Raw genomic sequence first — 120684 nt, forward strand, 5'->3', positions numbered from 1 at the left:
GCTCACCATGCCCTGCTGGGGGGCAGGAACTGTGGAGGACAGAGACAAGCTGGAGCTCTAGACCAACTCAGAAACTGGATGCTGTAGAAGAGCTCTCTGAGACAGAAGAGACCTGAAGAGGAAGCAGGTCTGGAACGAAAGAGCAGATGGGAAGCGAGGCCATGAACTTCATATCAGAGTTGGCTGGCCCCTCTCTCAGAATTTAGACCCCAGGAACAAGTCCATTATCTGGTCTCCAGGCTGAGGCTGTCCTGAGCCAAGGGTTGAAGGTCACACCTGGGTGGGGCTAGGGAAGGAGGTATGGGCTCAACACAACAGCCCCAGAGAATGCGGCCGTGGATGCTTTGCAGCTGCTTGGAGCTCCTGCTGCCTTTTCGGCCTCCACCGCCCTGCCCAGCCTGGCCTGACAGGTCAGTCCCTGGGATTTAAAGAGCCATTGCTGTTGTCTCTCCAGCTCTTTCTGCCTTAACTGACCAACAAGTTTCCAAAAGCCCCAAACGTCACAACATCCCGCCCTGAATCCTCATGTCTTCTCCACATCCCTGCTGTCATTCTCAGGGCTGGGCAAGGACCCTGGCCTCAGGGACCTAACCCATATGTTACTCACTCCTTCCCATTCCCACCTTCTTCCACCTGGATCTGCTAAGTTCTATTTTGTGCTTCACTCTAGGTGGAGGTTTTTGAAATGATGGTGGGAATGTTTGAGGTGGGGCACTGTGAGACAGACGCAGAATTGCTACTTGGGGGCAGAACAAAATACTGGAAATAGCTCCGCTGCCCACTCCACTGGGAGATTTGGCTATCTTCTCACCCTCCTAGCTGCAACACTAACTATACGTGAAAAATATTTTCCTCAAGAAAAGGGCTTTTTTAGAGTCAAGAAATTAAGTAAACACCTCCTATACCAAATTTGATATAACCAAAATCAGCAGAAACACTTAAATTATAAATCCAGAAAGTAGTTTATGATCTAGAACTCTTATAGTGAGAATTTTCTTGAAACTGTAGCAAACAAAAGAATTGCATAAACTAGGAAGATGCTAATCCATTCAAGAACAAAGGTCTTCAGCAGTTGTTTGCCTTTTAAACAATAGCAAAGAATAGGCCATTTGCTGTAGCATTTACAAGACTTTCTAAAACGCAGGACTGTGTTCCTGCTCCTTCCCCCACTTAACAGGTTACTGTGTGTCCTTAAAAATAACAAAACTGCCCTTGTTTTTTAATGTTCTTCCCTCCTACTTTCCATTAAACTGGACCATCAATCATTACAGAAATGTTTCTGAATCCAAAACCCTAAAGCCGTTCACAGAGGGAGCAGAAAGTCAAAGGCTGCAGAAATGGCCATGAAGTAATTCAGAAAGAAAGATGAGAGACATCAGAAGGAGATAATCGAGGTCTCTGAATTGGAGGGATTGCAGAGAGCACTTGGCTTAACCACTTAGCCGGAGCAAGACTCCCCAGTATGGCACCTATCCTGTGCAAAACCACCCCTGCTTGAAGACTTCCGTTGATGGGCAGCCCACTCACTACCCTCCCAGGAAGCCCAGGTAGGACCAGTTCTCAGAGCCTTAGATAGGCTCCTACTGTACCCAAATCTGCCTGCCATTAACTCCCATCACTGGGCCCTGGCTTGGCCACTGGCAATGCAAAATAAATCAGACATTTCTTCTACAGGACACCTTTTAGATATTTGGGAACAGCTATCTCCTCCTAGGTCTGTGTTATTTTTTTCCCTCCAGACTAAACATCCTCTAAATCCTTAAATCATCTTTTATGTCATGACTCTCAAACCTTAACCTATTCTTGCAACTTTCTGTAGAGCAACAACAGTTGGCCAAGGTCTGTCTTAAAATGCGATTCCTAGAACCGAACTCAGCATAGTGCCGCAAAAACAGGTGGGCATGTGCAGAGTACATCTTCGCCCTGGACACCACATTAGCTTTCTTTGGCAACCACGTCACCCTGTTCATTCATCCTGCTTCCACAGCCGACAACATCTCCTAGCCTCTAATGAATGCTAATAACTACCATGGGTATGGTGCTTCTCAGATCACAAAGTCCTTTCAGAAACATGGTCTCATTTACTCCTCACAACAACCCAGTGAGGTTAATTAAAGATGAGGAAACAGGTTTTTCCAAGGCCACATGGCCAGGCCTCAAGCCTTGAGCCTGTGAGTCCAAATCCATGCTCCTCCAAACATACATGTTGTCTTCTCATTTGAACCTCTGCGAAGGCCAAGAAAGTCTCCTTCGCTTCATTTGTTAGTGTGTATTCAAAATCTTTTTCTGCTATATTAAAGGGAAGACAGAGAAAAAAAAGGCAACAGAAGAGCATGCAGTACCAAACTGGGGTGGTTGGGTGGCCCTCTGGAAGAAGTTGGAAAGGGAACATCTCAGAAAACAAGTGGGGAGCGTGGTGTGGCAGATGCCAGGTTCCAGACCCCATTGACCTTGGCTGGCTTTGTTCCCCTAAGCAAGACCCTTAATCTCTCAGTCTCACTTCCTGAGAAAGGGGCATCCACATGGGACTAGTCAATTTCTAAAACCTTTCCTGATTTTACGAGTCTAATAAGTAGAAAAGACCTTATCGTTAACTCAAGGGTTCCTCTTCTCTTTGAATCCAATTGTGGGACACAGCCAGGAGTGCAGTTTCCAGGCTCTCGGCCTCACATGGAAAGGTGCTGGCTCAGGTAGTAAATGGCCATCAACTGTGATTGGATGGCCATCAGCTGTGGCTAGTTGGCCGTCAGCTGTAACCAGTGAGCCATTGACCATTAATATAACTGCTGTGGCTATGCTAGCAGAAAATGGGGGCTAGCAAGAAGATGGTGGCTGAGCCTGCAAGCAGAGCAGTGAGGGTTGCGGACAGTGTGGCTCCTACTTCCTATGTCTCCAACCCAGCCGCCAGCGAGACTATAGTAGTATGACTTCCCTACCTATGGCTTCGTGGGTGTTCCTTTTTGGCCTCACCATATCCTGCGTTCTTATGTGGGGAGCGGGACCAGAGACCCCACATGCCTCCCCGCTTGACACATGGCGCAGCGAGCAGGATACGGTGCTGGCCAAAGCTCTCCGAAGGGCGGTGGAGCAGTTTGTGCGTATGAACACTCGGTCTCAGGAAGACCAGGAGGAGCAGTTGCCTGAGAGCTGGACCCCCCTGGAAGGGGGGGAAGACATGGACCGTTCCCCAACCAGCAGAGGCCGGAGAAAGCGAAGGTCATTGCGGCCCTGTGAGCTAGGAAGTGCTTGCTAACGCAGCCCGGGGATGCAGGACTTGTAGTCCCAGGAGGAAACGCTTCCTGAGTCCTTCGTGGGAGATGAGGGTGAGGTCAAGGTCGTCCCTCACCCCCAGGACAGCCCTGGCGAATGACTATGGACTATGGGGAATTGCCTTCCATCCCTAATTTTATGGACCACTTGACTGTTTTGGAACATACCACCATGTAGTGGAATTGGCGGATGTTTGCTTTTGTGTCTTAACCGGCCGCCATGGAGAATATGTAAGCACCTTGACTGTGAGCGCTGTTGTTCTAGCACGGTACCCTGAGAGGCCCAGAGAGAGTGGCGGTGCCCTGAAAGCCCTGGCTGAGCCCAGGAAGTCTGGCTTTGTCCAGAGAGAGTGGCAGTGCCCTGAGAGGCCCTGGCTGTGCCCGGGAAACTGGTGGTACCCTAAGAAGCCCAGGAAGTCTGGCTGTGCCCAGAGGGCTGGTGGTGCCCTGGGAAACCCTGGCTGTGCCCAGAGAGCCTGGCTGTGTCCAAGATATTGCGTTCACCTCCAGGCTCCTCGCACAGGGTCCCCTCGCAGAAGACACTTGTCATGTAGATTGTGAGGCCAGACCCTGTAGGGGTGGAGTGTGGGACAGAGCCAGGAGTGCAGTTTCCAGGCTCTCGGCCTCACATGGAAAGGTGCTGGCTCAGGTAGTAAATGGCCATCAACTGTGATTGGATGGCCATCAGCTGTGGCTAGTTGGCCGTCAGCTGTAACCAGTGAGCCATTGGCCACTAATATAACTGCTGGGGCTACGCTAGCAGAAAATCGGGGCTAGCAAGAAGATGATGGCTGGCAAGCGCGGATTGCAGTTAGCACAGCAGATTGCAGCTTGCCAGGGGAGTCAGTCGGTTGGCAGAAAAGCGGACAGCAGGTCGCACGTCGTGTGAGACTATAGTGGTGTCCAGCCTCCAGTGAGACTATAGTGGTGTGACTCCCCTACCTATGGCTCCGTGGCCTCACCATATCCTGCGTTCTTAATGTGGGGAATGGGAGAAGAGACCCCACCTGACACCCCGCAGGAGACCCTGCATGACCAATGAAGATATGTCAGACTTCACCCAAGGTAGTTCATATGACTTTCTTCTGCTAAAAGAAAGAAAAGCCAAGATGACTAGGGGCCATGGCAATTAGCAACATGTATTTCATCTGAGTGTTAGCCCTGGGGTGTTTTGGGGGTTTCTTTGAGGGGGGAAGGATTACAACAACTACCTCTCAAGTAGTAGGACCCAAAAGCTAAGGAATTCTCAAGGGGGCTGAACAAGAAGCTCCGCAGCTGTGACCTGACACTCTCTCCACATTAGAAGAGAACCGGGTGTCCCAGAACAACCCTCTCTATAGCGAGCACTTAGTGATGCAGGAATGAAAAGAAACTGCTTGTTAAGTATCTCTTCTGTGCCTTTCCGGGAGGTGGGGGGTGGGGTGTCACATGATAAATGTTCTTGCATTATTGCACTAAGATAGGAAATATCATCCTATGTGTTCATTCTTCTAGAGTGGAGCTGTTCGGTAGAAATAAAGTTGTGAGCCACATATGTAAGTTTAAATTTTCTAGAAGCCACGTAAAAAGTGTTTAAAAAAAGAACAGGTGAAATTAACTTTAATCAAATGCTTTAACTCATCATATCCCAAATATTATCACTTCAACATATAGTCAGAGTAAAATTACTAATGAAATACTTATTTTTTAAAAAATAAATTTTATTGGGGAATATTGGGGGACAGTGTGTTTCTCCAGGGAGTTGTCCTTCAATCGAGTTGTGGAGGGCGCAGCTCAGCTCTTAAGTCCAGTCGCCATTTTCCTTTAGTTGCAGGGGGCACAGTCCACCATCCCATGCAGGAATTAAACCAGCAACCTCATTGAGAGCTTGTGCTGTGACCAACTGAGCCATCCGGCCGCCGCTCTGGAAGCTCAGCGGCAGCTTGTTGTCTTCAATCAAGTTGTGGAGGGAACAGCTCACTGGCCTATGTGGGAATCGAACTGGCAACCCTGTTGTTCAGAGCTCGCGCTCTAACCAACTGAGCCAACTGAGCCATCCGGCCACCCCATACTTATCATGTTTTTGTACTAAGTCTTCAAAGTCCAGATGAATATTTGCCGAGGAAGCAAGGATGGCAGGAATACAAGCGCAAATGCCTACCCAATACAGGGAAGAGCTTGGATTTGAACATCTGCCTATCTGATGATAAAAAGCATCATCATTTCACTATATTACGCTGCTTCCTAACCTTCAGGAAGCATTATGAAAAGAACAGGGTCTGTAGTGCCAAACAGACTTGGGTTCAAATTTCAGCTGATGGGAAACTCACTACAGAGGTTATTAGATGATTTTTTGCTTACCTCTCTTAGGCGTCATTCCCTCATCTATAAAATTAGAATACTAATATTTAACTGTCAAGGAACTATAATGATGACATGTATCTTGCAAACATTAGATTTTCTGTAAATGTCAGTTTCTTTCTTTGTCTAATAAAATGGAAATAAATCATGCTTAGCTGGCCAAGATTTAATCATGCAGCAGCTTTGACCCTATCTAGAGAGGGGAAAGTAATGAAAAACAAACCAAAATTTGAGAAAGGGAACCAGAGCCTACCATCTGCCTCTTTCTTTGTTCTTTCAAAAGCTCCACAAAATGCATATCTAACCAGGGTAGCCCACGAAATGTTAGGGAGCTAGTGATCCCCTTGCCATCATGTAGGTACCCACACAGTGCACTTCTCACCTGAGCCTCAGGGATTTGAGTGTTTAAACCTCCTCTGCCCAAGCCCAGTAGAATCCACCTTTGTTACTGAGAGCTGGGGCGCTGGAAATTCTAAGAAGCATACGTGGTGTAATAAATGCTCAGAGGCTCAGTCATGAGGCTGAGACCTCGCTGGGGTTTGATCTTCAGGGAAGGAAACCACTCCTTTAAACCAAAATCCTCACCTGAGTTTAAGAAGAGGGACCGCTGCAGGGGAGGAAAGGGTGCAAACCTTCCATTGTCTTCATCAGGAAGTATTTATCAAAATTAAACCCTCCCTCCTAGCTTATTTCCTACCACTCACCCTCCCCTTGTGCATTCCCTCTAGAGGTTTCTTATCTCCATGCCTTTGCTGGCACAGGTCCTCTACCTACTGTGTTTTCCTCCTACCCTGTCACCATCCGTCCTACTCCTCCCCATACACGTATACCCTACCAATCTTTCTTTGCCTACAAGTCTTCCCGACCTCATTTCTACCGTCACCGTGATCGATACATATACAATCACAACATCCATACATACCACCATCACATACATGCCTGTACACGGCCACCAGTACCACATACTCACACCCATATTCACCACCATCATCACTTACTACATACACATACACTTACTCCCACACACATATTCACAGAACGCCCACACCACACAGACATACCCCCACACACAGAAGCACGTACACACCACAGCAGACTGCACCACACACCTTCTGCTAGTCCCCCCACCCTCACACACACACAACCCTGATTTCTTTTTTACCGCGATTAGAGTCATTACATACAAACATCTTTTATTTCCCTTTAACTATGAGCCCCTTGATGACAGAATGTATTTCTCTTTTTATTTCTGTAACCTGCACAGTATTTGGTTCATGGTAGGGGCGCGATAATTATTTCTGAATGAATAAATGACTCAACTAATCAGTCCATATGGGTCTATAGGGCCTAAATGAGGCAACTGGATATCTATCATGTAGGCCCTGAGCTGCCCTGGCCCTGGGGGCTGGGGGCTCCCCTCTTTGGTGGCTGGTCCTGCCTGATCCTGGTCCACAGCCTCGGTTTCATTCCAAGGGAAATATTTGTTCTGTGAGCAAATAAAAGGAGAATATGTTCTAATCTGCTGCAAAGATACACAGAGCTGCCTTCAGCTTGATGCTTAGCTCTCTGAGGGCACTTCAAAGAACTGCAAGAATAAAATGTCCACGGGGGCAGGAAAAGCGTAACTCTTTCCTTCCCAGAGAGGAGGGCAAAGGAAGACTGGATGACAACGTTCCCCTGTCACATTTATAACTAAAACTTCCTGTGGATATGTCAGGATCCCAGGAGTGACAGGCGACTACAAAATTCTCTCCCCTACCATTCTACAGATTCAGAAGTGCCACACCTGTGATTTGAAAATCCCCTGCCACACACTCACACCAGAAACCTTTACTTGATGGCCATGGTTAACTAATGGAGAAGTCTACCTCTCAGAAATGTATGTGAGTTAAAACAAACTTTCTCACCTCCGGGCCCAAAGGAAGCTAGCCTTTTGCCCACCCAAACTTCACAGGCCAGGAATCTGTGTGCCTACATTTTAACAAATATGCAGAATGCCTGGAGAAGTCAGGAAGACAAAACTTCCTAATGGCAGAAAATTAGGAAGAGATCTTTGTATTTTGTTTGTGTCCTACTAAGGAATTCTTAGAAGTTCAGAACCTTCTATAATAGGCCGTAATCGGATACAGTTGTTTCCAAATACAGCCTCAAGTTTGATTGCAGGGTTTCGAAGGTCTGACCGAGGAATGCAATGTTTCAGCTTTCCCTTAGTCCAGCCCTGTCCCTGCTTACAGGCTGGGACCAAAAAACAACAGTGTTGAACTATCAGATGTGGAAATACAGTGCGTGCAAATTAAACCACTTACTAAACGACTGAAGACAGATCGCTTAAAATCCCGGTGGTGGATTCTAAAAATATAACCCAGGGCTCCCCCTCCATTTCCACGTCCTGTAAGTGTGAGTCTTCTGGGTTGAGCTGGCCTGAGGAGAGGCACACCTGTTAAGAATTCTGAGTCAAAAAACAAGCCTCTGCTACTCCACAGGGCAGGCTTAGCCACCATTTACTCACTGTTACCTGGTGTTTGAATCCTCTCAACAAACTGCAGGTAAAAAGATATTGGTGTCTTCATCTATCTCATTTTGTAAGTGGGGAATCTGAGGCTCAGAGAGGCCAAGTGACTTGCCCAAGATAGCCCAGTTAGAGTCAGAATTCAGATTTGCTGACCCCAAAGCTCCTTTCCAGGGGACTGCTTCACCAGGGAAGCCAGCCTGTACAAAAGCCAGTCTGCTCATTCCTACTCATTTGTTATTCAAAGCAACTGCTATTCTCTATCTCATTAGATCTTCTATTTTTCAACACCATGCAATGTAATTTAAAAGCCACACAATATTAACCCAATCCATTCGAAAGAATTTTTGAAAACCTGTTTGCTTTGAAAATGAATTGTCTTTTAGATTCCCCCTTACAAAGTGCAATTATAAGACCTCTCTGATGCGTTTACAATACCCCTGGTACTCTGAGTGTTATTGCCTTGCCTCTCCCAGGACCTGATGGGTGCATCTGGTGCAACCCTCCCTTTGTCTGACAGCTGTCATTCACAATGGGAAGGGGGCAGTCGACCCTCCTCTGAAACGGACAACAAAATCTGGCCAGATCTCCAGTAGTCATACCTATTCTCTCTCTGTCTCTCTATCTCTGTCTCTGTCTCTGTCTCTCTCTCTCTCTCTCTCTCTTTCTGACTCACACACACACACACACACACACACACACACACACACACACACACCTGCCTATGGAAAGAAAAATTCCTACTTGGGATCCTACTCCCTTATAAGTAATAATGTACCAAGTCTTTTAAAATAACAAATGTAACAGCCTGCAGGATTCTGTTACTTGTCAACCCTGGATTTGTGCTCAAAATGGCTTGAACTGCCTGACCTCTACCATTCATGGTCAGGGTTGACAAAGGGCTCTTGGAAGAAATCCCAAGTGTGGAGGGGGGAGGGGAGACAGGGGAAGGAGCAAATCTGAGCCTCCTCCCCAGCCTGGTGTGAGCTTAGTCACTTACTCACTGAAGGCATTTAGAACTCTGTTCTCCCTCCTCTGTGCAAGCTCAGAGGCAGAAACCAGCAGCAGAAGGACTTGCTGGGTTGATTCCAATCATTCTGAGGCACTCAGAGTGCCAGTAGCCTATGGACAGCCTTCCCCGCTCTTCCTGTGGACCCAACGCTGTTCATTTGCACTTTGGAATGTTCTGGGCCAGGACAAAGAAGAAGGTTAATAAATGCTTTTTCTAATCCATCCCATCTCTTCATCCAGAATCTGCACTATTTTTCTCTCATCTCTCTGCTCTGCTGTACTTCAAGCCACTCTTCACACCCATTAGATTTGTCTTCCCCTATTTTCCCTTTTCCACTTGTCACTCCCCTACTTCAGAAATTACCTTGGCTCCCTCTTGCTGAAGGAATCAGATCCAAATTCTGCAGATTCCCAATACACAATCCATACTCAACTCCCTCCAAACTCACCTTTCTCTGTCCTGCACCTCCATGTACTCCCCCATCCTCCCTACCCTCACCCCAGCATCCAGCCCAGCGCTCCCCATCCTGTAAACTGCAGTTCAGTGACACTCAGAAGTCCCATCAATTGGAAAGAAATCTCCCTTCACTAAAACAGAATAATGGAGTCTTGTCCAAATTATGCTCAAAGATACAATTTTCTCAATGTTAAGTTTTCCCCCATCAACTTTTGTTAAACCTTTGGCACCGGCAGCTCTGCCTAGCTCTAGTGAGAGCCCACAGATGGCAAAGGGAAAAAACAAGTCCCTGGTGAAAAATCACGGAAAAGCTTCAGCAACAGCCCATCACGTGTCTTCAACAGATTGTTTATTTCATAGACACGTGCTCATGGTTGTGGTTTTATATGTACACATAAAACAAATTCCCATTTCCCACTAATAAAATTGTTCTTGGTTCATGTGATAGAATTATGTACCACATGCTTTTGTGAGAGTCTTTAAAAAAAAAATCTTGGTGGTCTACTAAGAAAATTATGATTTCTGTGAGCCAGGACACCTGGGTGACTTTGCAAACCATTGCTTCAGTCACGTTACACTCACGCACATTTGTGCCTTTATCTGTATAGGACCTCCACATCTCATTCTCTGACAAAGAATTCCTTGGCACTCTGCAAGGTCCCACACTCAAACAGCACTTCCCCTGTGAAGGCTTCCTGCTCTCTGTCCTGAGATCGGACAGAACTCCTTTAGTTCCTTCAGAAATCAGTGAAGAAGAGAGAAAAACTAGACATCAGACAAAATTAGTTAAAAACACTAAGTGGCATCTGTAAGGGAAGAAATATCATATTGAGAAGCAAACTGTTGGGAACTCTTTAATGTATCCCAGGGAATACTGAAAAGGTCAGTAGTGGTCATGAAAAGTTAGCTTCATGACCTAGTTAGTACCTGAATTCATACAGAGAAAAGGGGAGGGAGCAAGATATATTATGTTTCTACTTTATGCCAGACACTCTGCTAGAGGCTTTCTGAATATTCTATTTATTCCTCCTCAGAAACCCTGAAGTTTGCATTATTATCTCTGTTTTACAGATGATAAGACTGAGGCTCAGAGAGATCAAATTTGCTCGGATTCACTCACTTAGCAAGTGGCAGAGCCATGATGGAAACCCAGTTTCACCGCCCACACCTGCTAGGCACTGGACATCACACTTTCACTGAATAGTCAAATAGCTCTGTGAGGCGGGAATTATTATACCCATTTTTCAGATGGAAGACAATGGGCAGAGAGTGAAATGGCCAAGACCAACAGTCACATTGTTAGTAGTGATGGAGTTGAGATATGAAATGGGGCTTTGGCTCCAGATTCACACTCTGTTCAGAACGCAAGGGAGCACAGGTGTACTTTAGTAGCTGTGTGGAGAGAAGGCAGTGAATCTGGAAAACAGGGGGGTGTAGTCTAACCCACTGAAAAACTCTGAATAAATAAAGAGCTTCTTCCAGATATGAGCTTGTAGAATTATTACCATATTACCATATGGATTACCTCGTTACCATTTACATTTGCAAGGTGTACATAGTAAAAGAATGCTACCCGCATTCCCACTGGGAATGTGTGGGTTTGAAAAGGTAAAACACAGATCCTGTAATGAAAAATTACATCTTGTCATTGAAGTCAATTTTAACACATATGGAGGAAAAGGAAGACCATATTTGGCTTTTACATTCTACTGTGGCTGAGACAACCCTGTCAGAACAGGCCCTAAGGTCAGTTTCCAGGTTCAAGATGAACATTCCTAAGTGGGAAGGTCCAGATGAAACCCAGATAAATACAAAGCAATTAGGTTTTAGAGAAAGGAGCAACAAGAGTGACGAAATATTTCAAAGGTGGTTCAAGTCAAAGGGCATGTGAAATTCCAACCAGGATGCTACCTGAAGAAAATGCCTCAGTGATCAGGCCAAAATGGTGCTCTTTCTTGGCTGCCTAAAGGAGACCCTCTACAGGCACTGGGATCTAGCCACACTTAGAAGGACCATGCAGGCCAGAGGAGAAATAGAAAGTGGTTCTTTCAACTTGTTTGAGATTGCCAGCCCAGAGGATAAGGGGGCACCTGTGGGGCAGGGTCTAGGTTGAATAAGAGGCCGATCCCCTCTGGTACAGACCTGGGTTTTAGAAATGGAAATGGGAGCTTTGAGCATTTTGGTGCGGTCTGAATTCCTCTGAGTTGCTGAGCTGAGCTGAAACTGTAGGTTCTCACCTAACTTCCTGTCACCCCAAATGTGACTGAAACGAAACTTAATGTCCCAGGGCCCAGGTATAGCCGCTAAGAAAATGAAGCATTTCCTTTAGTGTGAACCCTGAGCTACTGCAGAGGCCAGGTAACCAGCTCCTCATTCCTCTCCCACCATGTGGGCAGGCGGAAGCTGGGCATGTATAAACACAAATACACAAAGGGAAGGTAACCCAGCCACCCCCTTTCTCAAGCATGGTGTTTTACCATGCAATAGAAATCACTCACTCACTCACATATTCATTCATCCTTTGGTGACCACCTGCTAAGTGCCAGATGTTGTGTTTGGAGCTAGGTAATTGGGACAAGCAGCCAAGAGGGTCTCTACTAGAGGAGTTTGTTCCGGGGACAGCACAGACATATGAACAATGGGATACATGCTGTAATTGATAGCTTCCGAGGGTATGTGATGTTGGAAGATGTCTTTCTGTGTCTTTTGGTTGATTGTTTTTAAGCACCTTTGAGATGTACCACATGATTCCAAAATGAGAATGGTCACCCCTCTAATGACTGTATATGACCCCAGACCTTGTCCTCCAAATAGATCTATTCTAGTCTCCCCTCAGTCATGTCTCCTTCCGGGTGTAATATCCTACATTTTTGCCATTCATGAGCAATTGCCAGCTCCTGGACATACCAGTTACTGCTAATCCTCCATATATTTGTGACTGCTATTCCCTCTGCCTAGAAGACCCTTCCCTCCTTGCTCTGCCCAGCAAAGTCCTAGTAATTAATCCTTCAAGGCCTGGCCTAAATGTCAACTCTCTCAGGTGCCTTCCTTGACCCTAACAGGAAGTACTCACTGCTCCTTCATTTGTACTCCCAGAACCCATTTCAGGCCTCTATTACGACACCTATAAACACTGTATAATAACTATTTATTCCTGTGCCTTTCACCCACCTCCCACCAGACTGGGAGCTCTTCTGGGACAAGCCTCGTGCTGAGGACACCAGCTATTCAACAAATGTTGATGCAAGTAGAAATGAAATTTACTGCTGGGCAAACTCCCAGGTGTCTTACCTTGATAAGGGCCTATTAAAAGTGATAGCCCAGACTCATCCACGAGAGGGAAGAGCTATTCACCTTTCATGGCCCAACACCCTCATCCTCTTACTGCTGGGACTCTAGAGTGCTGTTGGTAGGGAGGGGAAGAGGACAGAAATACAGTATAGTAAAAACCCATTTGTTTTTGTTTTGTTTTTAAGGTTATAAGGCTGGTTGATATTTAAATATGATTGTCTAAGCAATAGAAAATATCTAGAATTATACACAAGAAACTTAATAGTATATGATTCTTGAGAATGAGTGTAGGCTAGGAGGTAATGTAGGAGCTTTTATTTTCCATTCCACACATTTCTGTGATGTTGAGATTTTTGTCATGAGACTCTGTCCCTTTTCACAGGTACAAAACATTAAAATGAATGCTGTGACTATATCTTAAATGAACCAATAAAAATTAGGTTGATGTTTGCCAAAAGCCATATACTAGAGTCTCACTTAGAAAGTTCATGGCAACAGCATTAATAGCGAAAAACAGAAACTGCCCAAATGTCCATTAATAGTAAAATGGATAAGTCGGTTATAATATATTCATACAATGGGATACCATACAACAAAGCGAATGAATAAAATAAATCTACACACTACAAAATGAATGACTCTTCCAAACATAATGCTGAAGAAAAGATGTCAGACACAAAAGATGCTATCTATATAATGTACAAAAACAGGCAATATTAATCTGTGATGTTAGAAGCCAGGACGGTGGCTACCCTTGTGGGGAGTGAGGAGGGGAAGTTAGTGACTAGCAGGGGGCACCAGAGAGTCTTTGGGGAGAGGAGACCTGATGATGCTGTTTTATAATCTGGGTATTAGATATACAGAGGTGCTTGCTTTGCGAAAATTCATCAAGTTCCACACTTATGATTTGTGTACTTTCCAGTGTATCTGTTGTACTTCAATAAAAAGTAAACAAACACAAAATAGGCCACACTTGAGACGCCCGAGTATTCCCTTACATCAAGCTGATAATCCTTCTTAAGAGTTTGATACTGACCTTCTGGCCTCCTAGATATCCAGCCATGGGACAGTGTTGGGAGATGGGAGCTAAAATGTGCTCCCTAATCGTTTTAGGAGCACGTGTGTCCTGCTCCGAGGCAGAGCGTAAGCACAGAAACAGACAGAGGACCTGAGAGAACCGGAGAGAAGTCCAAGCTTTCCTGGGATAGGATGCTACTATCAAAGTTTGCATTTTCAACCATGTAGTTTGGCTTCTTAATGGGAAAGAAGGCAGAGTAGCAGGGATGAGGAGAGGTTTTCAGGTGGGCTCTGGTTTAAAAAGCTGCGTTATGCCCCAGTGTAAGAGGCCAGAGACAGATAATTAGTAAGAATCCTGGCTGGGGAGGAGCAGAAGAGGCCATCTACTTGCTTTTAAACACTGTTTGGCTTCAAGTAACAAAGGAAGGGAAGATTGCCTCAGGTTGGAAGGGCAGGCTAGACTTCCCATTTGAATCCTGAAGCCATGTGATGGAATTCACTGATAGGGCATTTCACCTGGGGGTTCTATTACCGTTTGGGCCTGGTTGAGCTTCCCTTTGTCCAACTCAAGATAAATACAGCCCCCTCCCTCCACAAGTCTGATAGAGCCGTAGCAAGCGGGGGTGGGTACTTACAAACCAAGCCAAGAGCTGAAAGAACCACCCTCCTTACCACCCGCTCTCCAGCTGCCACGTTGAAGCAGGCCCATGAGAGAACGCACATTCCAGAACCCCCACCCCCATCGCCTGCCAGCCCCTTAGCCTGCTCTTCCAGTGGGGCTGTGGGGCGATGCCAAAATGAGGCCTTTCTTAGCTCAAGGGGGTCAAATTCTGAGTTAGCCTGCTACTGAGACTTCGGGGGCTAAAGTCTGAGCATGTCGCAGCTGGGTTAAGCCCTGGCCATACGAAACTCTCCACTAAGGGCATAAAAGGAAGCAAAAGAGGACTCTGAACGGTCAAAATAGATTTTGCCAAGTCTACACATTCAAGTTCATCTACTTCCTCATTGGAGGAGGCATGTTAGAGCTCAGAACCCATGGACTCTTTCTCTATGCCCATTTTAAACTCACTTGGTTTGCCGATTTCAGAAGCAGAAAATTACAGTGGACATGAGGGGCCGCGGAGAGCCATGTTCTTAATGTACTGAGAAGTTCCAATTGGCAACATAACATGGAAAAGGAGCAGGAAAACTCGAAAGATCAGACACAGGGTCCCCCAAAAGCCTAGCAGCCTGAGGCTCCCTCATGTAGGGACAGGCAGAGTCCCTTATGGGTCTCAGAGATAGAGCAGGAAGCTGGCAGCACGTGACTGGCTTGAGGAAAGGTGGCTCTGTCCTGCATAGCCAGACAGAAGGGCCCTGAATGTTCAGGAGAGACTTCAGGGTCACCAGGGCTCAGTGAAGACCCTGCTGTGGAGCTGCACTCCTTTCTGAAGGCAATGGAAAGCCAAGGGAACGTTCCAAAGATTTCCACCCTATTGTTTTTCTGGGGTATGGAGCTTAAGGAAGAAATCCCTCAGCCATCAAGAATCTAAATGTAACATGTGCCACCAGGTTTTCTCGATAGTGGATGTTTTATAAAATCTAAGAATTGAGAGTTAGGAGAAGGAGGCAGGAGAGAGGATGTCCTCAGGTTCAGGAAAGGAGCCAGGAAGGCATAAGGCCCCACTAGGCCAGTGGGTCAGAGGGTCAAGAACTTGCATTTGGTCAGTGGGCTGGCTTGCTCCTTCCTAACTGTGAAACCTCAAACATCTTTTCTAACCTTACATCGACCCTCAGTTTAAACATCTGCTAACTGCGTATTATTACCACTGAGAAGGACTGGGGATATTAAATAAGACAATGTATGTAAAGGGTCTAGCACAGAGCCTGGCATATAGGGGATGCTCAGTAAAGGTAGTTTCCATTCTCTTTCTAAAGTGGCCTTACTGATTTTTCTAGCTGCCCTAGATAATAATTCAGGAGTCTGACTGGAGTTGCTGGAGCACATTCCCAAGGAAGCGCTGTGATTCTCATGGGAGTGGCAGATAAATAGCCAGAGCCCCAAAGGCAAGATGCGGGAAATTGATAGAGTGGGAGATTGCAGGCACTAAGATCACACAGTAAAGTTTTTTCAGAGCAAGGACTCTGTTCAATATCTGCATTGGGCTCCTGACTCCAACTCTTATTAGCTATGTGATGTTGGGCAAGTTACCTCACCTCTCTATGCCTCAGTTTCCTCATCTATAAAATAGGGATAATCACGGTATCTCCATCACAGGGTGATTACGAGGATCAGGTAGGTTAATATAAGCAAAGCCATAAAGGGTCTGGCACAGTAAAGTGCTCTTTCAGTATTGGCTTCTGTCATCAAGCACAAAAGGCTTTCCTGGGGCTAAGGCAGCCCAGCAGAATGGTGAATAGCCAGGCTCTGTAGAGGGCCCTTGCTTACCATGTGCAAGCTGTGCGACCTGGAGCAATTTGTGTAACCTTCCTGTACCTACATTTTCTCATCTGTGAAAAGTGGAGGTGATAATAACAATAGCTCCTTTGCAGGGCTGTTGTTGGGACTAAATGTGCTAATACATGTGAAGTGTTTAGAATAGTTTTAGAATAGTGTCTGCCTCATATTAAGCCCCAAGTCAATGTCAGTTATGATTATTCCCTGGCTATAAGGAACCCTGAAGACAATATGGCCCCTAAGTGTTTAAAGAGACATGGACTCTTAAAGAGCTTCTTTTCCCTCCTTAGTTTTTAGAATATTTATTGCTGAATTTTAGAAAGGAAGGTGTGCCAACCAGCTAGAATCCTTTATCCCTTGAAGAAGAAAAAAAAAATCTGTGGGTAGCTTTTTGACACTGTCCTCAAGTCCTTTCATCCTTAAGACACAAGAATGGGAAAGGACCCTAGGGGCCATGTACTGGCTCACACATAGCCCCCAGACAAGGCTATACTCATGACAGACAGCATTTCTAACAGACGACAGACGAACATGAGGCATTTCCCTAATGTGCAGGACCAAGATTGTGATGCTGCCACACTTCCCACCGCCATTTTGATGATCAGCTCAGGGCAAGGGTTATCTGCTTTACACTTTAACTTGCTTTTGGGATTTTAAGGGAAAACTTTAAAAGCAGTTCTCTAAAGACTAACAGAAACTTTTAGGCTTGGGGCAAGAGACTTGTTTTTCTGTCCTTCTGTGTTGTTTCTCTGAAGACATGGTGCAAATTGAAGAACAAGGAGCTGGTTATCCTGTTGTGATTAAGTGAGTTTTGCTACTGCCAGAGGACAAAGGCTAGATTGACACTAGATGAATGTTCCAGAGGGCAGGTCTCTTTTTTTGTTATCTTTTCCAGGCCTGTTTCTCTCCTGGAGGAGAGGGAATGGTACATTAGAACACATGCTGAACAAAACCTCCAAAGTAAGCAATGTTCTTAGGAGGAAAAAATAAACGTTACCAGACAAAGAACTTCTAAATACTGACACTTACCTCTTATAAAGGCAAAGATAACAAGAGAAGAGGGGGAGTGAGATGGCACTAGGAGTAGGGAAGGTAAGTCACTAAGGAGAAGCAGAAGCAAAGAAGGAAGAGGCACAGAGAGAAGATATCATAAACACTTAACAATAAGGAAACAGCTCTGGGACCAGGCGTCAGTCTGCAAGGTAGGTCAACATGCGAATACCCTTATATTTCACGCAGAGCCAAGGTACCTGGGCCCAGGGACTCCCTGTCCAACACCAGCTTCAAATTCTCAGAATCATAGACCCCAAAAGCTGGAGCAGTCCTCTGAGTTCATCTATCCCACTCAATGCAGTAGTCCCGTTGTGCTCTCCCTAAATCTTTCTGTGTAAATGCCTCCCGTGACAGGAAACTCATTCCCAGCAGCAGTATTCCTTCATTTGGGGCACTCGAAACATTCCCAAATCCTTCCTAACACTATACTGAGCTAAAATCTGCCTGACTTCAACCAATTCTGTCCTCTACTGGACAAGTGGGAATCAAATTATGTTTTCTGGTGGTTTTCTGAATAACAGAACTGCATGCTAAGTCTCCTGCCTTAGGGTTTATCCAGGTACAAAAACCTGCAAGCTGTGTGAACGTTGGCCAGTTACTTACCTCTCTGTGCCTCAGTTTCTTGTCTATAACATGTAGATATTAATTGTAGAGACCACTTTAGTGCTATTATTATGAGGATTAAATAAGATAATTTATAGCGAATTATACATGATATGAATAGGTCATATATTAAGTACTCAGTAAACTTCAGCTGCTGAAATTATGCATAGAATATAGGCTCCTCCAAGACACAGAATGGATTGTATTCATCTCTATAACTTTTTTGCCTGGCACAGGGTCCGGCTGAGTATTTGGTACCAAAAAAAAATTTTTTTTACTGAATGATTAAATAATTAATTGGCAAGTGCTCTATTCTGGTGTAAATCCCTACACATAATCTTTTGTCTGTGACAACCTTCTCATAAAAACCCATCCCCCAACTCCTCTTGTACCCCCAATTTAGCCAATATTTATTATTACTTAATCCAGAAATATCCAACTTCTCTTCCCAAGGTAGGATGGAGAGCGTTGGCTGGAGGCAAAGGTCACAAGAGTCACACTCCAGACAACAAGTCCAATTCCAGAGAGAAAGTTGCTGTGAAGTGTCCTGCACTATTTCCCTGTAGGCAGAGTTATAAAGTGTGATTGATGTGCTATGGTTTATAGGGTAAAGATATGTGGTTCTGTGGGCTGCAGACCTTCGGGAGGAGAGCTGGAGCCTGAGACAAATTTAAGCAAAGATGAGTAAGAAAGCTTTCCTGGAGAAACTAGATCAGAGAACACAATCAGATGAGATGAGATGGGACAGGATGGGGGCAGACAAGCTGGGGAGGAAGAGGTTCAGGGAGCTACCCTGGGCCCTGAGTCTATCCCTCTAGGAGGGATGGAGCCTTCACAAATGTCAGCAATGCAATGGGAGCACAACTGGACTAGGGTAATCCCTCCAGCCACCAAAGAAAAATGGCCCTACCTGGGGAATGAAGAGAAGCATTAAGGGAAAGCTTTACTGGAGCTGGGGCTCGTAGCAAAATGCTCTACTAGTAGGAAATTAAATATCACAGAACTGCTTGTTCAAAGTGCAGAGCACTTTCTCACTCATCAACTCATGCCCACCCCAGTCTCTCACAAAGTCAATAGCTCATGCATGGTCAGTCAGTGCTGGGCCCAAGGCCCAAGACTCAATGAAGGTACTCCAGGTTCCTTAGGGGAACTCCCACATTTCTTGGGTTATACACTACAGACGAAGTGCCTGCTAGCTCTGTTTAGGATACACAAGTGACAGCAGAAAAGAAGGTGGGCAAATTTTGACTTAAAAAATATTTTTTTCCCTAAAAATCGACACCGCATTCCTTACGGTGGGGTTGAGGAGCAGCCTCAGAGTTCCCTACCCTAGGGCCACCTTTACTAGGGTCTCTCTCATAACATTTGGCGTCTTTCCTCCCTACCGTTGGCACACTGGGTGAATGGCAGGGCTCGCCAACAGAACAGAGCTCCCGGAGAGAGCAGAGAGCCTCCCCTCGGCCTTCACAGGAGGCGGTACAGGGAGAGGAGATGGGTGAGGATTGCTTATTTGTTTCCTGGAACACCCTGTTAAGAATCTCAGCAACTGCAGTTAGTGCCCCATCGTTTGGCAAGCAGAATAGCTTCTCGTCGTTCCCAGCTGCACGGGATCTAATCCGCAAACGCACCATCTTGCATTCAACACTTAAATGGAAAACGAGCAGCCTGGGGGGTAGGCAGGCGGTCTAACTCTGCAAACCCGTTTCGGAGGCATTTGTTTCCAGGTGGGTTGACTGGTTGGTGCCGTCCCTACAGAGGATTTCTTTGGGCGCCGACCCTCTCTCATGTCGGGTCCAAAACCCACTCTGGCAGAGATTATAAACTGCAATTAAACATGGGTATAAAAACGGAATTTGGTTCGACCTAAATCTTGCCAGTATAAAATAGCAACTGAAATCTGTTTGAGAGCTCAGATTTTAAAGGGAGATACTGCTTAAATTCTTCCCCACTGGAAACCTGGTTGAAGGAAATTAAGGCCTCTCTTAAAGGTAACTAAGATTAGAGGGCTCGGTTTCCGTTTTCTGTGTTTCTGTGGGCCGCACGCCCAGGTCGGTCAGCGAGTTTCTCTGGGTGGAATGACGAATTCCTCTCTCCTAAATTCTAAAATGATAACTTTGCTCGGTGCTGCAGCTGTGACCCTCCGGCGCCCAGCAGCCCAATCCTGGCGGTGGCATTGCTAGTGGAAGAAGTGGGGTGAATGGGGAAGGGGAAAATGCCGTGCCTCGGTGAAAAGTTGGGATTGCTGCGAGGAGGGAAATAAATGCAGCTCCTCCGAGCCTCGGCCCCTTTAAGTGCTTCACTGACTCAGCTAAGCTTCCCCCTCAGGTCGCGTTTTTTATGAATGAAAAACGTCCTTACATTCATTACATAAACAAGCCTGTGCTGATTGGCCAATGGCCCCCGGTGCATAAATTATGTATAACAGACCCCTGAGGGGTGGGAAGGGAGGCGCTATGGACCAATGGGAACCGGAGTTGGTGGGGCGGCGTGGCTGGATTTGTCCGCAGACAGGTAAACAAGAAGTGATGGACAGCCGGGGTAGGGGCCCAGGGCCAATGGGATCGCGGCTGGGCTGGGGCCGCAGGCCAATGGTGGCGGGCAGAGCAGGGGGCCGCCGGGGGCCGGGCCAGCGCTCCAGCCTGGTTGGCAGCTGCGGCGCAGAGTCCAGCGGCTGGTGCGCGGAGCGGTTCAGTGTCCCCAGAGCGGTTCGGCCCAGCCGTTTGCTTAAGCGCCCAGGCCCGGTGCGCGCGTGCGTGAGCGCGCCTGCGCCCGGAGCCGCTGCCAGGGGAGGAGAGCCGCCGCCTCAGGTGAGGGGGCGTCGAGGGGAAAAGGGGAGCACAGAGGGGGCGTCCGGGATCGGGTCCGGAGGGCCCGAGAGTTCACGGGCTGATTCAGAATAATCAGATCGGGCTGCACTTTCTATTGGGGCTGAACCCCCCGGGCTGACCGCTCCCTCCTCCCGTGGTCCGGTCCGGTTCGGTTCCTCGGAGGCGTCGGGCGGGGGCGGCTAACGGTTCCGGAGCGCGCGGGGAGCGGGTTTCCGCACGTCGCGGGGGAGGCGCGCAGGAGCGCGAGGTGCGGGGGCTCCCTGGTGGAGATGGGGGGCGCGGAGATGCAAGACTGTAGGGTCTCTGGAGGTCTGAGAGCCCCGAGGGGACTTGGAGGCTCGCGAGAAGAGACGGTTGGCGGAGCTTTGCTTGGGGGAGAGGGCACCGAAAGCGGCTTAGGGGGAATGGCTGAGAGGTGATGCCCCAGGGCGGCAGGAGGGGTTAAGCGACGCGGGCGTGTGCGGTCTGCGGCGTTGGGGTCGGCCCGGAACTTCGGCAGGCCCTGCAAGTTTCAGGTTGTGGACAGGGGACGCCCGGTCCTTGCACTCCCACCCCAGCAGACCGACGGGATCGGGCTGCGCGGCGAGTCTCTAGACATCGGGGAGCAGGAGAGCAGCGGCCTGAGGGTGGGGGGGGGGAATGGGTGCGGGGGGGGTGGTGGAGAGGTGCCCGAGCCTCTGGCTGGGTTAGGCATCTGACGGCGTTTCCTGAGGGGAAGGAACCCCTGGGGAGAGCCGAACTCCTGGCGCGAGGAGGGGTGCCAGGGAGGGATGTTTGGGGGTTTTCTTAGGGGGGAGGGATGGGGGGCGGTGGGTAGCGCCTGGCGCCGCAGCTCCTTTTTTATGAATGTGGGTGATTTTATGAATGAAGCGGGTTTCTTTTGCTGGCTCGCTGCTCCCTGCGGCTTTTTTTTTTCTTTCTTTTTTTCTTTTTCCTTTCCCTTTTCCTGAATGAAGCATTGAGCTTTCTTCCCAAAACCCTGGGGTGAGGGGCCTGCGCCGGCGGCTGGGCCCGCGATGGGAGTGGGGGCGGGGGCGCCTCTGAAGGAGTTTTCATGAATGGGGAAGGCTGGGAATTGGGTGGAAGTGTGTCTTGTTTTCTGAATGGGGCCCAGCGCGCGGGATCCGGTTACAGCCTGTACCTGAGGCGGCGGCCGCCGCTCGCTCTCCCATTCATAAAACCGGGCCCGCGGCGCGCCGCGGGGGAGGGGCCTCCGTCGGCCGCTGCGCCCGCCGCCGCGTCCGAGTTTTCCGGGGGGCGCCGCGGGGTGGGGGGCGGGCACAAAGGAAGTGGCTTACACTCCGGGATGAGCTCGAGCCTTCCCCTTGGGGCTTAGGAAAACAGGCTTTGAGCACGATTTTTCTAGCCCTGGAACTCCGAGGGCTGCTCTCAAAGCTCCTCAGTGCCTCTTTTGGGTTCACGTACGGCAGAGGCTTTTTTTCATTTAATTAAAAAAATAGTTTGCTCTTCCTGGTGAAGTATTTTGCAACGTATTTCATCGTGAGACTCTGAAACTACCTACCCCTCCGATCTCCGAGCTGCTGCCTCCGTCCCCCAGTCGAGGTTTACAGAATTTCTCAGGCCACGATTTAATCAAATAGGTGTTTGAAGGCTACGGACGACTCGTCTTCATGCCCCTCAACTCAGTGCTGGCGCTTCTCAGATTTTTGTGTCTGGGTTGGTGACGTTTGAGAAAGATGCTTTCTTCTGAACGTTTTAGCGCCGTTTGGAAGGCAAGCAACACTCCGGACTAGCGGGAATGTTGTTCTAGGAAGTTACGAATTGTGTGCAGTTTTGCTTCTCTCCCTCTTTTTCTCTCTCTGACTTTGAAAAGATCTAATTACTTGAGCCAAAGTGCTGAGAGGAGGCTGGCCGTGAAGGGTTTCCTTGCGTCCTGCTCACTTAGGAAAATTTGATATGCTCCACAGTGTGAGAAACAAATTGGGTGGAATTGCCCACTGAGAAAAAGTTCCCTATTTAAAATTTATATACCCGTTAAAAATTATCCTTAAGCATTTTGCATTGCTTAGAGCTGGGGCAAGTGAAACTGTTTTCCCCAGTTTTGTTCACTTAATTGCGTTTTTATTTGGAGAATAAAACAAAGTGTTCAGGAAGATGTTACCTTCCTCAAATTATTACTTTATTTCTGCCAAATTAGAAAAAGTTCCCTCCTTTTCATTTTGACCCCCAACCTTTCTTCCCAGCCCCAGGACTCGACAGTACTGAAACAAGTTTAATTTTATTTTTTGACATGTTTGGGGAAAATTTGACTTCACAATAAGAAACAAACTGGATTTTCTTTTCATGGATCTTTTGCTTTTAGTGCTTTTTAAAACAAGGTTTATGGTAGAGATGCATTTAAAATGTGTGCAGTGGAATTTAGTTTCCTTTATCCATTACTTTTCATAGCTGTGCTATTCTTTAAAAAGTTGGAGGTGTCACAGATATCTCTGTAAGTTGCCATGGAGATTATTTGTGACATTACAGACACTACACCTGTTTAGACAGAAGGTTTAGGTTTCAATAAAGAGTTGTATGAAGATGAGTATACCTCTGATCAATATATTCCTGGAACTATATATATAGTATTTTAACCACTGACCTACAAAATACTTTTAGAAACACTATGTATGTCAGATTCTTAATAGCTGATAATTTGGAATACTTAAACCCAGTTTCTCTACTTCCTGTCACTGTACTGTCAAAATTAAATTATCTCTTAAAAAAAACACCTAACACTACAAATGCCCTGGAGAGTCTTCTATTGGAGAGAATCTTGAAGTCACCCTTTTATAATGAAAATAAGGTCCTTTTATTTTTAATAGATGGTAGCAAATCTATACTCTTGATGATGATGATGATGATGATGATGATGAGATGAGAGAGAAGGGAAAGGATGAGTAGGCAAATATATTTGGCACCAAGTACACTGCATCTTTGATGCCCTTAAGCCCCAGCGTTAATCTGTAAGGCTTATACATACCTTGAATGGGCTTTAAATAACTCAAGGAAAAGTAGTGATTTGCACAGGCCCTAAAGAAAGAGCAGTATAAAATTATTTCCTTCCTCTTTTATTCCCCTCTGTTAAAATCTCCCAAATTCATATTACAGGAGGACCCTTTTCCCCCCAGAAATTACTCAATGCTGAAACCTTTCAAAGTGATATTAGAGACGTTGGAAGCACCATGGATGGGTTTTATGATCAGCAAGTCCCTTTTATGGTCCCAGGGGTAAGTTTATATGGCTTTTGGTTTGTTTTGTCCTCCCTCTTAAAATCTGAATCTCTTCTCCTTATTGATTTAGTGGTACCACCCCCTTTGGGTTCCTTTATTACAGTGGAGTCTTCACTGTCTGTTGGCCTCTTTCAGAAATCTCGATCAGAGGAATGTAGAGGGCGGCCTGTGATTGACAGAAAAAGGAAGTTTTTGGACACAGATCTGGCTCATGATTCTGAAGGTAGTGAAGCTTTCTTTCCCCTCTGTGGTGTGGCTTCCTCAAATGGCTCCCAGTGAAAGCAGCTGGTAGACTCTTCCTCTTCCTAGCAGAGGAATTCTCATTCTGGTGTCCTGTTTTCAATTCTAGAGTTGTTTCAGGATCTCAGTCAACTTCAAGAGGCTTGGTTAGCTGAAGGCAAGTTACTTGGCTGTCCTATTTTCCATATAAAACATTTTACTGTGCTTTTTAATAAAACTTAAAGGTCTAAAATAAAAATCTCTTTTCCAGCACAAGTTCCTGATGATGAACAGTTTGTCCCAGATTTTCAGTCTGATAACTGTAAGTACCTTTCTGGTGGTGGCTCATTTGTTCTGAAATTGTTTGATTATGGATCATCCATGTCTAGATTGCTCTTTTCAGCTGTAGGCAGCGTATTTGGACAGTAGAATGCATTTCATTTCTTTTCATAATTCAAAGTTAACCCCCAACACATTTGTTTCATTCCTTATTGAAATGATTTTCTAAAGTGCTTTAATTCTATTGCAGGTAAGATTTGCTGAACATAATTTAATTCTAAATGTCTTTTTGCCTAAGGGTATTGCAAGGCTTCAAGCTAAAAATTATAAATTAATTGACATTATATATAAGATGTTGGGCCAAACATCCATTAACCAGACATCATCTTACAGTGTTTTTTGTTTTATAAATTAACTCCTTGATGCAAATCATGAGTTTGACATTTTTTTCTCTTAAAGGTGCAGAAAATAGTTAATGGAAGATTCCAGTTAATTGTGGCTTCACCCGACATGTTGTCAGTTTTGTTTCTACTTCTGAGTTGACAAAGGGTGATCACAGGGTGACCGATTTACTCCTATTTTTTATGTAGTTTTCAGGACTAGAGCATTCAGAGAAGAGTAAAAACTTTAAAAAGTGGTCATTAAGAGCTCATATCATTGAGATAACAAATGCAGAGGGAAGCTCAAAAGATAGCTCTCTGAGCTAGCCAGGGGCACGGTTAGCTTTGCACTGATCTTTCAGAGCTGTCCTCGACAGGTTTGGGGAGCTTTTGTGGTCCAGGCAGAGCTATCAAGGACAAAGCTGGCTGATGAAATTTGAGTAGCACAGGGCAGCTCTAGAGAGCATTAGTCACTGGCGAATGAGCAGGTTTAAGAGAGGCCTGGAGAAAATGCTGCCTCTCTTGAGAGTTGCATCATAGAGAATTCATGTCTCTTAGTCATAGTTTATAATAGCAAGCACCTGAGCCAGGCAAGGATTCGATTTCTCATTTTGTACCAACAAATTCTTCCCAGTTTTGTTTTATCGTGTGTGTGTGTGTGTGTGTGTGTGTGTGTGTGTGTGTGTGTGTGTGAAAATGCCACTAGAAGAGAGGATATGTTTGGGTCTCAGTAAAAGCTGGGTGTTCTAAATCATTAAATGAAAGATCAGAGGTACCAGCTAAACATTCTTTAATGATAGGTCTCATATTCAAGGTGCAATGCCGTGAAACTTGGAATAAAATGTAACCGCAGATATATGGTTACCTTAGCTTTGTCACAGCTTGCTGTGGGTGTTTTCTATAGGAAAATCAATGAATGTTAATTTTTGCGCTGTGATTGCTTTCAAGTGATTGGGAAGCTTGCCACTGAAAGACTAAATAAAGATAACCCAATGTGTGTGTGTGTGTGTGTGTGTGTGTGTGTGTGTGTGTGTGTGTAAAATAAAAGACAGGATTTGTAATCCCACTCTCTTCTGTGTTGACAGTTTGCCCCAGCCTTTCCAGTTCTTGCTCAAAGCAGCATAAACTGCAGTCTGTTTGGGAGGTGGCTTTCTTGGCAGAGGTTCTTTGAAATGCTTTTATGATACTTTCGTTTGTTTCTCTGTAACCCAAAAGAGTTAAAAGGGGGAGGTGAGATGACTGCATTTAAGTTGATTTCATGTGCTGAAGCAGAGGTATGTTCTTGAAAGAAAGATGTCAGCCAACAGGATTTATATTTGGAGAGAGATGTATCTGCAGGAATAGGCTAAAGTGAAGGAATCAATAAATGTGTTTTGGCTCCGTAGAAATAATTCCTGCTCAGCGAACAGAACGTGCTAAATTCTTTAATTAAATTGCCATACCTGAAACGGAGGTGCTTTGGGAGATGATTCTGCTCACCAAACGTGCTGTGCTTTTTACTTTGTTTACTTTTTGCTTTAACTTCTTAAGGTTGAGCTTTTCTTCCTTTCAAGCATAAAACAGATGGTTGAGTAGCCTCGAAAAGTATTTTAATAATTCTTTCCCTCTCTCTGACTCTTGCTTCTGGAGATGGAGCTTCAAGAAGGCTATATTAAAATAGATCAACTTGCCTTAGAGGTTAGGGAAGAACACAAATGTCGGATGTGTATCTATCCTTCATCCATCTGTCCAAATGTCGGATGTGTATCTATCCTTCATCCATCTGTCCTTGCTGTTTTCTGTGACTGGTTTGACTGCAGTTGAAACTGACAGTGTAGGAGCATGGGAGCTGGCAGAGCCCCGGGGCTGGGCCAACTCTTCTCTGAGCTCATCTCACAGCCTTGGGTTGAGGATTAGCTTCTAGTCCTGTCACTTGGAAGAGCCCATTGATTATTCCAGGGGAAGGAGAGAAACGCATTCAACTTTAATGATATCATATGAGTTGGTTTGAGTCGACCAATCAGTGAACTCCAAAACAAATTTGCACTTGCCTGGTAAAGCAAACCTTTTCCCTACAACAGCAGAAGCATTTAACAAATATTCTTCTGTGGCCTGCCACTGGTAATAGTCTACCTTCCCTGTTAATGCTGATTTGATTAATTTTCCATCATATATGTGTGAGTGTATGTGTGTGTGAGTGAGTGTGTATGAGAAAAAGGAATATTAAGTATTGTGGGTAATTGTTTTTATTTTAGAATGTCAGTTTTGAAGATTATGGCATACTTTTTTCAGTAAGCACTATAAGGTCAACTTCTAAAGAGATTATATTTTGTAAGTGTTCCAGATTTGGGTTCCTACCCATAGGCATCCATCCATAAGTATGATTTGAATAAATGAAGTCATTGTTCTTGTAACTCTTATATAAATACCCAGCTTACTTCTAGTTGTATATATTTCACTTTACCTCACAAATACAGACATTAATAAAGTATCCCCCATCTGGAAAGTCTTAAAGGTCAAATTCAAGGGAATTCAAGTGCATCTCTAGACCATGGGGGTTCTGCCAGTGTTGTCCCCTCCTCCCCACATTGTTTCTTGGTCCTGAGAAGTTACCCTGAAGGTGTTTGAGCTGGAGGTCCCTTATAGAGGTAGTCTTACCCACTGCTTCATTTTACAGAATGGGTAATACAAGTTCCGAATAGCTGGAGAGACTGAATAGTGGGTTGGGACAAATGGAAGGGGTTAGGTGAAATGAGAAGGGAAAAAATTATAAAATAAGTCCTGAAAGAAGCTCTCACAAAGCTCCAGAGAGCCAAGGGGTCCTGGCATGTTCAGGTGCCCAAGGCTCTGCCTCATTCATTCACATACATGGAGATGGCCTTCCGGAGAGCCTGAGGGAGACTGCTGGCTGCCCAGCCCAAAACCTCAGCTCTCTTCATTCCATGATCCTTAGTAAATATCTTGGTGCTTTCACTTTTTCCACCTAGAATTTGGAAGACAGAGAAATTATAAAACAGAAAAATTACAAAGTTGACATTTTCTAGAGGATATCTGCGTGTGTACAGATATATAAAACTGTGTTGTATATCTTGTATATTATGAATTAATGTGTGTATGTGTGCATATCTATCTAAACGTGTATGTAGGTAAATATGTGTATTAACACACAGCTACCAAACTAGGGAATCTGGGTCAGTAGGTAGATGTGTACACATTGTTATTACACATTTTCACAGAATTAACTACAAACTAAACCACGGATCAGACTAGGACTCAAAATGCTTAGATTTGGGGCTGGAAGGTGGGAGGTTACATTCACTTTTCTGAACTGAGTGCTTGGGTAGTTAATAGTATTACTAGATTTTAGTGTTTTTAAACAGTTTTTTAATGCAGATTTCAGTTCTTTTTTTTTGTTTTTTTAAATCATATTCATTTCAGTTGTGATATTGTGAATGTTTCCTGTCAGCATCTCAAATAACTAAAATATTTTATGCTGGGAAGAAGGTATGATAAAATCTTACTTTAAAACCATGGCCTCCATACCAAATACAATTTAGAGAATTGTCTTAAAATCCAAATGACCTTATTTTTCCCTTGAAGTGTTCTTTTTAAATATGCGTTTCAAAAAGAATGGCTGGACTGAAGGAATTACTAGTAATTTTCTAAAGACAGGCTAATTAACTGATGCAATTGACTTTTCATAAATACATTGCAATAGATGGCTGGGGAAATAGGATTAACTGTTATGACAGCTCTTGAGCCTAAAACACATTGAGCTTAATCCTGTTTCAATACGAGATTATTCAGTTGGAGTTTTTTCTTTACTGTGTATAAGGTTAGTATAGTAAGTAGAGGCAGTGTCTTCCTTTTGGGGAGGACACATCATTTTGGACCCAGAGGTGATATAGCAAAATTCTAGGTTTACTTGCTCTGTGATCTTAGACCATTTATATTTTGAGAGGATCATCCCTTAAGTCTTTTTGTTATGGAAGGTAAGACAGAAATACTGTAGACACTTTGAAAATGAGACGCTTGAAGGTGTCAAGGTTATTTATCCTTTTCTAGAGGTAGGGAGAAGAAAGTGCTGAAAAAAGCAGGAGGAAAACGTGGAAGAGAGAGATTATTTGACTTCAGATTTACACTGCTACCCTGTGTCCCCGAAAATAAGACCTAGCTGGGCAATCAGCTCTAATGCATCTCTTGGAGCAAAAATTAATATAAGACCCGCTTTTATTTTAATGTAAGACCGGGTCTTATATAACATATAATATAATATAGCATAATACCAGGTCTTATATTAATTTTTGCTCCAAAAGATGCATTAGAACTGATAGCCCAGCTAGGTCTGATTTTCAGGTAAACACAGTACTTTCCAAGTCTTTGTTAGCTAGCCCACTGCTTGACCACTGAGAGGGTGCTCAATGATTTGAAATCCTTCCTGTTTTGATAGACTCCAAGGTCTTTAGAGCCAGGTTCTTACAAAACCAAAACCTGGAGTTCCCATTTACCTAAAAGAGCCATATGTTTGCACAAAATCTGTTTTCATCTAACTTTAATTCAGTTAGGCTTATTGAAAACAATGGATTTTTCTCTGCCTCTTAGATGTCTCTCTGCTCTTACTCCTCTAGTAAAACCTAGTAACCTTTCCAGTCCTTAGCAAGAAAGACTTGGGATGGAGAATTAAATCTGGGTCTGCCTGACGGATCACTTAGGTAGATTCCAGAGGCAACAAAATCCTGGTATCAATCAAGAAATTACCATCTATTCCCTGTTTTTCCTCACTCTTCACTTTGACAAGATTAAGACATGAGTAGCATGATAAATCTGAAAATTTGTACTATCTGCCATTTCTAACATCTAGTAATATTGTTTTAATTTCAGTCCCAGAAAAATGTTACTGGTGGTGGTAGGGTTGGGTGGGGTGTGTGATTTTTCAACCAAGAGACTATTTCCTCCATACTTTTCTTGTGGTTTTTTTTTTTATGGTGGTAAAGTACATCCAGGCTCAGAGGCCAATAGCCCCTCTCAGGCGGGCACATGGCTGCCCTTGAGGCACTTGGGCCCCATCTGTGCCCTGGCACACAGTGCTTCTCCACTTGGAATCCAGGGAGCTGAGTCTTGTCATGTTGCAGCTCCCAGCTCTTGGCCAAATGCCAGGGATGCTGTTGCCAGTACCCGATTAGGTTGCTTTTTTAAAAATTCATTTTGTGAACTCATCAAGCTCATTTACCAGAGGCTTTGGTCGTCAGTTTCTATCATTGTCCCATCCCTATAAGAGACTCAGCTTAAAGGAGGGGCAAAATCATCGGCCCCTAGTATGTATGCAAGTGTGCGAGTGTGTAGCCATAATGTAAGTATGCCTTTGGGCTTGGCAGGTAGATGACAAGGGAGTAGCAACTCTTCTCAGGAGAGCCCCCATATTAGAGGACCCTGCATAGCAAATAAAGGAGGCTCCCATGCCTAGAGGGAGGAAGCATCAGTGGAAAAGTTAAGGCAGAGGGTGCAAGATTCCAGGGAGCAGGCAGGATAAGACCCAGCTTTGAAAGGGCCAGGAGTTTGAGACCTGTCTGCAGAACAGTCAAAGCATCAAACTGGATTCTGTGATCAGAAAGATTTCAGAGAAATGCTTCCCATGTCACCCTGTACTCAGTTAACTAGGGGCGGGGATGGAGGCAGCAGGGAGACGAGGTAAACATAAGACATTTGGAAATAGCCAAATATGTTATGAAAAAGAGGAAACCACCCATGAGCTAAAATTTATTTCCTGAATTTGATTTTCATAAAGTAGTGTGCTTTTCCTTGAAATAAATTCCGGTTGTCAGAGTGGCTGCCTCTGATCTCTCTGGGGTGATTATTGAAGGTTTGATAAAAAATTTCTAAGAAACCAAACCAGTCTTTAGCCTTGTAGTTTGTGTTGTCCTTGGAGTAGATTTCACCCTCCAACCCCAGATCTCCACTGTTGATGTCTCATGTCTTATTCAGGGGGGAATTATAAACCTCCAGATACAGAACCAGGAAAAGGAACTGTGAAACAATTCATAATAGGTAGCTTGCCCCTTGCCCCTCTGCAGCCAGAGAATCCAGTAGTGTCTCCAGAGACCCTCTCCCTTAGGAGGAAGCCAGGTGGCACCTGATGTAGCTATTGACAATAAATGGAAAAGCAAGGAGTCTGGAAAGGCCAGCTTCCAGAGAGCTATACTCTAATGCAAACCAGCTCACCCCCCCCCCGGGGGGGGGGAGGGCAGGAGAAATACCACTGAAGTCTGTTTCTCTCAGCTGGTGGCTACAGTCAGATTCTGAACAGGACAGCACCAGATAGTTTGGTTTGCCTTTCCCCTTTTGCCAGAGGGCACTTGCAGACTTCACTTCAAGCAGACTTGCACACCCTTGCAAATTTCATCCAGAATCTTAGGGAGGGTGCAGAGCAGGCAGGCGCCTGCAGTGTCTGAATTTCTTACATAAACACAGCTCGCTGAGTGAGCAAGCGTCCCTGCAGCGACAGCTGGGCTCTGCTCCGCCTGCCCCAGCGAGCTGAGCTGCAGAGTCCCCCACTTGCTGAATGGAGCATTCCAAATTGGTTGTGAATGGAGGGCGGGGCTCCCTTGCAGACTTTTTCAATGAATAACCAGACCCCATTGTGCAGCCTGTGGAAAAACAACCAACTCAAACAACACTGGGACTGTTAGAAATATGCTTGTGATTGGCAGCTTGGAGAACCTCCAAAATTAGTTTCCTTTGGCTTCCCCGTTGCTCCCTTTTCTCTGAGCCTGGGCTTAATGGGGTTTGAGTTTTCTTTTAAGTGCTGACTTTAACCCTCCAACTGCCAGACTGATGGCCTGACCAATGAATCTGCCTCCCTGTTTTTGGTCTCCCTTTTTAGACTGTAGCTGTCTAAAGGGAGTGATAATAGGAGAGGATGGCTTAGCTTCCCTGGAGAGAGAGGTGTTGAGACTTGATCTGAGGATATTACCCTTTTATCTCCTGCTTCCCATGGGGCTGTGGTTTTTGTTTCCCATTGAAGATTCCTGCCTGCTCTTCTATTGCAAGCTCTAGTCTTTACTGCAGGCCTGAAGAATGGGTGTTTGCCTGTCACAACACAGATATTTCTTGCTTAGGCTTACATTTTAACATGGGAGTGACAAAGCTGTAATTTCTCTACTCCTTGGCCCTCTCTTCTATTTAATTTCCCACTGTGGTTGGATACGTGTCATTTTAAAATGACGCTTCCCAGACTGGTACTCAGCTATGGGGGAGCCTCACTATGGCCGCAGCCCTTCCAATGAGAACTACTCCTCAAATGCCTTGCTTCTTCAGATAAACATCCTGAGAAGTACCAGAAAGAACCCAGCCTCTGAGCAACCCCAAAACCAGAGTGGCCTCCTCACCTGGGAATGAGGCCAGGTCCTAAAGGTTCACTTGCCTCAGTAGTGTCTACCCTAAATGTTCTTCTGATGAACAGCTAATATCTTACAGCTACATCTCCCCTCCTCCCCCCCCAGGGCTCGGTGGGCCAGACCAGTGCTACATGTGATAAGCATAAAAAGGACAGTCAGTTAAAAAGCAAAACAAAACTTAATCCGGTGTAAATTCCTTAGGGTTTTTCAAAGAGCTCTTCCTCATCCCTATTCCTCATCCTCAATCAAAATGAGGCTGTTTGCATTTGTGTTTTGCTATAGAGAGTTTTTCTGAAATATTTCTCTTGCTATAACTTGGTCCTTCCCTATTAAAAAAAGAACAGGCCTGGGCAGATTGTCCTTTTGTGAGAGAGTTTGAAACATCCCCGGAGGTCACCCAAGATATCAGCTGTGTGAGGGGAGGCTGATATTTGTGCTTCTCCAGAGGTGCTGATGAGGACTCCAGCTTACATAAACACTTTTCAGCAGAGGGCCTGGAAATGCTTTGTAATTGCCTGAAAGGGCACTTAATAAGGGTCTTTTATCCTTTTCCCATAGAAAAGGTAGAATAGAAGAGGGGGGATGTCTCTTCTACTAAGTGGCCTCCCACAGTAAAGACCAGATCCTGGAATGCCTCCCCCAAGTTTCCGAATCTGAATTTCGGCAGAGAGTAATTTAGTGGTGATCGCTGGGCTGAGGGATACCTCGAGTCAGGACATTTCTGCCCCTCAACTTCCTTTTCCTTTCCCCCAGCCATGGCATCTTATTTCTTGGGGAATAAGGAGAAAGCGGCATAGGGTTTTAATGTACAGTATTCTGTTATGTTGACAAAGAGTAAACTTAGTCCCTGCTTCCCAATTGCCATTCTGTGGAAACAGGAAACAGTTTCTCTTCCGCTCTAAGCGTCTCCAAAAGCGGAGAACCTCAGCCTTACGTTTCTTTCTTTCTGTCTGAACCGTAGCACCCTGCTCTGCACACAGCCAGTAGTTGGTGAATGTATTTGGCACACTAGCACAGCCTCTCGAATGTTGCCTTTCCACTCAGCCTTTCAACAGCCCCAACACCAGCCTCCAGCTGGAAGTGAAGTAACTGTAGAGGGTCTCAAAACCTGAGTTCTGAGAATCCTTGGGATGACCTTAGGGATAAATAGAAAAAAACTAGTTAGGGCTATTTCTCATTTTCTGATTCCTCTTTTAAACACACACGCTAGCCAAGTCTTTGTAGGCTGCATTTAGACTTTGTGCAGTTAATGCTATGTTTCCTAGTAAGACTGCATGTGCTCGCGAACAAGTCACAGTTTGGGCACCCTTGACATACTTGCTGAGTTTCTGCTTTTAGGAGGAGGGCTATAGATAGAAGGAATGGTTCTCAGGGGAGAAGCCGCTTTCTCTAGAGTTTGGATTTTCTCCTATCAGACTTTAAAATGAATTTTACATTTGAAGATAAAATTGTACTTAAATCCTATTTCAAGTAGTGCTAACGCTTCTCTTTAATGCCAGTTAAGATGATAATTATTTAAAGTGGGAATGAATTATAGAAAGGATGTTAAAGAAGGTTTAGTTTTGCATTTTTTTTCTCAGTCAGGAAAAATGCCGTTTCCTCTTTTCCTGATGGTGTATTGCACAGCCCTTTGTGGTAGAATCTAAGATGGCTGACAAAAGGCCCACCATGGAGAAAGCCATCCTGTCATCTCATAAAATTTAAGCTGGGAGGACAGGGTTCTCATTAGACCTCTTTCTCAACTGTGAAAACTAAACAAAAACTGATCTATCGTATTGGTTAAGATTGAATATTAATCGCTTCTCGGCCTTTTGGCTAAGATCAAGTGAAGATTGAATATTAAAATCTTTGAACAGCTGCCCCAGCCAGGAAAGTAGTTGGTATGAATAATACTCAGATCCTCCTCTTGGCATAATCAGGCCTTTTTGTCCTACCAGGCTCTTAAGCTTTCAAGTCACCAAACGTCCCAGATGGAAACAAGGGCTCCGTGCTGTAGGTCTAAAAAGATCCACCCTCAAGGGTAGTCGAAAGGGGGCGGTTCATTCAAAACCAGAGAAACCACTTATTTTTATCTTGACTCTCCTCCCAGTTAGCTCTGTACACTCGGACAAGTCTTTTACTTGTCAAATGCTTTGGTTTCTCCATAGCCCACAAGTTTTGGGATGTGGCACTCTTACGCAATTAGAAATATTCATTCTGTATAAAATATTTTTATGAAAGAGCCCCATATCTGTTAATACATAAGCCTGTATTAATTAATCTGTCATAGTTGGGCCAGTTCTTTTCTAAGTTCGTTTTCCTCCCTTGAATTTCTAACTCTCATATTCAAGGCCTCTGGGTTTCCATTTTCAGAATTCTAAAGTAACAATTCTAGCTTGTTAGGATAAATGAGTCCTTTAAAGAAAAGGAACTGCACAATCCAACCTGTTTTAAAAATAATACTGACGTGTAGAGAGTGTGAACTTAAAGGAAGTAAATCTGCAACTAGTATTATCACTGGTATTAAATTATCTTCCTTAATTGATAATAGATATTTTTCTGTTTAGAAATGACTACTTGAAAGATTTGCAGTTTTGTATCAAGAATGAGATGTAGCTATTCCATGATAGACACTCGTTCTTACCCAGTTCCCATCTGTGAGTCAGGATATTCCTGATTCAGTACATACGACCATTTCTTTTGGGAGGAGGAGAGAAGGGGAATTAATATGAAGAATCTCTTTTCTTCCATTTTAGCCAAACTTAGAATAGAAACCTTTAAAAATCATCTGTGTCATTATTGTTAGTACTGATAGAGGTGAAGAAAGGACAAGGCCAGTATCCCAAATTTGATTTAGCAACTGGCCCTCCTAGTTGATGACAAAGAAAATGGCCAGCCAACTTCTTTACTCTGATAGACTTGCCCCTAGACCGTAGGTCAGCCTTAAGGACTCTTCTGCCCTTAAGGCCAACACCAGGGCAGTCTGCCTCCCTGTGCATAGAACCATTACCCCGAGCTCTTCCTGGGGCCCTCTCAGCCTTTGGAGGGCTGGAGCAGCTTCCAGCCCCTTGCAATGGAAGAGATAAATAGCCTTGAGGACCACTTTTGTTATTCCCAGCCAAGGCTGTCCTCCTACTGTCCTTTAGAACCTTGGCGTTGATTTACATTACATATCTCCTTTCTGGAGGGGTAGTAAAGAGGTAGGGGAAGCCTTGAGCCCCCCTGGAGCGTAGGGTGTCCTCCCATTTCAACTGGTCAGCCCGAGTGGTACTATCCCACCTTTTCGGTTGCAGTTGCAGTGACCTCCCAAACTGACTTTCATTGGCAAAATTTAGCTTTCCATCTTCCGACCATGAGTATTTCAGTTGCTGATTCGATTTTGAAATACCATGTGTTGGTTCTGGCAACCAGCTGCTGCCATTGCTGAAAGAGGCAATGGAAGAGGGGGGAAGGGAGGGAGGAAATTTTGGGCTGTAATCAATGTTGTGATCATTGCGCTGGGCCTAGCAGAAGCAAACCCCCAAATCACTCCCCTCCTCCCAATTATATGAAGTCTCTAGATAATATAAGCATTATAGTTAAAATAATTTGATCCCAACAGTATAAGAATACTCCTAATGTAGCGCTTACCTACCTGTAAAGTATAATCCCCTTGTCAAGTCAGTCCCCCTTTCCTACCGGTAAATTAAAATCCCTTTATAAGTGTAAAAACCATCATTTTCTTCTTTTCCTCCTCTAACTCTAGCCAGAGGGCTTTGTTTGGGAGTCTTAACAGGAGCTCCAAGCTGGGGGGCAAGGGGGGTTGTCTTAAGCTGAAATGCTAATGTGCTTTAGCATCTTTGGGGCTAGATTTCTCCATTATTGAATCTTATCCTGCAGCATATATTCCACATTCCAGGGAGCAGTTAAGGGCATAAAATACCATAACACCGTCCTTATAGAAACAAAATTTACAAACACTTCGCTGTCCAGAGCCAATGTGAGCACTGCAGCATCTTGTCATAGAAGCACCAATCCTATGTGTAGCCGGCATTTCCCCAGAGGAAGCCGCATTCTGCAAGCCTGGTGTATTATCTGTGGCACCACGTAGACGCATGTTGCTCTTGTCAGCTTGAGTCCATAGCAGAGATTTAGGCTTATCCGAGACAAACAGAAAATGGAAGAGAGGCTTACAGAGATGGTCTCATGGTTTTAACTTCTTCACGGCATCAATTCTGTTGTCTAATTTAAAACCCAGGTGGGAGGAATTCTATCTGTTACTCTAATTCCTGTCTCCTGGGAGAAATTCCACCGCTTTTGCAGGTGGCCTCTCAGAGATGTTTCAGATACCACTCTCTACTAATGCTGTTTGCACATTTTCAAAGTTGGGCCAGTTTTTTTCTAAGCTCCTTTTCTTCCCTGTAATTTCTAATGCTTGTATTCAAGGCTTCTGGGCTTTCATTTTCGGAATTCTGAAGTGATCTGCTGAGTCTGCTAACCCTGTTTGTAGGCCGTCCAAGTTGTGTATTGACAGAGGGCTCTCCGGAGACACAGTCTCCACACTATCCTGCAAGTAAGTGCCTCTCATTTTTAACAGGAGCTCACCAAAGGAGTATTCCTGGGCTTGCATCCTGAAACGCGTCCCAGCTCTTGAATTTCCGAATACTTGATATAACCTCATCTACTCTTAAGGGCAAGAAAGGTGTCCTCTTCCCTCACTTCTTTTCTCACTGTAGCAAGATGTGGCTCTAGTTTGATGGGTTACTATTTCACTCTGGTATTCCCCAGCCATTTTCATGCAGAGTCGTCAAGACTTAAATCTTGCTCTTGAGTTGGTCCTGTTTCTCTAACGCTAACCCTAGTTGTTGAATCTGACTGTCTTTTTCCATAGTCTGTATCATGCTAAGCTCAAAGCGCTTTTTTTGTTTGTTTGTTTGATCACACCTCACAAACTATTACCCCAAGTTTCTAGCTCTAAATCATGAAAAATAGATTGGGTTTTCTTTTTGTTTTGTTTTTTTGTCCACATACCAATTCCTGAAGCCTTTCTTCTGTTGACTGTAGGTTTTTCCCACTGCGTAGGAGAAACCAGATTCCCAGTGCCAGATGTTCCAGGAACTAGCTTTATCAGTTGCTAATTTGGCTCTTGTGTTATTATACAAATGGTATTGACCATATAGGAAGGGCGTCTGTAATTGTTACTGAGTTCTGCTTCCTCATGGTTGATCCTGCACCATGGGGCCCTGACGTACCTCCAGGATAATATTCAGTCTTTTTGTCCTCACTAAGAAATAGGACAAGTAGGAAAAAATAGCCTGGAGTAATCAACACCATAACCCTCACCCCACCACCACCACCACCACCATGATTAATCTAAAATCATGAATACTGCTCTGTGACATTCCTGAAGAGATCAAACCCTATGTCTACTGATAACGAAATTCTATCCCAGAGCAGAAGCCTTGCTTTCCAATGTAGGACTTTGCCCTGGACGAATGCAGCTATTCTTACAGTTTGTGACTGCAGAATGGGCCTTCCTGAAATCTCAGCTCCTGTATGTGGTATGCTCACCTGGCTTTTGGCTGCCAGATATTTGTCATATCTCCCATGAGTTGCAAGGAGAGCCTTGATTCCACACCAGAGTCCTGTCACCATCCTTGATTCCCAGAACTTGTGAGGTGTGATCAATCAAAAGATACGGTGAATGTTTAAATTTTATGAGATGTGATCAAAAAATGTGGTGAATGTTTAAATTTAAAAAAAAATTATTACAGTAAAAGACACATTGCCATTAATTCCCCTCAAAATACTCCCCCTTGCTTCAAACACACTTATCCCATCATTCTTGCCACTTTCTGAAGCAGTTCTGGAAGTACTCTTTTGTGATATCTTTACTTCATCCTCCATCATGACAATCCTCTGTGTCACACATCGCTTCTGGTATGGCAGTTTCTGTCAGGTAAAAACATTATGGTGTGTCCTCCTCTGCCTTATTCACCAGATCTGGCACCGTGCGACTTGTGGCTCTTCCCAAAGTCAAAATAACCATGAAAGGTAAACGTTTTGAATCAATTCAGGACATCAAGGCAGCCATGACAGCGTGACTAAAAACACTCAGAAAGAGGACTTCGGAACTGCTTCAGAAAGTGGCAAGAATGATGTACTGTAATAAGTGTGTTCGAAGCAAGTGGGAGTTTTTTGAAGGGGATTAATGGCAATGTGTTTTTTACTGTAATAATTTTTTTTTAAATTTAAACATTCACCACACTTTTTGATCACATCTCATAAATGTGCAGGGCTTCTCCAAGCCAACATCCTTTCTTTAACATAATTTAGGTCTTCAGCTCCACATTCCTTTCTGCTCTCCTAGCCTGGTAAGCTAGGTTGGACCAGTTGGAGCCCAAAAAAATTCTTGTGCCATTTTCCCGTAAGGCCCAGAGCACCAAAAGCCCTGGCCACACATTTCAAGCTTCTGCCCTGGCCCTGCTCAGCCTTTATGGGGAGAGGGAGCCAAACTAGCTGCTTGGGAGGGAAGAGCATCAAGGAGAATCTCAAGGAAGAGCACTTTAATTCTTTTTAATTTTGCCAACCTTCACAGGTTGGTGACGGCTACATTGTATGTACCCTTTTGAGGACTCGGGATGAAATCTAATGAGTTGTTCCGCTGTTCTAAACCTGTTATGCATATATATTCACAAGAAGTAGATGTTCTCCTTTTTTTTTTCCCCAAGAATGCTTTGAGTCTTGAGTTGGGCATGTTACTGATAGGTTTTAGTTTTGTTAATATTTTGTACTTGTGTAATTGCTGTCTTTTTACCCAGGCAGTGGGAGAGGTGGCAGTGGGCAATAGTCCTGGCGATAGCAGTAGCAGTTTTCATTTTGCCCTGTCTTGGGTGTTCCCGTCTCCTTGCTGAATGAGCCAGAGCCAAAATGAAAACAAAATTGAGAACCACTGGCTTAGACATTAGAGTATGACCAACATTTGTCCTTGTGTAATTTTAGATTCCTGGGGCTATAGTATTCAAACGTGGTAAAGGTACAAGATAAATAGGACAGTATCCTTCCAATTTGGTAATAGGCCAGGAGTGGCTTTCCTCATGTGTGAAAGCATGGTTTTGAAGTTCTTGGCACGTCTCCTTTTGACCTCTTAGTCAACCATATGATAAAGGGATTTTTTTCCCTCCAAGTGTCTTGGAGATGGGATGTAGTATCTATTTTACTGATTTATTTTTAAAACATTGCTACATTTGTTTCATTTCTCTTTGTATAGATTTTTTTTTCTTTCTGGATCATTTGAAAACAAATTGCAGACATTTTAACATTTCACCCCCAAATACTTAAGTGTGCTTCTCCAAAGATGAAGGACATTCTTCTATATAGCCTAAGAAAACTAACTTTTATTCAATAATATTCAGAATTCCCCAGTTATCTCCCAAATGTCTTTTATAGCTGATACGGATACTGTGTTTGATCTAGGATTCAATTAAGAACTACACATTGCACTTATTGTTATGCCTCCTTAATCTTCAATCTGTAACAATCCGCCAACCTTCCCCCCGCCACCCCCAACACTGAGCTTTTTTAAAGAGGCCTGGCCAGTTCTTTTGTAGTTGCTGACTTCTTTAGGGGACATTTTTAAAGGATACGTAGAAATACCCATAGGAATGCTGACTTTAGGTCTGGAAATCTCCTCTGTTGTTGATTTTCTGACCTCTCATATCCATGTTGTATTGACCTTAAAAAATACTGGTAAAAGTGCATCAGGTGGAGATATTTGGGTAGAGGTAGTTTGTGCATGTTTGAGGAGTGAGCTTTTGAGAGATTCATTAAAACTTTTTTAGCACAGCTTACTAAATAGTTGATTTTACTATTCATGGATGATTTTTCACTGTATTCGAATTTTGAATTTATGCTTACAGAAGTTAGCTGTGTCAGATATTAAAGAAAATGGTGCCTTCCCCTATACTTCCTCCAATTCTTCTTTTAGAACTTGTGCCCCTTAAACTAAATTTGATAACACTTCAAATTTTTATTTTTAGAAATTGTTTCCAGGCAGAATCAATGTTAACCATTCAAATGGGTTTGAGCTTTCTCTTTTTTGGTTTGGAAATCCAAAAGGCACCTCCTTTTCCAGATGTTCTTTTTTAAGTGCCAGAACCACTTTATCTTCCTTTAACCTCCTTGGTTCTCAGAACAGGGTATTCGGTCCTTGTCATGCACTAGTGCTGCTATAGCAATTACAACGAATATTGAGATATTAGGAATATATTTTATGCTTGAAATGAATTTCTAATCTTCTCAGCCATAGAATAAAAACATATTTCTGACCTCTTCTAGTAATATGGGAGAACCTAAAAAATAAGCCTCATTCTATCTACGTCTTTTTTCTTACTAACTAGCTATTTAAGCTTTGTCTCAAAACGTGTCCCAAAAAGTCTAGAGCTAAAGAAAGGCAGCAGTATGTTGGAAAGTAGGCCTTTTGGCTTTGTTGTACTCTTCAAACCACAGAACACAAGGGACACTGCATCTGGTCTTTCCCAACAGGGTATTCTGACAAGTTAAGGGTAAATCAGGAGAGAAGAAGCCACACCTGCCTTCCAGGTGATTTCTTCAGTTGTGTTTTGACAGTGTCATTTTTATGTTCATATGTCCCTCTGCTTGATATTCTTTCCCTCTGCCTTCCTTTCTCATGTTCCACTCAGTGCGATAACAAAAGAACCATATGGGCAAATGTCTCAGGATCCCCTCCCTTGCATTCTTGAACTAAACAGTACCTATTTCTTACTATGGAGGGAAAGTGGTATGGGCTATGGGGTGGTAGTGAGCTAAGAGGAACAGGGAGCTATAAAGCTGGTGGCAAAGAAAGTAAGCTTACGAAGGGACCTTCCCTTTAGGATTATGGCTCTGGAATCCTGAGAAGTCTTAACCACAACTGCATACATTCCACATCATGTTTGTTCACAAGTGCTGTGAGAGACTCTGGAGACACAGGCCGGCCACTTGAGACAGCCTCATGAACATGCCATTCTGCTCAGCTTCAGACGTAACACAACTTTCCATGTAAAGTAAGAAGATCATGGTTGGCAAGTGGGACCAAATAAGGTCCGCCCTGAGGTTAGGCCCACGTAGCTGATTTCGGAAAGATGAGCCTGCCCCAGATGAAGGTAATGAAACTGAAGAAGGGAGAAGGAAAACCCAAAACAAAGCCTGAATGATAACAACCAGTGGAAGGCAGGCAAAGGCTGTGTATGAAGCGGGAGAAATAAGGATGGGCTTGGTCTTTCTCTCCCTCAGGCCGAAGCATAACTGATGGGCAATTTCTTTAACACGCAGCAACCACATAAATGTCGTGTGTATTCACAACAAAGTCTGTGGCAAATTGAAACTTTGATGATTATAAAACACCAAAGGAAAGGCTTATTAGACACGGTGTTTTTTTTGTCTTTCTAAAAAAATTTCTTTTGAATTAAACTGTCATTCATCATAACATTCAACAAAAGTGTTTCCCTTTGTTTTGATCTTTGGTGCTGTAATAGTGAAGTTCACCGCCAGCACTGGCATGGGGCAGCTTCCTTGGACAGGTTCCACAAGCCTGTAGTTATGGGCAGGAAACAGATTTTGTCAGCAGAGGGAATTGCTATTTCTCTTGAATGGACCGATTTGTCTATTTTTTCTATTTTTAAGACAATTGGGTTATTTCTTTGGAAGACTTCTTCTATACCATCACGGAAGAAAGACTTGCTACAATTTGAGAAATCTTAGTATTAACTCAATGATGCTATTTGACCAGGACAGAGCCCCCTTTTTTAAAAAAAAGGAGGGCGCAAGCTCACAAGGATCAGATCGGCAACCTTGGTGCTACCATACTCCAACCAACTGAGCTAACCTGTCACCCAGGATTTTGTTTTTAAAAAATAGAAACTTAATTGAAATAAGATAATAGTAATCAGAAGAGTATATCTTGATACATTTTTTTCAAAATGGACAAGCATTTAGGTCAAGACCCAGAACTTACCAGAAGATTCCTTCCTTGCCCTCTGAACAGACACTACTCCTAGACTCAAGAGTAACCTCCATCCTGACTTTAAACACCAAAGATTACTTTTGTCTCCTTTTAAAAGTTCTATAAAGGGACTTATACGATGTGTACCCTTTTGTGTCTGGCTTCTTCTGCTCAACATATTTGTGAAATTCCATGTTGTGAAGTATAATTATAATTTCCTCTTATTTTTGTGTAGTGCTGAGATTTTGTTTGAGGTTACCTTGAGCCTATAGATAAATTTGGGAAGAATTGATATCTTGATAACATCAAGTTTTCCAACCTATGCACATGCTATATTCTCCCACGTATTGAGAGGTCTTTAATTTTCTTCAGTGTTTTGTAGTTTTCAGTTTGGGCATCTTACATGTCATTTATTAGATGTGTTCCTAGGTATTTCATGTGATTTGATACTATTATAGATGTATTTCTTAAAATTTCACATTGTTTTAGTTACAGTATATAGAAATGGTTCTTTTTATATATTGGCCTAATAATGGTCTTGGTAAATTGGCTTACTGATTCTTACACTTTGTGGATACTTTTATATTTTGTGTATACCCAAACAGGCTATATGTGAATAATGGAAGTATATTTCTTCCTTTTTAATCCCTTTGCCTTTTATTTATTTTACTTGACTTATTAAATTGGCTAGGATCGGGCCTGATTTTTGATCACTTTGTTAGATGGAAAAATCCTCCGAGGAGTTCATTAGTAAGAAGAGCAACTGTGAAATTAAGTTGGTTGATTTGTGAACATTCTATCTAAATTTAAAATGTTATTATGTGTTAAAATTTTGTCAGCCAGCCACCCTCATCTTTCCTACCTCTGATAAGCAGAGACATATATTTGTGCATGGATCCTTAACAGAGAGAGTTCTTGTGGTAAATAGGGATCCAGACAGTTCTCTTGAAGGGCTCTTGCTCAGAGGTGGCATTAAGAGGATATATGAGGTTGGACAATTAAGTTCATGAACTCATCCTAGAAAAAGTACTACATACCCCATTGCTGAATATCACTAAGGTCACCTTTGAAGAACTCCCCTTGGGAAGCTGTGCACCAACACTAGTGCCTAGTCCACCCTTCAAAGCAATTTTGGAACTCTTTTTCTGGAATTACCATCAGAGCTGGTGTCGTATTATCCTTGATGTCCTGAGTGTCATCAAAATGTCTTCCTTTCAATATTTCCTTTCTCTTCGGATAAAGAAAGAAGTCATTGGGGGCCAGATCAGGGGAGTAGGGAGCGTGTTCCAATGCAGTTATTTGTTTACTGGCTAAAAACTCCCTCACAGACAGTGCTGTGTGAGCTGGTGCATTGTCGTGATGCAAGAGCCATGAATTGTTGGAGAAAAGTTCAGGTGGTCTAACTTTGTCATGCAGCCTTTTCAGCACTTCCAAATAGTAAACTTGGTTAACTGTTTGTCCAGTTGTAACAAATTCATAGTTAATCCATTTGATATCAAAAAAGATTAGCAACATCATTGGAACAAGTTTGCGAACTTAATTGTCATACCTAATAGTCAAGAAACAATTTCAGGAGGGGCGGGGAATGGGGGTGGGGAGAGATGGTAACCATGGCAACAGTGTTAGTGGCTAGGCAGTGATTGGCTGTAGAATATATCAGGTCTTCTAAAGTGCCTGCAGTTGTCTAAACGAGCAGATGATTTTGGTCAGGTGGAATATAAAAGAGAGAATGACCTTTTTGATGGAACACTGGAACTGGGGGCAAGGACTGTAAGAAGTAAAGGCTTCTAGAGCCAAGAGATGTTAGCTGCCAGTAGGAGTGAGGGAGGGATCCATTTTGGTGGCCCAGAGATGAGGGAAAGTGTAAGTCCTTGAGTGGATTCAGGTGTATCAGGTGTGCCTCCCGCTGGAGAATACAGAGTAAACATGAGGATACAGACACGGGAGTTGGCACAAGGTATTCGTCCACTCTCTTCTTTGGTGGTGTTTTCCTCCTCCATCTCATTCCCTAGTTCTTTTAATCCCTTTTTGATTTAGTCTTTTTCTCTTAGATTCCCTCTGGGAGGTAATATGATGGAATGACTAAGAACTGTGCAGGTAGGAGTCCTGACCACTTACCGCCATGTAACCAGTGCAGATTGCTTATCTTTTTTTTTTTTTTAATTAATTTTATTGGGGTGACAATTGTTAGTAAATTTACATCGATTTCAGGTGTACAATTCTGTATTACATCGTCTATAAATCCCATTGTGTGTTCACCACCCAGAGTCAGTTCTCCTTCCATCACCATATATTTGTTTTTTTTTCTTTTTTGCTTATCTTTTTTAAGCCTTGGTTTTCTCATCTATCAAATGGAGACAGTAGAAGTATCTTGGGTGGGGAAGATCAAATAAAATGATGCAAAAGCAACTTGGCACAAAGTAAAGGCTAAGGTCTGTCTGGCTGCATCTTTCTTGGTCTGTCTACCTTGTTCTTTTCCAGAGGTATTTCTTGTCCATTTTTCCCTTGTTCTAGAGCACTTTTTCTCAACCAGGTGGAAGGTGGTATTTTTGTTGTTTTGGTTGCAAAAAGCTTTATGTCCTCTATTTTTAATGTACAAAGCGGTTGAGTGAAATATCTCCCATTTCTGTCAGTGTAGTAAGTTACCGAAATGGCAGTGCGGAGGAGCTCTTGCCTCCTCTCCCCTCTAATAGCAGCAGCTCCAAGACTTTGAGCAATTCCTTTAACCCCTATGGGCCTCAGTGTCCTCAACTATAAAGTTAAAAGCCTGGATGAAGTGGACGGTGAGGCCCTCACCTAACTCTAATTGTGTCTATGAGAAGATGTTCAAAGTCAGATCCCTCACTAAATTATATGTGCCATGAAGAGAGGACCGTGTCTGTTTTGCTAAATATCATGTCACCAGCACCTTCAGGGTGAGGCCTGTAGAAGATGCTCAGTGAATGAATGACTGAAATCTTTACAAGGGAGGTGTCCATACTCACCAGGAATTGTTGTCAGAGCACCTTTGGCTTTATGGGCCCATTTTCTATAACTCTGAGCTTAGCCTCAAAATTTCTGATTGTAGAAAATGTTTATCAACTCAAATAGTCCACTTTTTCTTTTTAACATTTCTTTTCAATCCTAAGGAGTTCATGATCCTTTCTCAATTCCAATTTGTTGCCATACTTTAAAGTCCTAGGTCTCTGTCATCGTTTAGTAAGTCGCCTGTGTGAAGGTAAATACTCTATTTTTGAAAGCACAGTGCATAATTATACATCATAGCACCATCTGCAAGGTGCTGTGCCATTTTCTTTATTTCTCAAGGCAGCATCACATATCTCATTTTCCAAAGGAGCGAACAGACTGAAAGCAGAGAGCATTTCTTGGGCTTCTAAGTTCGTGCTTGAAATACACCGCTATCTCTGACTAATGCGTGCCATAATCAGGCTCCTTCACACATCCTCTGGCCCAGCAGTCCCTTTGGAGAGCTGAGCCTTCTTCCTTACCACTCGCAGGGCCCCTAATGGTTTTCCTGTCAGTGATCTGTGAAACTTCCAATTCTCATTCCTGCTGTGCTCCACTCTCTTCTTTCTCCTTTGAATGGTTGATTCCTAGGGAAAAAATATTTATGACTACATTGGACCTAGTCTTGTAAGGTATGTGTGGTTTAAAATTAATTGGGACTATTGTGTTTCCCTGAAAATAAGACCTAGCTGGACAATCAGCTCTAATGTGTCTTTTGGAGCAAAAATTAATATAAGACCCGTTCTTACATCATATTACATTATATTATATTAATTATACTTATTATGTTTATTATTTATCTTATATCATATTAGACCAGGTCTTATATTCATTTTTGCTCCAAAAAACACATTAGAGCTGATTGTCCAGCTAGGTCTTATTTTCGGGGAAACACGGTATAATCCATTCCGTCACTCATTTTCTTAGTCCATTTAGGCTGCTATAACAAAATACCACAGACTGAATGGCTTATGAAAAACAGAAATTTATTTCTTACAGTTCTAGAGGCGGGAAGTCCAAGATCAGGGTGCCAGCGTGGTCTAATTGTGTCCTCACATGGCTCTGCCCTCATCTAATCACCTCCCAAAGGCTCCCTCCCTTTTGATACCATCACATCGGGCATTAGGGTTTCCACATACGAATTCGAGAGGGACACAAACACTCAGACCATAGCACTCATCAGATCGTTTTTGAACTCCTCCTTCATGTAGAGAACATAATCTTAGACATAAGACAATTTGGGGATAGTAGAAGATACTATATAATTTCGAGCCAAACTGGTGTGGTACATACTAAAAAGAGTACTATACTATGTAGATTTAAAGAAATCAAGACATCAGACTTGGCTAGCAGTTTAGATTCTCTTGCAAAATGGGTGGGGGCAGCTTTGGTTTACCCTCTGGTGTTAATCTTGTCAGTACAACTGGTCACTTTTATAATATTATAAAAATATCAATACATTTTTAAAATGTGAAATGAGAAAATTGAATACCATAATTGTTTACTTTCTACACTTAGGTAAAACAGTGATTATAAATGATCTTTTTTAGATAAAGAAAGAAAAGTAGGCCTCTCAAGGACATGAAACTTTTACTTACATTGGGGCATCGTCACCTTTCCTCATTATTTTGCCAAAACTTTCTGGCAGCAGACTGGCAAGAGGAGAGTCAACGACAGAGGGTCAGTGCTGAGAGCCACCAAAATATTCACTGCATTGGAGAAATGGTTGTCTGTGTCATGTTGTCAGATTGTCCCTTGTCTTTCTCTAACAACATTCTAACAATAAACTTAGCCATTTTCTGTGTCAGAATGAAAACATTTGAGAACAATTGAGGATTGGCTGCCATGATGTCACCATCAAAAAAAATCACAAGAGAGACTCTAATGACTTCTAAATATAATCTGCCAGTTCTGAACTTATTTCATGTGTTCAGGAATAGCAGTTGGCATTATGTGCGAAAGGAATTATGAAAACCTGTCCTTTCCAGTCAGTCACTGGTAGGACTTTGCTTTATAAACTTGTCATCTCGGATAGAGTTGTCTGTCTCATTTGTTCTCCTCTGAGACCAGAAATCATGGTTGGAGGAGGCACCGAGAAGCCAGTTGGCCTGAAGATTGTTCAGTCTTATCAGGCAGAAAGGGATGATTGTTTTAACTAGTTCTACCTAAGTATAATTACTGAGAATTAACTAAGCTTTTTTAAAAGTATTTTGGGAGTAAACACTGAGTCAAACAAAATTTTAGTGGGTAACCAGGGCCCTGACGGTGGTTAGCTGTTTAATGAGACCTTTGATACAGTGGAAAGTGGCTGGCACAAAAGCTTCACTCGTTCCCCAGCCCCACCCTCCAAGATAGCTGGACAGAGTAGCAATTCTAATCTATAAGTAGAAGAAGACAGCCGTCATAATGTAGCATCTGTAGAGTTTGTCCTTCTATTTGGGTAAATGCCATTTCTAAAACAAGTTAGCTCCCGGAGAAGACAGAAAAGGTAAACCTGGTTTGGTTTGGTTGGGCCACTGTATGTAAGTCACCTTGGTTTGAAAAACTCTTGTTACTTTGCCCTCTCAGAATCACATGAAATATGCAGTTGACTTCTAAACATAAAGCAACAAACAGCTCTGTGTACTATTTCATCAATTTAGGAAAAGCAATTGGCGCCATTAGTGCAAGGATTGGTTATGAAACCCTGCCCTTGGCTGGTCACTACAAAAGGCATAGCGCAGTCATACGCAGCACAAGGGTTTCCAGGACTTCCCTGTATGCAGTTAGCTTTTCTAGGTTGTGGTTTGCTCCTTTTTTGTTTTCCTTTGCTTTTAAATTTTTTGACATACTCCTAAAGTTGAGTATTTCTTACTCAGACCGGATATTTAGAGTTGCTTGAGGAAGGACTTTTTAAAAAATCGTATATTTAGTTTGTAAATATTCCTCTGTATACGAAATGTATTTGCCAGAGCAATTTCAAGCCTTTGATAAGCTAATGTGTAATGTCTACCAATATATTTTTGGATGTTCTGTCCTTTTTGGGCACAAAATTATTCATGCCTGTAATCTTTGGTTTTCTAATATACCTGCTTTTTTTTTTAACTGTCACCTGCAAGATTTTTAAGGTTTTCAGAGCCTCTAGGAAGCAGATCCAACACCAAAGAAATTTGGAAAAAATGACTTGTCTAACAAAAGTGTCAGATGATGATTTCTGACTTTAAAAGAACTTCTCATTGGTTTTAGATGGAAGGTTCTATGTTTAAGTTTTTGGCTTTCTCTGGCGTGTGACTTGACATGAGTTCCAAGAACAATCAGCTGGTTAGAAGATTTGCAGAAGGAAGTATTGTGCTCCCTGTCCCTCCCTAATCAGCTGTCCTCTCTCTGTTCTTCCCTCATCCCTTTGCTCATTTCAGTGGTGCTTCATGCCCCACCTCCAACCAAGATCAAACGGGAGCTGCACAGCCCCTCCTCTGAGCTGTCGTCCTGTAGCCACGAGCAGGCTCTTGGTGCTAACTATGGAGAAAAGTGCCTCTACAACTATTGGTAAGTGGAGCCAGACAAAGGCTGGCCAGAAAGTAACCATCAAGCTGATTGTTTCAAATGTTCAGCAGAAGCCCAGGCTAGCATACCCCCTCATTCAGGCAATGTAATCCTCGGGGTGTAGGCTAGTTCAAATGGGCCCGCTGCGCTGAACATAAAATGCAAAACTGTTAAACCCACTCTGCGGGGGTGGGGGGCCAGGGATGATTTCTTGGGGGTACTGAGCCCTCCTAAGGGAAAGAACCTTGAATACTGGGGTATTTGATCTGTGGCTTTGAGGTAGAGAATATATACTTCTTCATGTCTATCATATGTTAATGTGAACTTTAAGCACCAAAGGAGTAATCTTCAAATCAGAATATATGAAAAAGCCTCAGTGCTGTGCCCTTTACCTAAGAATATTCAAGCCCCAGGAATGAAGCTTTAATTTTAAATCATTCTTTGCTCTAGAAGATAAACATAGATCTGCCTGAAAAGAGAAAGGAGATGAGTTGTTAATTCAAGTGATGTTAACAGCAGAAATTTACTTCAACAAAAATTCTGACTAATTCCTGGGTACCATGGAATACTTGGGAGAGGAGGCTAGAAAACTCCTATCCCCCCATCCATCCACCCCTGCACACGCTCACATGGAGAATTCTTTTGGAAGTGGGGGGTAAAAGGAAACCGGAAGCAGAGGCTAAAATTATCTGAGAAGAATCACTAGAAGTGTTAAACAAGTCTCTGTGACGCAGTGTGTTTGTCACTTTTCTGAGGTACAAATATTCCCTCAGGGCTGCCAGCAATTTAACTATGTTAATGCTGTCATTTCCTGGCAACCGTGGGCTGCTGGACCTGGTGACCAGCTAATGGCTTCATTGCAGCCTAATGGTTTCTTCTCTTTTTCTATTTACAGTGCCTATGATAGGAAGCCTCCCTCTGGGTTCAAGCCATTAACCCCTCCTACCACTCCTCTGTCACCCACCCATCAGAATACCCTATTTCCCCCACCTCAGGCAACTCTGCCCACCTCGGCACACCCTCCTGCAGCTGGTCCCGTACAAGGTGTGGGCCCTGCCCCCACCCCTCATTCACTTCCAGACGCTGGACCACAGCAGCAAACCTTTGCAGTCCCTCGGCCACCACATCAGCCCCTGCAGATGCCAAAGATGATGCCTGAAAACCAGTATCCATCAGAACAGAGGTGGGTGCTGATCTGGGCTTAGCTTCCCCTTTTCCTCATTGGGAGAGGGGAAGCAGTCAGCCATATTTACCCGGTACCTATACAGTTGGTTCCATTGAGGCATCTTGTGGGTTGTGAGGTAAGGCCAATAATAATATGTATATGGTCTGTATATAAATCATCCTGTTCCTGAGGTACTCCAAATGGTTTATAGACATGACATCCTTACGAAGTAGGAGCGGGGAGATAATACTTCCCCCCATTACAGAGCTAGAGGAAGAGTGCCTTGCCCAGTACGCACAGTCTGTTGACTGGCTCAGGGCAATTTCCTGGCTCCTCACTGGATATTGCCTGCTAGACGTGAACCTTGGTTTATGCTACCCATAAAGACCTTAGTAACACTTTACGTACATATTAGGGAAGATTGCTGAGTTACAGGAGGAATTATTACTCATTGGATTTTAACACGTTGTAACAGTAGGAGATTAGCTAAGGACCTTATTTATAATTACCTACTTTTGAGATAGAAATCTCCTGGTTTCACTCAAGGTAGTTCTACATTTCTAATAATGAAATTGAGGTATCAGGAATAACTTGTCAGAGTCATTCATTCATCAAACAAATGTGTAAAGAAAACCTACTTTTCAAACACCAAACTGAACTCCTTAGGTCCCAGCCTTCTGAGTCTGCTATCTGTGGTATTCTAGAATTTTGGATGCTTGTGGCCTTTCTTTATGTAGGGTGTTCTGAGGGCCTGGTCTGTTTTATTTCAAGTCTCTCTGGTGTAGGGAGGTAATGTAGGCTGGTACTTGTCAGTGATGTCACCAAGGGCTGCAAGATGGTGACCATTGTATTTCCTTTCTGTCTTTCTTGCTCCGCATTGGGTGGGTGTGGGCGCGAGAGGCAGGAGTGTACCTTCCTCAGGCCTGGTCCAACCGAAATGCCTCCCAGTATTTACTCTGAGGTCACTTTATATCTAGATGGAAAAAAAAAAGTTACACTCTTGTCTGGTTCTAATCCCCTTCTCCCCTCGCTGTGAAAGTCACTATAAAGAATGACATAATTTGGCTGGTGAGTATTTATTCCCCTGGTAAGGCCAAAATGCCACAAACACCAATGACACACAGATCCCAAGGGCTGAGCATTGATTGGGGGTTGCCTCCGTCGTGGGCCTCGGTTTTGGTTTTGACAGGGAGCGCATGTGAAGGAAGCAACCACCACTAAGCTTTTGCCAATTATTAGCTTGTTAACAGCCTTGCGCTTTTTCAGAGAATTTGGAAATTTGGATTTTTATGTAAAAATTCCAGCTTGTTTCTTTTTTTTCAAGTTGGCAACTAATTGAAATTAAAAACAACAGCAACACTTTGCAGACTAAACAAAACCTCTCTGTGGGCAGAATCACCCTGCAGGCCTGCCAGTTTGTGAACTCAGACCTGGATACCATTTTCATTCTAATAGTTTTTTGGTTTTGTGTTTTTAAACAGTATTCTCCTGATTTTCTGCAGGGATTAACTGAGGGGGAGGAGTGAGGTTGAGCATATATTTGGTATTTGAAATACTTAGAAAATCCTATTTTTGTTATACCATGTGTGTAAAGGAAAATTACTTCATGTTAAATCTCTTATTTATGCAGTCATGTGTTTAATAATGGAGATACTTTCTGAGAAATGTGTCATTTGGCGATTTCATCGTAGTGCGAATGTGATTGAGCACACTTACACAAACCTAGATGGTACAGCCCACTGCACACCTAGGCTGTATGGTATAGCCTGTTGCTCCCAGGCTACCCACCTCTACAGCATGTGACTGTACTGAAGAGGCAATTGTAACAATGGTCTTTGTGTATATAAACATATCTAAACAGAAAAGGCACAGTAAAGAGACAGTATAAAAGATAAAAATGGTCTACCTGTGTAGGCCACTTATAATGAATGGAGCTGGCAGGACTGGAAGTTGTTACTCTGGGTGAGTCAGTGAGTGAGTGGGGAATGAATGTGAAGGCCCAGGACATCACTGTACACTGCTGTGGGCTTTACAAACAGTGCACACTCGGGCTACCCTGAATTTATAAAGTGAGATGAAATCAAGCACAAGAGGAAATGATGCCATCAAGAGAAGTGGTAAACATGAGATGCATGAGGCTGCTGCCGGCATAACAGCACACTGTTTCACAGCTAATTTTTTTTATAAGTAGAAAGAGCATACTCTAAAATAACAAAAAGGTAGAGTAAATACATAAATCAGTAACATAGTCGTTTATTATCATTCTCAAGTATTATGTGCTATATGTAATTGTATGTGCTGCACTTTTATACAACTGAAAGCGCAGCAGGTTTGTGTAACAAGCATCACCACAAACGTGAGCAGTGTGTTGCCCTATGACGTTACAATGGCTATCACGTCACTAGGTGATAGGAATTTTTCAGCTCCATTATAATCTTCTGGGACCACCATTGTAAGTGTGGTCCATGGTTGACTGAACCATCATTATGCATCTCATGATTATTTCCCCCTTAATCCATGTTTCTTATCCAGGGGGGCTTGTGTAAACAGATTGTGTCAACAGTTGACTGAATTGGGAGGGACATTCCCTAATTCTGCTGGAGGTTATTTGTCCTGTAGACCTTGCAGACAGGGAGCTTTAGTCTCTGTGGTGAAGTACGTCTCCCTCTGGGGTACCCAGCCTCCTCCCAAAAGGAGGAGGTTTGATCCCTGACATTTATGATTCCTCCCTGAAAGTTGCCTGTCAGTCTTGTACTTACTTCCCTTTACATTCTGCCATTACGAATGATGGGTCTAAAATAAAAAGACCCCCCACACACTGGGGTGATACAGAGATCCTTGAGAGATCTGGGGTGAAGGGCAAAGTCCTGAATGGATAAAAAGAAAAACAATTGGGGTACTTAGGCTTATCTCAAAGTTGAGAGCGCACAGATGTTCCCACGGGGGCTTATTAAAAATGCAGATTCTTTGCTGCACCTCAGAGATTGAGTTGGTGGGTCTGGGGCAAGGCCAAGGTATAGTATTGCCACACTTTGAGAAATCATGTTCCAGCCCTCTCTTCTATATCCATCCCTCTCCCCCCACCTATTTGGTGTTTAACTAGCAAGTATCCAGCACTGAATTTTATTCTTATTGCCCTTGTCTAATACTAATGGGATAATGTGATATCTGTGTGACACAAAATACATAAAACACACGACAAATGATTTTGCTTATAGATACTGGATAACACAACAGAAAATGAGAGAAACTAAAATTTTTGGTCTGATTTTTATAAAAGTAATAATTGCAGTCATGTATGCTAGCAAGCTTAATAATCACACATTTAACAACTTTTATGCCTTCCCAAAAGTGGGGCAGATTATACTCTTGTTAGTCACTGTAGTTTGTTCTTTGCTAACTTTTTATTTAAATTAGAGGGAATATTACTTCAGAACTAACCCCCAAATAAAAATGGATGGTATTTTGCAGCATAGAAGGAAATACAGTCTCATTTGAGCATTTTAACAGCTCTAGCCAATACAGAGTAAGAAACCCTGTTTTACAGATAAGAAAATCAGGCCTCAGAGCAGCTAAAGGACTTCCTAAAGGTCATGTAGCCAAATACAGGGTCATACATTTAGAAACCAAAACATTAACTTACAGCTACACCATATCTTTTGGTTATGATTTTGAGAGTTGCTAATATTCACTAATGTCTACTAAACAGTAAGTGACTTTGAGAAATCTGTCCTGACCTTGAACTTGATCCATCTCTTTATCTCAAACTACCAGAATTGTAGCCATCTCTTAAACTACAAAATCCTATTAAATTCCTTCATTACTCATCTACACCCATGTTGTAACACATATATCTGTTCTGTTTGGCTCACAGTGTGCCTTATCTCTTCAGTTGAATAAACTGACGTTTAAAAACCATGATTTAGACCCCTTTCTTTAGACCACACTTTGCCCAGTATCTCACTTGTCTTCAGTATATGTTTATTGATGATAGGATCGTCATTTGCTAAGATTATACTTTAAACGACTAAAATGTAATGTAGTCAAAAGTACATTCTTAATGTTTTATATAATCTTAGTATATAATTCTTCACAACTCAAAACTTATTTTTAGAAGATAAATACTGTTTGGAAGCAAGATTTATATTCATGATTTCCTCCCCCGAAGGAGGGAAAAAAACATGTAATTTGGCATGTTCAGACATGTTCATTTATCCTTAAAGACCACAGCTGCTCTTTGAAGAGGAGGAATGCTTCTCATTCAGTCATTCCAATCTTGCAAGTTTTTTCATCGTGCTGTTTACTATGTTTACATGTGCTGGATGGTGGAACTTAGAAAATATCCCTCTGTTATGCCCATAGTACTGGCCAGATATGTTTTTGTCTTTTACTGTACCATTTCTTATTACATCTCACATTGAGTCCCCACAGTTCAACTAAAGACGCTTCACTAAGAAATGTATTGTCCAGGGGGTGGCCGGTTAGCTCATGTGGTTAGAGCGTGGTGCTTATGACACCAAGGTTGCCGGTCCGATCCCCACATGGGTCACTGCGAGCTGCACCCTCCTTAAAAGAGAGAAAGAGAGAGAGAGAGAGAAAGGTATCGTCTGAGAGTTTTGGAATATACTGCTCTCTCACTCAGCATCAAGAAGCAAAAATTCAAGAAAAGACAAAATTTAAGAAAATACTCCTGCTGGTGGAAAAATCTGCTGCTTAATGCTCCCCCGAGGGCATCAGTATTGTAATAGACTATACTGCTGAAACTGGTGGTCAGAATGGAGTGTCCCGGAGTCATCAAGAAAGGGTCAGTTACGAGTGGCATCTTCTAAAAGAGTGAATAGCCTACTGCTTGAGAAAATTCTCTCTCAGTAGTCATGATCACAGCTTCAAGGAATGATGAGCTGAAATTTCCTGGAATTGTGATTTAATAGAAAACTACTCATTCTCTAAAGATGCTGGATAGATTAAGAGAGTTAATATACTCAAGTTTTTTTCTTGTTTCTACTTCCTCTCTTAAAGTCCATCCCTAATAAATTGCTGTTCATTTTTGTCCTTCAGATGTTGTAATTTTTAGAGAGGGAAGAACTTGACTATGAGTCACATTTGTAGCCTGGCCTGGGAATGTGTCTGATGCGTCTCCTCTCCACACACTCCTGTTAATCGCATGTTATATATACGGCAGCACAAAATCACTTTGGGATCTGAAACTCAGTTTCATAGATGCTTAATGGAACATTCTTTAACAGAGTTAGTAATGTACTTTTTTTGCGTGTGTACTTCTAATGGTTAGAGTGTGGGATATTTATAGTTCTGAATCTTAAGAGCTTGTTTTCAGCATTTCACCATGTTTGCTGTAGGTTTATCAAACTAATTTTCTTCTTTCCTAGTTCACTGAGAGTTGTTTTGTTTTGTTTTGTTTTGTTTTTTTAAAGATTTTATTGGGGAAGGGGAACAGGACTTTATTGGGGAACAGTGTGTACTTCCAGGACTTTTTTCCAAGTCAAGTTGTTGTCCTTTCAATCTTAGTTGTGAAGGGCGCAGGTCAGCTCCAGGTCCAGTTGCCGTTGCTAGTTGCAGGGGGCGCAGCCCACCATCCCTTGCTGGAGTCCAACCAGCAAGCTTGTGGTTGAGAGCCCCCCCCCCCCCCCCCCCCCCCCCCCCCGCCCCCAACCAACTGAGCCATCCGAGAGCTCTCACTGAGAGTTTTTAATGTGAATGGATGTTGAATTTTATCAAACACTTTACAGATTTTCTCCTTTAATTTCTTACTGTGGAGAGTTACATTGATTGGTATGAAACCAATCTTGTATTCTTGTGATAAACCTAACTTACTCGTTATGTATTACCTTTTGTACATTGCTGCACTTGGTTTTCCAATATATATTTAAGACTTATCCATTGCTATTTATGATTGAAAATAATGTATACTTTTTCTTCTTTCATTGTCCTTGTTGGGTTTTAGCACTGAGATTATACTCATCAAATGAGTAAAGGGTGTCCTCCTTTTTATATAACCTGGACTAGTTTGTGTGACGTTGGAGTTCTTTATTTTTTGAAGTTTTGGAAGAATTTATCAGTAAAACAGTTTGGGCCTGATAATATCTTTGTGGAAAGATTTTTAATTACTGATTCAGTGTCTTCACCTTTTATCGTCTTGTTCTTGATTTCTATTTAGTTGAGTGAATTTAATAAATTATTTTTTCTAGGAATTTTCCATTTTGTGTGAGTTTTAAAATTAACTGGCATAGGGTTATTTATACTGTTGTTTTTTATAAAAAAAAGAAAAACACGAAAAACCTCTATAGCATCTGTAGTTATCTGTTTTTCATGTTTGGTATATATCTGGACCTTTTTTCTTTCTTAGTCTTAGCAGACAATATCATTCATCTCTACAATAAATCAACTTTGGCTTTACTCATCTTCTCTTGGATGTTTCCTATTTCATTGATTCCTGCTTTTACTAAAATATTTTTATTTTCTTTCAGTTTATTGTTTTTCTTTTTCTAATTTCTTTGGTTGGATGATCAGCTCATTAATTTTTTAGCTTTTTTCTCTTTATAATATAAACATATAACCAAATAAAACTTCTAAGGTTAGGTCACATACATTTAGTTTTTCCCAGATTGCTTGTGGTTTATGCCTTGTTTGGATGTAATTGTTAATAACATCCCTTTTTATTCCCCCAAAATATCCTGGCTTGAGCAATCAATTCTTTCATTTCCCTACCCAAGCCCTGCTTTAGCTGTATCCAACAAGTTCTGATTTTTATTTATTTATTTATTTTTAAGGAGGGCGCAGCTCACAGTGGCCCATGGGGGGATCAGACCAGCAACCTTGGTGCTACTAGCACCATGCTCTAACCAACTGAGCTAACTGGCCACCCCTGATTTTTGGTATTTTAAAAATTCAATTCTAACTGTTTTCCATTATTTCTTTCAGTTTTGAAGTTCTTTAAAAATATATGTATATATTTCTTTTTTTAATTTAATTTCCAAACATATGGGCATTTTTTTGTTGCTTGAACTATGTGATTTCTATTTAAATGTTATCGAGAGTATTTGAAAACAATTGTGGAAACAGTAGGCCAATGGCTCTGGAGCTGGACAGACTTAACAGACCTGGGATTGGATCCCAGCCCTGCTAGTACTTTCTATCTATATGACCTCAGGCAAGCAATTAACTTCTCTAAGTTTTGGTTTCTTCATCTGAAAATGGAGAATAGTAGATACCATGTAGTATCATTGGATGGATTAAATGAAATCATATTGGCACAGAGAAGGTACTCATTAAATGTCAACTTCTATGACAGTTTTTCTTTTTAAAAATCACTTTTGTATTTCATAAAGAAAACTATACCAAAGGAATCTTCCTAAAATGATGTAGATACTTCAATTTAGAAATTGCAAGTTTTGAAAATGTAAAAGCACTCTTTATCCCTAATCTTTTCATTGTCAGACTTAACTAATGTTGTACATATAAAAGTAATACCTACCATCTTATGTTGGTGACATCTCCTACTTACATCACTTTTCTCCTTCCATATTTGATCTTGAGAAATCAGACAAGCATCTAGGCCTTTAAAGGACATTTTGTTCCTCATCTCTCAATGTTTTAGCACAGTTTAGGTGGGCCGATTTGAGTCTAAGCAGAGCTGACAAGCCTCACAGCCCTGAGAGCTGTTGTGGGGTTATTTGGTGTGTGTGTAGGGACAGTGTTTGGGTTTTGTTTTGCAACAGTGTCTGGCTCTTGGTATATAACAGGAAAATAAACAGCAATGTGAAGTTAGCTGGCGTAGTGCCACCCAGAATATAAATCAGCAATCTCTTTCTGAGAAAGGAGACTGGATATTGAATAGCCAACTAGTGGACTCTTTTTTCTTCATTTAAAGTTTATTGGGGTGACAATTGTTAGTAAAGTTACATAGATTTCAGGTGTACAATTCTGTATTACATCATCTATAAATCACATTGTGTGTTCACCACCCAGAGTCAGTTCTTCCATCACCATATATTTGATCCCCTTTACCTTCACCTACCACCCTCCCCCTCCTTCCGCTCTGGTAACCACTAAACTATTGTCTGTGTCTATGAGGTTTCTTTTTCATTTGTTTGTCTTGTTATTTTGTTGTTTTGGTTCATATACCACATACCAGTGAAATCATATGGTTCTCTAACTAGTGGACTCTTGTGTTTTGTGTTTGGGATAGTTTTCCAACAATTTCTTAAGATCTTCCCTTAACATTTGTATAACTTCTGAATTTGGCATATTGTGGGGTGGGGGCAGTCGGTGATGTTTGAGATAATGTGTATCAAGAACCTAGCAGAGGGCTGGACCCTGTTTCATGCATTATCTTATGTAATCTTTACAATAAAGACCTTTGGTATGGGGTATATTGGTTGTCCTTATTTTACCGACTAGGAAACTGAGGCTCAGAGCACTTACATAACTCACCCAAGGTCATACAGCTAGTAAGTGGTAAAGATTGGATTTCAGCTGGGGATGTTGCAGCTTCACAGCCAGAGCCTCTTCTCTTACCCAGCTATGCTGCTTCTCTATTTTCTACCTTCCCTTAGCCTTAACGGAAATACTAAGTATGTGGTGTTGGCTTCTTGGCTGGCTGTGCGTATCACCACCTCTCAGCTGGCCTCTGAACCATCACTCCTTCACCTGGCACCCTAGCCACTGTGTAGCCTTTATTGAATCCACACTTCTTTCCTTTTCCCTTCAAGCATTGCGTTTACTCTGTGTGTTGGCAGCAAAAACCGAAAAGGAAATGCAGAAAAAGCATCTAACGGTTTTCATAACGTAAACCAAATGTTGTTAGCGTGGGTGAGCTCTTGGGAGGAGAGGCGCTATATAAATCTGACAAATAAATAAATAACTGGTTCTTTAAATAAACTGGCACTGAAAAAGTCTTAATCTGTAACCTATTGAATTTAGTCTCCCTCAGTAGTCAGTCTCTTTTTGCTCACCAACTGCGTTCACTACCGGCCTGAGCTCTGTTGGGATATGGGTGGGAGTGGAAGGGGGGAGGGGTTGGGAGGGTATGGGGGAGAAGAGGTTTGTTAGGAACCAGACCACTCATCCATTGAAAATGACTGCCTGCCTCAGTAAACAAGAGGCATCTTTATCATAGCTGTATTATGTATACAACACATTCTTATATACTTCAAAAGGATTTCAGACAGGGGAAGGGGGTTCAAATGAAGGTCAGTGAGTAAAGTTCACAGAATGTATTTTGAGGAGAAGGAAAGACTGAATTACTTTACTAATCTTTGCAAATAAAAGCCTTGACCAGGAGCAAGCTCTGTCTTTCTTCCAAATATGTGAGTTTTGTGACCTACGCTTACGATCCATCCCCTTTACCACTGCCACTCCCTCAAAACAAACCAAGAGAGAACAATCCCAATTACAGAATCTGTCTGCAGATCCCAGGCCCCTAAGCTTCATGAATTCTTAAAGTTATGATGGGGGTTGCTGGCTGATGCCCATATGGAAGTACCCTTTCCTGAAGGGGCTGTACCAGGACAGCTCTAGAGTTTCATTCTGGAAGGTGAGAAGATGAGCACCGAGAGGAAGTGGAATGATTGGGCCTGCCAGCTGCAGAGTCTCTGGTTACAGAACTGAGGGGTTTGTGCCATCTCGGAGCCATCAAAGGAAGTGATTTGTGGAGGTCACCTTTGAAGGTGCTAAGATGGTGACCGAGGGGAAAGGGAAAGAACAGTGTGCCCTTGTTATTGTTCCTTCCTGCTGGCATAAGGTTTGAGTACTTTATAAAAATAAAGCCTTAAGAATATCTTCATCTTTCTTTTCTGCCCACTTCTTCAAAATTTTCTTCAAAAATTCAGGTTTGCAGCCTGCTGCTGGTGCCTGTATTCTAAATGTCAAGCCTAACCCCAAGTTTCAAATTTACACTTCTTCAAAGACCATGGAAGGATTTCCTTAAATAACACCAACTTTGAAATCTCCTTCCTGATGAAGTTCCACTGTAATGCATTTAGCACCCCAGTGAAAGAACCGCCACCCACTGAACCTTACATAGTTTATAAAACTTGTTTAATGTATTGGCCAGGCAGACTCTGATGTTTTCGGTGTCTGGGATAAACGGGTAAGTATATATAAAATTGTTTGGTGATTTCATGTTACAAAATGACCTTAGGGTGCTGCTTTTGATAATAGGGTGGTGAAGACTCGGGAACGAAGCTATACACCCTGATCTAAACAGTGCTTTATCTGCACTCCACCTCTTCAGTTTAAGATTTTAAATCTTGATGTTGCAGAAATCTGTTGGCCACATGTTGCCACAGATTGATTCAAATCAAATTCAAGTTATTTGATTAAAGCTATTAATAGAATTCAAAGTAAAAGAGTAAGACCTTCATATTACAGGATTATATTGTTGATTTTTTTAAAAAGACACTGCAATTAGTTGTTCTAAAATCCTTCATTTTTTACCCAAACCTTGACTCATACTTTCGACCTGAGGGCATATATTGCCAAATGCTTTTCTTTAGCCACGTAGACGTGCCTTATACATAGTTCACGGATTGAGGCCTCACATTGAGGGCTACCGTCTCGAACATCTACACTCACCCTCCTGCCTTCTACCCCAGTCAGTGATTACAGCTGTGCCAGAAACCATGCTTTTGTAGACATGGTTTTATTTCATCATTCCAGTAGCATTTGGATGGATATTGCATCCCCATGTTACAGAGGAGGAAACGGAAGCCATCACTTCTGTAGTAAGTGGTGTCACTTCAGGACCTCAGGCTTTCCCTTTTACTAACAGGGCAAGGGCAGTTGGCACGCCTCTGGATTTTTCTATAGCTAAAGGATGTTAATGATACTCAAATTACAATAACAAAGGCTTTTTTAGTCTATCTTATTATAAAATAATGCATATTTGTTATTAAACTGTAGATGAGCAACAAAAGAAAATCACCTAAAATCACAACCATCCAAAGATAAGCAATGTGAATGAACATTTAGGTACAAATCTTTCCAGGATTTTGTATGACACCCTAAATACTTTATTTTTGCAAAAATTTGATGCTCTTTGTACTCTTTTGCATCCTGCCTTAATAAATCGAAAATACTTTTGTATGTCCATACATATTTGCATATTATATCGTATTTGATGGTTCCTTTCAACTGAATGGCTATATGACGACATTCTTAGCCACTTTCCCTGTTAGACATTTGCATTGGTGGCCATCTTTTGTAGTTATATCTAATCATATCTATAATTTCAGTGTTTTTTATGTGCCAGACAGATTTATTAACTGACTGGTCATCCTCTAAGTGATTAGGAAAAACGATTTCTTTATGTAGTACTTTTTTTATTACTAATGAACTCTGTAATAAATAAATAAACTCTGAGAGTTTTATTACTAATTAAACTGTTTATGTATGACCATTAACATTTCTTCTTTAGTGATTTTCCCAGTTTATGTCCTTTACCCATTTTTTCTGTTGGGATGTTCATCTTTTATTGATTTTTTAAAGCCCTTTATGTCAACATTATCAACAATTGCTATGTTTGTTAAGAGATTTTTTTCCCCCAGTTTCTTTAATTTGGGGGTTTATTTCTAGCATTTTCTAACTGTTACAGATTTTTTTCCTGCCAGTTTGTTGTTTTTCTTTTGGTTTTGTTTCTGGTGTTTTTTGACTTATTAGAAATTTATACAATGAGGCATATCCATATTTACCTTGATAATTTCTACTGTTGGTTTGACATATATAAAGGTTTTTTTCTCACTCCAAGATTATATGTTTTCATATATATATATTTACTGCACTATTATGACTTCACATTAAATCTTTAATCCATGTGAAATTTATTTAGGCATGTGGTATAAAACGGGTCTAACTCCCCTCCCACCCCGACACACACATATTGATTTGAAATGCCTACCTTAACAAGTAGTAAATTTTGAAATATACTTGACAGTTTTTGACTTTCCATTCAATTCCTTTGATAATGTTTATCTTTCATTTCTTATGTTCATGTTTTAATTACTGTGGCTTTATAATATTTGTCAATATCTAATGGATCATTTTCAAAAATTATTTAATATTTTAAATAAAGTTTAGAGTCATTTTGTCAAGTTGGTTGGGAAGGCATTGCTTTTATAAGAATAATTTTCAGTGAATCAACAGCTTCAAAGTCCTAAATATTTTCTCTTTATTTAGGTCTTCTCTCTTTTTCTCAGAAAACAGGTTTACTGTTTTATTCTTACATGGTGTAGACGTTTCCTGATTATTTGTAGGGGTTTTATATTTTTGATTGTTAGTATATGTGGAATTTTTTTAAACTACATTTCCTAACTGATTAATTTGTACTTTTTGGTCTTTAAAAATTATTTCTATCTACGGTGAGAGAATGAATGAACTAGTAAACAAATATATATGTACATGTTAGGGCTGTTTGCAAGTAATTAGTTTTTATATTCAGGTAATAATCTGACCCAACCATATAGATAGACTGTGTATGAAATAAACATGCATGGAAAATAAGAGGCTACCATGTCATTGCTTTGATTGTTTTTTTGCCAGTACTGACTGAAGAGGTTTGAAATGTATGACATAATTTTGGGAAGAAGATAAAATGTCCAAAAATAAATATTAATATGTGCTTTGCAAATAATTCCATTAATCTGAACATCTAATCCTCAATGCTAATTTATAGTAGGTATTCATCTTGTTTGTAGTTAAACAATATAACTACTTTCTTCTTGCAGATTTCAGAGACAACTGTCTGAACCCTGCCACCCCTTCCCTCCTCAGTCAGGAGTTCCTGGAGATAATCGCCCTAGTTACCACCGGCAAATGTCAGAACCTATTGTCCCTGCAGCTCCCCCACCCCCTCAGGGATTCAAGCAAGAATACCATGACCCCCTCTATGAACATGGGGTCCCAGGCATGCCAGGCCCCCCAGCACATGGGTTCCAGTCGCCAATGGGAATCAAGCAGGAGCCCCGGGATTACTGCGTTGATTCAGGTTAGTGTGAATATATGACATTCTTTTCTTCGTGCTCTTATTCATCTATCTAGTTGTTACTGAGTGTCTTCCATGTGCAGGCCTTTGGAGAATAATTTTATAGAATTTGCTCTCAAAAAATTTAGGAGCTAGTAAAGCAGACATGTTTATGCGTAACTGAGTACAAAACAGAAAAGCCAAGCAAATGGTAGGAAGTGCAGTAGGCATTCAGAAGTGGTGCAGAGTTCACTTCTGGGGCCACGTGTGAAGAATTGCTAGGGTCCAATCTGGGTGACACCCTGTTTAAGACCTACTATTACCTTAGGGCACTGGACACAGGAAATATTAGTTCTGCATTTTAGTTCTGCCCCTAGTTCTGTGGCTTTCTTTTTGAATCATCAGACCCCTAAACTTTCAATATGAGTATAAGGAAGGAGAGTCCCAATGTAGCATGGGATTTTTCTATTCTCGAAATGAATGGTGTTCTTAGAAACACCTGGATGCCCTAGCTGTGTATGGTTCTGGGTATACCATGGAAAAGGCTGTTCTGTTGGTTGCTTCGTTGGATTCGCTCATCTGTTGCAATGCTTTCATCTGGGAGCATTGCTGTGTCCTTCAGCGGCTGCTGGTGTACCCAGGAAGAGGGGGAGAGCACGTTAGGGCTCCTGTTACTTAGTTACGGGATGCTCTTGTCTGCTCCAGTTGTCTCTGAACTAAAGCATATCAAGAGTTTAAGCTATACTTGGGGACTCCTTTCCCTCCCTCCCCACACACACTCACTCACTGACTATATCTTATAGGCCAGGCCTATTAAATGAGATCCTTAGGGAAAAGGAGAGTTGGGATTTTGTAGTTTTCACTTAGGAACTGTTTCCTCCTTTTCAGTTTCCCTTCTTTCAGAAATGACTTAAACTTTTTCACTCTTTTCTTGCAGTTGGTGCTGGAGGGTGGTGGGTAGGTTTTCAGCCTTCCCCGGGAGTTCTTTTCTTGAAGACCCTGCGGAGGAGTGGGGCGATATGTACTTGAATGGCCTTTGCAAATGGAATATGGCATAGAATTTGCTCTTGACCCTCTGTGTGATAATACATAGATTGCTCAGTTCAGGCAGGAATTGGTTATGGGAAAGGCTGGGGAGATAGGCAGAAGGGAGACATCTGTTGCTTTATGATAGAAAAATTACCAAGTATAAGTATTAATAGCTTGTAAAATTTCCACTGGTATTCCTCCTGAAGGTTTTGATGTATTTTTCTCAGGAGCAGGCATAACCAGCATTTTTCCTTTGAGGATGACATTTAATCTGTCCTGACGTGTTTTTCACTCCACCTCACTCCCTTAACGCAAGACACCCAGCAGATGTTACTATATCTCTAATTCTTTGATCTTAGTGGTATTCCTGGGGTAAAGGCTTGTCTCACATGGGCACAACTCAACTCACTGTCGTTTATTTCAGTGGACACCTTGATAACATGATCCCTGAAGAAGAGATTGCTTGAGCCTGGGTTTCATTCTAACAGTTCCAGCATGGTGAAAATGTACTTGCTAAACTGCAGTCCCCCACTCCTGCCAGTTCTTGTCCTAACTTCGTAGCTTCAAATCCCCTAATCTCTATAACCTAAAAATACCCTCACCTCAGCAGAATTGGATGTGACCATCAACTGTAAAGGAGAGCAAATTGGGAAAGATCTAAAGCGATACTCCGCCCCTTCCTAACACCACAATCTTTATAGGCAGAAGGCCAAGTTTGGCCTTTTAAAAGCCAATTTCTTCTACCGCGTTTCCCCGAAAATAAGACCTAACTGGAAAATAAGCCCTAGCATGAGTTTTCAGGATGCTTGTAATGTAAAATAAGCCCTACCGTATTTCCCCGAAAATAAGACCAGGTCTTATTTTAATTTTTGCTCCAAAAGACTCAGTAGGGCTTATTTTGTATTATGAGCATCCTGAAAGATCATGCTAGTGCTTGTTTTCCGGTTAGGTCTTCTTTTCGGGGAAACATGGTATTAACTCTCTCACCAGGTTTAGTGTTAACTAATTTCTAAAATGAGTAAGTGATGAGAGTGAGGCATCATTTATTTCCTCCCAGTTCTCTTGATTAGGAGTCCTACTTTCAGATGGTGGGTTATAGTGTTTTCTATGCTTATTGGGGTGGTACCTTTTTCCCAGGACAAGACCAAAAAAACATGACCTTGGAGCAGGAGAAGGTTCAGGAGCTTTATCACAGAGCTGCCGTTCAACTGTTAGTACTGATTCAACTGCAGACAGCAGTGACGAGAGTGTGTATGTCTGTGTTTCTCTTTCAGAAGTGCCTAATTGCCAGTCATCCTACATGAGAGGGGGCTATTTCTCCAGCAGCCATGAAGGTAAGTGGCTTTAAAAAATAATAAAAATATTTAAGGAAGCTTAAAACTGCTGTTTCCAGGCTAAGATTTGATATCCTAGGTTGACTCTTCCTTAGCTCAGGAATATGAGAGCTAATTGATCATAACCTTCAGTTACGTTACACACAGGGTTTGAGGTACGCTCCTGAACACTGTGACAGCTGCCATCATCTTCAGTAGTAGTGACCCTCACTTTTAAGAGTTCACATGGTAACGTGAAGGAGAAATGAACCAACCTCAGTTCCACATTCCCACACAAGGAGGTTATAGAGCTATATATAACACTGTTGACCTACACTGGGTCTTAGGAATTGTATCATGACTTGAGATGGTAGGTTCAGGACTTCTCTTCTGAACATTGACACAGGGAAGGGTTTTATTCTTAGAACAGCTTCCCCAGAAATGTCTTATTTTCTGTCACATTCATCTCCATAAATGATCTAGAGCAATGTGATTTCCCCAAACCTATGGCCTGAGCTTCACCTGGGACTTGTTAGAAATGCTCATTCTCAGGACACACCCCAGACCTACTGAATCAGAAACACAGTGTTTTAACCAGCCAGTGAGCTGATGCACATTCGCGTTTGATAACTGCTATAGAGTAGAAAGTCTCAGTTTTGGCTACACATTAGAATCACCTGGGGAACTTTTAAATCTTTGGTGTCCAGGCTTTACCCAGAAAAGTGCAATGAGAAGTTCTGGGGTGGGACCCAAGAGTTAGTAGTTGTTAAAGCTCCCCAGGATTCCACGGCGAAGGCACAGCAATTCCAATGCATCCAAAATTGGTAACCACGGTTCTCTAGAGTTTTTAGAGGAAAGTGGAAAGAACTGATAAAATAGCATTATGAAGCATTGACTGGTTTTTGTAAGTAATTGGTTCTCGCGTGGTTTCAATGAGTAGCTGCTTCCCATTGACTTGGTTAGAGGGGAGACCAAGTGTTGTTTCACTGGGCATCTAGGGATAGTCTGAGTGTCCAGCCCTGGGAAGGAAGGGCTATCTACTGGACCTCTGACTGTAATTGGCACAACTGTTCTAGGTTTCCAAATGTCTCTACAGGAGCAATTGATGTCTACAGCAGGGAAACTAGGAGGGAGTAGGGGAAGAGAGGGAGGAAAATATTTTGCATAATTACAACATTTAGAAAGGAGCATACTCTTAAAGGAAATATTTTTAGTCTGGCATTTGACCCCTGGGCTGCTTACTACACACAGAATATCTGGCAAGTTTGTCTTCTTTTTCCCCACTCTTTCCCATTCTTTTCCCTGCCTCCACACACGTTAAAGAAGTTCATTTCAAAGAGACCTGCATTCTTAATTGCCCTAAATTACCCTGCCATGGTTTTTCTCTACTTCGTATACCGGCTTGACCACAGATGCCTGTGAAACAGTGAAACAAGTATTTCTGATTGACATCTGTGATTGCTAAGATAGCCATCCTGCCTTAGCGTTCACCTGGAGTCTTTGCATGCTGTTTCGAATCTTTGATTTCTGCTACGCTCCTCATACAGGCCCTTCCTTCCTGCCACCTTTATTTGAGTGATTAGATAGTTGTGGCCACAACTGATAATAACTGCTGGTACAGATTCAACTGACTTAAATTTCACTTAAACCAACAGCATCTTCCAGATGTTTTAGAGAACCACATGTGGCAATGACTAGAAACCACAAAATAACACCAAAATGATACTCAGGGGCAGGATTTCATCTGATTAATTTGAAAACCAAACCTAAAATGTAATCTAGATTTACATATTTCCCCTATATACTCAGAATGTATTATCCTTACCTTAGAGCAAGGGTGTCCAAACTGCGGCCCGCGGCCAACTGCGGCCCATGATCCATTGTTAATTGGCCCGCAGCAAATTCCAAAAATATATTTAGTTTACTTAAATAAACCAGGTGAGGCAATACGTACTTCACCTCGAGTGAGTGGCCCGGCTGTTTGTGTATTTTATCGCATATGACCCTCGGTGAAAAATGTTGAAAAAAGTTTGGACACCCCTGCCTTAGAGGACGAAAAGCTCTAAAAATAACTTGGCAAGGTTAATAAGTGTGTGAACTTTGAAGTAGTATACTTATAATGACCTTATAATAAGGCCATCAAAACATCACTGGAGTTATCAAAATCTATATGGAAAGTTGGGAAATAAGTAGCTTCCTGATAGCCAACGCAAAAGGCATGAAGCATGATGGATTATGTAATTCTGATTGATAATACAAAGTATAATAGTTTGTCATTAAAGTCAGTTTTCTAGTACCAAAATTGGAAATAAATTTATCATAGGAGTCACTGAATCCCTGACTTAAAAGTTAGCACTGTATTCTTAAATCTTTTTTTAATGGCAACTAGTAATGAGCTTCTCTCATATTTATTCAAGTATTTATTAAGCACTTATCATATACCAGGTGCTATGAGGATACTAAAATATTCAGGAAATTGTCCTTATCCTTAAGGAATTTGGAATCCATGACAGTGATGTAAGATAAAGCTCTTACATCATCCAGTTTATTTCTTAATAGTACTTAGACCAATGTACAATTAACTACCTTAATTTTTCTAAACTATCACTTATTGCACACTTATTTACCAGGAGCTATTCTTGGCAGTCTGGTGTAAAGATAAATAGATCCATGGAACAGAATATATATTAACTCATTAAATTCTTACCACAACTCTATAACGTAGGAATTAGTCTTGAAATGAGGAAACTTGAGCACAGAGAAATTAATTAACTTGTTCAAGGTCACACAGCTAATCTAGGTCCATTAGTCTGCTCCCGGGTGCACTCTTTAATGTTCTATATTACACCATGTCTCATTTCTTTTTTTCCCTCTTTATTACCTGTCTCCTCCAGTTGGGATTCAAGCAAGTCCCAAGGCTGTTTCTTCTCATTATCTACCTCCTTCTAGCACAGTTTCTGGCATAAATGTTTATTGGACCTAAATAATAAGTAAATACCAATAAAATATACATCCTTTGTTGTAGTTAAGCAGAGAAATAGTGCTTGGGGCTGAGAAAACAAAAATGAGTAATACAAACCTCAAAACAATCTCAGTTTCCTTTAAGTTGGGCAGTGTTTTCCCAGTCCCAGGCCTCTTAAAAGTGGTGCTGGTCCTGCCAAGGACTTGATCTGGGCTGATTGTGCAGAAAGAACAGCAGGTTGTTTCTTGGCACCTTTACCTGTAGATTTCTCAAGTCATATAGCAAATCCCTCTCAAAATCTAATGAAAGCCCTTCACTGCAGAGTGGCTTCCCCTCCCTATCCCCTCTGCATACACCTGTACTGCACAGCCCGATGAGTGGTTTACCACCCAGGAGAAGTGTGCTGGTGAAGGAGAGCGCGCCGGAGTGCTCACCCCGGAAGCAGGCTGTGGTCCCCATCAAGCCTGTATGTTACCTGGCTTGGATTTGAACTGCTGGTCTTGTTAGGGTGCCCGGTGACATGGTGGTCAGCGCTGAATGTATATGAAGGGTTCATGGACTGAGAATGCTGGGCCACCCTTCTTGACCCCTTTCCTTTTTGGCCCTTGCTCCCTTTCATTTCCACTTAACATGTGTTGTTGAACCAGTCAGTTCCCCTTTCTTACTTCTGATTTATCTTGCTAGAAAGTCTCTTCATATTCCTTCCACTTGGTGGATAATAACTCCATCTTGCTTTAAACTTACTGCTTGTCACAGTTCTCACAGGCCCAAGTCTTTACTCATTTTGGCTACCTTCTCTACCCTCCAAGCTCTTTCATAATTGAAGGTATGTGGGCAGCCTGGAAGAGTAGGAAATGTTGAAATTAATATTCGCTAAAAGGAAAAAAAGGGTGAGAGTAGGTACAGGTGAAGGAAATCCACGCAGCTAGGCCAACTGAAATAAATGAGATGTCTTTTCAGATAGAAAGGCTTAGTCCCAGCCACAGTGATCCATGCAGACCTCATAAGCAAGGTGTGAAGAAACTTAGCTGGTGACTCAGTGCTTCCCTGCAGTCGTAGCTCTCATAGCAAGAACTGATGCCGCTCTCACCGAGGCTCAGGTGATTCCGCCAGAACACGAACGCCTAAGTCCTTTTGAAGTCCCCCAAAATTCAGCCTGCCATACATACAGCAGTTAATAGGGCTTAGGACCTGAAATGGAAGAATCCCATTTTAGTTCTTAAATCCAGAGTTTTAGTAGAACACAGAGAAAATTTGTTAAACAACATAGTCTTTCTTTTTAAATTCTCCTTCAGGTTTTTCATATGAAAAAGATCCCCGGTTGTACTTCGATGACACTTGTGTTGTTCCCGAGAGACTGGAAGGTAAGGAGCCCCATCCAGTTCGTTGCTAAGCAGGAGGTTTGGAGATGTCAGACAGAGCTCCTCTGTCAGTCTCGTTCGCCCCAAATTGGTGTGAACTCTTTTCTGCCCAAGTCGCCTGAGAAACTTCAGACTAAAGTATTGCATTTGTATCTTTGTCCCCCAACAGGCAAAGTCAAACAAGAACCCACCATGTATCGGGAGGGCCCTCCTTACCAGAGGCGAGGTTCTCTTCAGTTGTGGCAGTTCCTGGTCACTCTTCTTGATGACCCAGCCAACGCCCACTTCATTGCCTGGACAGGCCGAGGCATGGAGTTCAAGCTGATAGAACCCGAGGAGGTGAGCACTGGAGGCCAGACGCAAATGACTTTTCTATTTGTCGATGCTTATGGTGACGTTTGTTCTTGTTTAGTTCTCCACGGAGGCTTTTTACTGTTAAATATGCTCTCCTTATTCAGATTGTGGCCTGGCATTGGGCTTGGCAGTGCCCTTCCTACTAATAGGACAGTTTACAGTTCGTGGATAAGTGGGGTTCTCCACTGTAGAATATATAAAAAGTATTAGTAACATTTCTGCAAAATCTGAGGAGTGAGGCTGTCAAGACTTACATCCAAATAGGGTCTGTTTTCCCTCTTAGAAAGTCTTTTCCAAGTGTTGTTTCAGTGGTAAGCTTGTTTCAGTGTCGACTCTCCTGTCATAGCCTATATCTGAGACTACAGGAACATTGGGATGACACTTTGATAATATGTTGCAGGATATGATTAGCCCATTGTGTATTTCAAATGACTCTAACCTAAAGAAATAAAATCATCAGAGACAGGTCAATCTTAGGAGCTTCGATTTTCTTTAAGTATATTATGTTCCATCACAATAGTTGAGAGATGACACAAACCTTCATTATTTTGTTAATAGAGAAAGAAACATTTTTGACATTGTTTCTGTCCGCTTGCCCAGAACTATTGACAGAAAGGCCTGTGGACAGAACCAGTACCATTATTTCAATGGAGAAGACAACTCATAGAGCCATTCAGACAAATCACTGATTTTTTATTTCTCTTTGATTTAAAATCTAGAGAGATTATAAATAGAAAAGAAATGATGGCCCTAAAAATCTGACATGTGCTTCTTTTAGTAGCATGTGCTTCAGCATTTTATATTAAACCAACAGAGCAAAAGGTATCTTTGGGTTATGTGTAATTGAAATGGGAACATTATACTTGGATGACATTTGAACAACAACTGCAGTTTTACTGTTGTTCCATTAATTCCAGGGCTCATGTTAGCACACCAAGGGCCTAAGTTGGTATGAGGGTTAAGAGCATGAGGTAACAACCTGGCACTTGGTTTGGAAGAAGAAAATGGCCTGAAAGTTAAGATGAGAAAAGGAGAATGTGAGGATTGGAAATTTAAGAAGAATCTTGACTGGTAGGAGAATAAGGAAGGCTTCATTAAGGGCAGTTATAAAAGAACATATACGTGTGGTATTCCCTATTTTGTAGCATTCACAAAAATGCAAATATGTCAACATCTCATATTGTAAACAATTTCTGTTAAGACTCAGTCTACCTTCATAGCCAGAGTTTGGGACCACTGTTGTGTTTTTCTAAAGGTTTCTTTTTGGCTAAGTCATGCAGAAATGGAGCTATGTTTTAGGCTTCCAGCCATACTGGAAAGCCATCTGCCCCACATTCTTTTCCTCATAACATGGCCTGGTTTATGTGAGGCTTGAGAAAAGCATGTCGCCTAAACTCTCTGAGGCTTTTTGAAAGTAAATCTGTCATGTGGGCAGCCCTTATTGATTTATCCTGTTTCACAAACAGGAGCTTTTATTACTTTATTGCCACTGCCTCGGGCCTAAGCACAGGCTGTACAGCTGCAGGTAAACCTGGTTATGACTCTTTGTAAAGCTGTTATTGAATCTTCTGCTCTCCTACCAGTAGTAAAGAAAATGATGAACAGATGGCAAAGGGCCCCTGCTTTCTTACTTAATAAAGAAACTAATATTAATCCAGAATGTTCATAAATGCCAAGCTTCCAAGTCACGTGAGAGGCCTGTGGTGGCCTTGAGAATCCCTCGGCTGATTGGACAGCTTTATTTCTTCAGGAAGTACTTCTTTCCACCCCACCTTGAAATCCCCACGCATTCCGTGAACTCTGAATGTTCATTCTCTTAACCTAGGACTAGGTCTGTTCCCTCTGTGCACTTTAGCCCCGGGACATGCAGCATTTGTTGCGTTCCCCACCCCCACCCCCCACTCTACTCCTTGTGGGCCCGTCTCTTGTTAATGTCAAGAAGATACCAACTCCTCGAAAAGCTGTAAGAAGTTGTCACGGGGGAGCTTGAAGGGTGAAGTGGAGGAGGAAGCTGTTTGGGACGTAATTGTAGGCAGCTGTGTGGCTGAGTAGTGCACTCTGGGTAATTATCCATAATATCCATTACACTGTGCATGGAAATTGTGGTTTTAGAACTGCGTTTTGGCAGGCCCCCTAATCAAATGTCTTTTGATAGTCATCCAGCTTAGCACCCTCTCAATTATGACTGACTCGGCTTTAATCTGGAGCCATTTTCACTGTGAATCTGCATTAATGAATATTTTGGGGGTAGGGTTGTTTGTTGAACATGTGGCAGATAACTGATGCCATGGGGAGGTGTAAAAGGATGGGCTGCAGAAAAAGCTGCTCCCTGTGCTGTGGCTGCTTTCTCTTGAAAAGGGAGGAAAAGATATGTGGATGTTTTTTTTTAACTCCTTCAGCCACCGTACTCAAGATGCATGCTATCAAAGTAACGACTGAGAAAGATGAAAGGAAGAAAGAGCTGGTAACAAGCTATTGCCTGCTTCCTCACCCCAGAAATGCGGCAGCCCTCATTTCCAGCTGCTCTGCAGTGGTGCTGCATTATGCATTTCTGTAGAAGGAGCAGCCCTAGTGATGGCTACTAAATCACAGGGCCCTGGCCCAAGAGGACAAGTCAGTAACTATGGCTACCACAGCTGCTTTGAAAGTCTGTACATATTACAAAACCTCTCTCCAGTGAGCTGTAAACAAGTGACAGCAAAGAGAGGTTGTGGCTGAAGTGGAAGAATATTCAAGAATTGTTTTCCACCCCTGAATGTAGTAAAATGAGGAGGCTGGGCTTCCTTTAAGGTTCCCTGCCTAAGGTAGCTGACAGTGGTTCAAGTATAATTTTATACTCTCATTTCTTTTGAACAGGGGAGAAGGACATACATTGCTTTAGAAAGTTTCTCTTTACGTCACTACTGCCATTAAAATGTTAATCTTCTCTAACCAGGATGTAACTTCAGGTTAATCTTGCCTTTTTGGCTTTTTACAAAGATAGAGTTGAATGGATGCACTATGGAGAAAGGGGACTCAGGGGCATCGTCTGTGCTATAGGAACATGAAGCCAAAGAGTGGAAATGTAACTTTCACACTGTTTCTTGCAAAGTGGAATCATGGCTGTTGAATTATTCTAATGTAATTAGGGCAAGTGCATTCTTCCTTATTTATCAGATCATTTCTGGTATTTATTAAAGGTCATTTTAGAATCCTGAATTCAAATGTTGCTTTCATTATGCCCAAATATGTAGGAAATACTAGGTTGGTGCAAAAGTAACTGGTTTTTGCAATTTTAACCTTTTAAACCGTGACTGTTTTTGTACCAACCTAATACTATAAGTGAAAGGCTATTATATGATCGACTTTTCTACTTGCAGTCGCTCTACCTCCCAGTTTATGTTTAACATTCGTTTCTTTAAAGATCAAAGGAATGTAGTTATTTTGTTTTATTAAAAAGTTTCCAAAACTGGACTAAAATGTTCAAAACATGACTGCCAGGTTTGCATATATTTAAAGACCTCTGAGAAGACTCATGTATCCAGGGTTGTTATTCTCCTACCTCGATAGTCATCCTTATAAGTAGGATTTGGGCTGTTCAGATACTTGAGAACAGAAATTGCAGGGCTGTCTCGATAATTAGGTAAACTGTCCTAGGACGTTTTCTGGCTATAAGGTTTCCCCCGAAGCTCCAATTCCATGCTCCCATCACTGCACCTCAGGTGGACTGGGTGGGTATAATGCACTTCAGAACTGTTTGGGAAACCCTGTTAATTTTTCATTAAGTGGATAATGCTGCTACATGTTTTAATGTCCATTCTGCAGGTCTGCTGGGAGTAGGGGATTGGATGGCAGCAGGCTGAAATGATCTGATTCCTCCCTACTCCATGAGCTGCAATAAGTAAACATCTCCCAGCCCCTCTCCAATCTTATTAGAATTGAACTTTTGCTCTGCTGGCCCATTAGCAACTCACTAGTGTGTTTCTAATGTTTCAGGAATGACCATTCTAATTATTCCTTATTGACTGCTACAGAAACCATAGCACTTAATGGCAACATGTTAATGGTCTGTGGGTATTGGTCAATAATTCATACGTGGAGAAACAGTAGAGAGCCTGCTTCCTCTGGGACATTAGCCAAGCCCTCTGCAATCTTACAGTACTAGGATTCTTCCACCCCTAGGTCTCACCTCTTAGCATTTGTGACTGAATCATCACCTTTGTTGAATGTTTGGTCTTGAGGGAATTAAATGCTTTTCCTTCCAGGTCAAGGAAATGGAGCACTGACCAGAGCAGTCAGGTAACAGAACTAGCTCTCCTGAGATTGGGAGAAAGCCACTAGGCCCAGGGAATGAGTTTCTGTTGCTTTCATGTCTCTGCAGGTTGCTCGGCGTTGGGGCATCCAGAAGAACCGGCCAGCCATGAACTATGACAAGCTCAGCCGTTCTCTACGCTATTACTATGAAAAGGGCATCATGCAGAAGGTGAGCAATTACGAGAGATACTTACACCACTCTGACCACTTTCAAAGAAAATTGGCAAGGGCTTCTGTAAAAACTGTTTATAATGGCTGAATGGAGAAGATATTAGCCTCGTAAGTGATTCTGCGGTAGGAAAAAATCTTGGAAAAACAAACTTAAGAATCAAATGAGATGTAAAGGACACCTTTAAAGCTCTTGGGTATGTGTGAAAATCAGAGGTTGTGTGTGGAACACATCATAGGACAATTAGATTCCTCTGCTTTACTTAAAATGACACTTAGGCCAACTATTATATCCATAAAGGATCACGGGATGGAATCGACTTGAAGTTTTCCATTCCCACAAGAGCTTCATTGAAATCTTTCATTGGTAGAACACCTAGACCTTCAAATGTGTTGGTTTAATACTCTCAAAAGTGTTAGAGGACTAAGAAAATCTTCTCTTTCAGAACCTGTAGAAACTGGAACTCAAGTTAAAAACCCAACGTTTGTAAAATGGCAGCAGAATCACTTGGTAGCAGATTGCAGAATAAAGGATGAAGTGTATTTTGAGGAAGACAGTACAAAGTCCTTATTAGGATAGGTGGTGGAGGACCCCAATCTTAAAATCCAGTGGATAGGCAAATGGCAAATCTTGGCGTGGTCTTTCTTAGCCACCTGATTTTATGCTGTATCCAGAGTCCAGCATTTACACATTGAGGCGGCCTACGTGGTAGTAGCCGCCAAGATGCACTTGGCAGAAATGTATGGTTATTGCTGCTGAGAACTTGTCTACGCTAAAGCCAGGTTGATCTTTCTCATAGGCAGGTGATAATGTGACCCCATATTCTTCTAACTACCTTAAAAAATAAACAGCTTTTCATGGATGGTCTTCTGGATACAGTCCCGACTTTTAAGTGCTTCCTACAAAGCTCTAAGGCTGTTTCCCGTTTGGCACCATCTAACTCCCTTTTCCTCACTCATACTTGACTTTCACAAGCATAGCCATCTTTTAATGAATATGGCGTTTATTTACCAGAGAATACATACCACATTCCCATAAGTTACCAAACTACAAAATGAAACAACGCCTATTAAACTACCATCCTCCTGGAGAACTAGAACATTCCTAATACCTTCATTACCTGGCAGGCTTCTGCTTGTTTCCTGTCTCAGTAATCACCTTTTCACTCCAAGAACCTGAAGTCCTCAGGCTGAGGCACATCGTCCCGTTTCTGCTTCTGTTAGCATCTGCAGTTCTCCCGGTCACGGCCCTTCCCTCTCTCTGTATTTTAATTCCTCCGTTAGTGTCAGTGTCCATCACTCACAGGAGTGTGAGTTCCTTTGGGGCAGAACTGAGGGTTTACTTTAGTACGTGGCAGAGGTAATAGATACTCTAGGATGGGTGTCACCTCCTACACTACCGCCCCCCCCCCCTTTTTTATAAGGTATAATTCGGCGGTTTTTAATGTATTCACAGAGTTGTGCAATCATTGCCACAATCAGTTTTAGAACATTTTATCACCCGAAAAAGACATCTGAATCCATTAGCAGTCATTTCCAATTTTCCCCGAAACCCCTCCGCCCTTTCATGTTAATATTATCAGGTGGAATATTAAATTTAGGAAGGAGAGCCAATATTCCTTTACTTTTCCCAACTCTGAATGTAACCAAGACACGGTAACTTGAGCTAAGAGCAATGAGCTGTCCCTATGGCTAGTTCTTAAGTTTTCTAAGGAAGTAGAAGAGAAGTTTATTTCTGAGAATAAAATAGGCAAAGAGTACAGGAAGGCACAAGAATGAGGCTAGGACAGGCTCATCTCCCAACACTCCCGTGTATTTAGCTGTATGCTTTGAAGAAAGTCGCTTCACCTCCCAAAGCCTCTACTTCCAATAAAAACGTAGATAATGATCCCTGTTCTAATCTCATGGGGTAATATATGTGAAAATGTCCCGGAAAAAAATAATGTGCTATCCATTGTAAGGGATCATTGTTGTATTCATTATATGACCTGTGAGTATCTTAAAAAGAGGATGTTAAAATCACAACAGAATGACTGAAGGGCAGGGTTAAACTCAAACGCTTTGAATTTCTGAGTCTGAAATGTTTATTTTACCAGTCATTTTAGCCACTTTCCTGCTCCCCTCTGCATTACCTGTGCAAAGCTGATGATCTGGTTTGATTTTCAGTGGCATGTGTCTTCTTGTATTTGCGAAGCAGCCAGCAGAGAATGGGTTCCCAGTGACCTAGATTGCTCGTCAGCTACATCACGAGGCCTTTTGATAATCAAGGCCTGTCAGTGCTAATAATATTATAATGCATAAAATCCATATAAGGCAGTTACCAATTCCTCAGTGTAACAGAACCATGGAATGAGTAACTTAAAACTACAGGTAAGCCAAGAAGCGATTCCACTTGGCTTTGGAACAAACTTAAAATTTCCACATAGGCTCTCTGATCAGATTCCTAGCCCTTCAGAAATAACAAAGGTGTACTGTGAAGACTTGTACAACTTTGGTGGTGACTGAAACCGTGGCCTGGCTTCAGCACTGTACCTTTCAATCCTTATACCTTCTCATAACACCAGGCACCAGTCTCAGCATACCCATTCTTTCTAAGACAGTGAGTATTTTCTGCTAAAAGAGCCTATCTAGTGTGAATTTGAAATTCAGATATCTCAACTGCTGAACTGTTGTCAACAAAAACACTTGGCAGGTAACAGGTCCCTAAGATTTATTAAAATAAATCTGAAGGATTTGGATAATCACTTCCTAGTGAACCTCTTTTGGTCCCTGGAGAACTTGGTGACTTACAAATGTCTCATTGTTCTTCCTTTGGTCCCCACCATGCCCTGTTCCAGCCGGGCCTCATTAGGTGTTTTCTCGCTTAGGTGGCTGGGGAGCGATACGTCTACAAATTTGTCTGTGACCCAGATGCCCTTTTCTCCATGGCCTTCCCTGACAACCAGCGTCCGTTCTTGAAAGCAGAGTCCGAGTGCCACCTCAGCGAGGAGGATACCCTGCCACTGACCCACTTTGAAGACAACTCTGCGTACCTCCTGGACATGGATCGCTGCAGTGGCCTTCCCTATGCTGAAGGCTTCGCTTACTAAGTTTCTGAGTGGCTGAGCAGCCAAAGCCTAGCGTTAGCAGTTCCCATTCAGGCAAACGAGGGCAGTGGTTTTGTTTGTGTTTTTGGCTGTTCCTAAAGCTTGCCCTTTGAGTATTATCTGGAGAACCCAAGCTGTCTCTGGATTGGCACCCTTACTGACAGATACCTTTGCTGGGGAGTGGGAACAGGGAGGAGCAGAAAACCACCAAAAGGCTGGTGCCTCAGCTCTGATCCTGACAAGGTTTCTGGGAAGAGATTGCAGTGGAGCCTCCTTCTCGTGGACGACACGTGCAAAGCAATAACCTTGTTCAGGTTAGTACTCACAAACCAGGACAGAGTGTGTGACAATCTGCATTGATCATGGACTACTAAATACCTTTACATAGAAGGGCTCTGATTTGCACAATTTACTGAAAAAGAAATCACAAACCCATACGACAGTAGGTAGGCCAAGTTGGGGCGGCTCAAACCATGAAGGGATAAAAATTTCTTAAAATTCAGAGAGCTTATCTAGCTCAATCTGAAATGTTTCCCCTTGGTCTAGAAAGAAGGGGGGAAAGTCAGAACAGCTGTTACCCACTTGATGGTTCTCAAATAATAAACCATTGCTACTCTTTGGAACCTTCTGGCCATATGGTCACCAAGTAGAACAAGCCCCCTTTCTCTTCCCAGTCACATAGCTGTGTGCGGATGGCTTTAATTTTAGGAGAAGGGTGATTAACACTTTTGACAGTATTTTGTTTTGCTTTGATTCGGGGGATTGTTTTGTTTTGGTGGTTGTTTTGGAAAAACAGTTTATAAACTGATTTTTGTAGTTTTGGTATTTAAAGCAAAAAATAACACAAACCTTTCGGTAACTGCACTGTGTCCTTAGACAGGGCAGTGCCAACTTATGAAGACGCTGCAGCTTGAAAGGGGCTGTGTGGGGGCTTCCCCGTAGCCGTATACAAGCCCGCTTTACTGCCTGCTTTGTGCTTTCTGCACCGGACAGCCCAACGGAACTTTGCACCTGAGTTGTACATTGTTGAGGTGTGCAGGGCAGCCTGGACACACCGCTTAGATTCTATGTGTATACTTCCCATGGTCTCTAACACGCCCTCTCTGGAAAGCAGATGTACATAATACATGTCATGTCCATTTGAAACCTGGTCACCTGGTGGGAACCCTGGGGATTCTTCCCCAGGTATGACTGATGACAATTTCTGTTTCATCAGTTTGTTTTGTTTCCCTTTTTCTTTAATTCTTGGACTTTAAACCCTGCATATGATTCAGTAGAGTTTGAGACATACATGTGACACCAACAGGTAAAACAGTGCTAGCATTTTAGTTTCCTGCCACCTTTAAAAAAAAAAAAAAAGTTTATCTGAATGCTGTATTATATTGAAAACATTTTAAACAACCCAGCTAACGCTATGTGGACAGTTGAGTTCAAAGTAGAGGAAAAGTTACTAGAAAGTGGTAGTACCTTGCTGCCTGCTCCCCAGGACACTTAGCACATTGGGAACAACTGTGCTGGTCTTCATACGTGAAGGACAGTGCTGGTTTGGGGAGGGTAAGACACGGGCTTCGAATTTTTTTTCTCTTATGGAGCACTCCATAGTCTCAGACGGCCTCCCTTATGACCTGCCATTTGTGAAGAGGTTCACTGGGATAGAGGGTGTATTTGATAGCTACGGAAACAAGGTTTTCCTCTATTGGAAGCTAATTAGCCCACACAGGTATTGAACCTGGAGGGCCTTCATTAGCTTTGTACTCTAATCAAAGGACTCTTTTTCAAACCATATTTATAGCTTTCTAACCTACACATAGTCTATACATAGATGCATATTTTATCCCCGGCTGGCTAGAGATTTATTTGTTGTAAATGTTGTATAGGATTTGTTTTTCCTTTTTTTACTTATCCTAGTTTGGGTTTGGGGGTTGGTTTTGTTGTTGTTGTTGGGTTTTTGTTTTGTTTTTTAATGGATTTATGCTATCTTAGCAAGAATGAAAATAATCCTCTCTGTAGCCTGAGCTCCCCCTCCCTGCTGTAACTCCGTGGCCTGTGCTGTCTGACACGGGACATAGATGGCGGCATCACCGTTGCATTCCCATCGGACTCATGCACCTCCCGGATGGTTTTGGTTTTTGGTTTTGTTTTGCTTCTTTTCCAGAGTGTGGAAAGTCTACAGTGCAGAAAGGCTTTAGCCTGCCAGTTGATTTGAAATACTTACCCTGTGCAGGGCCGTATGCGTCCTGCCAAGCTGCATTTATTCTGTACTGTGTACAATAAAGAAGTTTGCTTTCAGTTTACCAAGTGCCTGAAACCCGCCTCTTTCTTTCCCTCACTGATCTAGTTTTAAAGCAAGCAGAAGCCACCTTTTTCTCTCTCCCCCTTACCCTCCCACTGTCTCTCAGCTGTTGAGCCTTACCAGTGGACCATGGAGTTGAGTGTCGTGTAAGAAACTATTGCCTGGTAATGCATGGGCACAGCTACTCTTTGTTCTCACCTCTTAAACTCTGGCTGAAAATGATTCAAAGGAGTAGGAGGCAGAGAGGTCCTTTTTCCAGCCAGTGGTGAACTAAGACCACCCCATCCCCATGAGCCCCCCTACTTGCTACCACTCAGTAACTGTTTTTTAACAGGTAGTTCATGTTTGGGCCTTGGGTTGTGTGAAAAGATTATTAGCCAGGCTAGGAGTTGGAGTTCCAGAATGATTCTAGCTCAGCCCCTTAGATGGATACTTTGAAAACCAATAAGAGCTGAAGAAGGCCATTTATTTTTAAATTTTCCCCCAACAAGTTTTGGTCTTAAGTAAAATAGTTGGTTCCTTGAAAACAACAACAGCAAAAACTTAGGAAGGTCTTGGCCTGTTTTGTTTTTTTCTAACCATACAGCAGTAAAAGTCTTTTTTCCAAATCTGTCTCTTTCTCATGGGTGTATATCCACTTGGGAAAAGTGTGGAAGGAAAATCAAAGTTTGCAGGGCTGTGTGCAGCGTTATGCCTTTTAGTGTTCCGGTTTCACCCTTTTTCTGTACCTTACCTTGGGCTTTTCAGAACTCCTATTACAGTAGAGAAATAAGAGCCTTTTTTCAAGCCTGTAACAGAAGGCTTTCTGTAAGTTTATCTACTATCTTTCTTTGACTGTTTTACAAGCCCTTAAGTGTAGAAACATCTGAGACTGAATCAGTGCACAACCGCTTGAATGGGAGCTTGTGAGGAATGAATGTCTGCCACATAAACCCACTAGCTTGGGCAGATGAAGATGCTAGGGGAGAAGGCAGGGGAGCCCAGGACAAAGCGAGCTCTGCCTCTCAGCTTCACCATGATAAGCCTTGGACAATCAGCGCCCCATTATTTATAGGCTCATTATCCAGCCTGGGCTCAGCCCCAGATCATTAACCTAATGCTGGAGGTCACCAAACACTGGGCCGCCCTTCCAGTGCTGGGCGCTAGGATAAGGAAGCCCAGAAAATGTGAAGTTTACTCTTCATCGAGGTCCCTTTTCACGAGCCATGCCAGGGAAACAATGCTCATTCAGTTGTTCGATGACAAAGAAGTAGTGTGAGGGCAAAGAATATGCTTTTGAGAGCCAGAGTATGCACAGAATCTAAATTCTAATGCAGCTGGGACAAATGTAAATGAATGTGGAAGAAAAACACTCATGTCTCCAGTCGGTTGGAAACCTCGGACAGACAGTCTGTTGCCCCGTGGTACAGGTATCTGGAGCTCAGTGTGTGGCCTCCGAAACATAAGCAAAAGGGGAAAAGGCCAGAAAACCATCAGTTTTAACACGTAAGCATTGATTTTATTAGGCACAAGGATATTTACAATAGGAGGTGGGGGTGGGAGGTGAGTGCCACACAGATAAGCCACTGTCTGTTTGATCCCAGCAAACACACTGTTGTCCCAATTTGGAAGGGGTCCCTTGAATGGTCAGCCTTTGCTTAGCTTCTCCAATTTAAGAGCTGGCTCTACACCCAGGCCCGGGTTTGTTGACCTTGGCAGTGACCTCAGATAGCTAACTTTTGGATAGCACTTTACAGTTTACAGAGCATGTTTTCATTCCCATTATCTTTTTGGCAGGCTTTCTTAAATAGCAACACTTTGTTGAAATTGAATCTGAAAATACTTACCATTGTTAGCTCCCAAAATTACTTTCTTGGAATGTTCACAGCAGCTACTGTGGAAAAAGAACTAGACACGGGGAGACAACACTGGGGTTCTGGCCCCAGCTCCGAGGTTGATTGGATAAACTAGAAGAGCTGGGGGCCATCCTGAGATGGCACGGATCTCTTAGGAGGTAAAAGAGGAAGGAGTTTCTTGGAAATTCAAAGATGTGTGTGGGTACGCACGCTCTCAAGGTTAGCAGTTAAAAACATCAGTCTTACCTTTAAGCAAGCTTCGAAGATTGCTCGGCCCCACCATTAAAGGCCTATGTTTGCTCATTTCCCAGGCATGCACTGAGAACCTACCAGGTGCCACGCACTGCTGGATGCTGAATATAATTGACTTAAGATTGCATTTTCAAATAAAGCCCTGTTCGTGATCTCTTAAATGTTCAAATACACTACTCACCAGCTCATGCTTCAACAACACTAACACCATTTTATTCTGACCACATTGACCAGGGGCTGAAGAGGCTGGGGCATTTACCCGCCAACTCCTGCTCCTACTGGTTGAGGTTTTCCCCAGGAATGTTAACCCCTCAGTGTACTTCCTACCAGGAAGAGCAGAAGAGGGTAGGTGCAGGTATCAGTGTGCTGGAAGCTATTGGAGATGCATTAACTAAGTGCGCTGAGGGGATGGGGGAGGAGGGAGGCATGGTGGGAAGGCATGGTGTTTGCTACACCTCCCTTTAACATTAGCAGGGCTCTCTTGGATGACCTTGTTTCTTATTCAAGCTGGAGGAAACCAGAATACAAGTATCACATACAGGGTATTACTCATCCAATAAATAGTGTCTATACTATGCCAGTTACTGCTCTAGGATTAGTGGAAGGGAAAAAAGATTCAAATCTCTGACCTCAAGGCTCTTGCATTTGGGGGAGGGGCAAAAAATCAAATGAAACATAAATGATAGCATTTATTAGATGGCGTTAAGTACTATGGAGAAAAAGCAAGGAAGGGAATTAGTGAATTGTGGGGATGAGATGCAATTTGAAATAAGGAGGTCAGAAAAGACCTAGAGTTGAGCATAGATTTGAAAAAAATAGGCAGATGGCTATCTGAAGGAATAGCATGTAGGCGGAGGAAAGAGCAAGAGCAAGGCCCTGAAACTTGAAACACAACTGGAATATTGATGGAATAGCAAGGCCTGTGACGCAGGATCAGAGGGAATGAGATGGGGCACAGGAACAGATCGAATCAGAAAAGTAACTGGGGTTTATCATCTAGGACCTTGTCTATTTTTTAAGGACTTCGGCATTTATTCTATTAATGTGTATCTGTTAGAGGTTTTGAGCAGAAGTGACATAATCTGATGTATATTTTAAAAGATCACTCTGGCTGCCAGGCTGAAAATAGATTGAAGGGGAGCAAGGAGGGGAGCCAGGCCAAGTAGTAGGCTATTACAGTAATCCAGGTGAGGTGAGATGGTGGCTTGAACTAAAGCATAAGGAGGTCATAATCTGGATGTCTTTTTAAGGTAGAGCCAACAGGTTTTGGATGCGTAGAAAGAAAGGAGTGAGTTAGGGCTCAAAGATTTTTGGCCTGAGCACAAGGAAATGTTAGATTTGCCATTTACTGAGCCATAAAAGACCAAGAAGGAAAAATGAGGGATGGGAGTTAGGAAAGAACAGGCATTCTGTTTGGGACATACTAACTTTGAGATGCCCATTATAAATCCAAATGAGAATGTCAATTTGAATATATAAGTCTGGAGTTCAGGGGAGAGATCCAGGCTGGAGATAGAAATTAGGAGGCGTCAGTGTGTAAGAGGGTATTTACAGCTGAGACTGGATGAGATCACTAAGGAAGTATAGATTTAAAATAAGTTCCCAGGACTGAGTCCCAAGGCACTCCAAGATTAAGAGGTGGGGGAGATGGTGAAAAACCATTAGAGGAGACTGAAAAAAGAGTGGCTAGTGAAGTAGGGAAAACCAGGAAGATATTTCCAGTACAAAGGAGAGATCAACTATGACACATGCTTCTGACGTGTCAAATAGGGTGACGACTGGGGCTGAATTAGCAACATGGAGTCATGGATTACTTGCATGAGCCATTTCCATGGAGAAGGAGAGAGAACAGAACTGATCGCTACAACTGGAATCCAAAAGAGTTTTGAGTTTGCTCTCAGTTGGAAGCAGGGATCAGAGAATGCCCCATAGTTCCACAATCCTGGGTTTGAGTTCAGCCCAGCTTCTCTCACTAGCCCTTCCATTCTCCTGTTCTCAAAATCTGGAAGAGGCCTAGGAATCCCTTCCAGGTATCCTGCCCAGAAAGTATAGGGTGAGTCTTCTGAGGATAAAGGAGGAGATATTAGGATGCTGTTCCCACCCCCTTTCCCATCCCTGTGGGACTCTATTCTTGTTTTGCGCTCTTCAATTTCTTTTTTTGAAATGTTACGTGTTTTTTTAAATAACATTTTTTCATATTACACAATTAGCATATGTTCTTTGTAGGAAAAAGAGAAAGAAAAAAAACGTAGCCCAAATTTTAAAACTATTCTGAAAACTCAACCTAGAGATCACAGTTAACATCTTTCCAGATGGCTTTTCTCCATACTGTTATTTTAAATATAAAAATGTGGTCATATTACATATCATACGTAGTTTTGTAACTTATTTTTTAAACGTTTGAACATCTTTCCATATCAAAAATGCTCTCCTACACTACCTGACTGCATGCTATTCCAAAGTACATAGGTAATATATTTAAAGCAGTCCCCTTTGCTGGAGATTAAGGCATCACAAATACGTATCCAAAACCAAGCCAAGTGATCTCCATTCCCCTAAGTCAAACAAATGAAAAATAATAATTTGGGCCTTTTTTAATGTTCCCAATTAACAACCAACTCTATTAATTTTACCTTCTAAATATCTCTTGAATCTGTCTCCACCATCACTACCGTAACCAATCCATTCCCATTTTACACCTGAAGTTTTGCCATCACCACGTAGCAGGTCTCACCATACCCACTCCAACCCTCTTCTCCATATTGTAGTGAGAGTAATTTATTTTTAAGCCCATGTCATTCCCTCACTTTTCTTTTTTATTTAATTAAATTTATAGGGGTGACAATTGTTAGTAAATTTACATAGATTTCAGGTGTACAATTCTGTATTACATCATCTATAAATCCCATTGTGTGTTCACCACCCAGAGTCAGTTCTCCTTCCATCACCATATATTTGAAATTCCCCCACTTTTCAATGATAACCATGGAAAAACCTAAAGTTAAAAAGACTAACAATATCAAGTGTTGGCAAGGATAGGACAGAGGGAGAGTGTAAAATGGTGCAACCACTTTGGAAAATTCTTTGGCAGTTCCTTATTAAGGTAAATCCATCTACTCCATGATCTAGCCATTCCAATCTGAAGTATTTACCAGAGAAAGATATAAACAGGTATTCACAAAAAGACCTCTGCAAGAACATTTATAAAAGCTTTGCTCACAATTGCCACCAAAAACAACCCAAATGTCCATCAACAGAAGATCAGATCAACAAGCTGCGGTATCTGCACAAAAGAATACTACTCGGCAACAAAAAGGAACAAAGTATGGTGATAGAAATCAAAAAGTGGTAGCAACGGATGAGTGGCCAGGAATTTGTTGGGAAAGGGTAGAAGGGTGGTTCTGGAGTGATAACAATGCTCTATACCTTGGTTTGGGTGATTGTTGCATGCACATTTATCAACATTTGTCGAACTGAACACCTGAAATCTACGTATTCTATTTTATATAATTATTCCTCCACATAATATTTACAGTCATTTCTTGGGATAAAACCAAATCCTTCACTTGGCCTTAGAGGGTGAGTCCTTGCCTATCTCTTCAGCTTCATCTTGTACCACATTCTCTTTTGTTATGTGTTCCAGGGCCCCTGCCTTCTTCTGGTGTCTCAGCTAAATTTTAAAGCCATCCCAGGGAAGGCAATCAACTAATCTTGCAAACAAGTGAATAATTTCAATTTCCTGGCTTTCCTAGATATCATCTTAGCTCATATTATATGAGTGCTCTTTTTCAGCACTCACTATCTTTTTTTCATAGCACTTTGAACAATTCTTAATTATTCACTTATTTGCAAGTTTAGCTGATTGTCTTCCCTAGATTGTAAATAGACTGTAAATTTCATGAAGTCAGAAGTCAGGACTATATATTTTTTTTTTTTTTGCTAACTGCTTTATCTCCAATACAGAGTAAGTGGTTAAGAAATGTTTAAAAAAAAAAAAAGAAAAAGAAAAAAAGAAATGTCTAATGATTCTTTGTGAAGGGCAGGGTGCTCTGGAATGGGTTTTCCCTGAGAGAGGGGCCTGTGCCTTATAATAATAATAATAATAATAATAAAGTCTAATGAATGAAATAGCACAGGAATGAGCATCTTTATTAATTTATAACTCTAAGGATAAATTCCTAGAAGATGCATGGTCTGGGGAAATGATATGCACATTTTAAGTCTATTTATATGAACTGCAAAAGACCCACCAAAAAGACTGTATTAATTTGTACTTGTATCAATAGGAGACTACCTGATTCTCACAACCTTTGTCTTAATCGGCATGTTCAAAGTAAACTTAGAATATGTTTGAACTATGTTCGAGTCTATTTGTAACAGCAGTTTAACCTACCCTAAGTAATATACCTTGTTCACGTAACCAAGCACTTAGGAATGGAAGGGGTTGTGTATATGTGTTTCTAGTAAAAATGCCACTCCATTCTTGAAAGTCCTTCCAAGATACATGCCAAAATTCACGTATTGCTCTTTCATTAGAAATTATTTTAAATGATCTATCAATTGATAACTCTATTAGGTCCTCCTTCAATTTTGTTGGGGAAAAAAAGGATTGGAAATGATTTAACTTACAAAAGTAGAATTTATCAGTCACTAGAATCTAATTGTTTTCTCAATTTTTGAGAAGTATACCTGACAGATTTTAGCAAGTTTTAGCTACCAAATGACTCTACATCAGTGGTTCTCAAAGTGTGAGTTGCATCAAGTATCATGTAGCAACTTGTTAGAAATGAAAGTTCTCAGGCTCATCCCAGACCTACTGAATCAGAAACTCTGGGACGGAACCAGCAATCTGTTTTACCAGCAAGCCCTCTTGGTAACTGCAATGTGTGCTCAAGTTTGAGAATCACTGCTGTACACTGTGCCTGTCATTCTTTCACCTGAATTTGTACATAACCGGATAGTTTCCAAAAGCATTCAAATATAAAATTATTTTCAACACAGCTTTGCCACTTGTATTTGTTATATATTAGTGCATACAATTAGTGTGTCCAAACAACACACATTTATTTTCTTTCAGTTTCTGTGGGTCAGAGTATGGGCAGGACTTAACTGGCTCCTCTACGTCAGGGTCTCACAAGGCTGCAATCCCTCAAGTTGTCAGCTGGGACAGCAGTCTCATCTGGGACACAACTGGGACAGGATTCACTTCTGCATTCACGTGGTTGTTGGCAGCATTCAGTTGGCAGCTTGCTGTCTTCCAGCTGGAGGCCCCCTCAGCTCCTGGACACACTAAGGTCTTCCCAACATGACCACTTGCTCCTTCAAAGCCAATGAGGGAAAGAGTCCCTCCAAACAAAACTGGTGCTACAATCATATGTGATTTAATCACATTAACATAATTACATCCACTCGTCATCTTTGCCATATTCTCTTAGTTAGAAGCAAGTTCTGGGTCCCACCCACAATCAGGGGAGGAGATAACACAAAGGCCAGAATACCAGGATGCAGGGATCATCAGGGGCCCTTAAACTGTCTGCCACGTCACTCAGTATTTCCTTTTAAAAGCCTTTGTTTTATCACATGCTTTTAGCTCTATTTCATCAAAACTTCAGAGGTTCCATTTATATCATTCAATAATAAACATTCTGAAAAATGTTGACTAAAACATTTTTGACAAAGCTGGGCCTCATCGTCAAACCAGTTAGCCAAATCAGATTACCATTTACTTTCTATCAGAAAGAGCCTGATGTTATTTTTCAATTCAAATAAATATTTTAGTATCACATTTAAGAAAAATATAAAACAAATTGAAGTAATACATTTTGTAGCATATAATGTAAAAACGATTACTAAAAGCAGTCAGGTCAAGATAAAACTGATGCAGATCGAATATAATTAATCATATTCAAGTTACCAAAACAAGATGATAATGGTAGTCTTCGTTATTTTGTAATTATCCAGTGTGATGTGTGGCTAAAGTTATCTATGATTATTAATGTGATGAATATTGCTGACGGAAAGGTTCTCCTTCAGTAAATGTGTGTCCATGTGGGTATTGAACTCGGGTGGACAGCTTTTGGGAATATTGTATTTAAAAGGCAAGAATAGCTCCATTAACTTCATTAGACATTATGATTAAATTTCCCATGCATTTAATGAAAAAGAAAGGTATATACTGCTAAAGCTAATTGGTCTGGCAGCTAGCATATAATTTTATTTTTTGTTAATAGGAACTGGAAAATCTTATTACAAGCTGAAATAATATGAGTATTGACTATAATTATAACGCACATTTCATAATATAATTTGACAAAATAAGTTTGAACAATTTTATTGAACGATGCACAAATTTGAAAGCATGTGAGATTTTAATGTGGTATATATTTTGTGTGCTTGTATGAAGGATATTTTATTTCATTTGCAGATTTTTTAAAATTTCAAATCTATGAAAAGTTGAAAATAATTTAATGAACACATGGTTACACTTCACTTAAATTCATCTATCCTATCTATTTATAGTATGAAAAGTATATAAAGTGCAAGCTCTTAAATGCAAATTCTCTGAGTCTGCCTAGTAGAATGTCTCACAAGTTGCATTTGTCTGATATTTTCTCATGATTGGATTCAGGTTAACCTTTTTTGGCAGGAATATGACTTGTGTTATTGTGTACTTCCTCTCACATCATTTCAAGAGGCACATGATGTTAGCTTTCCCCAGTATTCCTGATGATTAGTTTGACCACTTGGTTAGGGTGGTGATGCCAGTTCTTTCAATTATAAAAGTACTTTCCCCCATGTAACCAATAAGTAAGCTGTTCCCCAACTGAGTTTCACCCAATGGTTTTATCGTCCTCTGATGATCTTGCCTGGATAAATAAATGTACATGTTGGTGTTTGCCCAATGTTGATTTTTTGGTATATTTTAAAAGGTGAGTTTTACTAACAATTGTCACCCCAATAAACTTTAATTTAAAAAAAAAAAGTGAGTTGATGCAGAAAACTTTGCAGATACATTTAAAAGAATCAACACCTTTAATCTGCATTACTTCAGTTGTTAGAAAGGCCATTCCTTCCAGTGAGTGACAGCTAGAACCCAGTCCCACTTTGAGAAAAGAGGACTGGCCTTTTTAATCCCACGAGAGTCAGTTACCCCCCAGGCAGAGTCTGGGGTGGTCAGGGGGCATAATCTCCCTTACACATAGGAGGGCTCCCGTTTGGGCAACAGCAATTTTCTGAAGAGGGGGTTAGCTAAGAACCATTACCAGCCAACACTCACAGCAACATTCAAATTCAAAACGTTTTTAAACATTGAGCTAACTAAACAAGACATCGAAAAAACAAGTGTCTCTAGTTTATGACACTTGGAATGGATAAATAGATCAATGGAACAGATTAGAGGACTAAGTTCATATCAGAATATAATAAAAACATTGCAAGTCAGTGAATTTTTTCTTTTTTGTTAGGGGTCTTTTGATAGCAAGTGAAAAACCCAACTATCTCTCTTTCTCTCCATTCATATATATATAGATGAAGAGAGAAAGAGAGAGCGAGAGAGAGAGAGAGAGAGAGAGAGAAAGAGAGAGAGAGAAGACCTAGCTGGATCTAGAGACTCAGATTTAGCAGATCCCTCATCTCTTTCCATCAATCAATTCTCTGCTATTCATTGTGCTTGTTTCATACTTGGGCTACACATGGTGGTGGTCCCTGGAATCCCAGGCTTACATTTTCATAGTTTCAAGATCAACAGAAAAAAGACTATCTCTTGGCTGGCCCGGTGGCTCAGACAGTTAGAGCTCCATGCTCCTAACTCCAAAGGCTGCCGGTTCGACTCCCACATGGGCCAAGGGGCTCTCAACCACAAGGTTGCCAGTTCGATTCCTCGAGTCCCGCAAGGGATGGTGGGCAGTGCCCCCTGCAACTAAGATTGAACACGGCACCTTGAGCTGAGCTGCCACTGAGCTCCCAGATGGCTCAGTTGGTTGGAGTGTATCCTCTCAACCACAAGGTTGCCGGTTCGACTCCTGCAAGGGATGGTGGGCTGTGCCCCCTGCAACTAGCAGCGGCAACTGGACCTGGAGCTGAGCTGAGCCCTCCACAACTAAGACTGAAAGGACAACAACTTGACTTGGATAAAAGTCCTGGAAGTACACACTGTTCCCCCAATAAAGTCCTGTTCCCCTTCACCAATAAAATCTTTTTTAAAAAAGTATCTCTTTTGAAATAATACCAATAAAAGTCTTAGAGCTGAGTCTTCTGACTCTGATTGTCTTAGCTTGGGTCATGCCCCATCCCTGAACCAATGACTATGGGCAGGGAGATGATACCAAGGTTTATTTATATGCCCAACCCTGAAGCAGGAGCTAGTGTCAGTTCCAAACAAACCATATGGACTAAGAGTTGGTTCCCCAATGAAAATAGAGGGCTGTTATTAAAAGAAGAGCAAAGGATTATGGGCAGGAGGCAAAAACAACAGATGTCTCCTGTAACTGATTATTCAATAAAGATGTTTAGACATCTGATAAGCCATCTGAGAAGACCAAGTTTGGGGAGTGGGGAGTGAAGTTAGGCACCTACTCATTCTTTACATCAAAATAAATTCCAGATGATTTAAAATTTTTTATGTAAAAAACAAAACCACAAAAGTACTGAAAGGAAGCATGACTGAATAATTTTAAAAGCTGGAAGTAAAGATAGCCTCTTTAAGCCTGATACAAAACACAGAAACTGTAAAGGATAATATTGATAAAATTTGACCATCTAAAACCTTAAAAGCTTTTGTACATCAGAATACCGTACGGAATGAGATAAGGAAGACCTGCAATGAAGATATAACAGTTATGAAAATCGATACACCACGTAATGTAACAATGACCATCATATAGCATAAATTTTTTATAAAAGATACAAGAAGAGACCCAAACACATTACTGTGTTTCCCCGAAAATAAGACCTAGCCAGACCATCAGCTCTAATGCGTCTTTTGGACCCAAAATTAATATATGACCTGGTCTTATTTTAATACAATATAAAACCGGGTCTTATATAATACAATACTGGGTCTTATATTAATTTTTGCTCCATAAGATGCATTAGAGTTGATGGTCCGGCTAGGTCTTATTTTTGGGGAAACACAGTAGTAGGAGACTTTAATTCACCTCTCTTAGTCTGTGACAGATCAAGTGGATAAACAATGATAGCTAGGCAATGATAAATAAGATTTATATATATATATATATATATATATATATATATATATATATATATATATATATAATTATTAATAAGGAAGTTCTGATAGATAAAATTTTAACTCTGTATCCTGAAGAAAAAGTACGTTCCTTCCCCCCCAAGAGCCCATGAAACAGTCGCAAAACTTGACCACATATTAGGCCATAAGAAGGCATTCTCAGACCAATGTACAATAAAACCAGTAATAATAAGAAAATCAGAAAACGAAAGGAAATTTCCACCTTCAGAAAGTAAAAAGAATTCTAAAATTCTGTCTCAAACTTTTCTTGGGTTTAAGGGAAAATAATAACCAAAGTTTTGTAGTCAACCTAGAAACAATAATAATGAACAACATATCAAAACCTATGGACCAGAGTTAAAACAACGTTCGGAGGAAATTTCATATCTTTATTTATACTGATAAAGAAGAAGAGAAAAAATTAAGCATATGGCTCCAAAATTAGAAAAAGAACAATAAAATAAACTATAGGAGATTAGGGGAAAAAAGAAAAAGAATAAGTCAATGTGTCAGAAAACAGAAAGATAGAATAAGAATAAATAAAGACAATGAATAAATTAAGAGAAAATAATAAAATACAAAATATATGTATTTATTAAATTAGAGCGAGCACACGCAAATGTAAAATGTAAGCATTTGGGAAATCTGGGTGGGAATTACACTATTCTTGTAATTGCTTGAACTGCTTTGATTGTAATGAGGAAGGAGAGACAAGTTGGCCAAAGGTTTGGGGTTTTTTTGGTTTTATTAGTGAGAGAAACCTGAGCATACTTAAATGACTATGGAAAGATGCCAGTAAAGGATAGAGGATGAAGAATGGCAGGGAGGTGGGGACGTGAGGAAGGGGTGGGGAGAGAGAGTACAAGAATGAGAGAAAATCAAAAAAATAAGGAGATGCTTGGGGTGGCCGGATGGCTCAGTTGCTTAGAGCGCGAGCTCTGAACAACAGGGTTGCCGGTTTGATTCCCACATGGGCCAGTGAGCTGCGCCCTCCACAACTAGATTGAAGACAACAAGCTGCTGCTGAGCTTCCGGATGGGCGGCCAGATGGCTCATTTGGTTAGAGCGAGAGCTCTCAACAACAAGGTTGCTGGTTCAACTCCCGCATGGGATGGTGGGCTTTGCCCCTGCAATTAAGATTGAAAACGGCGACTGGACTTGGAGCTGAGCTGTACCCTCCACAACTAGATTGAAGGACAATGACTTGGAGCTGATGGGCCCTGGAGAAACACACTGTTCCCCAGTATTCCCCAATAAAAGTTAAAAAATAAAAAAGGAGGTGCTTATAACTATAAAACAATACATGTTCAATGTAGAAAATTTGGTAAATATGGAAAGTTATGTATAAAATACAAATCACCCATCATATCAAGACCTAATATGAAGGCTCGTTGCTAAGAGGCATTTCAGATGCAGGCAGGATAGAGGGAGGCCTGGAGGGCAGAGGTACGTAGGAAACCTCAGATGTCCTCTGGACTTGCTCCCTTCTTTCATAGATGGGGAAATTATGACCTAGAGGCACAGAAGTATTTTCTCTAGATTACAGAGCTAGTTAAAAGCAAACATTATTTTCTAACACCTGATCCAACACTCTTTCCGCTTTTTAGCACCCAACACTGAAGTTTCTAGTGGGTGTCAACTGGGGGAGATACTGCCACCTGGAAGCAATGGCAGATGTGTGGGAGCCTTTTTGGTCATCGTAAGACAAAGGGATACTATTGCCATTTAGTGGATGGAGAGCAGAGATGTTAAACTTGCTACAGTGATCCAGGAAGTCCTGCACAATGAAGATTATACTGTCTAAAATACCAACTGCACCTTTGTCAGGAAACGTTACAGGAACTAGGCCTAGAAATCAGGCTTCTGGGGTCATAGTTCAGCCCACCTAATGGTGGGCAAGTCACCAATTCTTCTCATTCATCTTAAAAATGAGTGTTTTATACCAGATGGGAACCCACATCCTTCAGCCTTGGACTTGCCCAGATTCTATCATCACATGTGGTTGGCCCCTAGGAGAAAGCCAACAGCGGTCACGAGCTCATCCTGCCAATGACACCCAGGTGCAGGCACAGTAATCTCAAAGCCTCCCTTTTGTAAGCCATGTGGGCTGGGCTGGTTATTAAGCTAGACAGCATCTTAGATGATAACTATACTCTCACTTGTAAAACTCTAGGGTTACAAAGCATTTTCACCTGCATTATTTCATTCAGTCCTCCCATTAGCCCTATGAAGTAGTTATTATAACCCCAATTTTATAAATAAGAGAAACTAGATTCAGAGTACCACTGACTTGCCCCCAGATAACTGGCTCAGTAATTGAAAGATGGAGTTGGGACAAAACCCTGCCTACTGAGGCCAACTCCAGAGCTCTTTTTAGCACCCACCTCTCATTGCCCTAGGAGCAAATGCCAGTCTTGGACTGGCTCCCTTTGGTCCAATGATCTCCTCTCTTCCCCATCCTCCTTCTCTCAGGCCACTCTTTCCACTTGGATCAGAAATTAACTAAAGAGCGAGCAAGAGGATCACACACTTGCTCTTAGCTTCCTTAGGAAACAGCTTTCTAACACCAACAATGGTTGGTTAACTAGTTTAAAGATAGTGAGCTCACTGTCACCATGAATGTTTAAGAAGACATTGGACTACTGGCAAAGATGTGGTAGAGGTGATTCCTGGTTTGCAAACGAAAAAGACCTCTGAAGTCCCTTCCAAATTTGAGAGCAGAGGACTCTGTGCTGAGGGAGACAGAATAGCTCGGAAGCTGACTGGGCAGAGGCCCAGGCTATGGAACAGAGACAAGTGTGGAGAAGGAAAGAAAGAAAAACGTCTTAAAGTGACTGTGAAGCGTAAAGCAGATTCTTTTCTTCCAAGAAAGGCTGGAGCCCCAACAGGGATGGGGAGACAAACTGGGTTGGTGCCTAAAAAGGAAGTTAGGGGAAATGTCAGTATTTCTCAAATAGCCTTGCCCAGAAAATGTGTCAACAAACACCCAGCCAAACTTCACTGACTACAACCCAGGCAGCACAGATGAGAAACAGAGGAGCAGTCTCTTGAGAGAAGAGCACTTGAATTGAGTTAAAAATATATTAAATTCACAATCAGTCAAAAATGCTAAAGGCCCAGAGAATATCTTTAGACCAGACTTTTTCCATTTCCCTGAAAGTAGAATTCTTTTTAAAGCATTATCTGATTCAACATTTGGAGTGGAGGGTGGGAAAGACTGGTTGTGTAGTGGGAAATCTGTGTTTCATCTTTTAGCCAAAGCAGCATCGTGAATGCAATTCTAGAGGGTATTCTGGAGACTACTTTTCTTACAGTGGAAACCAGGTCCACAAGGTAATTTTGCAGTCTGGCAACCGGATGTAATAAACAGTTTCAGGTGAAAAAAAGGGTTCACATTTACAGTAGCCTACAAGATGCCTTTTCCCCAAAATTCTTTAGAAATCTCATTCAACCCCTCTTTTCAACCATGGGTATACTTTAATAAGTTTAGAAAAGAGATTTTAAAATAACTTCTTTTATTCCACATGTAAAACACAAAGAAAATACACATGCACCAAAAACAGGAAATAAATATTACAGTTCTCCAACACCCCCAAATAAGCATTTTAGTATCCCTACTAGATTTTTACATTTTTAATTTTAGTTTTTTGAATGTTTCAAAATCAAAATGGTATTAAGAAGATATTCCTTGAGACATGTTCTCCCCACTCGACCCCCATCTATCACGTTTCCCACCTTCTTAGGTGAACTCTTCTTGTTTGTTTGTGTTTCCATGCAGTGTTCCTCATGCAAATACAAGTAAAAACATAAATTCTTATTTTACACCTTTCTTACTACAAAAGGTAGCATACCACATATACTGCATCTAACTTTTCGCACTTCACAATATATCCTAGTTCAGATTTTTTCACATGTTTATGCAAACATTTTATTTTTTACTAAAATGGGATCATACTATTGTAACTTGCTTTTTTCACTTAAGAATTTTTTTATGGACATGTTTGCATAGCATCATATATTCTTCTACAGTATGAATTTTAAAGGCTATGATGCCAGGGAATAGCCCCAGGATACTAATATGGTTGTTTTGTTTTGTTTTTGTTTTTTGTCACCCCCAGGATAATCTCTGGAATAGGAAAGAAGAATTCTGTGGCCCCTAGAGTCGAGGCCTGTGAGTGATTTCCAGCTCAGCTAGTTGCCAGCTGTGTGCACATAATTACTGAGGCAAGACTGATGCTGTAAACTTCAGTTGCCAATATTTACACTTTCTCACCCACAATAATACCAGCCTGGCCTCTAATCCAAGACTGTAGTGAGAATTAAATGAGACAATGCTAAGGAAAAGACTACTCAGTATGAGGCAACGTGTTAAAACATTAATATATATACACCATACACACACATATACCCCCCACCCACACACACACACATGCATGCATACCCAAATATTTGCATTTTTCAAATAAATTATAGATGATGTCAATTTTTTGGTTACTGTTTTGGTTACTCTTTTTGGTTACTACTGTTTTATGGTTTCTCAATAAGCATTTTTCTCAAAATTAGAGTCTTCTAAAAACATTTTTTCTTGTTACATATTTAATGTATATGAAGTATAGAAAAATTAGGAAGAGTAAATACACAAAAAGGAGAAAATTGACATCATCCATAATTTATCTGAAAAATCCTCCCCAAATTTTCATATATATACATCTAAGTATATATGTGTGTATATGTGCATGTGAGAATACAGTCAATAGTATTGTGATAGCGTGGTACGGTGTCAGGCGGTTGCTGGATTTATCATCGTGATCACTTCTTTAGGTATATGAATGTTGAATAACTATGGTGTGCCCCTGAAACTCATATAATATTGTATATTAGCTATATTTTAATAAAAACCTTTAAAAAGTAAGAAATCAGCAAAGTAAAAATTTTAAAAGATGACCAACATCACAAAATCCCTCACTGCCTGACAGTTCTCTAATACTTTTTAAATTTTCAATTATTCTGAGAAAAATATATATATTAATCTGAAATTAAGGAATACACAAGGACGATTCAAATAAAATTTTACATGGCTATAAGTTAGGACAGGAAATATGCATGATGAGCCTGTAGCATGTTGCAGTGCCAGAAAGTAAGGAAGTGCTAAAAAAAACTGATGATCACAGGAACTGAGAGAACTCCCAATGGCCGAAGCTGGGACAACTTGAGCAACAAAATAGAGAAAGTATTAGATTATAACCCAAAGTATAAAATAAGTGCCAAGAGTCCATACGTGTATAAATAAATGATTAAATAAGAGAAAGAAAGAGAAAACTCCCAAGTAGAATAATTGCAAATAATTTATGTAGATACTGCCCCCTCAAGGAGGCTTACATAACTCCCCATCCCTTATGCGTGGGCTACACACAGTGATTTCTTTCCAAAGACTACAGTAGAGAAGGAGTGGGGTGGGAACAGTAAATGTACAGTGGAGAAACCTGACAAACACTACCTTAGCCAGGCCATCAAGGTCAACGTCAGCAGTGATAAGTCATGTAGATACTATATACCCTGGATATGATGGGATAAAAATGACACTTTAATTCTGTGGCCTTACTCTCAAAAATGCATAACCCTGATCTAACCATGAGAAAAACAGACAAATTTAAATAGAGGGGCATTCCATAAAACCTGACCAGTGCTCCTCAAAAGTAGTCAAAGTCTTCAATTAAATGAAAATTTGAGAAACTGTCACAACCAAGAAGAATGTAAGGATACATGACAACTAAATGTAATGTGATATCCTGGATAGGATCCTGAAACAGAAAAAGGACATTAGGTAAAAACTAAGGAAACATGAACAAATATGAACTTTAGTTAATGATAATGTATCAATTGGTTCATTAATTGTATGTAGTAAATGTACCTTACTAATGTAAGACACCAATCGTAGGGGGAAACTGGGTGCAGGGTTTACATGGGAACTCTGTACTGTCTTCACAATTTTTCTGTAAACCTAAAATTGTTTTTAAAACTAAAGTCTATCAGGAAAAATGACTATAATGTTGTATTGAACTCCATAAATGCGTAATTAAATTATTCCTAAGCTACAAAATTCAACTTGTTAATGAACATGTGTTGGTTGGGGTTTTATCATGAGAACATTTATTATTAGGTGATTTTGCTGCATCAGGAAAAATATCTGTTCTTTTGTCTACAACAACCAGACTTTATCAGTAAATGAGAGGTTTCCACATTTTACCTGGAAGTATACATGAAAAAATTAACAGCTAAAAGTCAGTGCTCCAGTTGAAGTAAGAACGGGAGTCTGGAGCCCAGGGAAGTGGCCCTTCTGTTCCCAAGCCTCCCTGGCATCCCAGGGCTTTGAGAGGTACGTTTGAGCATTCATTCCACAAATACTTGTGTTACTAGAAGATACAGTGGTAAACAAGAGAAACAAAATCTGTCTTCAGTAGGAGGTGGTCTGAAAACCCTGGGCTGGTTCTCAATCTCGGCTGGACTTTAGAATCTGCGAGGGAGCTTTTCTAAAAAATACCAAAGTCTGGGCTTCTCCGCAGAATCTCTGAGGGCAGCACCCAGGACTCTTGTTTGCTTTAAAAGCTCCCCCAAGAGATTCTAAAGTATAGCTAGGATTGAGAAACATGGACTAAACGATCTAAGAACAGCCCACTCTAAAATGGATGTTCTGTGATCTTTGTCATCATGGAAAGGAGGAAAAGACTTAAGTCAAGACCCTAGGGAGTATCCCCTCCCCCGAGGGAGTCTGGGAGGAAGGAGCAGGGGTGGCAGAGGTTCCTGGGCTGAAGGCAGACTGGCATTGGCAGAAGTGGGGGCGAGGGGCGGGAGCTGAGGCGCAATGGTGCGTAGCAACCCACGCACTTACTCGTTTTAGAACAAATCAGCTCTTCTCAGACATATGTACTGAAGAAGCCTCCTCCTGGAATTTTCCAGGCAGAGCTGAGAACTATTCCCTGCATAAAAGCATCAAGTCCAGATTCTGCTGATCTTGATACAAAGAATCTCAAGACTGGAAGGTCCTTAAGGAGTCACCAATCTCTCTCTCTCTCTCTCTCTCTCTCTCTCTCTCTCATTCTCTCTTTCACACACACAAACACGCGCACACACACGCATATATGCAAACAAAAACTCTGTTTAAGGAGAAGCCTGGAAAACGTGGTTGAGGGATTAAAAAAAAGGAAGAACAGATGACCCTGTGGCCTTGAGTTGAACAACTTCCCACCCCATTATAAGCTTGTAGGAAAGGTATGACTATCCCCAAACCCACTTTACCCAGGAAGAAACTGTGCCTTAAGGAGTAAAATGTCTTCCCCAGGTTCAAGGGACAGAGCTAGGATTTACTTCATCTTCAGAACAACTTCATGAGGTATATGTTATCATCCCTGTTTTCATATGAGGAAACTGAGGCAGGAAGACGGTGGGTAGCAGGAGTAACGCTGACACTGGTCTCCTACTCCGAGCTCAGAACTCTGTGGAGATATCACAGCTGCCAGTTCATCTGGGAGGTACTGTCTGCTCCTTCCTCCTCCCCCATCCACACCAGGAAAGACTGGGGAACTTTCTGTGCTAACTGCAACTTTCTGTAAATGTAAAATTATTCCAAAATAAAAAGTTTATTTAAAAATAGCAAATATTCAATATCATTGCTCTCAACACTCTTTGCACACAATAAACAAAGTAAAATAATTGTTTAAATATTAGTTTTTGCGGGGCCGGCCCAGTGGCTCAGGCAGTTGGAGCTCCGTGCTCCTAACTCTGAAGGCTGCCCGTTCGACTCCCACATGGGCCAGTGGGCTCTCAATTGCCAGTTCAACTCCTCGAGTCCCGCAAGGGATGGTGGGCTCTGTCCCCTGCAACTTAAGATTGAACACAGCACCTTGAGCTGAGCTGCCTCCCTGATGGCTCAGTTGGTTGGAGTGCGGGCTGTCAACCACAAGGTTGCCAGTTCGATTCCTCAAGTCCCGCAAGGGATGGTGGGCTCTGTCCCCTGCAACTAAAGATTGAACACAGCACCTTGAGCTGAGCTGCCACTGAGCTCACGGATGGCTCAGTTGGTTGGAGCTCGTCCTCTCAACCACAAGGGGCGCAACTAGCAAAGGCAACTGGACCTGGAGCTGAGCTGCGCCCTCCACAACTAAGACTGAAAGGACAACGACTTGGAAAAAAAAAAAAAAGTCCTGGAAGTACACACTGTTCCCCAATAAAGTCCTGTTCCCCTTCCCCAAATAAAATCTTTTTAAAAAACCCCATATATCTAAAAAGAAATATATTAGTTTTGCATCTTTACACATTTTTCAATATCTGTTTCTGTGTTTTACAATGTGCATAATATATCGATATAGTAGCACAGATGCAAGTTGTATTACTTTCTTAGGGCTGTTATAACAAAGGACCACAAACTGCATGGCTTAAAATAGCAGAAATGTATCATCTCGCATTTCTGAATGTTAGAAGTCTGAAGTCAGGGTGTCCTCAAGACCGCGTTCTCTCTCAAGGCTCTAGAGGAGAATCTGTTCCGTGCCTTCTCTTTGCTTCTGGTGTTACCAGCAATCCTTGGTTTTCCTTGGCTCCTAAAAATGTCACTCAACCTCTGCCAATCTTTGTCAAATGATCTTTTCCCTGTGTGCCTCTCTGTGTGTATCTTCTCTTCTTCTAAAGACATCAGTCATGTTGGGCTGTAGGCCCACACTGCTGCAACCTGACCTTACCTTAACTACAACTGCATCAACACCATTTCCAAATTAGATCCAATTCTGTGGTTCCAACAAGGACATGAATTTAGGGGGACACTAGCTAACACAGTGCAAATTCACACCTGTTCCATGTACAAAATATATTCACCTGATCCCAACAGTCCCAAAAGTTTTAAGTCATTCCACCATCAACTCTAAGTCTAAAATCTCACTTAAATATCATCAACCCCAAAAGGCCCCTATTTCATCCTCTAAATCATCTATGGGTGAGACTTAGGGTATTGTATAGGATGGAGCAAAATTCCTCATTATCTGTGGACCTGCTAAACCAGAAAACAAGCAATCTGCTTCCAAAATACAATGATGGGATAAGGCATGAGATAGATATTCCCAGTCAAAAAGGGAGAAAAGAAGAAAAAAACAGAGTCACAGATCCCAAGCAAGTCTGAAACCCAATGTACAAGGCCAGGGGACAGTCTAGGTTTATTAGTCTAGTTTTGCTATTTTTATATTTGTTTAAATTTTTCCAAAATGAAAACAAAATTAAGAAAAAGAAAAATAGCTCCTTTTTTCCTAATGTAAGAAGTGCTGGTTTATTACAGAAAAAGGCGAATAATAAATAAATATCACTCCTAAGTCCATGACACAGAAGTAACCCAAGCAGTAACCCAAGTTCCCATTGGTATAGTTTTGCATATATATTCAATTTATTTTTCATGTTTTATCATTTTCTACATTATAACTGTACTATACATGTGGAAAAAAGGAAAACAATATATATTTCATATACAAGGTTCTAACTACTTTGTCCAAGCCGTTTGTGTCCTGTGCCATATTTCCCTAGCCATTGTTAAAAATAGCCTTATTGGAAGAGATAGTTGCAATTTCAAGAGATATTCAGCCACCAGCCACTGATCACCAATAATGAGATCTAATGAGGTAGAAAAGATTTATAAGAATAGAATGAAATGTTACCTTTTCAGATGAAAGTATTAGATTTTTTAGGCTTTCAGTATGACCACTTGCATTCTTTCTTTTCTTCCTTGGCTGACTATAATGGACGCGCTAACGACATTAAACTCTGAAATATATTATCACAATAGATTGTGAAGGAAGATGATCACAAAAATAATTCTTTGTATACACAGCAGTCAGAATCTGTAGAGTTGTTTATTTTAAAGTATTGACTAAAATTTTAGAATTATGCATCAATTCTGAGAGGACTATTACTCCAACAAATAAAAGTGAATTGAAAAGAAACATCTCCGGGTGGGCGGTTAGCTCAGTTGTTTAGAGTGTGGTGCTCTTAACACCAAGGTTGCCTGTACAAGCCCCACGTGGGCCACGGTGAGCTGCGCGCTCCACAACTAGACTGAAACAACTACTTGACTTGGAGCTGATGGGTCCTGAAAAAACACACTTAAATAAATAAAAGTTTTTCGTCTTTTTAAAAAAAGAAACATCTCTGCTTATGACTAGGGACAAACAAGAATTGGATTAAACTTGTTGATAATACAATCTCAAAAATTATTCAATATATCTCATCAAATTTTATCTACGTATTTGTATCTCCAAACACTCAATAAATTCACTTTTTTGAGTTAGGGTTTGGTACTAATGTGTAAGTTCAAATACTTAATAAAATTTTTTATTTTTATTTAAAAATAAAATCACAGTTAAATGCAACAATCCCAGCAACCTAGCATCAATCAGCTCCCCTTTCCATCAGACCATGCATCCTCCACCCACAACTTTTTATTAACTGGGATTCCATCCATCTCTGTGTAAGTTTATGAAATGTGTTTTGGCTTGGAGCACAGAAAATCCATTTAGACATTAATAGTCTAGTTGCAAGTTATGTTATTCATTCACAAGAGTAACAACAGTGTGCTATGATTTTGTTTCCAGCATTTTGCCTTTAATTTTATTGGCTAATAAAATCCAAACACTGGAACCTTTTGCCCAGAAAGTGGCGCCAAAGGAAAGCAGCTGCCCACCCAGACCCCCAGGGGCTCTCCAAGTAGGACCTGACTCTTGGGTGAGGCCCAGAGGGGAAAGGAAGACCTGCTAGGCCTCCCTACAGGGTCAGCCAGAGGTTTTCCTTATGTTTTCCTAACTGAGGAAGAAAACTCAGATTTACCTCTAGTTCTAGAAATTCAAAATGGTGGGAATCACTGCAGTGCATTCCCTTATTTAATTCTCCCACTCAAATGTTCTTTTTCTTCCAAACCTCAACAAGCAATTTTGAGCAAATATTATGTACCAGATTCTATGCAAAGTGTTGGGCATACAGAGAGGAGCTCATAGCTCAATGGGAAAGAGAGAGACATGAAAACCAATCATTGTAGCCCAACCTCATAAGTATCATAATGAGATAGGAACAAAGTACATGAAAGCCCAGGGTAAACTTGGCACAAAGTCAATCAAACTAAGATTTAAAAAGGAAAACAACTGACTAGTATAACTATTTGTAAAAATATTTACCAAAGAGCTATTATTTATACTATATAAAAGTGGGAAAAATATATAAGAATATCACCTCAACTCGTTAGACAAATGGTGAAAGACATAATTAGACAATTAACAAAAGAAAAAAATAAGCAGTTTTAAAAGATTCTCTGTTGTATTAGTTTTCAAAAACACAAAAATCAAAACAATAAAAACAAAAATTTATAAAATCCAATTCTCAGAAATCTACAGAAAAATGGAATCTCCACTTAATCTAGTAGCAATGGAAATTTATGCAAATCTCTAGGAAGACAATTGGGCAATATGACACAAATCAAAATAATAATTATCTTTTTAAACCCAACACTCCCAATTCCACAAAATTTATCCTAAAGATATTATTGAAATGAAGAAAAAACTTTATGTATAAAGATATTTATCGCTGCTATTTATATTATTATTATATATTACTGTCACTATTATTTATAACAGTGATGACCTGGATATAACATACATGCCTATATAAAGGGAAGGTTTCGTAGATTACAAAAATAATTATAAAGGCTCTGTAGCAACATGAGAAATGGTCTACTTCCTAATATAAAATTTTAAAAAAGGAAAACACAAACTGTATATAGTAATAAATATAACTCTAGCCCCCAGATCCAGGTGGGACTCCTGCATCAGAAACCCTCAGCTACATAGAACAGGTTTCAAAGTGATTTAGGAAATTTTAGTTTAGATAATTCCATGGTCAGAGTTAATCAGCCCTTGTCTTTTATGCTTCCTTTTTCCTAGCCACCTCCCACTGTAGTCATTGTCTGTTTTATTTATTCCTTTTCATGATTCTTCTTTACTTCTCTGTTTACTGTCCCCCCCACCTTGAAGGTAGAAACTATGTCCTACTACTTTTTGTAACTGCCTACCCATTTGCCAGCCGCTAACAAATTCGATAAAATCACGGATATTAAATTTACTTAAGAGTGCACAAACATGTATGAGAGGGAATGCAGAGAAATGACAATAATTTTGTTAGACTGGTGGAACTGAGAGAGCATTTAAAATTTTTTCTTTTATATTTTATTTTACAACTATTTAACTTTATTTATTATTGTTATTTTTTTAACTTAGTACCAATTGCCTGGACAGGATTTCACTGTGATATCTGAAATCAGGCTTTGGGCATTTATGTCCCATATAAGTAAGCAAATTTACCTGGAAAAATAAATTTATAAATTGAAAGACAAGTCAGGACGTTTTGGGGGAAAATCAAAGTAAGAAAGGGGGCCTTATTCTATAGGTATTATAACTTCTTTTAAAACTAGCATAATAATGTGGGTGAGAAAGGAGCCAATGAGCTAGACACCTCTCTGAGTGTGACTGTGTTGTTTTGTTATCACTGGGAAGGTATGACTTTAAGAGCACGTACATCCAAGTATTCAATAGCGCTGGACACCCACATGTTTTTCATTGTGGTCCATGATGAGTCTGAAAGGCGACACTTGGCAGAATTGCATAGGACCGACCGTGGACATGACTCAACTTCATAGCGAAGCATCATCGATTTCCTTTGTCCTCTGGTCAGTAATTCTTCAAAACGCTCCAGTTTTGTGATATGACTTTGAAAGGAATTAAACTTGAATAGCACCAAATTGTATAATTATGTTACAATTCAGTTGCAATTATTAACAGATCCAAGTCTGCTGCATCATTATGAGGTAATAATGATGATGATGATAATAATGATAGCTAATATCCGCAGTCTGTTTACCATGTGCCAGATACAGTGTTAAACAATTAGCAATGATGATTAGGTCTACCAGCCTGCTAGTTGGTGTGTGCTAGTTATTCAGCAGTGAAAACAATTTCTAAGACTTTCAGGTGAGCCTCAGTCTGCAGGCAGATGAGTCATACGGAGCTTCCGGAACACAGAGGCCCTAGAGCAGGGCCCAGAGCCTCACCTGACAACGACGGCCAGCCGCTGAATTTCTGAGGTTCCCTTTAGACAGGGCACGCAGACACTTCCAAGTTCAGCACAATCTCCACTGCTCCCCATGCAACTTACACCCAGCCTTCTCCTTTCACTTATATAGCTTGACTGGCTCCTATACATTTGACCCTCCACAGAGACATTATGACTGCAAGTCAGGCCACTAACTGTACATTGCCAATAGGCAGACGTAAAGCTAAAAGGGACACTAGTGATCGTATAGCCTGAACCGTGTTTCCCCGAAAATAAGACCTAGTCGGACCATCAGCTCTAATGCGTCTTGTGGAGCAAAAATTAATATAAGACCCGGTCTTATTTTACTATAAGACCGGGTTTTATATAATATAATATAGTAAAATAAGACCGGGTCTTATATTAATTTTTGCTCCAAAAGACGCATTAGAGCTGATGGTCCAGCTAGGTCTTATTTTCGGGGAAACAGAGTAGTTTTTTCAGTCTTTTTATAGCAGTGAAGTATTTCTTCTAATAAAATCTTACACAAAGGCCTGATCTCTAGAGACAAAAGAGGACATGTTCTGGCTGATGGTGGGGAAAACCCAAGAAGCACCCAACTGATTTGGTTCCTTCTACTCCCCATCTTTCTCCCTTGTACCCCCTGTGGGACCTCTTGACACTTTAAGGGTGCTGGCAACAGTTCAGTCTCCTCATTACAAAGCAGAGGGCACGAACAAATGAAGTCATCTACCCTCAGTCACACAGCTAGTTAGTGGTGAGAACCCAGGTCCATGAGAGATGACTCAGTGCTTGACTGTTTCTTCCATTAAAGTTGTTGAATTTGTAGAAAGTAAAAAAAAAAAAAAAAAAAAATTATCTAAAAAGCTTCTTTTTTCAAGCCCTCTTGTTACTTTACTCCATGTCACATATCAGCAGATATCTTTATTAGAAAAGTTTTAAACTAAATAGTCAAGCATAGAATTAGAAAGGCATAAGGTATAAGAGCTAAAAAGAACGTTGAAACAATTTTTTTCATCCCACCCCTGTATTTTACAGACCAGAAAGCAAAGAATTACTTGAAACCAGTAACTTCACTGTTCTAAGTTACCACTGTTCAATATGTCAAGTACTGTTACCTATTGATTTGATGGTCAGCAGCCAGAACTTTCTATTTTAACCAATTTCTTCATGAAAATCATAAAGTTAAGATATATATGAAAGTTGTGATTTCTTTCTCTTTGTGATTTTCCTTAATCTGAAACACGCTCTCCCAGCTGGGCATTCAAACATCTCCTTACTCCAAAAAGTGCATTTATAAACATATGTGAAGATTGTTTCAGACTGAACTTTTCCAAGAGAATTAAAGTCAAACTATTTGTGGTCAAAGAGCTTTTATTTTAAAATTTCCAATTCATTTCATTGTAGGCCAATAATTTGTAAAATACAATAAAATCCATTAATAGATAAGTGAAATTTTTAAAAAGCTCACAGAATATAAACTCATTTTTCTGTTTTTATTATTAGATCCTAAATAAAGCATTTACTCTATCAAACTGCTCTAATAATTTCTAAAAGTTAACTTTCTGTTCCTGTACTCACCCCTTTGTGACACAGTGACAAACACTTTATGGACCAGTCTTGGAGCTACTTTGAGTAGCTCCAGGGCAAAACTGCTGGTGGTTGGTCTGGATACAGGGCATGTCGTTACAGAGCTGCTCACGTGAACTAAGTAATGTTCCCCATCTTTTAATCCAAGTCCCAGCCGGCCATTTTGAGAGTATGGTTGTTGTCTTCAAAGGTCTGGTGTATGATCTCTGTACAGCTCAGGGCAAAAGAGAAGTACACAACCTCCTAATTGCACCATTTGGAAACAAGTAGGGTAGGGTTCAGATCATGGAGGGTTTAAAAAATAGCCTGAGGAATTTTGGGACTTCATCCTGAAAGTCATGGGAAGTTAGTGAAACGCTTGAGTCATATTTTGATATGAGAAAAATAGGTCTGCCCACAATGTGGAGCTTGGTTTAGAGGGAAACAAGACCCATTAGGAGACTTCTGCAATAGTTTTGTAGGGGATGCTATTGCCTGAACTCAGGTAGTAGCAACAGGGTTTCAAGAGCAATTTAGGAGACGTGGTTATTGATTGGTTATTGATTGAACGTAAGTGATGAAGGGCAGGGAGGAGTCAACAATGACAGCCAGGCTTTGGCTTGAATAACTAGATGACTGGTGGTGCTATTCACTACAATGGGAACCCAGAAGGTGGAGGGCGCTGAAAACAATGAGCTCTGTTATTGACAGGCTGTGTTTGACCTTTCCTGACCCTGTGCTATGGCTCATGGTGGTCTCTAAACTGGATTGGCCTACCCTTATATTCACTTATCAAACCCCAACCATAAAAAGGCTTTGCAACCATAAAAGAGCTTATTAAGAGTGTTGGAGCAACATGGGAGAATATTTATTAAGTAATGTTAGGTAAAGTAATAAAAATGCAAATTAAAAGAAGATAAAGTTCTTCCCCTGTTAAATTGGCAAGAAAAAATTTTTTTTAATTAAAATCCCCAAAACTGCCAACGATGTGGGAAAACTGGCACTCTCACACATTGCTGGTGGCAATGTAAATTGGTACAAACCTTTTGGAAGAAATTTGGCAAAATGCATCAAGCATCATAAAAGAGTTTGTATCCTGTGACCCTATAATTCCACTTCTCGGAATCTATTCTAAGGAAACAACTCAAAACGTAGGAGAAAGCACTTCATACACAAAGACGTTTATCACAGCAGAAACTGGAAACAACCAAAATGTCCAATAATGGGAGATTGCTCATTTCTTATGCATAATGAAACTGTTCAGTAATGAATAGAAATGCTTTATGCTACAATGTAAAGTATATATATATATATACATATATATACATGTATATAATATATCTGCTAGTATCCCAATTATGTAAGTAATTTCCATAAAACAAAGACTAAAAGGAAATAATCATAATGATTATTGAGTGAGTCTATAGATAACTTCTAAAATTTTTAAAAATAAATTTCCCCAAAGTCATTGTAAATGGTCAAAAAGCTTTAATAGAAACCATAGTGTATTAGGAAAAAAACTGGTAAGTGAAAAAAGTAAAGTAGAAAATGTTATCTTTGTTAGTTACAAAAACAGTCATGTGTATGTTTGCTCATACACCACGAATGAGAAAGACCATAGATAAAAGCAAACAGTTGATTTGTTTGGGTGAAGGATTTTTAAAATTCTTTATTGTAATTATAGCATTATGTGTGAGCTTATATTCATTTCAAGCAACCTACCCAATCTTCAAAACCCATCTCAAAGACCTTTTCTTAAGGCTTTCTTCATACTCCTTTTAAACATTATTGCTTTGTTGTGAACCACCACGGACAGCATTTGGTTTTAGTTCTTGTATGAAAGTTCTCAAACTTTAGCATGCATCAGGACACCTGGTGGCCATTGCTGGGCCTCACCCCCAAAATTTCTGATTCAGGACATCTGGGGTGGGGTGTAGGAATTTGCATGTCTGACAGTTTCCCTGGGATGCACATACCGCGGGATCGGAGGACCACACCTTGAAAATCATGGTAGGAGTAGATGCAGAGGCAATAGAATACCCACCTCCACAAGCAACGTCTATTCTGTTCCTCCCTCAAACCCTCCTTGCCCAAGGCTGATTAATCTAGATCAGAGACAATTGACCCAAACTGTGCCATTCAGAATATATCATGCCCCTGGGCACATATTTGTTCCAAAGGGCAGGCCAGCTGCTGATGCCTGCCCAATAAGAGCCCTTCCCCAGGATTTTCAAGCGCAACCATTCAGATGGATGCATGGAGCCCTCCTGCAGTGGAACAGCCAGCAGTAGAGAGAGGCCCAGATGTAATAGGGAGTCCTGAAGGTGTTTGAGCCTGTACAAATTTTAGCTGCTTTTAGGTAGGTAGTAGATGTTGAACTTAAACCGTGAACAAAATGAATATAGAAATTTAAAAATTAATTGTCTCACATAACCTGAGATAAGATGGGCCCTACATCTGGCTGATACAGCCACTGAGCAGTTACCGAAGTGCTGGGTTTTTCCATCACTCTGCTCTTACTACTTGGGTATCATGACTGGCCTACTGTAATCACTGGGGCCAAACATTTAAAAAATGTCATGTAAAAACGGAGTTAGACAGGCAAAGCAGTGAATGTAACCAATACAGCCTCAAGTTATGTCATGGAGTTATTCACAAAGATGTCCGCCGAATCGAAGAGCTATCCTTCTAGAAGATTTGTTGCTCAATTCTCTGTTTGATCCTATGACCCCCTACCACATTATCATCATCATCAGTAGTAGTTTGCTGCTTTACTCGCTTTGGGTTCCTATTCGTGGCAATCAGAGCCTTATTACCTTAGCCTACCTTAAATCATCTCATTTTTTTGGTCCCCAGTTTCCATTCAACGTTCACATAACCACAGCCCCATTCCCCTCTCTAACTTTCACTTATGACCTCGGCTGGGATCCTACCCTTGGCTCAAAGATGAAGTATATAACCTAGACATAAGCTCATCACTGTATCATCTCCTCTCTCCCACCGACGATGGGTTGAGAAATGGGTATGTGACCTGTTTACAGCCAGTTTTGCATTGTGAAGCTTTTGCTAATAATCCTGGGAAAGAAACTTTTCTTTATTTCCCATTAGACATGAGCCAGATAGGCAGCCTCAGTAGCTGCTAGAAACCAAATTCCCTGTCTGAGAATGGAGTCAACCCAGAAAGAAAAACTGGATCCTGAGTCCCTGGCCCCTGTTGTTCCTATTCTCTTTCTTTGCTTAAGTCAGATGGAAACAGCATTGTGATCAGTCACAAACAAAAGGGTCCTCACTGATAAATCCTATTCCTCATTCCTCCTGCTGCAATTTGATGGTGTGAAAGCAGAGGCTGGATGTTATCTGTAGTTGTGTCCCTAGCAGCCATAATAATGTTTGGCACATAGTAGGTACCAAAGCAGAGTTTCTCGGATGGGCTTGCGGCTGCCTTCACAAGACCTTTTTAATAAGGTCCCAGGGCTCTGGGTAGCTAGGAGAGCTTTTGTCCCCTCCCCAGGCTGTTACTAATGCAAGCCCAGGACCCCTCCTGAGTCTTCAGCAAAGATGCACAGGTTTTGGTCAAGAAGGAAGTTGCAATGTGGGTTACGAAAGAAACTTTTCTCCAATGGTTAGATTGGAGGTTCCAACTGGAACTACAGAAGCCAGGTTCACCCATCTCGTTGCCTATTCCCATCCAAAATAGTCCCTGAAATGCAGCAGTTTTTACCAGAGCTGTGTATTTTGCATCTAAGCAGAAGACACTTCTTATATATTTTGTACGGGGGCTGAATATTAAACCTGAGGTCAAAGATTTGACCAGGCCAGGATTTCCAGGCACCTAAAGAAAGTAATTTCTTGCATTTAGCCAGATTCCTTTGGTTTCCCAGAACCTGTCAGAATTCTTAGGTTCCAACAAACCTGCATTGCAGGCAGAGTCTGGGGCTAAGAGCAGAGAGAATTGTTGGAACCAGGTTAATGTCTCCCGGATGCTGGTGAGCAATCTCACAGCCCAGTCCTTCGGGCTGTGACCTAGGACTCCTCCAGTCTGTTTGCAGGAGACTTGGGGTCTCCCAATTTCCGACACATCCCTGACCCATCTGAAATGCCCAATGCCTGCAGAACTTAATTTTCTGGGACGACACTAGCCTAGAAGGGAGTGCTAGGGCTCTTCTTTCAGGGGAGGTATGTTTAGGTGATTGCTTCCCAGAGAGAGGTGCCTGCCTTGAATCTCAGCACTGTGGGGTCCTGGGTAGCTTTCCCACTCCTGCTGCTGGAGGTGGGTCAGCTTGATTTTACTAAAGGAGCTGAGGACGTGAAAGTAGATGTGATGAACCTCCTGCCGTTTTGCTAGTTGATGTTAGAGCTTAATGAGCCCAGACCCCTGTCTCCCAGTTCTGCAGGCTTCCCTGTAAGTATGGGATCATCAAAACATACAAATCTCACCATTTGGACCCTTCACGGTCTGGACCCTTCCCTCTCTCCAGCCCCATCTCTCACCAGGGCCTACCTTTTAACTAATACACCAGTGATAACCTTCTTGGGGTAGCTCACTTAAAGCGAGCTGTATTACCGCCTATGCCTTTGCTCATGCTGTTCCTCTGCCTAGATCGTCCGACAAACTCGACCCAATTCTGATCTCTATCCATCACCTCACATCCTTCCCCAATGCACCAATAAGTAATCTTTCAGTCCTGAATGTTCACGGTCGCTTGAAGCTGTGTTGGTTAGACTCACTGCCTTTGCCTGTCTACTGCCTGTACATCCTTTAATGTTTAGTTCAGGTATCACCTCCTCCAAGAAGCCTACCCTGATGTTCCCAGGCTGGAATGAGCACCCCATCAAGCTTCAGGCCTTACCTTGAAATTGTGCATGTGTCTCCCCATGAAGCTATAAGAACCCCAGAGTCACAGTTGTGTGCATGTCTTCAGAGTTTAACACAGGGTCTGTCACATAATGGGATCACGTCCAGGAGCTTGACTGGGCTGAAGTGTTTACCATTTAGGACACCTTCTAGGAGACAGGCACATTCTCGGGGAGCAGTTACCTCTGGTAATTGAGTAACTGCACTTTTCTGGAGATTAGGGAGGCAGAACCACTGAACCTGACACAGCCAGAAACTCAGTCTACTGCTCTGGCATTGTGCGAGTTTGTCCCATCCGCTTTCAAAAATTCAAATAAAGTAACATATGCTGAACAAGGCACTAGGTTAGGGCAGAAAAGACACAAATAAGGCTCAGTCCTGTCCCTCAGGTCACCTAGTGGCACACACAAACAAGTGCAGTACATAGTCTCATGGAGTAGAAATGAGGTGGCACCAAGCTCTGCCTGCAGGCGTTGAGAACGGCTTTGCAGAACCAGCCAAATTTGAACTGAGTCCTGTAGGATGAGGAGGACTCCCCCAGGCAATGATGGGAACTAGGGGAGGGCAATCTGGTGGAGGGACCAGCCCAGGCAAAGACTCACAGGCTGGAACGTACCGGCAAGGAGAGCATATACAACGTTTCCCCCAAAATAAGACCTAGCTGGACAATCAGCTCTAATGCGTCTTTTGGAGCAAAAATTAATATAAGATTTGGTATTATATTATAATATAGTATAGCATATTAGACTGGGTCTTATATTAATTTTTGCTCTAAAAGACACATTAGAGCTGATGGTCCTGCTAGGTCTTATTTGGGGGGAAACATGGTATCTATCTGGCTGGCTAGTGTAAGAGGATTTGTGGAGGGCAAGAGATGAGATGAGGACAGAGGGTAGTTTGGGGCCACCTTGGGCTGGGGTGAGGGCAGGAGACTTGAGCACTGTGCTAAAGGTGAGGCTTTTATTTGGTAAGCACTGGAAAGCCTTGAATGTTTTGAAGCAGAGGAATGGAACTGGCGGCAGTGTTTGGGATGAACAAGGAGGCCTATCAGAAAGTATTGTATGATTGGTTAGGATGATGAGGGCCAGGACGGGAGCTTGTGCCAGAGAAGGACAGGAAGCGATGGCTTGGGACTTGAGAGATGTTGTGGGGGTGGAATCACAAGGAGCCAAGCCTGCTCAGCATCCTGAATCCTTCCAAATCCTTTTTACACACCTACCCAGCTCCCCGCTCCCCAGCTCCGCAGCACATCCTTCTTCCCTCCTTGGCTGTTAAATTCTAAGGCAAGGAGATTCCAAATGCTGACTACATCTTCCTTGGCCCATCTCAGCTTTTGGCAAATAAGTTGGTGCCGTTCCCCAGAAAGCTTTTCTTGAACTTCATAAAGTTAGCAAAGAGGAAAAGTGTTAACAGTATGATCTGTTGAGTCTCAAATTCTAATCCCAGCCCTAACACTAACCCAGCTTTTTCACTCCCTGACGTTCTGCCAAAATCAAAAGAGAAGGTCTGTGCCAGACGCAAGTAATTTCAGCTGAACAAGCACGCCCAGGGTCACAGAGCGCTGCTGTGCTCGCAGAATGTTCTGCTGCTTTAGAACAGGCCTCGGGCACTGGTGGTGGTGCATGTGGGTGGACACAGTCAAAAGGAGCGTGAAAGGTATTTTTCTTTGGTAAATAAATATTCCACTGTTGATGCTGAATTAAATCAAAAGCTCCAAGAAGACAGGTGCCATTCATTTATTATAAGAAGGGAAGAAGAAAAAAGGTACAATTCTAGACTGCCTAGTGAAAGACAAAAATGATTTATCCCTGGTAGCCTGAGAAAAGTTAATGTTTGGGAGGTGAGCGAACCACATTCGTGAGTGTCTATTATGTGTCTAATCCTTTAAAAACACTATTGCATTTAATCCCCACAATAACCCTATGAAGTAGATGGTATTATGCCCATTTCACAGATGAGGGAGCTGAAGTTTAGAGAGATGAAGTCATGTGCCCAAGGGAATATGTAAGCAAACTTTGAAATATGACCAAGTCTTACTCTGGGAAACAAGAAAAAATGATGTTGATTCCCTTACATTTGTATAGGACTCTAGAGTTTGTGAGGCACACTCATATACATAATTCTTGCATCATACTCAGCAAGATCATGGAAGGAGGAGAGTGACAGTCCCATCGTAGAGATGGGGAACCTGAGAGTCAGGGAGAAGAAGGGATTTGACAGCTGGGAACTGGGACTTGAACATAGAACGTGAGTCCTGACCCAGCTCCTTTTCCATAGAGGGAGGCTCTGGAAAAGGTGTAGGGTTTGATAAGAAAGAGAAGGGCATTCCCAGGAGAGAGAGAACCAGAGGAAAAGGCCCTTGGGGAGAGTTTAAGGTGTATGGTAGACAGCCTCAGAGCCAAGTTACACCCATGTGCCATGGTGTCACGGTCTGTATGTCAGGCCTGGCCACACCACTGGGATTGGAGCCCAAATCCTACCCATTAGCCCACCCGTGCCTCAGTTTCCTCATGTGTAAGTAATGATGGCAATAGTACTTCCTTCATAGAGAATGTCGTGAACAGTGCACTTAGAAGAGGACCTGGGCAAAAATAATTTTTGCTATTATTACTATCATCATCATTACTATTATGCCACGAGAGTCCTGAGGATGAGGCTGGGCTGAAGAGGGAGGGCTTGGAATCTCAGGTCGCAAAGTTCAAACCTTGTCTTAGTCTATTCAGGCTGCTAAATAAAGTACTGTAAACTGGGTGGCTTATCAACAACAGAAATTTCTTTTTCACAGTTCTGGAGGCTCGAAGTCTGAGATCAAGGTGCCAGCAGGGTTGGCTTCTGGTGAGGGCCCTATTCTGGGCTCTCTTTTTTTCCAGACTGCTGTCTTCTTGTTGTGTCCTCATAGGGCAGAAAGAGCAAGAGAGAACTTTCTAGGGTCTCTTTTATAAGGGCACTCATCCCATTCCTGAGGGCTCCACCTTCATGACCTAATCACCTCCCAAAGGCCCCACCTCCAAATATCATCACATTGGAGATTAGGATTTCAACATGTAAATTTGGGGGGAACACATTCAGCCCAATGCAAACCTGAAGGAGCAGAAATAATTTTAGTTGAAACAGAATAAAAGTGTGATTTTCTGATGATGAATCTGGCAGGGTATGCAGGTCACCCCTAGTACCTTTCCCCATCTGGATTAGGCTCCGCCTACGGCTTTCCTAGCAGCCTGTGCTTCTTCCATCATCACACTCCCCCCAAGGTACTGTAATTGCCTGATCATTACCTGCCTCCCCCCAGACCACGCTGCCTTACTCACTGGTGCATCTGATGTCCAGAACACTGTCTGGCACTTAGTGAGAGCTCAATCAATATTCTTCTGATGAATGAATGAATGAATGAATAAGTGGATGGAGTGGAATAATAGCTTGGAGAGGAAAGAGTGTATAGGGAGACCAGCCAAGAAGCATATGCAAGACTCTGGGCTAGGATGGCGGCAGAGGGAATGTGGAGAAAGTAAGAAATGCCAGAGGGTTGTGGAAGAAAGGAGAGATAGGACTTTGTCGAGGACAGACCATGGGAGTTCCTGGGAAAGGAAGGATCGATGTTGACTCCAACCCTGGGCTCCTGGACACTGGCAATGACCCTGTTAAAATGGGAAGAAAGAGAGGAGAGGCTGGTTTGAAAAAGAAGATTTGGCATGATTTGGCCCTTGTTGAGCTTCATAGAAGTTGCTGGTGATGAAAATGAAGTAATGCAGGGCAGTAGGGGTGAGAGGTGCTGACTGGAGATGGGGATTTAGGAAGAACCAGTTCAGGAACCTTCAACGAATGCCTCTTCTTCTAAAAAAAGGGCAAACACCAGGAGGCAGTGGGACAACCAGCCTGAGTAGGCTTAGAGAAGAGAGGTAATAGGTGGATGACAAGACCGGAACTCAAATATAATGATAGGACCATCATTTCCAGCCTGTCAGTTTTGCCTCAAGCAGCCCAATCCATGTGGGGAGCTGGCTTTAAAACCAACCTTTAGCCCTGCCTAGACATCTTCTTTCAGTCTACCTCCTAACCCTGCCCTTCCCTGCTCTTCCCTTCCCTTCAGTGGACACCCCATCTTTTCCTTGCTTCACAAAGAAAAACCTAAAAATAAAACACAAGAAAGAGGAAGGCACATTCACCAAATGTCCTAAAAGAAGGAAGGTAGTTCTTAACTCTTGGGACCGTGTACGCCCTCTTCCTTTCTTCCTCAATCCACACTTCACTCAAGACCTGCCATCCCATTGGAAGAACTGAATTGGAAAGGAAAGCCATTTTATATCAGAAAGCCGATTTAATTAAAAATGAAGCACAAAAAGAACAAGCCATTTCATTTTGGTTTGGTTTGGTTTGGTTTTCTTGAAACATTTTATTATAAGCATTGCTACTCTAAACCCATAACTTTTCATTTCTTCATTTCTGCAGGAGAACTGCACCTGCTGGGGTTCTGAGGAGAAAGAAAGCACAGAGCCATTTCTGGACATTCCTGCCTCTTCTGTCAGGTGGAAAATCAGGGAAAAGAAAACTGAAGCTCATCCACACTATGGGACAATGGGGAAAAATGACTTTGGAGTCTAGTCATCTTAGGTGTGGTCTGCAGTGAATGGGCTGGTTCCCTCACTGACCAAACACAACTGACAGTATCTTTGGAGATGGCAGGATGCCGAGATAACATGGTCAAGTACTCAGCACAGCGTAGCCACGCCCTGAAGACCCCGCCTGGTGGTCCTTGCTGTTTTTCACGTGAACCTCCCAGCCTCTGCTACCTGCAGGTCTCTAGTGATGGGCTAGGAGCCCACCTTCAGGGGAGCTTTCCGCCTGATGGTTTCCAACAATTTTCACTTCATTACACAGTTTTTCAGGCTTCTGAATGATTTTACTAAAATGCAAAGAAACCTCACATATTTGGGGTGGCCAGAGTAGCATGCCTTCCTAAGCCGATCGCACTCTATGGGCCCAAGTTTAACATCATCTCCAAACAAAATGTCTATTTGTGGCCAAAAGAAGGCCCCAGAAAGACTGAACTGTCTACCTCATCAAGTGGTGCACTTGCTTGGAAGTGGTCCAAGCGTGTTGGAGTCCAAATCACCCAAGCCACTTTTGGAGAGAGCACGTGGAAGTGAAGGCTCTGATTTTCATGTTAAATCCCCATTTGGACTCGGACATGTTAAAAATAAACTTTCACCTGCATCTGATTTTCCTCTTATTGTAACCATTGTCTGTTTGAACAAAGAGGTAGCAAGAGCCTCTTTGAGCAGTTCACAGAGTTCAAGCCAGAGCCCAGAAGGGAGGGACACAGATGTTAATGAACAAGGGGGCCAGGCAAAAGTGCCACTGGGAATTGAAAAACTTCCCCAGGATTGTTGGGCCCCACTCTGCTCTGCTGGCAGCCCTACCTGGCTCACAGGAGACAGACCTGGGAGCTACCTGTGCATTTCCCCCTCTGCAACTTGATATTAGGGTGAGATCTTGATGACTTACCCCCTCCTACCCCGATTACTCTCTCCCCACTTACTTGCATTTTGGAGGCATTTATCAGATTTGAGGGTGGGTGGGGCTTGCTACAGTAGGATGAGAAATCACAAATTAGGCACCACAGTGTTTATTGGTAACCTTGGAAACAGTATGTTGTTATAGAAAGAGCCTAGGCATGGGAGCTGGATAAACCTGGGTTCAGATTCGTTCATTTTCAGGTGTGTGACCTTGGGCAAATTATTTGACCTCACTGAGCCTCAGTTTGCTTCTGTCTAAAATGGGCATAAAAATACCATATTGGTTAAGGCCATGCCAGCGGCTGTAGTAAACACACACAAAGATGAATTGGCCCTAACATGGAAGTTTATTTGTGATTTGCATAAAGTCCAGAACAGGTGTTCCTAATCTGTGGGCTGCTCTCCACCAAGATGGGGGTTAGATGCCTGTGTCCTTTCTTTGTCTGGCTCCACCATTTTCTAAACATGGCTTTCAAGGTCATCAGGCTTGTAGATGTCAATTCAAAGGTGGAGGAAGATGAGGGAGGAGGGTAGCAAGTGGAAGAGTTTTATACTAGGCCCAGAAATGACACACATCACTTCTACTCATGTGCTAGTGTCTATATTACAGTTACATGACTGCAATTAATTGCAAAGAACACTTAGAAACGAGGTCCAGCTGTATGCCCAGGAAACAGGTGAGGTAAACATCTAGCTAGTCTGCCACATACACCAACTTTTTGGGCTTAAATGAAATGATGAAAAAGTACAACTTTCAGCAAATGTTAGTCCCTTTCTTTTCTCTTCCCCCATGGCCAAACTTCTGCTACAAGCATTGAGGGAATGCTTCATTTGTAGTGACATACAAATCGAAGTAGCTGCTGCCAACCAGCCTCTCAACCCCATAGCCCTTGCCCAGCATTCTCCCACTGCCAAAGCAGGAGACCCTGGAGTCTTGTTCTTGCTCTTTCCCCTCATGATCAAGCCCTCCAGCCACAGCCCTCACAGCCTCATCACGTCCCTACCCTTTCACAAAATTAGAAGGTTCAACTGTTCAATATTAGGATAAGAAAACCATCCACCCTCAAGTTATGTTTGGTGTCACTGTGTTTGTGTTAAATTTTATCCTTAATGCCTGTAGGTGGGTCATGCATCTCTTGTTGCCAGCGTCCCCACCACTTCCTATTATATCTGGCCTGCTTCATTCATTTACCTGCCTGACTCTTAGAAACATTTGGGTTTGATACTTCCAAGACCTCCTGGGGCTCCCTAGGTTTCCATGCAGGGCTTCCACACTCAACCCATCACTCCTATCCTGGATGCATTTCCAGTCAGCCATTCAGACCCCATGTACCCTGAGGCACCTCTTGGCTCTGCTTTCTCTTTCTGTATCCACACTGGGCTTTTCCTCCTTCTGACTTCCCCAAGTACTGCCCTGTCCTCACCCCAACATCAGTTTCATTATTTTTGTGTGTGTATCTGGGAGAAAGGGTTAGCAGGAAACATCTTATTGAAAGTTGTGTTTTTCACAGCATGAGTAGATAGGGTTTCACCGGTTTTTGGAGGATTGAGCTTTATAAAGTGTTGCAGGTTAGCACTCTACAGTGTTTCTAAGAGAAAATATGTCTCAAATTCCAAACAACTGAACTCTGAATGAATTTGATGACCCAATCCTTTCATAACTTGAGAACTGCACCGATCAAAGTTCTGATGAGTGCTTTGACAAGGACTTTGGAGACATACAGTCTTGAATTAATTTCTGGCTTTGCCACCTACTAATTGTGTGACTTTGGGCAAATTACCTAAACTCTGTGGAACATACTTCTTTATCTGTAGAATGAGGAGATAATCTTATTTACAGTGTTGGTACAAAGACTTAGTGAAAGTATGTATAGAGTGGGGACAGAGTCCCAGAGAGCAGTTTCCAGGCTCTCGACCTCACGTGGAAAGGTTCTGGCTCGGGTAGTAGATGGCCATCAGCTGTAACTAGTTGGCCATCAGCTGTTACCAGTTAACCATTAGCTACTAATATAACTGCCATGGCTACGTTGGTTGGCTGGTTGGTTGGTTGCAGAGAAGTGGACGGTGGATTGCGCATCGTGTGGAGCCTGCTTCCTGTGTCTCCAACCCAGCGGCCAGCAAGAATATAGAGGTATGACTCCCCTATCTATGGCTCCGTGTGTGTTCCTTTTTGGGCTCACCATATTCTGCATTCTTGTGCCTTGTGTGGGGAGCAGGACCAGAGACCCCGCATGACAATAAACTTTCAGTAGCGTAGTGGCTGGTACATTCATAAATAACAATTATTACAGATGCCATAACATAAAAGAAGAATTAGGACACTTTATGATATATGTTAAATTATAAAAGTAACCTTTTTACATAAAATTTAACATCTAATTAACATGTTTTTATTATGGAAAGCTGAAGGAAAGGGAAAACTTATAAAGAGAAAATAAAAATCAACCAAAATCTCATTATTCGATGGAAATCACTATTAACATCTTAATATTTTTCCTCCCATTATTTTACTATGTACATATATACTTTACACAACTGGAATTGAGCTAGTTTTAAAGAATTTAAAAATTGGGGCCAGCCGAGTGGCTCAGGCGGTTGGAGCTCCGTGCTCCTAACACCGAAGGCTTCCAGTTCAATTCCCACATGGGCCAGTGGGTTCTCAATCACAAGGTTGCCAGTTCAATTCCTCCATTCCCGCAAGGGAATTCCCTGCAACTAACAACTGGCAACTGGATTTGGAGCTGAGCTGCGCCCTCCATAACTAAGACTGAAAGGACAAAAACTTGACTTGGAAAAAGTCCTGAAAGTACCCACTGTTCCCCTTGTCCAATAAAATATTTTTTTAAAAAAAAGAATTTTAAAATTAAGGGAATTAAAAAAAATCGATAATTTAATTATCCATTCCTTTAATGCTGAACATTTAGCTTATTTCCATTTTTTTAAATTCTCATGAACAATATAGACTCCTGGAAATTTTATATTTATCCATATTTATGTTTATTTACTTAAAATAGCTTCCTAGAAGTAGGATTGCCAAGTCAAAGAGTACGCGTATTTTTAATCTTGCAAGACAACTGAGTAGCTCTTCAGAAATGCTATAAAAACTCATCCTCTGAGGTGTTTTAAAATTCATGCTATTGCCTTCCTGTTCACTTCTGCAAGCAGCCCACCAGTAGACTTCACTGCCAGAGAACAGTTACTTTGGAGAGTGGTCATTATGTGGGGCCCTCCTACCGTGCACTTCCTTTTCCTAACAGTGCCCCGAATTCCTTCAGGGGAGTTGTCTCTGCCCCTTGTGCAGTCTTGGACGGACTTCAGAGCTGGAAGTTTCCCTTGGGCGGGAGAGAGGGTGACGGTGGAGAATCCAGCTGCCGGGTGCCCGCATCTGGTTCTGCCCCACACTACAAGGTAGAAAGCAGCGCGCTGTGCTCCGGGGCCAGGGGCCGAGGGCCCTCTTCCCACAGGAGGCTTCCCTCTGCAGTGGGTCGGGCCAGTGCTGGAGCTTTTGAATAATAATACCCTACCTCTTCCTTTCCTTTCCTTAATTCCAAATTAGGCACAGAGAAGGCACTTAATCCCACAATGCCAGGTTCAGAGAAGGTGCTCAATGACGATGGAGGGTGACTAAGAGAGCCTGAAAGAGAGAAACTGAAGGGCTGTAATAGTTACCATGTAACTCTCCTGGAGCCTTGTTCCCAAAGAAAGCCCCTGGAGAAATCCACCTGGGACAAGTTGGCGTGACCCTCTCTCGCGCTAGGCTTGCCCTGCCATCTAGTGGCGGGCAAAGAAAGACGGGCACTGACGAGACCCCCACCAGAGGGCAGTTAGGACATGATGAACCTGAAGGCCGGAAGTCCACGAGTAGCTGGGCAGGTCAAGGGGAGACCCAGAGCAGCCGGTGGGCAACTCAGGGTGCTGCATGAAGGCAGCAAGGGTAGGAATTAGTCTCAATAATAATTATAGCTACTGTTTATTGAGCACTTACTGTCTACCAAAGACTGCCCAAAGTGCTTTTCACGCTTCCCATCTTTTAGCCCTTCCAGCAGCCCCTTGTGAGGATGGGGAGACCGAAGACCAGAGGAGTCAAGTGACTTGCCCAAGTTCACACAACCAGTCAGTGGCAGGGCAGGAATCAAATCCAGCATCATCTGACTTCATAGCTTGGGTTTCTAGGAACATTTCTAGAATCACAGATATCGCTCCCTTACCTCTGTCCTGTTGCATCTCCCCCAACGCCACCCAATCCGTTCCCTAAACAGAGGGTGGTTTTGTTTACTGTGGTGCACAGCCCCATTTTCACCTTCTGTGCCTCTCTTGGGTCAGTTGCTGGTTCTTACCAATCTCTAACCTATATACCTGTTTATTTCCCTTTTCTTGTAATGATGTGATCAATTAACAACCAGCATTTATTGATAACCTATCATGTGCCAAACACCAGGATAAAAAGGAATGCAGTCACTCACAGTCAAGAGGAAGACTAGTAAACAACATAATTAC

General features: G+C 42.0%; 1 protein-coding gene across 1 annotated transcript; it reads left to right on the forward strand.

Moving 5' to 3' along the window:
* The first annotated feature begins 20613 nt into the window (after nt 1-20613).
* Nucleotides 20614-79789, forward strand: ETV5 (ETS variant transcription factor 5). Its single transcript, XM_081063604.1, has 13 exons — nt 20614-20794; nt 23927-24045; nt 24184-24271; nt 24398-24445; nt 24539-24589; nt 48662-48791; nt 49684-49971; nt 62694-62953; nt 65233-65292; nt 69529-69597; nt 69764-69933; nt 74309-74410; nt 77277-79789. Exons 2-13 carry the CDS (start codon nt 24001-24003, stop codon nt 77496-77498), a joined length of 1533 nt encoding a protein of 510 aa, XP_080919730.1. The 5' UTR covers nt 20614-20794; nt 23927-24000; the 3' UTR covers nt 77499-79789.
* The last annotated feature ends 40895 nt before the right edge of the window (nt 79790-120684 follow it).

The sequence above is a fragment of the Rhinolophus hipposideros genome (genome assembly GCF_964194185.1).
Source record: "Rhinolophus hipposideros genome assembly, chromosome: 2".
NCBI classification, from domain to species: Eukaryota; Metazoa; Chordata; class Mammalia; order Chiroptera; family Rhinolophidae; genus Rhinolophus; species Rhinolophus hipposideros.

What these genes read in the sequence shown, in the direction of transcription:
- ETV5 (XM_081063604.1), top strand. Translation starts at nt 24,001, where the DNA reads ATGGATGGGTTTTATGATCAGCAAGTCCCTTTTATGGTCCCAGGG. An exon ending in GGATTACTGCGTTGATTCAG is followed by an intron (nt 62,954 to 65,232) that starts GTTAGTGTGAAT and finishes TTTCTCTTTCAG; the next exon opens with AAGTGCCTAATTGCCAGTCA. An exon ending in TTTCTCCAGCAGCCATGAAG is followed by an intron (nt 65,293 to 69,528) that starts GTAAGTGGCTTT and finishes ATTCTCCTTCAG; the next exon opens with GTTTTTCATATGAAAAAGAT.